Source organism: Heteronotia binoei, chromosome 11, assembly GCF_032191835.1.
Source record: "Heteronotia binoei isolate CCM8104 ecotype False Entrance Well chromosome 11, APGP_CSIRO_Hbin_v1, whole genome shotgun sequence".
NCBI classification, from domain to species: Eukaryota; Metazoa; Chordata; class Lepidosauria; order Squamata; family Gekkonidae; genus Heteronotia; species Heteronotia binoei.
The window spans coordinates 45,965,748-46,109,926 of record NC_083233.1 but is presented as its reverse complement, the minus strand read 5'-3'; the positions used below and the strand labels follow the sequence as shown (position 1 = coordinate 46,109,926).

The following is a 144,179-nucleotide window of genomic DNA, read 5'->3' as shown; positions in this document are numbered from 1 at the left end:
CCCCTGGTCCAATCGTTTTGAAACTTGGGGGGTATTTTGGGGAGAGGCCTAGATGCTATATTAAAAATTTGGTGCCTCTACCTCAAAACATAGCCCCCCAAGAGCCCCCAATACCCACGGATCAATTCCCCATTATTCCCTATGGGAATTGTTCTCCATAGGGAATAATAGAGTGCCCAGTAGACATTTCCCTCCCCTCCACGCTTTCTAAAGTGGGGGGAGGGCCTCCAAACCAGGGAATCCCCTGCCCCCTCCCTCTCTCTCACACACAAATACTTACTGGGTCTTGTTCCTGCAGAACTTTACTTGATCTGAAAACGAAAGCAAAACAAAGGGAGGGGCCGTTCTCCGAAGCCCTTCCTGTTTCCTGCTTCCTGCTCAGCCTTAAAGGCACATATTTTAAAAACGGACCTGCAGAAGCTCTAAAACTACATGGTGATTGTTGGGGGCAGGGCTTCCCCCTCCGGCCAGCTGGCTGTGAAAACGAGAGATCCCCCGCTGGGACCTAGGGATTGGGAAGCCTATTCTTCTATCAAATTCTGGTATGAATCCTCTTAACCCTAGGACTGCCACTAGAACATAACCAACCTCACCCATCAAGTTGATGTCATTTACCAACCCATCTCTGGATTCCTTTTTAATTTTATACCTTTTCATTTTCTGACCACTTCTCAATCTTTTGTAAACAATCAGCATTTTAATTTGCAAAAGTGGTTCAACTTTAATACATATAAATGACAGGAAATATCAGGAGTCAGAAGACTCTAACTGGGTTGTTGGAAAAAGTGCAGATCATGTGGAGAAGCTTCCGCCTTGTCTCGTGCTTTTCCTAATCCTGTTCCTAACCATGACTCAGCTCTGCTCTTTTTAGTTCTGTCCTGGCTTATTTCAAGGCCCCAGTTTTTGTCTCATTAACTTCGTTTAAATCCTGCAATCAGCTCCTTTATATCTGCTTTGATAACAAGCTGATTTCTCTACAATCATAACAGACTATTCTATTCTTGTCATTTTGTAGGTTTGCCACCCTCCAGGTGAAGCCTGGATATCTCCCAGAATTACAGTCAGTTTCCTGATGACAGAGATCAGTTTCCCTCAAGAAAATGACTGTTTGAGAAGGTAGACTGTATGACATTATACCCCACTGAGGTCCCACCCTTCCCCCAATACACATACCCTGCCTCTACCACCAAATCTACAGGAATTTTCCAACCTGGAGCTGGAAACCTTAGTTCTTCTTATAGTGATTCTTCTTTGCATGTGCCAGTGTGAGGTGCTTTCTTCTTGGTTTAAAAAAAATTGAATATGGGAAATTCCTTAAAATCAGCATTCTTGTAACATGTTTCCTGGAGACAGCTAGCTGCTGTACAAGACAGATTGCCTTGCTTATACCTACAGAACAGAACCTTTCACCCATTTGTATTTGTTCATTGTCTCTGATATTCTTAACTGATCTTTCCCCCTTTCTTTTATACTACATTTCAGATTATGGGCTCTTGAAACACAAGAGGAAGGAAGGAAGGAAGGAAGGAAGGAAGGAAGGAAGGAAGGAAGGAAGGAAGGAAGGAAGGAAGGAAGGAAGGAAGGAAGGAAGGAAGGAAGGAAGGAAGGAAGGAAGAAAGAAAGAAAGAAAGAAAGAAAGAAAGAAAGAAAGAAAGAAAGAAAGAAAGAAAGAAAGAAAGAAAGAAAGAAAGAAAGAAAGAAAGAAAGAAAGAAAGAAAGATGCAATCCTAAACTGTTATACCCTTCTAAATCCATTGACTTAAGTAGACTTAGAAAGGTATAGTTGAGTTCAGGACTAAAGAGGAAATCATTCAACAAAGACAAATGTGTCATGAGGCCAAATGATGAGTTCATCTGTGGTTAGGTTTGCCAGCTCTGAGTTGGGAAATTCCTAGGGAGGGCAAAGGTTGGGAAGGGACTCAGCAGAAGTGTGGTACCATACTGTCCACACTCTGCAGCTGCCTTTGTCTCCAAGGGAACTGATCTCTGTAGATGCGCTCAGAGTACTTCCATTACACTTAATATGTCCTGCCTGTCTTCCCCCAAAGCTTGCATTCTAAATACAGGCAACTCTGAAGCTGTTAGCTTCATGTTTGCCCATGAGATATTGGTTCCATCCAAAGCTGGGTTTCTGGAAAGTTTTTCTTCTACAGCTTGTGGGAGTGTGTATGAAAGCAAATTCCATGTTTCTCAGAAACTGTTAAGACACCCAACTGGAGGGGAGTGCTTGACCTCACACTTGTAGAGAGATGTTCCAAGAAGAGAGCCCCAATGGAGAACTGCTTGCATGATTGACTTGCAGAGGTTGCTAGGGGCTGGATCCAATGAACCACAACATAAATAACTAAAGAAAAAAAAAGCGCTTGAATAAACACAACACGAGTGCCATGGGCATACACAGGCATAAAGCAAACATCACACCAGACACTGGTACTGCATTCTGAAACCCCACACGACCAGTTGGGTTTATTCTTCAATGGAAGTCATGTCTCTCATTAAAGAGAGAAAATAGTCCTGTAGAAACCAGTTCCAAACTCTTAAGTTACTATAGTGCATGTAAGTTCAGGGACCGGTCCCTTTTTAGACTGTGTTTTGAAGGAAGTGGCTGCAAACACAGTCGTTAAATCTGAGTGGCTTTTGTAGATTTGCTGTTATGGAATAGATAAGCTTTGGTGAATGTAGATTTCAGTTTCTGTAGCATTTTTAACAAAATCCATTTTGGGTAACAAGATCTAGTGCCATTTATGATTCTTTCTCACCACTTGCAGTTAGCCTGCTAAATATATTTAGACTGAAAACACGTGTCTAGTCTTTAAGGTGCCATTGGAATTTAGTTTTATTTTGCTCACTGAAGCTCCCACATCCAATCCAATGCTCCACCTACTATAACTGTGTGTTTTTAAAATGAAATCAATGGACAAACTTTGCCGTGATCTTATCTACCTGGATGTTTTCTTGGCACCATTAAGTCACTGTGTACAAGAGCACTATAAATTGCATGTGCCTGCCAGCTCTGCAGCCCGCAACCCATTAATCAAACTGGAGACAGTTTGGTGTTCCATTTATTTGCATGCCTCATTTTCCTAATAAAATGCTTGTTCTGCTAGAGAAGATACAGAATAGATAACGTTCTGGAACAGCCATTGTTCTGAAACCATCTCCTTGGTTCTGAACCTCAACAGTCTCTCTTCTTTGTGCTGTCATTTTAATGGAACACACTTGGTTTTGGACTTCACAGAAAAATTATGAATAAGTCTGGGCACCACGACTCCTACATTGCCAGAGCATTTGCTTGGGTCTTCTGGGTCCACCTAGCTCTGAATGGAAACAGTGATCTGGATCTGTGTCTCCTGAATAGATTAATACTCTTTCTTTCCTTCACTGAAAATAAGTATTTTGAATACTAAATCATCCCCATTTTTAGAAAATCAAAATCCCTTTCTACTTGATCTGAGTTCAGATGGCTCCAGGCTTTACTGGACATTTGCCTTGATCCAGCTAACAATCCTTGCTGAACCAGGAACCACTGATGCAAATTTAACTCACAATTTACTGCCACGACCACCTAACTACATTACTTTGCTTGCTGTTGGATACACATTTTCTAATAAGCATCCAGATATCCATCACTATCAACATTCTGCCATCAAACATTACTCTTCCTTATAGTAAACTGATTGGCCTCTGTAATGTTTTCTGGCTTGGGAGTGATCCCATGGTTCTCGTCTTCTGATTCTAATGCTATAGCAAGGAAATGGCTTTCCATTTAATCAGTTTCTCTTCCTGTTCTCCACTTCTGACACCATGTGATATTTTTGAGCCTGCAGATAAACCAGTATCAGAATGGAGACTTGCTGAAAGCAACTTTGTAGGGTCATCAGGTTGCCCCAGGCCAGGGACTGGGGAGGAGGGTAGGCTTGTCATCTCCAGGCTGGGAAACTCCTGGAGTTTTGGGGATGGAACCTGAGGAGGATAGAGACCTTAGTGGGGTACAATGCCATAGTGTCCATACGCCAAAGCATCAATTTTCTCGGGGGGGGATTGATCTCTGTAGTCTGAAGATGAGCTGTAATTCTGTGGGACCTCCAGTTCTCACCTGGAGGCTGGCATCCTCAACAGCAACTGAAACATTTTGAAAAGCAGCCTCTAAGCTTAATTCAGTTATCAACTAAGGTCATGTGATCTTGGGGCAAGTAAGAGTTCTAAGGCATATTAAAGCTTTCATATGCTGTCTGAACAAAAAGTTGTCATTTCACTTATTTTGGATCCACTTTGCAAGGCTTGGCCAGCTTATACTAATGAAGGCTGATGGGGCCAAGGAAGGAAGGCATCATTTACCCTTGGCTGTTTTGCATCCTTTGCTTTTAGCGTGTGTGACAAAGAGTCTCAATACTGGTTAAATGCTTAGGCAGGGAGTGATTGCTGTGTGGTTGAGGGGAGGAAGCACGACAGAGGAGGAGACTGGCAATAGGAACAGATTGATCTCTGCTCAACTCTGAATTGTTTTAGAGGGACAGAAGTGCAAAGGGAAGCTTCCTGTCCTTTCCCTCCTGGGTCTCTTTCCCAGTTTATCTTTAGAAATTGCCACCTCACCAAGAGGCAGGAGCCTTCAAGGTTGCTCCACCATCTAAACAGGGATAAGGCTGAGCCAGAATTAGCAATCTAAACACTGTGTGCCATTCACAGGCAGGTTGGTCTAAAACTTCACCCCAGAATCTCATCAAATGCAAAAGAAAACATGAAGAATGCCACTGATGATTTGTAGATTTCCTTTCACATACCAGTGAGTAAGTACAGCCACCTTCTGCACATCTGGGGTTTGCATTAAGAGCTTCCAAGCCAGATGGAGATGGGGGTGGTTGGCTGCAAAGGAGTTTTGAGCCTCAGCACTTCGCATATTCTTGTGAGGCATTTCAAAACCTCAAACATCCAGAATTTTAACAAGCAACATTTCTTATTTCAGCTCTAGAAAAACAAACCATACAGTCCTCGACTGGCCTCTTCTTTTTGAGATTTTTGATTCAGCAAATCTAGGATCAAGACTGATTCTCTGCTGAGGCTTAGTTTTGTTCTAAAGAGAATTTCCTTGAGAGGGAACAGATGTTGCACAGTAAGGAAAAGTCAGAAGCAGCATGATCCTATATTTGCACACACAATTGTAGCAAGCAAAACAGCCAATTGCTGCAGTTGTTTCAATGCCCAGAATAGCAGGTGTAGGCGAAAGGTCTAAAGTTAGACAACCAGGCCTTTGTAGAGGCACCAGCTGACCAGCAGGTCGCAGAGAAGGGGAATATCAGCATTCCCACTATGAGCCAAAGAACTGAGCTTTTGCTGTTTTCAACACTTGGTTATGAGCCAAACATGATTTGTGAACTGTGGGTGTTGAGTTCCCATTTTAGATCAAGGTTACTAAACCTAGAGAAGTCGTTTTTATCTCTTAGGCTCAGGAAGCTGCAAGCACATCTGGGGAGACCGTTTATAATGTGGTGTTTTTTCGAGACAAAAAGTTTTAAGAATAGCTACTCTTATTTTTGTGCAAACGTGGATCCAAAATGAGAGTTACATCAACACCCTTGCCTGAGCACAAATGCCTTGTAGTAGGACTTCCTGTCCTCTGCACAGAGACATTTCGGGCCGTTTGCTCAGAAGTGGAGGAACATGAGGCACTTCTATCTAATCTAGGAGGAACAGGAAAGGAGGGGTTACACCACCTCTGCTCTGTTGTCATCAAAGCCAGAGCCTCACGTGTTTTTTCCACACACACATAGTCTGCTTTTCTACAATATAATAAACATCACACAATGATGTTTATTATATGTTGTGCAGGGGGTTGGACTACATGATCCTGGGGGTCCCTTCCAACTCTATGATTCTATGAATTCTTAAATCATAAAACACTCAAAATAATAATTCCTCTATAAGAAGAACCTTACTGAATCAGACAAAAGGCATATCTAGTGCAGGATCACATTTCCAAGCATGTTGCCACCCCCAGAAGACCAAGTGCTGCACTCTTCTCTTGCCAGGGAAAAAAAAAAGGACAGTGGCCAGAAGATTCCACAGCATCAGCACAGCCATCCAGAGGGCTCTGCTTCAGGCTCACATTGACAACCATCAGGATGGGAAGGATGGGATTTTTTTCATGCAGCTGGTGAAGAATATATGGAAATAGGTGCTTTGTGGCCTAAATAGACCCTGAAGATAATGAGCAGCCAGTCTAGATTACCTTCCACACAATATCGTTATGCATTCATACCCTTTTTGTGATTTCTCCAATTCAGCTGCAGACTTCCTCAAATCTACTATGCTCTGCCCTTCTCAGGAATATTTTACCCAATGGGAGAAGTGTGTTCAGGAGATATTTGTATTTCACTGCCCACATACAGTCCAGCATCGTTTCCTTCATCCCCAGTAGGCCTTTTGCCTTTTCTTCTCTCTCAAAATCACTGTATGATTGGATTCTATTATTTCCTTCTGTTAAGCTGGATCTTATGACTCTTTCCTGCTAAAACTTCCTTCAGAGGAGAAAGACCAACTGCAATGGAGAATAACTTTTTTTCTGATGAAGAAAAGCTTCCTCTGATGAAAGCAAGGCTTTTTTTTGTCTTTATTGGAGGAAGGTTTCCTCTGATGGAGAAAAGTCTCTTTTTGTTGTTGTTGAAGGAAGGGTTGGTGTAAGGAACAAATAGGTTCCAACCCATAGTGTTAAAAAAATAGTGATATTTCTATGACAAATTTAACAAAAACTGAGTAAAAAGCCTTCCAGAAATGTATGAGAATTCTGGAAATGGGAGGAATGCACAAGGGAAATCTTCACACAGAGATTCTGTTGCTGTGAGAACATACCTTTGTATTTTCAGTGCGAATGAATATAAAACAGGGATTGGCTCCCATATAGACTCACCGCTTGCAAATCATGTGACAGTATACTGTATAAGAAATGTCTTGAGTAGAGCTACCAGCCTTCAGGTGGTGGATCAAGATCTCCCACTATTACCACTTATCTCCAGGTGAAAGAATTCAGTTTACCTGGGGAAAATGACCTCTTTGGATGGTAGACTCTATATGGCATTATACCCCATTGAAGTCCCTCCCCTTCCCAAACCCTGCCCACCTCAGGCTCCATCTCCCAAATCTTCAGGTATTTCCCAGCCCAGAGCTGGCAGCCCTGCTCCTCAGGTTGATTAGACTGTGCATGTTTTAGTTTTGTTTAGTTTATTAGATTTATATCCCGCCCTCCCCACCAAGCAGGCTCAGGGTGGCTTACAAGCTAATGGGCAATATAAAACATCCAATAAGCAAAGGCCATAGAATTTTTAACACTGATCAGTTGTTAGCTGTTTCAAACAAGCTACTTGGAAAAGTGGGGTACATTCATTTAAATAAATAAATAAATATGCTCTCTTGGAAGAACACCTTTTACAAGATTTTTCCCGCAGAGCTCTACAAGGGAAAAGCAGAGCAGAGCTGCAGCAGCAGGAAACAGACAGCAGAAGCCAGGGATATGGAGAGCCAAAGGGGGATTGGACTGATGCTTATTGATACCCATCTAGTCCTGCGACAAAATGTCTCATCATGTCTGTGCTATTCCAGGCATGAGAAAGAAGCGACATGGATGACATTATAGTAGCCTGACCTCATAAGAAGGAAGGAAATGAGAACTGCAGTGGTTAAGAGCTTCTCCACTGAGATAATTCAACACCATTTTTAGACACTGTTTTACTTGCATTCTGTCCTTAGGGCAGAATATTGATTCGTGAGGTACATTTGGAGCGCTTCTGGGTCTGCAAATACTTCTTGTCCTGTCCTCATCCATCTTCAAGGACAGTTGATTATTTATAGGGTGGGTCCTTGGGAAGGAAGACAAGAAGGGTGTGGCATTTTATAAGAGTGCAGCAAAATTGCCCTCTAGCACAGCCACCTTCACTGGACAAACTGCACGGATTGAGAAGGTGTTGGGTGCTGTCACCATAAGGTGGCCATTTGTTCTGTTTTCTTACAGGACAGATATCTTTTTAGTCATCATTTAGAGTTATCCCAAAGAGCCCCGTGGTGCAGAGTGTTAAAGCTGCAGTACTGCAGTCCTAAGTTCTGCTCATGACCTGAGTCATGACCTGAGTTCAATCCCCGGTGGAAGCTGGGTTTTCAGATAGCCAGCTCGAGGTTGACTCAGCCTTCCATCCTTCCGAGGTCGGTAAAATGAGTACCCAGCTTGCTGAGAGGAAAGTGTAGATGACTGGGGAAGGCAATGGCAAACCACCCTGTAAAAAGTCTGCCGTGAAAACGTTGTGAAAGTAATATCACCCCAGAGTCAGAAACAATTGGTGCTTGCACAGGGGACCTTTCCTTTCCAAGAGTTATCCCATGTTCTGCATCAAACGAGGAACAGATGCCATAAATCCATCTTCTCTACCTAGATAAGCACACAGGGAGTTTTGGTTTTGAAGGTTCACTGGGCTTCTGTGGAACCACAAGGAACTTTCCCACTCTCTCACTGTCTCTGTGATGCTGGCAAACCAAATAAAGGATTCTTCCAGCGTAAATACAAGTCGGAAGAGGAAAAAACCATTGGGGAATAAAGCTGTCAAGCACTAATTCAAGTTTTCAGATTGTACAACAAAATTCATATATGTTCTTTCTATATAATTTCCCAACAGCTCGTTGCAAGAGCCAGGCACAATATTATACAAAAAGCAGAATGGCATATTTAAAGATGCAATACATATAAATGAACAAGAATCACAAACAACAAGATTCTCATTAAGCAGGTCACAAAACAATATTCCAGGGATAGGAAAGACACCAAATTGTCCAAAAGTCCTTATAATTAGACTGAAAATCCTCCAGTTGTCAAATGCTCCTGGAAAGGTAAGAAGTGACATGTGTTTAGATTCTCAACTCATTTCATTTCCTTTATTGATCAGCTCTTTATATTTGGAACTGCAAAATAAAAGACATACCAAAAAACACTATTCCAATAATTAAGATATACAGAATTTTGACCTGTTATACATTTACACTAGTCTTACCCCCAAACTTTCAAAGTAATGATCAGCAACAGCTTCAATCCTCAAGGTATGATGGAGTCTCCTCTATTTGGAGCCCTTCAGGATCTGCAGAGACTTCTTGTCCTGTCCTCCTCCATCTTTAAGGACAGTTGATTATTTATAGGGTGGATTCTTAGGAAGGAAGGCAAGAAGGGTCAAGTATACTTTCAAATTTAAAGAGACAGATCCATTAAATGAATGATGAAAAGTCTAATGCCAAATTGAGACCAAAAGGTGCATAAGATTTTAATTTAAAAATAAACTGTCCTTTGGAAGTAATATTCATTGAATGTTTTCTGTTGTGTAGTTTCGCAGTTGGTAGGCATAGAATACACAAAACTTAAGTTGTTCTGCCGTATCTCAGAAAGCATTCACCACTGGTGAATCCATATTGGCAGACCTAATCCTATTCTGGTGCTCATTTATATGTTCTGTGTCTTTAAATATGCCATTGTGTTTTTGTATAATGTTGTGCTTGGCTCTTGCCACAAGCCGTTGGGAAATAATATAAAAAGAGCATATATGAATGTTGTTGTATAATCTGAAAACTTGAATTAGTAGTTGACGGCTTTATTCCCCAGTGGTTTTTTCCTTTTCCAACTGGTCTTTCATGTTTGACAGTACCAGAGTTTGCCTGGTTACTCATGACAGCTGTAGTTGTCAGGCAGTGATTGGCTAGGTCTAACAAACACTTGGTCCCCAACAATTCCACTGTAAAAGCTGAGCGAGGTTTCTCACTTGGCCAGCATCCGTAATGGCCTGACTTCATATGTTTAAACCATCACCATTTCCCCACCTAGACCCAACTCCGTGGCTGTGCAATTAGCAGACTGGCTTGATGGATGGTTGTGGCCACCCATGCTGTGCTTCTGCTGCAGAAGGGATGGGTTTCCTGCAGAACATGCTCTGCTAGCTAAACTCACCAGGAGAGGCAGCTTTCATAGAAAGAGAGAAGGTTTCTCACCTGCAAGGATTTGTTTTTGTTCTATTTCATGTAATTTGACTAGTCTCCTCTCTTTAATCAAGAGTATGTTTTAACTTTGGTTTAGAATTGATAATCTTAAATGGTAAGCCATCAGTGGAGGCTATGAAATAGAATGCATTTAGATAGTTATAAAGAAAAGGAGTTAACACGATTGTGCTTAGTTTATGTAATTACAGGTCAAATTGTAAGAAAGGAGTTGTGCAATCGGGAGCATGCTAGATGAGCAGGCCAAGAGAGGGACTGAATGAGCAGCCACTTCAGCAGGGGAGAAGAAAGGCCCAGGAGCAAATTGTCCTAGACCCGGGGTGACCAAACTGTGGCTCAGGAGCCACATATGGCTCTTTCACACATATTGTGTGGCTCTTGAAGCCCCCATTGCCCTGTCGGCTAGCTTGGAGAAGGCATTTATCTCTTTAAATCACTTCTCCAAGCCAAGCCAGCCAGCGGCCTGGAGAATGCATTTAAAGTTAAAGTTGCTTTCTTTCCATCTCTTCCTCCCTTCATCTATTTGCCTTCCTTTCTTCCTGTCTTGCGGCTCTCAAACATCTGATATTCATGTCTTGCAGCTCTCAACATCTGACATTTTGTTCTATGTGGCTCTTACATTAAGCAAGTTTGGCCACCCCTGTAGACTTAGACCTGCCTTGATTATGTTTCAGGAGTTTTATATCTAGTATTATTGTTGTGCAAGGAAGAACCATATCATTAAATTAAATGCTGATGTGAGGTAAGTTTGTTTCTTTGTGAGAGGTGTTCCTCATTCAGAGGCAGTAACCCTCTGAATCCCAGCGCTAGGAGGCAACATCAGGAGAAGGCCTTGGGCTCTATGCCCCATTGTTCCTCCAGGGCAGCTGGTTGGTCAGTGTGTGAAACTGCATGTGGGACTAGATGAACCACTAGTCTGATCCAGCAAAGCTTATGTTCCAGTTGTACATCAAAGATTTGCATATTTTAATTGCGGTAAGTTATTTTGTTTGCACCAGAGGGGTGTGAAGAAACCACCAATCAGCACATACACTTTCACCATCCTATGGAGTGATGCTCATCAGAGAAGAGGATTTCTCAGTTATGACCATGCTTGGAGAAACAAGAGGACCAAGCTGCATGGGAACAGCATGAAAGCAGAGCTCCAGATCTTTCTCCATTTCTCAAAAATAGGCAAAGGCATGTATTCTGAGTTCTTGAAGAAGGAGAAGCTACCTGAATATAGCCAGAATGGGCAGAAGTACGATCATTGTCACCATGATGAGCACACATTAAGTTTTCATTCTAGACATATTGTGTACTTGTTATTAATTTTAGTGAAAATGTAATCTATAGCACACATATGCTATTGCAATATTCATTTAAAGTTAAATTTTCCTGGATTGACTTTAATATAATTGGGATTTCAGGGGGCTGGGAAGAATCCTGTATTGAGCTCCATTAGTGGGCACCTTACCAGGTTCGGTATGCTTTGGGATAAACTAAGGATTAGTCCCTGATCAATTTCTAAGAGAAAGTGTTGTGCAGTTGTTATGTAATTGCAGTCCTCCATTTGCTTGTCCCTTGTCAGTTCTCCTCTTGGTGGCTTGTTTGCACAAAAGCCTGGCATTGACTTTTCCCAGAGGGATTCTGCACGTGACTGGCATGTTGGGGTTAGTCTGGCAATCACCTGCCAGCTACGCATCAGCTGTACAAGCCTCTACGTTTGGATTGCAGCTAATCCAGGTGTATTAGGAAGATCAGGGCAGAGGAATCTGCAACCATCATGCAAAATCAGAGCTCCAAACCCCTGTGAGAACAGGGGTGGCCTCTGAGTAGTACTTCTTTTGAAACTAGTCTCAGGTGGAAAAGCTGAAATCCAGAAGTATTCTTGTTAAAGATGCCAGCTCTCTGAAATCCTTTGCATATATAGATATTCCCTCATCCTAGCCATTGTCTGAGTGCTCCATGATCTTGCCCTTTCTGCCAAACCTGGACGTAATGACCACTATTCTCTTCTTTTTCTGATCCACATTTATTTTTAACTGGCCTCCCTTTACAGGCAGTTAAATTTCCTATTGGCATATCAGTATTTGCCCAAAACTGTCTCCTAGATACAAGGACCCATTGTTTTGACAAACATGACTGGTTTTTCTGCAGCCGTCACCCTGTCTCTCATGTGACTGATGTCAATATCATTTCCCCATCTTCAAAGATTCCTCCCTCCTATTACCATATTACATCATCAAAGGAAATAAGCCATCTCCCACTGAACAAGGTTTGATATGTCCCCCTCTTAAAACAGTTCTGAATATTAAGCTGCAAAAGGAACACACCTATGTAGCTTCAAACTTTCCTTCACTGTCATAACAAATAGGCACCTTTTTATAAAAGAAGGGGGAGAAGAAGAAGGGGAAATATCTAAGAGTCAAAGAGCAAAGCTAAACATGTCTACTTGGAATGCTCCTCTTATCCATTCAATGGGGCTTAGTCCCAAGAGTGTGCTCCTAGGATTGCACATAAGGTTGCCTGCTCTGTGTTGGAAAATACCTGGAGACCTTGGTGGTGGCGCCAGGAGAGGTTGGGGTTGGGAAGAGCCTCAGCCTGGTACAATGCCATAGAGTCCACCCTTCAAAGTAACTATTCTCTCCAAGGGAGCTGATCTCTGCCAGCTGGGAGATCAGTGGTAAAAGCAGATCTCCAGGCTGCACCTGGAAGCTGACAACCTTAATTGCATGGTTAGAATTTTGAATTCTGAACTTGCACAACAGTCCTGTAAACACATTGCATGCTTTTAGATTTGCACTGCCAACATGTTCATAGCACTGCCAGACTATAGACAGGCCTGCAACTGGTGATTAAAGTGAAGCCTACAGATACCAGGGATTCAGCATGAGTACTTCCAGCAAGTTCTGGCCAATAGAGGGAACTTGAATATAATTTTAATTATTTGCTGTCAATCAGAAGGAGTTCAGTAAAAGATTATCTGGGGATCAAAATACACTCCGCTGGTGGTCACATTCTGGTTGTTACCCAATTTAAAATACCCTAGAGATAAGGCATTTTCCCTAGGAACAAGGCAAACATAAAAAAACCTCCACAATATATTTGTTACAGTGTATCGATTAGCAAAACATTATATATACATATAAAATAAAAGTATCATATACAACAGCATATTGGACTTGCACATCTAATAATCATAAAGTCCCACAAGCAAATTCTTTATATAATAAAAGCCATTTCGTGGGGGCAAAATGGAGCACCCTGATTAGTTGGGACTTTGCTGCCTCAACCTTTGGCCTGTCAAACCATCAAACAAGAGTATTTGTGTGCCATTGGTTGAGTCTGCTCCTCTCTCTCACCAGAGTGGCTGTTGCCTGCCAGGCAAGCTGATTCTGTCAGTAAATGGCAGCCAAACTTGGTTTTGGAAGTTTCTGGCTCTCCCTACTCTCACATTGGCTGAGCTGCCTGTTGCACTGCTTCGTAGAGGACAGAAACAAAGCCTTCCCTCAGTTGGCCGAGGGGGGGTAAGGAAAGAGCCAGAGAAAACCTTGCCATGATTGGCTGAGGGAGGAGGGAAAGAGCTGAGGGTTTGGCTGAGGGTTCCTCCCTATCTTATTCTGGAAGGGAGACAACCAGAGGAAGGGGGGAATGCATTCTGTCGCAGTAGGCCAGATACAGAGAGAGACAGATAGGGAGGGAAAGTGTGAGAGAGAGACAGATTGAAGTTCTGTACTTAAGACCAACAATGTTATGAGAGAGAGAGTCTTGTTTTGAAAGATATCACTACAGGGCTCTGAGGGAGAACTCATTATGGTCAGTCCTGACTACGGCTGCCAATTCCAGGTTGGTGGAAAATTCCTGGAGATTTTGTCATGGATTGAGGAGGGCATAGGAGTTAGAGCTTCAGAGTGGGGTCTGCCAGACCTAGGTTCTTGCTGTGGAAGCTTTCCTAAGTAGAGGCTGCAGGGAAAGGGGAGGCAATGGAAAGCTGAAGACGGGGGCAGATAAAGGAAAGGAGATAGGGTTGCCAACTACAGGTTAGGAAATTCCTGGAGATTTAAGGGGTGGAGCCTGGAGATGGTGGGGTTTAAGGAGGGGTGGGATCTCAGACAGGTACAATGCCATATATTGCACCCTCAAAGCCAGCTATTTCCTCCTGGAGAACCATTGTTCCCAATCTCCAGGTGAGGGCTGGAGATCACTCAGAATTAAAACTGCTCTCCAGATTGCTGAGATCAGCTCCCCTTGAGGTGGGGGGGGGGAGTAAATGCCTTCACTTGGATAGGTGGGAAGACAGCAAGGGGGGCACTCACCCAGAACTTCTTTCTAGAGCCCATTGTATTTTTCTCCACAATGGATCTTATTCCTAGTGTTTCATAAAAGGCCACTGTACTAGATGCATCTCTGCCCCAAGGGCCTTCTTCAGTTGCCTAAAACTTGGGGGGGGGGGGGGTTAGCACAAACACACAGGAACACAGTTCCAGCTGGCTTGGCATCAGGGGGTGTGGCCTAATATGCAAAGGAGTTCCTGCTGGGCTTTTTCCAACAAAAAGCCCTGTGTGAAACAATGGTGATGTCAGGGGGTATGGCCTAAAATGCAAAGGAGTTCCTGCTGCACTTTTTCTACAAAGAAAGCCCTGCCTAAAACTGTTGCACACACATAAAACATGAAATATCATTTAAGGGCCAGGCAAGTTTGAAATGATTCACTGCATAGGGGGAGGCTCTAAATAAAAAACAGGCCTGCCCTGTATATAATTAGGAGCCAGCCCACAAAGAAGATGATACCTCTCACCAATTAATCTGTCTCTGGCTGAGTTTCTATCATCTAAGTGCATGCAGATGTGATTAGAGGTTTAATCTTATCAGCTTCTTAATGGTCTTCTTCTGTTTTATGGATAGTTTTTATACTGCTTATGTTTAAGTGATTTGTGAATTAATGGCTTGTGTTTAAATATCATGTTTTTAAATTGTAAGCCACCTCAAGTAGGACTTTGAAGAGGCAGCATGGAAATATTATAAATAAACATTCCCAGTCCGAAACCAGTAAAGAGCCAAATCCAAGAAGGCATTTGAAATACATCTTATATTCTACCACCCATGGCCACCATCTGTGGATAGCTTGATCCATGGATCAGGGCCACGTGGAGGCTTAAAAGATATTCCTGCAAATTCAAGGGACCCTTTCGATTTGCAGAAAAATCTGACAATGTAACAAAAACATATTGGAAGGCTTAAATTGGCCCCCAAATTTAAAAAGTGTTGTCTGCACACGCACAGACAATGTTCTTGCCAGCTTAGAAGGAGCTGCTCCAGCCTGGTCCAGTGACAGATGTCAGCAAACATGCTGGGTCCTGCAGAGGAGGCCGGCATCCATACTGAACCTGGCAGCAGCAGAGGAGGAAGCCGGCAGCTGCACTGCATCCTGCAGCAGAGGAGGCCAGCAGTCATGTCAGACCTGGATGCATCAAACGAGGACACTGGGCTCGATAGTTGGTGTGAGGCCTTGGAGCCATGACAGGCTTGACCCATGATTCTTGCCCCCCAAGCTCTTAGGATGTGGGGAATTAGCAATGATGGGGGGGTGGAATTCCCCCCTGTGGGTATCGCAGGTCTCCACTTGTACATATCTAAATTCAGTGTATGTAAATTCATGAAATTCAGAGTCGATGCAGAGAAGGTATGATGACATCTTTCAAAAATGACTCCTCAAAAACGGGAGGCTAGATATTTATGGAAGGAAGGAATTCCCCATTATTATGTATGGATATGAAAATTTGACAACGAAGATCGCCGACAGAGAGAAAGTTGATTCATTTGAAATGTGATATTGGAGAAGAGTTTTATAAGTACCATAGACCACCAAAAAGACAACTAAGTGGGCTCTAGATCAAATCAAGCCTGAACTCTCTCTAGAAGCTAAAATGACTACATGGTCACATAATAAGACAAGACTGACTGGAAAAGATGATCATGCTAGGAAAAGTTGAAGAAAGCAGGAAGAGAAGGCAGCCTAACATGAGATGGATTGATTCAATAAAGGAAGCCATAACCTTCAGTATGCAAGACTTAAGCAAGGGCTATTAATGATATTAGGGCATTTTGGAAGACATTAATTCATAGGGTTGCCATAAGTCAGAAGCAACTCGATGTCACATAACACACACACACACTTCTGTCTAACATTTAGTTCTCCTTAGTTCATTCATAATGAATGACCACCAGGAGGGATTTAAAACTCCACCAGGCCTTGAGTGGAGCTGTTTTCAGAGAAGGCTGGGAGCTGCCTGTGTGTGTTGTGTGCCTTGCCTTCTTTGTCTTGCCTTCTTTGCTGCTTGGCAGAGGAGAGTGGAAGGAGAGAAAGGAAAGCAGCCGGCAACTAGAGCTGCCCTGCAGAAACAGGGCTGAGGAAACCACAGGAATGCAAGTTGCTTCTGGAAGTAAGCTGGGGAGAGAGGGAGAAAGCAAGAGAGAGACAAGCCTTATAATCATAATTGTGGCCTCTAAAAGGAACTGGGGGAGGGATTCCCTTTGTACTGCATGGGTGTCCTCTTGAAGACAGGGATGACAGAGTGGAGAAAAGTGATGCCATCTGAACCCTAGAGAGTCAGGTTTCACTTTATACCTCCCCCCAAATGGAGGCATCCATCTCTCAAGACTGAAAAAGTAGGAAACAAGGCAAGTGTTTGTGCTTTAGGGTTTATAAGAATTCTAGGCTTTCACAAATGTGCAACCAGATACAAAGTGAGCACTTTAGGTGGGGAAATGTGCAGCTGCAAAAGAACATTTGTGCAATTCAAAAAGTAAAGTCCTGTAAAAACTCTGTTGTGTTAGGTGATGTAAAAAAATGATGGTGAAAAGTCCATTGGGGTAATCTAAAACTCCAGTCTGATAAAGTGTACCCATTTCACTGCCCAAAAGGCTACTCGCAGATGGCATAGGTGGGTTGCAGAGGTGTGTATACGGCATGTGAATTGCAGTTCTAGATTTTCCTTGCAAAAAGCACTGCTTCTAGAAGGAAGAAATGCATCACACCCAAGAGTGTTTATTGTCTTGGCTGCTCAGCCGTCAAAGTTGACAACACCAAGGGCTTGTGAGAGGATTTGTGTTGCCTTTTTCGTGCCCTAATCTATTGATTCAGCCTGATTACTAGCTGCTTTCAGGATAGGTATGGCTTGTGGTTGTATCAATGATATTTTTGTGAGTGTGAATTTGTGGGAGAGCCATCCTTTTCAAGCCCTACTTGTGTTCTGCCAAAAGCACCTACCTGGCCACTGGTAAGAAACAGAAAGTTGAGCTTTGCTCAGATCAATCCCATTTTATGGAGGCCATGCTTTCCAACAGGCTTGCGAGACTGGTACTATCTTCTCCCATTTTTCATTGTTTTAGCACACTGGATGACAATTTAAACTCAGTTCTTTATTTAATGTGGCTGCAGCTGCTGCAGGGAAAGATGCTTCAACAGGCATCAAGAATTAGTGTACAGAGGTCAGCCTCAGACAGAGTCTTTAATTTAAAAAGTCCCTGCCAAAAGTATTTCCTTCCCTAAAGCCAGCATTAGTTTTGCTTTCTTTATGGAAAGAATCCAAATAAAAATCCAAACTAATACAATGCTTGACTGTCTGGTTCACATTGCATTTGATGTAAGAGTCAATATTTAATTCCTGCCCTTTGCAGAATTAAAATGGCTTATTCCAATGGAAATCAAACAAATATGTAGAGGGTGGTGTTTAAACTTAACTGTTTCCCAGCCAACACAGACTATTCCAAAAGAAAAGGGAAGCAGAGTTTTTTTACTCATATCCTTTCAGAATTGTGTTTTGAAACAGTAGTTAGGGTTACCAAAATTCCCATCTGGATTTTGCTGGATCTTTTGCATATTTATCCAGGATAAACTGGTTGTTCTTTAATGCTGGGACCAAAAGCACATTGTAGATTTGCAATGTCATGCATATAGGGTTGTCAGCCTACAGGTGGTAGCTGGAGTTCTTTTGCTATTGCAACTGATTTCCAGGCTGTTCACTGATATCTGCTCACTTGGAGAAAATGGCTGCTTTGGGAGATGGACTCCTTGGCATTATACCCCATGGAAGTCCCTCTGCCCCCAAAAACCTCTGTTGTACTCAGGCTCCACTTCCCAAATCTCCAGGCATTTCCAGGCAAGTTGCAAGCCTTTAGACTCTGATGCAGGACTTTTTTTTTAGAAAAAGCCCAGTAGGAACTCATTTGCATATTAGGCCACATCCCCTGATCCCAAGCCAGCTGGAACTGCGTCCCTGCCCAAAAAAAGACTTGCTCTGATGTGTTGTGACTGTGAGCCAAACACACGGCTACATTAATATTAAGAGCTTCCAAATGAAGTAAGAGTAGAGTAAATGGAAAATCACCTATAATCTGCAAAGAAAAATGAGGTCCTCACAAAAATCTGCTGTTTCAGATTGGAGGAATGGATTACAAGATGGAATTCTTCCTGAGGGTTTGCATAGTCTTGAAAAAAACATTAGGTCATGGACAGATTAGTGATGGCTGTATTGAAAACTGTATTGAAAACTGCAGCTATACTGTGCAAAGCACAAACTGAGTCTGCACCAAAAAAGCAATGAGTGCTATGTTCACAATTGTCTTTTTAGTCAGCTTTCAGTCCTATGATTGCATCTATTATTATCATGGAAAAAATGATCAGAAACAAGGAAGTAGATTGGAAAATATGGAACTAAAATATGGAACTAAAATTTAAAGATGAACATGGGGTTCCCAGCCTGGACCTTCTACCTGATATAGCTGCACAAGGCTAAAATAAGACTTGACGGATGTATAATGCCATCACATGCAGATTTACTCCACTTCAAACCCACTAGTATCAGTCACTGAGACTGTAGTAACTTTGCATGGATTATTCAGTCAGTCACACCATGAGCTTGTCTGACCTCAGTTCTTGTCTCTGTCACTGGAGGCTTAGAAATATGAGAAATCATGGACCGAGTGTGCACTTATTGATTAATACAAAGTGTTGTGTATTTCTGAGGGTTTTGTGCTTTTCATTTGGTTGTTTGGATTTCTTCAGCCCCTGTAGTTTTGCAGAGTGACTTGAAGAGGGTGAAGATGAGTACTGGTGTTGGTTGTGCTCTAAGACAAGCCTAGTTATTATGGTTAAGTACTCTTGAACCTAGTTTCTTACAACTATCAGATTTAGCAAAAGGCCACCTCATAAACCGTAAGTTCTTGAAGCTGGAATGGCATATGACCTCCGTTGCCCCAATTCAAAGCACTGGCAGAGAGTCAGGGGCAAGGTTCAGCAGAACACATCCTTGGTTAGCATGCAAGAGTCTAAGAGCCAATCCCTCAGGCAGCTGTGCTGATCAAGACTTCAACCTGAAGCCTTGGACAGCCACAGCCAGTTGGAACAGGCAGATGAGGCGATGGTCTAAGTGGGCACATGTAGCAGGTTCCTATGCTCCCCAATACACTGGGTAGCCATAATCTCTCAGCCTTTGATTTCAATTTATAACATTTGCAATGCCCCCCACCTGGTTAGCCTCAGAGTTGTAAGCCAAAATGCCCTCAAAGGAGGTTGAGGAATTGTCAGGTGGGCACCTATGGCTTAAAAAGGATCTAGAATCTATGTATACAGGATTCCACTCCCAGAAATTATCGCTTAAATTTAGCAAGGACACTAATTAAGTAAAACAATTAAAAATTATTACAGAAAAATATAGAACACACATACAAGGTAATGAATACATACAACACACATACAGTCCTAATAAAAATAGAGAGAAATGCATAGAGGTAACATAAGGATGGACAAACAGGGTGATAATTACCGATTGTAATCTTCAAGGAAGGCTCCAATGGCGACAAACGAGGACTAGGGGGAAGGGACCCTCAACTGATCAGGAATCGGGGACGTATGTAAACAGCAGGAATGGGGTACTGTTAGATGCACACCTGTGGGGAGCTGGGTCACAGGTTATAAGGACTACCTTGAGCCCTTAGGGGATGGGAGGTACAGGGGCAGATGACAGGTGGTCAGCTGGTACATGACCTCAGAAAAAGGGGAGGTTCCTCAATGACCATAAGGGCTGGACTTATGCGGTAGCCAATAGCCAGTTTATTGGGGGCACCTGATTGGATGCCTATACCTGGCCAATGAGCAGACTTGCCCCTGGTTACCTGATTGGACTTCCAGGTAACAATAAGCCAAAGTGGGAGGCTCCAGGATGACCATTAAGGGAAAGAATGGGTGAAAATATTGGGGTGGGAGTGATTAAAACTATCAAACTTATCTAAAAAGGTGACAATAGATGGCCAAATTGCTACCTAAGCTACCTACACCCGATCTACACAAAGAAACTTGGCTCTGGGTGAAGATGTTCTTCCTCTTCTTCATTCCTCTACTGGCACCAGTCTTTGTTTTGGGTTCCATTGGGCAAAGGCTTAGGCAGTCTGGCAGGATCCATGCCTAAGATAAGCTTGATCGCCTTATGCATAGGTGACATCTGTTGAGTACGTGAGCCTCCCGCTTCGCTGTAATGGAGTCGGGCACTGCAGGAAGATAGCTGCTGGTGATGTTAGCCTTCCCATTTGGATTCTATGGTCAAGGCTGGAAACCGCTTGCCTGGACAGTTCCTGGCGGTGCACCTTCTTCCGCTGCAACGGCCGAGATGGTGATCGCACGGAGCGACTGGAAACCCATCTGTCCTCCTAGTTAGCGGTCTTCCGGAGACACGGAGTGCTGCTGCAATGTTGTGGCTGTTTGTACTCACATAAGTCCCTTCATTCTGGTAGACAAAACCCACGTTCCCCTGGCAGATGTGTGTGAGTTGAATCTCCAGGCACCCTGGCAACCAAACGGGTGACTACGATGTTCTGAAATTAGGGGTCTTTTTCTCACAGAGTAACCCTGTAGGTATCCATTCCCAGCCTTAAAGTGCAGCAGGCACAATCTACCAATATTTCCTAGTTTGTCCTGCACAGGACACCTTGCTTAGTGGTGCCTGATATGCTTCATTTCTGTGAAGAAGTGCCACATGAGATGCTTCATTTCTGCATTCTCTTCTCTGCTCCACAAAGGCTGTTCTTTGTAAAATGAGAATACTCATGCTAGCCTAGCCTAGCATAAAACATTGCACAATAAATGCATTGGTGCACAGGAAAAATATTTCAGAGTATAAACATAAGCTATCCTATAACCTTCCTGTTTGCCAGCCATGGATATATCAGTCTACTGAAAGCCAAAAAAGAGGAAAGGCCATAGCTCAATGGCAGAGTGTCTGCTATGCATATGAAAAGTCCCTAGTTCAGTTCCCAGCATACTCAGCTAAAGCAGCAGGTACCTGGAAAGGCCTTTCTGTTCTTGAGAACTTTGAAGCTGAGCTAGATGAACCAATAGTCTAACTTGGAAGAAGACAGCTTTTTTCCTAGGGCTGGGTACACAATAAAGCACCTTTGCATGCAAAAGGTCTTGTGTTTAATCCCTGATATCTCCTGGTAAAAGATCTCCAGGTGCTTGGAAAAGTGCTGGGAAAGGTCTTTTTTACCCAAGGCTTCTGAGAGATGCGGTAGCTCAGGAGAGACAGCCCTGAACTGGATAAAACAGTGGTCTAACTCAATGTCTGGCAGCTTTATGTGTTCTTAGATACTTCACAGGGAGACCGGTTGTCTAGAGCTGCAGTTTCCTTACTGCTGTGCTGAAACCTCTCCACGCAGTTGCCCAGCAATTTGCTGTTTCAAAGCAAACATATAATGTTTGCTCATAATCTTGCATAAACATCCATTGGATGTATAAAATGCTTGATGAGAATCAATAAAACACAGAAGTGGTGAGAGTCCCTTGTTTCATTCTCTTTGGTCATTGGGGACTTCCCTGTTGGCTGGCATGATTCAGCTGAGTTCCTTCCTTTACAAGAGAGGCACAGGAGGATGAAGAAGAGAGATGGCCATAAAAGGCAGTTGGGTAGGAGCAGTCATCGTCATCTTCTTCAAAATATGAATGCAGATGTATTTGTCACAGAGCTAGCCTGGCTACAAGTGGCAGAGTTGGCAGGTGGGGATATGTGACATTGATGTTGCCAACATCGCTGTGTCACTTATGGGTGCAACCTGGAAGTGACAATGGGCAGCTCTAGGAATCATTGTAAACTCTATGAAGTTCTCCATTGTCATTTCGGGTAGTACCTGGAAGTAATATACTGGCACAGAGCCAGCAAGTATTTTTCCCCACACACATGACTGCTCAGCCACCATGGAGTCCACATTTCCTTCTTGAATGCACAAACCAAACTATCAAGCCCCCAACAGGAAGCCAATTCAATTCAATTTGCTTTATTACGGTCCATGACCAAATACACAGTACAATGCAGACCAACAACACCCCCAGAAAAAATCAATTGAATTGAATTGAATTGGGTAGGAGCTGCTGAATGATAGACTTTGCAGAAAACACCCAAGTATAGTGCTTTGATTGTGGGAAGGCTTAAACAGTAGTTGGTGGGGGGAGAATAAGAGATGGCAAGAGAGTAAGATGGAGAAAAGGGGTAAGAGATCAGAGGGGGACCTTGCACTTTGGTGGCCCTTATGAAGGCAGAAAGGTAGGGTTTAAATTTAATAAAATAAATGCAAACAAATTAATTATATGTCTGCTTTTCTCCAACACCCTTCTCTCATTCTCCATTTTATCATCACATCAACCCTCTGAGGTAGGTCAGGCTGACAGAGATAGTTACTGGCCCAAGCGAGCTTCTTTGTCAGAGTGAGGATTCAAACCCAGTTCTCCTAGATCAGGGGTGGCCAAACTGTGACTTGGGAGTGACATGTGGTTCTTTCACACATATTGTGTTGCTCTCAAAACCTCCATGCCCCATCAGCTGGCTTGAAGAAGGCATTTGTCTCTTCAAATCACTTCTCCAAGCGAAGTCAGTTGGCAGCTTGGAGAATATATTTTAAGTTAAGGTTGCTTTCTTTCCATCTTCCGTCCTTCTTCCTGTATTGCAGCTCTCAAACATCTGACGTTTATTCTATGTAGCTCTTACATTAAGCAAGTTTGGCCACCCCTGTCCTCGATCTTAGACTGACACTAACTACTATGTTACATATGAAAGCTGGCATTTTTTACTTATTCCACCAAAGCAGGTTTGCACTTGCTGATCAGGGGAAGGCAATACACACCCTGATGTCCCAGCCACCAACTGCTGGAAATCTGCCTCATCACCCGCTTCTGGCTTCTGTTTTTTGCCAGGTTTGGGTCACATGCTTCTTGCTACTAGCCAAGGGCTAGCAACTTGCTTTTGTTTAAAAAGCTGGTGTTTTAGGGATGCCAGATTCGGCACCCAGGACAAGTTCCAGTGCTTATTTGATCATTTATCCCATATATATGCTGCCTTTCATCCATCATAGAGCAGCAACTGCTCACATAGCATAATTGTAGAAATGCAGAATCTGCACAGAGAGCTTCCTATAAAGTGCTTCTTGGGAATCTGCTGCTCAGAGAGACCTGCTGGTGCCCAATGGCCTACACTTTGCAATAGGCATGCACAATTTTCTTGTCCCAACTGTTGCTTTATGATCCACTGTTTGTATCTGGGTGACTTTAGCCTCTTGCAGCTGTGTGATATTTTATACTTGCTTTAAAAATACCACTGATATTATATGCTACCTTGAACCTCTTAAAATTGCAGGGTATCGGGGTTTTTTAGAACTATAGCACACTTTCTGTCTGCTTGCCACAGCTCTGTGCACCTGCCCAGCTTCTCTGTATTGCTTCCCCTTCCTCTTTGGCTGCAGATCCATTTCCTCAATTTGACTTGGCTATTGGCTGTTCTGTTTTCTAAAAACATCACTGCTTTCTCCTTGCATTAGCTATTGATTTTCTGCCTTTTGTCAACCCTTCCTCAGATGGCTCTCCTTGTCATTCTGCTTCTGAATTTCTGGTTTCCTCTGTCTGGCTTTCAAGGTTATTTGAAGGAAATACAGGCTCCACCTCCCTTGGCTGGAGCTTCAGCTTTGGACCCCAGTTTATTCTGTTATTTCTTTGAGTGTTGGCCAACTTCCTGGATATTGCATGAACTTCTGCAGTTCTACCCACCACTTGTTTCTCAATGTGCTGACTGTCACCCGATTGCATGTACTGAAGTGGGTAGTTTAGAACAGAGAACTCCCCCCAGAGCAGTTTGAATCAAGACTAGAAACCCAAGGGATCCTAGGAGACCTAGCTAGACAGAAGAAGGAAATGACTGAGTGCAGAAGGGCCACTCATGCAAAACTGCATGGCATAAAGATTCCTTTCGGTTAATGGCTCTACCAAATGTGGAAGAGGCACAGTCTGGGAAACCTCAAGGTGGCAAACAGGAGTAACAAGGAAACCGTAGCCAACTAAAACAAAGAGTGTTGGTTCCTGTAAAGCACCTGGTGTCCCTGGGGTTTGACGGTGAAACCCAGATGAAACCTAGATCTTTGCATTGGCATGATAGCTTGCCAAGAGATGGAGTCATGGCTCAGTAGCAGAGCATCTATTTTGCATGTAGAAGGCCCCACGTTCAATGTCCTTCACCAGGACTAGGGCTTTTTCAGTCCTGGCCCCAACCTGGTAGAACTGTGCCAAACACCATCAGGGCCCTGCAGGATCTTATGCAGTTCTGCAGGGCCTGTAAGGCAAAGATGTTTCTCTGGGCTTTTGGTTGAGAGCAACGATGGTCTCTGGCTGGCACCCTCCTCCTCCTCATTCACTGGATCACCTGTCTCTTCCCCCCCTCAACACCCAAGGTGATCACAGTCCAGAACAGAGAGAAAGCTGTAATTTGCAACACTTGATGTCCTTTAGATTGCTATTTTAGAATTATTTTATGCTTATTCTGTAATTTTAATATTTTATTATATTGTACATCGCCCAGAGCCCTGAAATAGTGGTGATTCAGTAATTCATAAATTGATAAGAACATAAGAGAAGCCATGTTGGATCAGGCCAACGGCCCATCCAGTCCAACTCTCTGTGTCACACAGTGGCAAAAATTTTTATATATACACACACACTGTGGCTAATAGCCACTGATGGACCTGTGCTCCATATTTTTATCTAAACCCCTCTTGAAGGTGGCTATGCTTGTGGCCGCCACCACCTCCTGTGGCAATGAATTCCACATGTTAATCACCCTTTGGGTGAAGAAGTACTTCCTTTTATCCGTTTTAACCTGTCTGCTCAGCAATTTCATCGAATGCCCACGAGTTCTTGTATTGTGAGAAAGGGAGAAAAGTACTTCTTTCTCTACTTTCTCCATCCCATGCATTATCTTGTAAACCTCTATCATATCACCCCGCAGTCGACGTTTCTCCAAGCGAAAGAGTCCCAAGCGTTTCAACCTTTCTTCATAGGGAAAGTGCTCCAGCCCTTTAATCATTCTAGTTGCCCTTTTCTGGACTTTCTCAAATGCTATAATATCCTTTTTGAGATGCGGCGACCAGAACTGCACACAGTACTCCAAATGAGACCGCACCATCGATTTATACAGGGGCATTATGATACCGGCTAATTTGTTTTCAATTCCCTTCCTAATAATTCCCAGCATAGTGTTGGCCTTTTTTATTGCAAACGCACACTGTCTTGACATTTTCAGTGAGTTATCTACCACGACCCCAAGATCTCTCTCTTGGTCAGTCTCTGCCAGTTCACACCCCATCAACTTGTATTTGTAGCTGGGATTCTTGGCCCCAATGTGCATTACTTTGCACTTGGCCACATTGAACCGCATCTGCCAAAACAATCTCCTGCAAAAACAATTAAGTAGTAGGTGATGTGAAAGACCCTAAGCACTACTGCTGGTCAGAGCAGACAATACTGACCTTGATAGACCAGCGCTCTGACTCAGAGATGACTAGCTGTACTTCCATACTCCCACTGTAGAGGAACAGCAGGTTACCTACTCAGAAGACATGAGGAGACTGTAGAAGTTAATAGGGTAACATCTTTTTCTGTAATGTTGTGGCATGCTTCTTCAGTCTGAGCACCTCTCAGGTAGCTCATTTTTGCTCAGCACGGTCGTAAACAGAGTTCTAACCTTCTAAGCTCACTGACTCCCACAGCGCCATCTCTAGCCATCAAATTGCCTAGAAAATTGGCCCTATCAAGCTGAAAAGGCAAAACAGGATCAGTATGTAGCATTAGTGTGTCACTATGTGCCTGTCTTGGCCTATGGTAATAATATCTCTTCTGTCTGACACAAACCCTGGATACCAGGACAAGACCCAGAGTCTCTACAAACATTACTTAGTCCCATACATTCTGTCTTATCCCCCCTTCTTTTTAGAGCTCTTTTAGAGCTATGTTCTCTTACGGTATGGCAAACCATCAGCAAACCCACATCCTCCAGTTTGTTTCCCCTTATCAGCTTTTCATCACCTCTAAGCCATTTCTTGAGCTACAAGTTGTGGGAGGTGTTGAGGTGACAAGAAAATAGCATATCAAATTGAAGTGTGGTTGACTTTTGCTGTCTAGCTGCACACCCCCTCATAAGTCAACAGGATTTGAAGATCACATCTAAAAGTAGGAAGCAAACCTTACTGAGGGAGGGGTAGAAGGGTGCAGGCAATGAAAAGACAGAACATGTGCTTTGTTGAAGACAATCATTACTTAACAATTTCTGCAGTTCCACAATAACAGTGCCAGGTTCTATTGTTGTGATTCTTTTGATTACGAACTCATAGGAAAGACTGACCAGCTCTCCAGATGTTCATTCATTCCAGGAAATGCCAAAACTATAAACACTTTAGCAAGATTGCAGTTATTCAGCAGCATGATGTCCTTGCATACCCCTTCCAATCAGTGATGAAAGCAGTTGGATGGGATTCTAGGAGGGAGATGTTTGTATGAGCCATTTGATTTATGAGCCACAATGGCTCAGCATCTGCTTTGTGTGCAGATGGAACCAAGTTCATTCCCCAGGATCTCCAATGAAAAGGATCAGATGATGGGAATAACTTTAACAGAAGACCCTGGAGAGCCACTGCCAGTTAGCACAGACAATACTGTTCTTGAAAGGCCAATGGTTTGGTTTAGTGTAAGGAAATCCCTCTTTAATGGTGCCCATCTCTCACTTTCTTTTAATGGCTCACATTGCTATTGCACCTTTTCGAATTAGAAAATGATTGATCAGCAAAAGCCAACAGTTAAAGGACATTCTGGAGGACATGCCTAGTGAACTGACCACTAGGTGGGAGGACAACAATTCTATTAGCAGTTCTTCAATGGCCTGAAAAACTGGCTTCCATTTCTCTCTACAAGCCTGAGCAATTAAGCTGTGACACTCCTGTGACATAATTCAGATGAGCCAGGCATTCAACACATGGCCTTACGCTTCCCCCACCTCAACCTTTCAGTCTATAACATGGGAATAATAATACTAGCTTACTTTACAAAATCATTGTGAGTGACATTTAGGGGTGTGATGTGTGCTTGTCCTATTTTTGTTATTATTTTTGTGTAATTTTTGAAATTTAATCGGAGTTTGTTTTTTTGTGTTGTGTTGTACATCACTCTGGGCAGCTGTCATCATCATCCTTTATAAATAAAAGCCCTATGGTGGTGGCCAAATCCAGGTTTTCCATTGGCTGAGGGGAATGTTGAACAAACCACCAAAACAGTCCAGCTTCAGAGACAGACACATCTCCAGTGCTTCTCTGTGTCCTGTCAGCTGGCCTCAGAAAGGGCTGCTGCTCTACTGTGCCCTCGCAAAAGGTGACAACCGCACAGAGGGCCTCCTAACACATGCAGCCTCCAAAGGCTGTTAAAATAGCCAGGGAGCCGCTGCTGCTGATGCAATGTGACTAGGTGGCAAGGCATGGCCCTACCAGGAGCGTTTCCTAAGCCATGGCTACTCTTTCCTGTCACTCCCTTTCTCCCTCATCCTCTCAGGACAGAGGAGGACTAGGCCATTGGGGAAGATCTGTTGGAGAGAGATCTGTTGTCTGGAGATGGGGTTGCCAATTGCAGGTTAGGAAATTCCTGGAGATTTAAGGAATGGACCATGGAGAGGGTGGGATTTGAGGAGAGGTACAGACAGGTAAAATGCCATAGACTCCACCCTCCAAACCAGCCACTTCCTCCTGGGGAACCATTTTGCCAATCTCCAAGAGAGGGCTGGAGATCACTCAGAATTACAGCTGCTCTCCAGATGGCAGAAATCAGCTCCCCTGGAGAAAATGGTTGCTTGCAGAGTGGACTTTGTGTCATAATATGCTGCTGAGGTCACTTCACTCCTGCTTTGGTCCACACTGTAATTTCAGACCAGTCACAGACTTTCATCCTAACCTACCTCACAGGGTTGTTGTGCAGATCAAAAGGTAGAGAGGAGAATGATGTTAGCTGTTTTGGTCCTCACTGCAGAGACTATACTTTTCCTAGGTAGAGGGGGGAGATGGAAAGCTGAAGTAAGATCAGTTCCCCTACAGAAATGGCTGCCTTGGGTGGCTGGGAGGACACCAAGGCTGAGGGGGGGGGGAGTGAATGTCTCCACTTGGATAGTGGGTCAGAAGACAGCAAGGGGGGAGGCTTACCTGTAACCTCTTTCTAGAGCCCATTGTATTTCCCTTCACAATGGGCCTTATTCCTAGTAGATAATACATTCCCCAATGGTGGCGGTCAAATGGAGCACTCACATTGGCTGATGGGTGCACAACAAGCCATTGGCCCATCATGTGTCAGGCACCACCTCTGGGTTTCCATTGGCTGACTCCCCTGTCCCCCACCTACTGCAAGCCCAGGAACACTGAACAACCCGCCAAAACAGTCTTACCTCAGAGACAGACACATCTCTGACACTTCTCTGTGTCCTCTCTATCCACTGGCCTCAGAAAGGGCTGTCAGTCTACTGCCATCTCACAAAGCATTTCCTCAGAGGCCATAGCAGTTGCCCCTTTCCTATCATTCCCTCCCTTCGTCCTCCCTCCAGCCTCCCTCCAGGACAGATGAGGATTGGACCACTGGCAAAGCTGCTAGCCAGAGGCTGTTGCTAGGCTGTAAAGGGAGAGCCCTCAGCTGAGTATAATGCAATAGAGTTCACTCTCCACAGCAGTTATTTTCTCCAGGGGGAGAGAGATCTGTTGTCTGGAGTTCAGTTATGATCTCAGGAAATATTCAGGCTCCACCTGGGGGTTGACTACCCTAGACCTGGAAGCATCCTCTGAGTGAATTGATGCCACCTGACTTGCATGACTTAACTAGGCCTGTTCAGCAGCACCTCTCCCATGACAACCAGTGTGACTTAGCAGCTGCCAACTCCAGGTTGGCAAATTCCTGGGACCTCAGATAGGTACAATGCCATAGACTCTTTGCCCTCCAAATCAGCCATTTCCTCCTGGGGAACCACTGTTGCCAATCTCCAGGTGAGGGCTGGAGATCACTCAGAAATAATAATAATAATAATAATAATAATAATAATAATAATAATAATAATAATAATAATAATAACTTTATTTTTATATCCCGCCCTCCCCCGCCAAGGCGGGCTCAGGGCGGCTAACAGACATGGAGATCCCATGATTCATATAAAACAATGTAAACAATTTTAAATATATCAATTGCATAATAAATTATTTAGAATAGATAAAATGTATAAAATGGGTGCTAAAATACTGTAATCATAATATCCACAAGATGGCTAGATGTCCACACGTCAGATTAATCGGGTTCTATCTCGAAAGCAAGCTGGAAAAGAAATGTTTTGCAAGCCCTGCGGAATTGGTTCAGGTCCCGCAGGGCTCGCACCATCTCTGGAAGGTGGTTCCACCAACGAGGGGCCATCACTGAGAAGGCCTGCTCCCAGGCCTGCTATCCAGATGACAGAGGTCAGCTCCCCTTGATGTGTGTGTGTGTGTGTGTGTGGAGTGAATGCTTTCACTTGGGTGGGTGGGAAGACATCAAGGGTGGGGGGGGGGCACTCACCCAGAGTTTCTTTCTAGAGCTCATTGTAGAGCCCATTGTATTTTTCTTCACAACGGGCCTTATTCCTAGTAAGTAAAATAAAACACTATATGAGTACTATGTATTATCTAAATATTTTTCTGTTATTTTATTTTGTTTAGTGAAGGCAAGAACAAATAATTCTCCCCTCCTCCACTTGATACTCAAGTTCCTCTCAGAAATATTTCCTTTCTGCACTTTCTTTTCAGTCAGGGTTGTTGGAACATTCAGTCTCAGAAATGAGCAAAACAAGCTAGTTTAGGAGGCTAGGTCTCGGTCCTGAAGTTCCCAAACCCAGAGGCTTGGGTGGGTGGGTATTGAGTGCTCGTTGTTTCACTTAATTTCCAATGTTTAATATTTTACTTCATTTACCCATTGCAGTTTTCATGGGGGGTTTTTCTCTTCCATGTCATCCCAACAGCCTTGTGAAGTGTGTGAATGGCCCAACATCACCCAGAATGCTTCCAAGACAGTGGGGATTTGAATCTGGGTGTCTCAGATCCTAGACTGACTCTCTAACCACTTACCCACACAGGCTCTTGGCTGACTGCCTTCTTCTTACTGTTATGGAGCCCTAGTTGTTATAAGTATTCCTCCCCATCATGTTGATATCAATGGCATATGTCAAAAATTTCAACTTGGCACCATTGCCACAGAGGTACAAAATTTGTAAAAAGGTTTAGATATGTTTTATATCAATCTGAACTATCATGGCTTCCTCCTAGTCTAGTTTGGGGACAGTGCTGAGAATTCTCTACTTAGAGACCCCTGATCTCTTTCACACATCTATAGTTCTCTAGAGGAGAGAGACATATTTTGATGCACTAGACTCTTTTAGCACCACAGATAAAACAAAAAGGTTTTCTTGTCCCACATCTCTGCAGAGACTCTTGTTATTGTGTTAGTGGATATTCCTGGGTCTCTGTCTGATGCACAAATAAAACCAGTCAGTCCTCATTCTACCCTCTGCCCCAAAATCATCACCATGGAACTGGAATAGCAGTGACCAACACAGTTCATATCGCATAGAACTACATCTTTGTAACTGTTCAGATCAGGGGCAATTTTGTAGAAGAATAGGTGGTGGAGCTCATCCAGGGATTGTTATGCAGCTGCACATGCTATTCAATAGACAAGGAGGTGGAACTCTCAGAGGGGAGGAGGTGGAACTCTAACAAAGGTTCAGGAACTGTGCTTCTGTGAGCTCCCACTGAATCTGAGGCCTGGTTCAGATTCTGGCTTCCAACTGTGACTTAATTCCAGGCATAATGCAGCCCCATCAGTAAAAGATGGAGATGTGCTCTCCCTCTCTCTTTCTCAGTGGTACTGACTGCCTCCAGGGAGGCGGGCTTTCCAAGGAGGCTGTGAAGCTGCTTGCCCAAAGCCCAGTATTTCCTGGCACAGCTACAACGTCGCCTGGCGTGATCTACTGTTTGTCTGTTTTAAGATGCACTGCCAAACATATAAATAAATGATGGGCACCTGGCTGAGGCTGGCAATCAGCAAAGCACTTAAGGAGGATGTGACTGTGGCTAAGGAGCACAGTATTCTTGGATTAGAAGGGAGAAGAGAATGCCCCCCCGAAAAGGGCAGAATATAATATGCAGTTCAATTAAAGGTGGGGAAGGCAATGTCACCTTCATCAAGGAAAGTGATTCAGCACATTTAGAAGTTTCTATATTTGAAAAGAAGAAAATCACACTGGGGGGAAAGCATGCAGGGAGCAGAGGTGGTGCTATGATACAAGGCAAAGCTCTTGCTTTATTATTGATATTCTAATTTTTAGCAAGGCACTTGAAGCATCTCAGATTTCACCAATACTGTAACATAATAGTTTAAAACCCATCAACAATATCTGGCTAAAGCTACAGCAGCAGAAGTGATGTAAAACAATAAGGCAGTGGCTATGATTGGCATATAGACCCTATCCCTCCAAAGGGTGATTTTTATTGTATTTTTATGTGGCTTATGCTAATACTTAAGATCTTGCCTTGTGTATGTAGTACTTCTGTTCTAGGACCAGCCCTACGATGAGAGTTACAAGGCCAGATAGTTTCTGGACACCTAGATAATTCTGGATTTTATGTACAGCTGCTGTGCAGTGACTAAGCTAGGAAACTCAAAGAGACCCAGCAGCCACTGGTTCCTTTTTCACCCTGGCCCCACTAAGATCATATGTTGCCAAAGCAGCTGCAGGCCAACTGTGGATCCAACGGCTATAGAAGAGGGTGCTATCTGGTGTCAGGCAGATGAAACACAAACAATTATGTCTGAGAAATGTGGAAATGCAGACAAATATGAGTGGAGTTGGGTATGGCTCTAAGATTATACTAGGGCAGCAATATTAGTCAAATGAGTGAAAGGATGGGGGAGGTGAAGGAGGTTTACTGTTTAGGCAGTCACAACCAGTGTTCCCTCTAAGCTGTGCATGTGAGTGGGTCACTCATTAACACAGGAAGCCCTGCTCTGCAGCAGTCTAGAGCTGCGAAGGTTTTTGCTCATTTTAAGACTGCAGCAGTTGCACTCTGCTAAGGATGTGAACTGCTCCACTCAGTAGGAACAAAGTTGGAGTCCAGTAACACCTTTAAAACCAACAAAGGTTTATTGAGAATGTAAGCTTTCTTTTGTTAAAAGCACACTTCATCAGACAATAAAATGGGGTACAGTTAGCTGCCAAGCAGGAAGGAAGCAAATTCATATTGAAACTGAAAATAACATTTGCATCTAGGTCTCTATCTACCAAATAGATTATTTGGATCAGTTAACTCTGCCATACATGGCTTTGGCTATCAATGAACTAGTAATATGAAAATCAGAAATCATGATTTAAAAAAAAACTTAGTGGGCCAAGGATGACTACATCCATACAGAGTAGGGTTGCCAAGTCCAATTCAAGAAATATCTGGGGATTTTGGGGATGAAGCCAGGAGACTTTGGGGGTAGAGCCAGGAGACACTGGGGTGGATCCAAGATCAAGGCTGTGACAAACATAATTGAACTCCAAAGGGAGTTCTGGCCATCACATTTAAAGGGACGGCACACTTTTTCAATGCCTTCCTTCCATAGGAAATAATGAAGCATAAGGGCTTCTTTTGGGGCTCATAGAATTGGACCCCATGGTCCAATTGTTTTGAAACATGGAAGGTAATTTGGGGAGAGGCACTAGATGCTATACTGAAAATTCGGTGCCTCTACCCAAAAAACAGCCCCCCCAGAGCTCCAGATACCCGCAGATCAATTATCCATTATTTTCTATGGGAAGAAATCTCCCTAGGGAATAATAGAGTTCCCAGCAGATATTTCCCTCTCCTCCCCCCCGCTTTCTGACAACCCTGAAGGGGGGGAGGGTCTCCAAACCAGGGGATCCCCTGCCCCCACCTGGGGATTGGCAGCCCTAATACAGAGGAACTAAACACATCTTATCAGTAAGAATATAAATAGCTGATATTCATATCCTGCTTGTAACAGAGTCTGCCTCTCATCTACCCAAAATCTACTGAAAGAGGGTTCACAGAGTTTTTGGCATTTCTTCTTTAAATGCTGCAACTTCCTGCCTCCTTTCACCAGAAGTAAAACTACCTATGGGAGAGCAGTGGAGATTGGAGTGAAGGTGGGGGAGGGAGCCATAGGGGTTTCCAAGAAGAGGGAACACCCAGACTTCAGTGGAGTAAAGGGAGCTGGACCAGAGTATGGCTGAAGCTAAGAAAATCTGGGTCAGCCAGGGCCTGCATGGGAAGCTGCTTGGGAATCCATACCTTGGACTCCATAATGGGAGAAATGCAATAAATAAACAGCACCCAGTCTCATACTTCATCTGGGAGTTCCTAGTTACTTATGAGTAATTTATGGGTACTAGTTACTTATGAGACCCAACATCACAGCCATCCTGGGAAGGGCCAGAATATCAGCCATCACATTGGGCAGGAGCAGGGGTAATGTAAGGATTTAAAAGTAATGGAAAAGAAAGCATCTTTCTTTTTTAAAAAGGCTCTTTCCTGTAAAAAAAAAAACGCTTTGGTTAAGAAACAGGAAATAGAGCAACAATTTGCAAAACAATAGTGAAATACTGAACAAGTGGAGGAAGTTGTAGGGAGAGATGTTGAAACACCTTGGCAAGAATTCAGAGCATAATCTGGTAATAATGATGGGGGCCTGAACCCCTTTGCCACTGAATGAGGGGTGGGAGGGGAGGGCTTGACAGGTAATAAATTCACACTGCAATTAGGGCTGCTATTCAACTTTAAAACGTGATAATTGTATGCATTTTAATTAATCAGTTAAATCTGCCTATATTTGCTTAAGAATGATCCAAGTAGAAAGCATTATTTGTTTTTAAGTGATGCAGGTACATTTGATACTAAGTCCCCTCTCAAAAAAGACATTCTCTACAGTGTATGGACAGAGGAGTTAGGAATACCTCTTCTTCAAAGGCACATGCCATCCATAGATTTAGTTTTTTAAAAATCTGTTGTCCAGTTAATTACAGGCAACCTTTGAAACACTGAAAAGGATTTTAAATCAAATCACTCTAACATCACAGCCCTCATTCAATCAATTTCTCAGTATTTGAAATGGCAATTGTGTGGGACCACAGGTCATGGCTGTCCAGACACTGAAATCACTGAAGTTGCTTCTCCATTGTGGGCTCAGCACCTGAAATATGGAGGGTGGCCAAGAAAGGGCAGGGCCTTCTCATTGATAGCACCAGAGTAATGGAATTCCTCCAGAAGTTTGTTCTGTGCTCTCTTAATAATCTAATGCAACAACCTTCTTTCAGAGGGTCTTTGTCATATAAATGGATCAGGGTGCTGCTGTTTTGGAGATTTGCATTTTGGACCTGCTTAAGATTGTTTGTTAGTGCAGGGTGATCTTATTTTTTTTCTTTACAAGATGTTGTGATGTGCATTTTATTTTATTGTGGGTTTTACATGATACTGTAACTTGCCTTGAGGGTTTGTTCTCAAATGTCAATACAGGCTGTAAACTTAAATAGGTTATCAGTTAAACTATAATTTAAAAGGTGCTGAGGCACAGGACTCTGTGAAGAATTTTGATGCAAATGAAAGGAGGCACCACTGCACAGTGCACTCTCCCCCCCCCCGTCTTTATTTTTGTGAGGTGTGTATGTGTGTGTGTGTGTGGGGGGGGGTCTCAGCAGGAGCTTCATCCCAAACCTTTGCTGCGCTTATATAAAAGGTTCCTCAGTTGACGAGCCTGTCACCACACAGCCAGAAATGTTAGGGCACAAGGACTACCAAGCTAAGAGGTCACCAGTTTTCACCTCTCCTCTGCCACCAATTCCAAGCAAGTAACTCTCTCTCGTCTCGACTCCGCCCTTTGTAATATTTCAGGGAACAACAATACTGGTCCATTTTAAAGGATTACCGCGTGGGAAGGTATTTGAACACTGGAAGCGCTGAATGAGTCTGCATAACGCGTTCCATGTGACCATCTTGATACAACAAAGTTTTAAAAATTTACAAAGTCGTGCGTAAAGATCACCCGAGCTTTGTTTGGCAGAGAGAAGACTCAGTTTGCTGGGGGTTCCCAATGACTACACCAGACAAGATAGACACTTCCCCATGGCCAAGCTGAGTGCAGATTCATGCCAGGGAAACAAAACGTGTGAAGCAGTCTAAAAAAACGCGGGGATGCCTATGGAAGGGACAGTTGCCAACTGGCTTCCGAAGTTTCAGCGGGACGTAACTAAACTCCAGCAAGCGTCAAGGCGGGACTGAGCGACTGGTCCATTGAGTGCCATGAAACCCGCTCGCGGGCCCACCCGTCTGGAGCCGGGTCTTTCACATCTCCAATCCCGACCCCGGGTTAGTGACTGACCGCGTCTCTGCCTAATGGCCTCCCTCTGTGTGTTTGATGCGCGGCCTGCCAAACCAATCGTTGCACGGGCAGGGGCGGGTCTTGACGTGGGAGGGGAGGCTGCGATGCGGGGCGTGGAGAGCCCAAGCAGAGTCGCAGCCGGAGGTGTTGAGGCGGTGGGAGCGCGCGGGATAGCAGGAGAGGAACGCGAGCGGTGAGTAGCCGGGTTGGCTGCCTAGAGCGGAAGACTAGAAAGGGGATAGGCTGCGTTGGGTCTGCTGCTCCTTCGAGGCTCCTGCCGGGTTACGCGATCCAGCCCGGGGAACAGCCGCTTTGGTGGGCAAAGCAAGCCTGGCGGTCGAAATGGGAGGCCACCTCCTTTCGGGGATCCCTGGCAGGGCCCCTGGACTCCAATGGGGCAAGAAGCAGGGCAGGAGAGGGCCAAATCGCACATCCCCAAACTTCCCGTCACCTGCGTGGCGAGGAGATCCACACGTGCGCGTGGCAGGCAGGGGTGTCCCTCACCAGTTAACTAGTCCTTGCGATGGCGATGGTTGGCCCTTTTGGGACGTGGGGAAACAGCCCACTGGGGCGCGGAAGTCTAAGAAGTGTTCGTGGGGCTCCGGCGCCTGTTGCCGGCGGTTCAGAGGGCTCTGTAAAGGGCTGACCAGCACCATTCTCTTTGGCCAGACTGCAGCCGCGCTCGGTACCTTGGGCAGGGAGGCGAGGCCGCCCTCCCCTCTCAGCCTTATGTGGCGAGCCCCGCCCGGCGCATCTCCCTCGCAGCATCCCTGAAATGGCTTGCTGAGCTGCCAGGGTGCTGCTCCGAGGGCGCTGCTTGCCTCGGCGGGGGGTATTCAGAGGTGGCTTTGGGGCACCCGCAATGGTGGGAAGCTGTCGGCAAGGCAGACCTGCAAAACTTCCACCTGCGACTCGCGCCATGTTCCGGGAGGAATTCCGCCAGTGTTTGTCTAGAGCGCGCGTGTGAACGTGCCACGAGGCCTGAACTCTGGCTTGTCTGCATTGCCCATCTGGGTGGCACGTTTCGAAAGGCGCCCTGTAGCCTTCCGCCCCTCCCCTTAGCAGAACTGCACGGGGAGACGACCCTCAGTAGAATTGCATAGGTCTGGTTTCCTTTGAGGGATAAAGCCTGGCGCCCCCTCCTCGCAACTGCCCTGTGCTTCTCAGAGCCCCCATGTTAGCTGCCCCTCCCCGGGAAAAAGGGAAACCCATAGTGGGGTCTTGCTATTGAGCTGCTTGGAGCTGTAGCTGTTCTTTCCTCCCTATTTAATGTCAAGGGGCAATTTTAGTTTGAAGGTGGGGTGGGGTGGGCTGGTTTGATTCTCTGACTCACAGAATGCTCACAAATCCCACCCTTCCCATGTAATTCCCCTTGAACAAACTACTTTCTCTGTTAGGTGGTTGCCTCCCCAGAGAAACTATTGGGAATGCTTCTATTCTGCTTCATTACCTCAGAATGCCTCCTCACAATGTGAGCCCCCCTCCCTTCAGATAAATGGCCCATTTGCTTTTCCCACAAGTACTTAAAAAAAGAAAACATCCTGCTTTTCTTACAAGATGCTCAGAGGAGCCTACATGGGTGTTTTCTCTGTTGTAGCCCCACAACAGTCTTGTGAGGCTGTCCAGGTCTGGAGAGATTGGCTGTTCTGAGCTGTAACTGTGAGCTTTGTAGCAGACTGCTGATTTGAACCGAGGTCTACCTTCAACACTTTAAATACTACATCATGCGCTGGTTCTGATGGCAGACCCCTCTTGCCAACTGTTCCCACCTCCTGCTAATTAAAAACACATCCTCTATTTTTTTTTTTTTTGCCCCAGACTTAAAGGATTGGGAGAAAGAAACTGCTCAGATCTTTCAGCCTCATCCCAGTGGTTGTGCCTGTTTTGCATTCTCCACAAATAAATGCCTCAGCAGGAGAGGGGAAGGGAAGCCCGGAGGCATTAGGCTAGGTCCTCTGAAGACATGGAATCCTTCCTATCTCCCCTTCCTCTCTAGGACTCCTGTCCATATGACTCTTATTTAATGTGTCCTTTTGTTTTGTTTTAATTTGAGAATCCCCTGCTCCAGTCTGCTTTTTTCTCAGCTTTCTTGCTGAACGGCAAGGATTGAGATTGGCTAAACTTTCTGCCACAGCTTGGGGACACTGCTGGAGAAATCTTCTCTGAATGGGCTGATTCATTAAGAACTCTGGTCTTCTGCATAAGATTCCCCAGGGCAGCAACTCTTACAGATACTCGCTTTGTGGGGTGGCCTCCCCCTGCATGTTGACGGCCTTGTTCCAATCTGGAGAAAGAGGAAGTGCTCTTGGGAGGGAGGGAAGGCTTTGATACGAGGTCCTTCTGATTTCTCTAGACACCAGTGCTTCTATAAGGATGGCAGTTTGTTGCTACCGGAGAGCAGATGTGGCCACACCCTTCCTGCAGGATGGATGTGCCATTAGCCTTCCGGTATCAGAAGACTGATCTGTGCATCAGACTTTCTCCCCAGACTGGCGTCTCTCTCTTTTTCTCCCCCCCCCCCCCAATTTTAAGAAGCATTTGAAAGCCTCTGGCTTTCCTGTCAAATGTCAAAACTGGAACAGATTCAAAAACGTTATATGCTTGAGGTTAAAGATAGAGCATCAAGTTTTGGAGATGGCTGGGAAAGACAAGTTCATTCCTAAAAGCAATCTGGTGAAGCAGAATAAAACCCTAAAATATAGAATTAAAAATTCCTTTGAGTTATGGGTGACAAGTCCTTAGGGGAAGTTGTAATTTTGGAACATCCAGCCTTTTTTCTACTCCAGGGATATGACCCCAAGCAAGCGCTACTGTGCTACTAGTCAGCAAATTTCTGTTACAGTCTTGCATAATCCCAGTGGAATGTGGGTGTGCTACCCAAACCATGCTTCCTGTTTTCGTTCTTTTCAGCCCATAAATACAATGGGCGCATCTCAGATTTTTTGCTTCTTGAAAGCAGAGCTGTCTCTCTTTCTCTTTGTAATGGATGGTTGGAATGTGATCATATTTATACAGAAAAGTGCTGTGGATACTTTTTAGCATTACATAAGTTTCAGTATGGAAACTTTGTTCCAAGGGAGTTGGGAGAGTATTAGCTCTTTACTGGAATCTGCTGCTCAGTGATCTTTTTCTGAGCAGGAGAACAATCTACCTGAGAATCCCAGATGCAAACAGATGCTTTCTCCCTATAGGAAAATAGATGGGACACCCTCTCCACATGCACACATTGCTGCTTTTAGTGCAGTTTTGAATAATGCTTAAAGGTTAAATGCCCATTCTCCATTTCTTGTTGATAAAGTGGCTTACCTACAAATAACTCTGCAAGATAACATTTGGTATTACTTGGCATTGTGTAGGAATTAGAGGATCAGGGAAACCAGTTTCAAAGCCCCAGTCTACCCAGAAATTGCTGGGGGACTGGTTCCACTCAACCTAGCTCACTGTGCTGTTGTGAGGATACAAGGAAGGAAGAGAGAATTATTATACGTCACCCTGAATGTTAGTCAGACGGGAGAAGCATTAGTGCTTCGAAGCATCAGTCAGCCCCTTTTCTTTGAATTATTATTGGTTGTTGATGATTTGCAACTGAAGATTGAGCTACAAATTGGTATATAAAATATATAGATGCTTCTAGTCTTGTCCTTGAAGATTGATTTAATGGCGTAGATTTAATGGTCTAGATTACTTAATAAATAAGCATGGTCCAGATTACTAAATAAATATTGCTATTTAGCTATTGTTTGTTTGATTTCTGCAGTGATGTGCATTTCCTAAAACCAAAGTAGGTCCAGGACTATAGGTTCAAGGCCATTTGGAGGAACTCCTTCCCATGTTTCTCTTCTTCCCCCCTCCCACCTCAGGATTGAGACCCTGTTTAAGGAATCTGCACCATCACCATCAGATTGTCATTTTCTTGAAATTGTGCCTTGTTGGTGGTGGCCCCTATCTAGGGAGTTCCATCCCCCAGTGAACTCATGTCTCACAACTCCTCCTGAAGCCCTTCAGCACCCCACTCTTTATCCCTTTTAAGTTTAATTTAAAAAAAATTTCCAGACATTTTGAAATATAGTTTTGTACTGCCTCCTGGTGGCTTATTGTGGTTTACTCTTGTTTTTGTTCATTTTGGGTGTTAATTGGTGTTCTAAAAATTGCACAGTGGTAAAGCTGCAGTACTGCAGTCTGAGCTCTCTGCTCACCACCTGAGTTTGATCCTGGCAGAAGCTGGGTTTTCAGGTAGCCAGCTCAAGATTGACTCAGCCTTCCATCCTTCTGAGGTTGTTAAATGAGTACCCAGCTTGCTTGGGGGAAAGTGTAGATGACTGGGGAAGGCAACGGCAAACCACCCCATAAAAAGCCTGCCATGAAAACATCGTGATGCGACGTCACCCCAGAGTTGGAAAAGACTGGTGCTTGCACAGGGGACTACCTTTACCTTTAAAATTTTTTTAAATTACCTGTAGTTGCTTGGGGGGTTATTTAGTCAAAAATGATGTCTTGGCCAGAGTGTCAGACCAGGATCTGGGAGACACAGTTTGAATCCCCACTCTGCCATGGAAGTTCACTAGACTAGTGGCTCCCAATCTTTTTGGTATCAGGGACTGGTTTCGTAGAAGACAATTTTTCCACGGAGTGGGGGGAGGGCAGTGCTGGGGTTTTTACCACCCCAGGCTGCTCCCCACCTGCGCCCCATCCCTGCCCCCCATGGGAGTATTTAAATGGGGGGAAAGACTGGGGTTGTTTCTGCCGCCTCCCTGCTAGGTGGCCAGGTGGCAGAAGGCCAGTCTGCCTTCTTCTCCTATTTAAAGACCCCTGTTGATCAGCTGATTGGCGGGGGTCTATAAATGAGGGGTAGGCAATGGTCATGCTAGCCCAGAACCTGGGTGAACAAAAGAGGTGGTGTGGCCTCGCTCCAAGACTGCCTTCCTGCAAAGGGAGGCAGCTTTAGAGTGAGGCCATGCTGCCTCTTTCATTCGCTCAGGTCCCAGGCTGGCAGAAGGGGTGGCGGGACTGCTATGCCTCACTCCGTGGCCTGGTTGCTAGCAGGCCATGGACCAGTACTGGTCCGTGGCCCGGTGGTTGGGGACCTCTGCACTAAGCGGTTGTGGGCCGCTTGCTCTCTCTCAGTCTAACTTACCTAAGAAGATAAAATGGATGAGGGGGGAATAATGTTGGAAGTTACTTTGGGTAATCATTGGGGGAAAAGGCTGGGTATTAACATCTAAATAAAATTAAAAACCAGGATGTAAACAGCCAATCAACCATGCTTGGTATTAAAACAACAGGTTTTATTTTGTGGGGGGAAGGACTCAAATGACATATTTTCCCTCTGGTCAAAATATTTTATATATAATTCAGCTCTAGGCTCTTATTCCATGAGGCGTGTTTTCTACTGTTTGTTGTATTGTGGAAGGGTTCCCCTGCACCCCGTCCTCTTGAAACAGGAAGGAAGTACTGTATTGCCAAAATTATTTATGATTTGTTATGAAAAGGATTTAGTTGGTTAGGATCAACAGAGTGTTGGTACATGCTGAGGCAAGTGTCACTGCTGTAGTGGTTCCACATACAGCTCATTGTTGAAATCATACAATATCTGATTGACTTAATTCAAAATATCACTTTTAATACTGTTGTATTGAAGTATGTAGTTTCAGTATCAAGGCATCTCGGCTTGCATTATTTGTATCTCAGGACCCAAATCACATGTTGCAAAGTCCTCGTGTTCCTGTATGTTTGGCCTAGTCCTGTTGACAGATGTGCTCCAGGTGTTCTGTACTTGGAACTTAATTTCCAGACATACATATTCCTGATTTGGATTGAGACTGTGGCAACACATAAGTTTCTGCAATGAGGCAAATAGAGGTTCCCCCAAGGCCACTTCAGGTTTGTAAAATGATGTGGGCAGAGGCTGAAGTCTTCTTTTCGATGTGCCACAATCCCACCAAATCAAGCCCCTGTGCATCTGCAGATTAAGTTCTGAACATGGAAGAAGTAGAAGAGATTATATTTATATCCTGACCTTCACTACCTGAAGAAGTCTCAGAGGGGCTTACAATCTCCTTTCCCATCCCCTCCCAACAACAGACAGCCTGTGAGGTAGGTGGGGCTGAGAGAGCTCTGACAAACTGCTCTTGAGAGAACAGCTTTGACAGAGTTATGACTGACCTAAGGTCACTCCCGCACTCCAAACCTGATTGTCCCAGATAAAAGTCTGTGCACTTAACCACTACAATTCCAGAGCACATCTGTTGAACATATGAGGCTGCCTTATAATGAATCAAACCTTTTGGCCCATCAGGGACAGTATTGTCTAATCAGACTGGCTGCAGTTCTCCAGGGTCTCAGGCAGAGGTCTTTCACATCACCTACTACCTGATCCCTCTATCTGGAGATGCTGGGGATTGAACCTGGGAACTTCAGCATATTGAGCAAATGCTCTACCACTGAGCTGCAGCCCTTCCCAGTGGCCTGGTTGATAAGACCAACGTGGACATGTGGGGGATACATAACCTATGATTGTTAGGTTTCCTTGCACTTCTCTCCAGCAAAGTTTTAGTCCCAAAAGGGCTTCTGGATCAGAGCACCAAATATACAGGCAAACCATCTTCGTCTCAAAGCAATGGTGACAATGTCAAATTAAAACAATAGGTAGTGTGAAAAACCTCTACCTGAACAGCCACAGTCAGTTAGAGTAGACAGTGCTGAGCTTAGAGAAACCAAAGGCATGACTCCGAAGAAGGCATCTTCATATGTTCAAACTACTAATTGGCTTCTTTTACCCAAGTAAAATCAATTACAGCATACCTTCACCTCTCAGTTAGGTATGGTTTTTTAAAAGTACATTCCTGAGTGACTTTAGAGAAAAAGCAGCCTGAATGTCCATTGGTGCCAATTGTCCCCTGTCAGCAACCAGGCTGAGCCAGAGACATTTCTTCATTATGCATAACACAGCAACATAATTTCTCTCTTTTTTTCTCTGCTGAGAATGTTTTTTGTTCTTAGTTTCTTTTCTGTGTGTCAAACTAGGCTTGTGGTGGATGTGGCGGGCGGAGTGTCTGCAGAATGCATCTGTGTGCATAGTTTTCTTTCCGATAAGGTTTAACTGTTGATTGACTGAGCATGCAATTTTCGCTGCAGGAGCTGAGATACTAATAAGAAAGGAGGCTAAAGGAGGTTTCCTTCAGCCACCTTTCCTGTCAGCTCTGACAGGCTCAGTCTGCCAAAGCCACTAACAGCCACCAGAAGTGGAGCGGGGAAAAACAAGCAACTGCAGACCACTGTGCATAAAAAAAGAATGGTTGCAAAGTGCACCAGAGCATTTGTGGAGCAGGGGTTAGTGTGGTGACGCAAGTAAACCTCTCTTGCAGCCCAACCAGTATTGCTGGGGAGGAGGTGGGAGTGGAAGACAGTTTTCTGTTCTATTCTGCACCTTTATCCCACTCTTCCTCTTAAGAAACTATAAGCAACATCAACCCAACCAGGTTTTCTTCTAGTGCAAGGGGGAGTATTTAAATAGGTATGATGGGAATCATGGGACCTGGATAACTAAAAGCCATGTGGGACAGGGGCTATAGTATAGAGGAGAACTGAGTGAGATAGAGCACAAAAGCTGCCTGGATCCAGCCCATGGGGAGATCTCATCCATTTTATCATCAAGAGGAGTTTTTGAGGTAAGTTAGGCTGAGAGAGGGATTGGCTCAGGTTCACCGAGCAAAGGCCATGGCTGCGTGGGGTCTCCCCAGACTAGTCTAAAAATCTTACCACTTCATCACACTTGCTTTGATAAAAATGAGGCCATTAAATCAATATCAAGCGCTCTGAAACCAGTCATTCCCTGTTCATTGTGGGGTGGGTGGTGGTGGAGAGGGATAGGCATAAGGACTGCAGTGACAAACCAAGGTTGCACAGCTGCATTGCTTGGTGGATATTTCTAGCAATGGGTTTAGTGGTGCATCTGTCCAAATCAAAGGTTCTGAAGTGGTCCTGGCATTCTGGGACAATGTCCATTGTTCATGCTGTTGGTTGTTCAGCCTCATGTGTGATAAGTCCTCATCTTTGTAGGAGAGGTTAACTTGTTGATTTAACAGTGGAGCAGAGATTCTCTTCCCACCTGCCTCCTTTTGGCAAATGTTTGAAAGGGGTCTGTTCTCTTCTTTCCACCATGAACAAATGTTGCAAACAGCTGCTTCCAGATATATGCATATTTCAAACACACACGCCTCGCCACCTGCTACACAGTAGCATATGCTAACTTACATTCTTGCTGCACCATCTTGGAGATGGCATTAATAAATTATTAATACAGAAGTGGTGTGTTTCTAAATGAGTCAGTGACTCCACATGCTGCAGAAACATAGGTGAAGATATAGGATATGCAGTTTTTCATTGGGCTGGAAAAGGCCGTAAGGGAGCTGTGGCCCTTATCCAGCAAACTTCTTAGTGTGAACTTTACACATGTGCAATGGTGTATTTTTCTTGTTTTTTGAGGCCACAGCTGAGGTTAAATGTGCTGGTTAGGAATAATTAAATCACCAAACAAGAACTTTTTCACTCTCATTCTTAGGATGAAAACTGTTTCAGGAGTTTTGACATAACTTGACAAGCACTGATGCCCTTTTGTAACTCCCAATTCCTTGAGCGCTGTGATATGCTCAAATTCTGTAACTCTGCTTAAGCTGGTTGTGTCTCTGGAACATACAGGCTATCCTCTGACGGGTCTGGGTTATGTAGAGCACATTGTAGATATTCTGCGGGGTCACTGTTACCTTTGAGGCATTGGCTCTTGACCCATGAATCCCAACATATTATGGATCCCAAATATCGATTATGATGACCATTTTATTATATATTTACACACACACACACACACACATATATTCATACATCTAATGATCTGTGTTTCTGTATGCCATATCTTGGTTTGCCAACTGTGATTGTGGCGATGTAAATGGTTCTTATTTCACTAATTCTGCAATATATTTTCAAAAGTCCAAATAATTGAATTCAGACAGATTTGTAAAACGTTAGCAAATACTGCATATCCCAAATGCCCTCTCCTGAGTTGAAAATGTTCAGCCTGTGATCTGGTTCTTCTCTGGGCAGGTATTGGGCTAAGAATAAACTGGGGAGCCAGGGGGTGTTGTTTAATGTGTGTGGGTATGTGTGCATGAATTTTATTGTGAGCTGTGTGTTAAAATGCATAAGCCAGGAACATGTTATTAAAAATAATAATGAATGGTGATTTCTGATGATTGCGCAGGAGTGATGGTCAAGTTTCTCCCTGTGCTAAGTTTCCTTTTATTTCACGAGAGTCATTTTCCTCCTTAGCATCAGCTGCTGGTATCCTTGTGTTTCCAGGACTGTGAAGCCCTGGGCTTTTGAATAAACAGGAATAAGTCTATTTGCATTTGTTACTGCTGGTCTCAGAGATACTTTGTGTGCAGATGTCTCCTGTCTATGCCTGGAAAATGTGACTCACAAGCACACCTGTCAGATTTGGTTAGCTTGTGGGAAACAGTTTGGATACGGTTCTTTGAGAGGGGGTTCACCTGCATTTCTGTAGTTCGGGATTCCTAGCCCAGCATTTGCTGGGCAACCCTGCCACTGTGCATGCTTACCTGGAACTAGGTCCCAGTGAACACAGTGGAACTTACTTCTGGATAAATCTGCATAGGAGTGCAATGTTAGTTCAATTCAGAGTCTAAAACAAACCTAGTTTCTGGGGTAGTCTGCTGTAGAACAGATCCAGGTGGATAGCTGTGTTGGTCTGAAGCAACGGGATACAGTTAGAGTCCCATGACACCTTTAAGATCAACAAAGTTTTATTCTGAGTGTGAGCATTCATGTGCAAGCACACTTCCTCAGATAGAATGAAATGGAAGAAAACAGGAACAACAAGTCAAGTGACATGTATAGGGTCAACAGCTGTATGGATCCAATTAAGGGGAACAGTTGTATGGATCCAGTTAAGAGGGAACAATGGTTGAAGTGGTAAAGATGTCAAAATAGGAGATAAGTGTGTGAGGTAATCTTTTCTAATAGTGGGAAGTTAACTGAGATTCCTGTATGATGCCCCATTCATTTCCCTGCAAGCGTGGGATGGGATGCAATGTATCTCAAGTTTATTTGCATTACATCACAATCACTATATGTTGTTCTCAATACTATACCAATATATTGTTCTTTAGAGGTGTTATTTCTTCCATTTCATTTTATCTGAAGAAATGTACTTGCACATGAAAGCTTATACCTTGAATAAAACTTTGCTGGTCTTAAAGCTGTTAGATTTCCTGTAGCACTTTAGAGACCAACAAGAGTTTCAGGATATAAGCTTTCAAAAGCCAAAGCTCTCTTTGTCAGATGTGAGAGCAGCAATGTAGATCTGAGTCCTTTTATCCTAGTCAGAAGATGGGAGCGGTCTTGTAAAAATGCTTGTAAAGGATGCTGTGTAAACATATTCTGCTCTAATCAAGCTGATTACAATATGCATTGTACCTTTGTGTTCTTTACAAGCATTCTTTACAACACGGTTCCTACATTCTGAGGAAGATAAAAGGACTCAAATCTACATTTCTGCTCTACTCTGATTGACAAAGGGAGCTTTGGCTCTCAAAAGCTGAAATTCTTGTTGGTCTGTAGGGTGCTGCTGGACTCAAGTATAACTAAAATAAACCTGTTCACTTCTCTGCTGTTTGCATGTATGTTCCTTGCAGGATGGATTTGCCTAGTATTTCCGACACCCAGTCTTAAACTTGGAAGCGTGTCCTCCTGATTTCAGTGGACTGGAAAATGTCTCTGACAATACCATCCTAGGCAGAACAAAGTGAAAGTCCAGTGGCACCTTTAAGATCAACAGTTTTTTATTCAGGGTGTAAGCTTTTGTGTGCATGCACACTTTGTCAGACAATGACATGGAATACAGTGAACAGTGCTACATAAAGGCAGTGGGCAGTGAGAGTGCAAAATAGTGAAAATGTTCTTTTGCTTCAGACCGACATGGCTGCCCTCTTGGATCTATCCTAAACAGAGTTATACCTTTAATAAAAAGTAGAGACATCACCCTGCCAACAAAAATCTGTATAGTCAAAGTGATGGTATTCCCAGTAGTAATGTATGGCTGTGAGAGCTGGCCCACAAGGAAGGCTGAGCGCAGAAGAATAGATGCTTTTGAGCTGTGGTGCTGGAGAAGAATCTTGAGAGTCCCTTGGATCAAATCAGTCAGTCCTAAGGGAAATCAACCCAGACTGTTTTCTGGAAGGTCAGATGCTGAAGCTGAAGCTCAAATACTTTGGCCACCCAATGAGAAGGGAGCACTCACTGGAGAAGATCCTGATGCTAGGAAAGACAGAAGGCAAAAGAAGAAGGGGATGGCAAAAGATGAGATGGCTGGACAGCGTTACTGATGTAACAAACATGAATTTGAGCAGACTTCGGAGGATGGTGGAAGACAGGAGGGCCTGGCGTGACTTTGTCCATGGGGTCGCAAAGAGTCGGACTCGACTGTGCGACTGAACAACAACAAAAGCACATTAACTTCAGATGGGTAACTTGGCTTAAGATTGCACTTCATAAAATCCAATGGGGATTGTAAGTGTGGGAAGAAACACTCTTGCTTTTTGAAAATGCTGCCACAGAGTTTAATTTTCCCAATGATGGATTTTTGGACATGACCTGCACAAGCCATGTTGAGATGTGCAGGCACTGTGTAAGAACACCTTGGTACTCCTGTGCAATTCTCTTTCACTTCAGTGACTTTCAAAGAGGAACTGTGAACTGTGTTGAATTTTACTCAGTCAAATGGTATATCACTGTATCACGAAGTCCATAAAAGTTACTAAACAACAAAGAATCTTGTGTAACCATATCAGTGTTAAGAGTAAATAAAGATACACTCAGTTTGCAAAAGTTAATCAGAGGCTGTTCTTCAGAAAGAATCCTATATCCCCCTGCCTCCAAATTCACACTTTTATTCCTACAGCAACTTGCTTCCCTGGCTCCAACTGCAACTGCCCTTCTTCAATATTTCAGGCAAGATTTTGGCTTTTTTAAAAAAAAATCAAACACCTAGCATATTTATCCAGTAGAACATTTGATGCAGTGCCTTTTAAAAAGAACTTGAAACAGTGCTTTAGGTGGGAGGGACAGTGGTGTTGTAATTATCACCAGGATCAGCCAATCAGCATGCTGCACAGCCATCTGGTAAAGGGAGGTGGATATGTGATCCCCCCCCCCGCCGCTTCATTTTTATCCTGCCCCTCCTTGAATGAGCTTAGGATGCAATACATGTTTACCCTTACTCTGTTTTACAGGTACAATACAGGTTTACCCTTGCTCTGCTTTAGCCTCACAATAGCTCTGTAAAATAGATTAGGCTGAATGTGGCTGGTTCAGCTTCTGAGCTTCAGGGGCAAGTGGCAATTTGATCCGGCTCTTCCTGGTCCAAGTCTTAGCACTCGAACCATTGCACCATGTGATTGTCACAAGGGTTGGCCATTTTGCCCTTTGCACTGCTAACTTCTGCCACACACAGGAAGAACCAGTTGTGTGTGAGATCAGTTGTCTGAGGACGGTTCATTGTCTGACCAAAAATGGGTAAGAGCAGATGTGTAGCAGGCTGACCATTCAGGTTATATGAGTATAACTTCAAGCCAACCACCTTCCAATCTACTAAGAGCTATTCTTCCTGGTTGCTGGGGGTGAGGGGGAATTATTATTGTCAGCAAATGCCCTGTTGTGAAACTTTGCAAGCATTGCTGTGGATGCAGTGAAATGTTGTGTCAGCCTTAAGTACATATGCCTGTTTTTTTCCCCTTCCCATTTAAGGAGGCAGATTTCAAGCTGACCACTTTTGCACTTATTAATAAATAAAAAGTACGGTATCCAAAATGAAAAGGAACTCGCTAATTCTGAGCTGGCAGAGCTGCCCCCCTTCCTGCAGTAGCCAACAAATACAGAGGGTGAATGGATTTTCCCTCCTTTTTTCTGCAGATGTTATTGTATTTTAAAACCCCCAAAGAAGTGAGGTCACTTTCCCTAAATAGCTGAAGAAGTTGGTCTATAAATAAAGATCACCAGACATCAGTCTTTTGGAACATAATGGTTATTTTGGCTTCAGTAGAGTCTGAGGCACACCCAGCTTTGGGTATTGCACAAATAACATCCTCACTCGTAAAATGAGTAGCAGTTCGCACTGTACTCCCATATCGGCAGAGGACTCTGAACCGTATGGTGTTGAAAAGTCTCTGAAGAATCCCAAGAGCTTCTAGGCAAACTAAGCTCATAGAGAGGCAAGTTAAACGTTTGCTGTTGTGGCTCCATTCCAGGAGTGTCCAGGTAATTCTCTCCCAGTGGCATGTTGGCTCATGTTTTCTCTGCTTTGCCTTGCTTTGACCTTTAGGAAGATGATTTGAAGCTGGGGGGAGTACATGACACCCTAACAAAATGATCCCTGAATTGGTAGATGGGTGACAAAGAAGGGTGGCATGTCTTTTCATAGTTAAGCTGATGTAGTGGATGATTGTACCCAGTCTGTGAAAGCATCTGTAGGCTGCTGGTTTGACTCTGTTTCAGAAGAGTTCTGCTTTTCATGGAGGATGGGGTTAATGGTTGTTAGCCTTGATGACTGAATGGAATCTCCTTGTTCAGAGGCAGTATATCTGGGGACAAAGAACAGGGGAGGGTGTTGTTGCAGAAATATCAGTTTGGCTGCTGTTGGAAGTGCACTGCTGCACCAAACAGAACTCTGGTCTTATCCAGGGCCTTAGATTCTTGGCATCCTGGTGTCATAAGAACTTGGATCAGCCAAATGGATCAGTGACTTTTGAAAAGAAATTATTGTAAATATACAAAAAGGAAGAATACAGTATTATCATAGTTTCTTGATTAAATTATAACAATAGATACCCGACAAATACTCAACTTCTAGCTGTTCATATACAATACAATGTTTTGTCTTTGACATTCTCATTGGGTTTGATCCTATTCCAGTGTGCAATGAAAGGCTGCCAGGTTGTAATAAATCTTTCTTAAGCAAATTGTTCCCTTTCCCACATAAGTCTATATGTGGAAATTTTGTCCGTAAGCATAATAAACCATACGTTAGATCCGGCCGAATTGGCACATTATCGGCCGATCTCGAATTTACCCTTTTTGGGTAAACTTATTGAGAAGGCAGTGGCATTGCAGTTACAGAGTTTCCTGGAGGTTGCTTCCGTTCTCGATCCCCATCAGTCAGGCTTTCGTCCGGGTCATGGGACGGAGACAGTGCTGGTTGCTCTGGCGGATGATCTTCAGTGGTATCCGGATGGAGGCGGCTTGGCGGTACTGATGTTGTTAGACCTATCGGCAGTGTTCGATATGGTCGACCATCGGTTACTGACCTGCCGTCTCGCCGACGCGGGGATTCAGGGGTTGGCCTTACAATGGCTTTTGTCTTTCCTTGATGGTTGGGGACAATGGGTGGTGATTGGGGGTGAATTGTCCTGGAGGCGCACGCTTGATTGCGGGGTGCCTCAGGGGGCAGTGCTCTCCCCAATGTTGTTCAACATCTACATGCGCCCCCTTGCCCGGAGGTATGGGTTGGGTTGCCACCAGTACGCTGATGACACCCAGCTCTATCTACCCATGGACGGCCAGCCTGGCTGTGTCCCAGAAAATCTGGACTTGGCATTACAAACCGTGGCTAGATCCAGCGAAGACAGAGGCCCTTTGCTTGGGTCGGTGTGGTCCGGGAGGGGGAATTCCCTTACCAGCCTTTGACGGTGTGTCCCTGACAGCGGCACACAGGGGGTATTATTGGAGCCTGCCCTAACTATGGAGGTCCAAATAGCAGCCACTGCCAAGTCTGCATTTTTTCATCTCAGGCAGGCAAGGCAGTTGGCTCCTTTCCTGGAACATGATGATCTGGCAACAGTGATCCTTGCAACGGTCACCTCAAGGTTGGATTACTGTAATGCCCTCTTCATGGGGCTGCCCCTGTGCCGAACCCAGAAGTTGCAGTTAGTGCAGAATGCCGCTGCCCGGCTGTTATTAGGGTAGATGGGAGCACATTCAGCCGGGGCTTCGGGGACTGCACTGGCTGCCAATAATATACCGAGTTTGGTACAAGGTGCTGGTCATTACCTTTAAAGCCCTATATGGCCTAGGACCTGCCTACCTTAGGGACCGTCTCTCCTCATATGTTCCCCAGAGAGTGCTGAGATTGGGTTCTCAAAATCTTATAATCACCGGGCCCGTCTGAAGGAGGCCCGTCTGAAGTCAACTAGGGACATGGCTTTTTCGATCACATCCCCTTGCTGGTGGAACCAGTTGCTGTAAGAGGTGAGGGCCCTGTGGAACCTTGGGCAATTCCGCAGGGCCTGTAAGACAGTCCTCTTCCGGTTGGCATACAACTGACCGGCGTCTGAATACTCTAAGGAAGACTATGGGATAGCACATGGATGAATTGTTGTGTATTTTTATTGTGTAAATTATTAATGTATTTTAATTCTTAATTTTATTATTAGAATTTTTGTGTTGTGAACCGCCCTGAGCCCGCTTCGGTGGGGTAGGGCGAGATATAAATCTAAATAAATAAATAAATAAATACATACATACATACCCGGATTATTCTGATGTCTGTGTTAGGTAACTTGTTTCCAGTCCCGTGCTAACAATATTCTTGCTGCTCTAAGTACATTCTTAATAAAACATTCAAATTTTGTATTTAACTTCTTGAGGGAAATAACCCACACTGGACCATACCAAAATGTTCACTCAATTTCAATCCTAAAGGCAATGGGAGAAAATGTTCCTGAATGTGCACTACACTGTGAGTAGATATAATCCTTTCTGACATCATGGTTCAGATCAGTGAGATATACATACACTTTGCTGTACTAAGGGCAGTTTGAAAAATAAGACTCCTATGGATAGTAAAGCTTCAAGAGATTGTGACTGGATGGGAGGAGAAGGAAATGGGTCAGAAAGTTGAGCATAAATCCATCAAGGTTGTTAGTGCCAGCTAAGTCCCAAAAGTAGTTTGTTAGACCAGCTCATGTAAAATTCTGTTTTGCTTGAGAACTTGTTTTGGAGAATGACACACTTTCCCCAAGTAGGTTGTAAACTCCTGTAAGTGGCAGATAACATGCTCAGACAGGTAACCTCTTGTCTACTTTTAGGCAGGAAAACACTCCCAAGTCATCGTGAAATCCACTTTCCACATTGCCTATTATGGAAGATTCTTTGAGGTGTTTCCCAACTGCCTCTCCTTCATTGTGTAATTACTCACCTGTGGCAACAGTCCTGACTCATCACAAGAATAAGGTTGCTTCCACACACTGACCCTTCCTACTTTTGCACTCATTGTCACTACAGATGCCCTTGCATCAGAGCATCCAATAGGAACTTCCTCCATGCTTTCTTCAGTCGTCCCTTGATGCCTACCGTTTCCCACCACCAGAGGGCTTTCCCCCAACATTTTTGAAGAAATGTACCGTACTTGTTATTTACAAGTACTCAGCCTTCCATCCTTCCGAGGTCGGTAAAATGAGTACCCAGCTTGCTGGGGGGAAAGTGTAGATGACTGGGGAAGGCAATGGCAAACCACCCCATAAAAAGTCTGCTGTGAAAACATTGTGAAAGCAATGTCACCCCAGAGTCGAAAACGACTGGTGCTTGCACAGGGGACTACCTTTACCTTTATTTGTTATATTGCTATAGTTTTATAACACTATAGCAACTGACATTTCTCCCCCCCCCTCCAAAAAAGGTGGGAGGTTTGAAAACACACACCTTCCCTGCTAATGTGCTTTGACTGCAGTCTTTGAGGAAAGATCATAACAAAGCATAACAAAGTGTGGAAGTCTTGAAAGGGGAAAACCTCAAAACTGGATGAAGCTAGGATTTCCTACAGAAAAGGATCTCCTATAGCAGATGTCAAGAAATAACCTTTTCTGTGCTTAGCACATGATTATTGCCATCCCAGCCATAGAGAATGGATGTTTTTACCATATAATTTGAGGTGGATACTGAAAGACCTGATTGTGTGTTTGTGGCAGCAGGGAAGAAGGAATTAACAGGGTTTTTTTGCTTGATCAGCAACGGCAATTTACAAATTCACTGGGTGCTTGAGAAAAAGCACAGTGGGATATAAATGAGTGGACTTGGGTCTGAAAGAACTGGGTTTAAATCCACACTTGGATTACCCACCCACCCCAGTCATCACCTGTGCAATTCCTTCTGTCAGTGCTCTTATAAAATTTTCGTGAAAGTTACTTGAATTCTTTGAAAGCTTCTTGCTTGTGATGGAAGCCTCGAAAACAGGATGTATTTCAGAGCCAGCCCCACCCCACCCCCCTCCAGCAGCTTGGCCTCTCTGGCCTTTTCTCTAAGATGCAGTCTTTAAGGAGAGGTTTCAGGCGGATGAAGGACCAGGAAGATAATGACAGGGCAGTCTGGGCGCTCCACATTCAAACATTCCAGTTGTATGACTTTTCTTTTGTTCTTTTCTCCGTTATCATTCTGTTGTGGATATTTTGCTGTAATAGAAACAGCAATCAGTGAAGGCTAGGAGAGTTACTGGCACCTGGATATACTGATGAAGGGTGGGCTTTTTCTTTGAATTTTGGCTCTCTCCTACTGACAGAATTGGAGACTAAAAGCATAATCTGAGCACAATACAGACGAATGTCTCTTTTGGAGCCTCTAATAAGCTCCTTCTACCCATTCATTTCCTGATGCTGACAAGCTGAACAAAGCAGGAGACATGTTTTAAATTTAGCTCTGACTCACAGGCTTTATTACATCTCAAAAACTCGGGGTAAATGTACAGAGGAAGAGCAAAAGATTAGAAGATTCCCTATAATGAAAACCAAATATACATCCATGACATGTTTGCCAGACAATTGCTTTTCATGCTTCTTATTTTGGAAGGACAAAAAAAGTATCTCATAGAATGGTTATATAAAAAAGTATATATAACCATTCTATATATAACCATTCTAATTTTATGAGAGGCTGACCAAAGCTGCAGTCCTGAACAGTCTTCACACAGCTGGGGTGCTGAAGGGCTTTAGGAGAAGTTGTGAGACATGTCTGTGTGCAGAATAGTTGTGGCTGTCAAGTCACAGCCAACTTATGGTGACCTTGGAGGGTTTTCAAGGCAAGAGACATTCAGAGGTAGTTTGCCATTGTCTTACTCTGCACAGCAATTCAAGACTTCCTTGGCATTTCCTATCCAAGTGCTAATCTGGGCTGACCCTGCTTAGTTTCTGAGATCTGACAAAATCAGACAAGCCAGGGCCATTCAGGTCAGGTACAGAATGGTAAAAAGGTAAAGGTAGTCCCCTGTGCAAGCACCAGTTGTTTCCGACTCTGGGGTGAAATCGCATTATGACGTTTTCAAAGTAGACTTTTTACAGGGTGGTTTGCCATTGCCTTCCCCAGTCATCTACACTTCCCCCCCAGCAAGCTGGGTACTCATTTTACCGACCTCAGAAGGATGGAAGGCTGAGTCAACCTTGAGCTGGCTACCTGAACCCAGCTTCCGCCAGGATCGAATTGAGGTCATGAGCAGAGATCTCAGACTGCAGTAATGCAGCTTTACCACTCTGCACCATGGGGCTCGGTTACAGATGGTAGCTCACAGATATTTACAGAATGGTAGCTCACAGATACTTCGCTCGCGGAGTGGGTGGCAAACAAATCTAAAGCAAATAAATAAATAAAATTTATTGTAGCCCAGTGTGGCTCTAAACATTGTGTTTGGATGACTGTTAGCCATTTAGTCTCCATTTAAAAGGCTCCTTTGTCCCCCTCCCTGGGCAATGGCACGCTGGCTGTGCACCACTTGCCCCATCCAGGATGCTTCTGGGAAAATGTGGAAGGAGCACTCCAGAGCACCTGCCTTCAATAGTATCTATCAGCATTCTATAAAAATGGCCAGGGAGTTCCCATTATCACACTATAATGAACTGGAGGTAATATCAGGGTTGGGGGGGAGGGTATGGACTGGACATTCTTAGAAAAAGAGCTGATGATATGACCCTGGAAACTTAGTGCCACCTCCTTTTGGCAACAGCATCTCCCAAACACCTTCCATGATGGATGACTAAGGTTGCCAGGTCTGACTAAGAAAATATTTGGGAATTTTAGGGGTGGAGCCAGGAGCAAGGTTGTGACAAGCATGACAGAACTACAAAGGGAGTTCTGACCATCAGATTTAAAGGGACCACACTCTTTTTAAATGCCTTCCCTTATTGGAAATAATGGAGGATGGGGCATTTTCTTCTGGGGCTCATATAATTGGACCTCCTTGTCCAATCGTTTTGAAACTTGGGGGTTTTTTTGAGGAGGGGCACCAGATGCTATGCTGAAAATTTGGTGCCTCTACCTAAAAAAAGAACCCCCTGAGATCCTTAGATACCCACAAATTGATTCGCCATTATATCCTATGGGGACCAGTCTCCATAGGATATAATGGAATGCCCAGTGGACATTCAACCCCTCTCTGCCTTCTGATAACTGTGAAGCAGGGGGAGGCCCTCCAAACCAGGGAATCCCTTGTACCCAACTAGGGATTGTCAACCCTATGACCACAAAGCAAGGAGATCCTGGTGTTGAAGCCTTTGGAGAACTGTACGTTCTTAGACTCTCAAAAGTGCAAGTAAGAGGCCATGGGGCATGAGTGTTTTTTCCTATTAAAGACTAGTGGAACAAACCTGAGCTCATGGATCCCTACTCTGCAAGTGAGACTGACTTTGCTGAGCCACGCTATATAGAAAGAGTATGTGTGAGATGAGATCTAGTTCTCCCTGTCCAGGCATGTGAAGCAGGAGCTGGCATTCTCTGTGTACACAAACTTCGTTTCCTTCCTGTGTACAATTGCATCTTGCATCACCAGGACAGATGGCATGGGGAGGCTCCATGGGCAAAGGTTTTCCTCCACCACTTTGCAGGTGCTGATGGGCATTCAAAGTGTTTCTTTTTTTGAGCACATTTTCATTTTGCCCTTCTCTGCCTGCAGAGCTTCTTCAGCCTGATCTGTATGTACTGAGGCAACTGGGGCATTTTGAATATTAGTATGGGGAGAAGAGAGTATTCAGACTATTCAGGTAGCCGGCCCCAGGTTGACTCAGCCTTTCCATCCTTCCGAGGTCGGTAAAATGAGTACCCAGCTTGCTGGGGGGGGGGGAGTTTAAAAGACTGGGGAAGGCAATGGCAAACCACCCCGTAAAAAGTCTGCTGTGAAAACGTTGTGAAAGCAATGTCACCCCGGAGTCGGAAGCGACTAGTGCTTGCACAGGGGACCTTTCCTTTCCTTTCCTGTCTCCCAAATGGGGGCAACATCATTCTTCAGTCCTCCATTTTACCCCATTTGCACTGAGAGAGAGTGATGGTCCAGTGAGCTTCCATGACAGATGGGGAATCCAAACCTGTGTCCCAGATCCTACCCTGAAACTCTAACCACTCTACTTTGCTAGCTCAATTCTCTGCTGTTTTAAGGCTGCACTCTGGTGGGATTCCACCCCCCCCTGCCATGTTTAACATATTCCACTATATTGTTTTCAGGGCTTTTGTTGTAGAAAAAGCCCAGCAGGAACTCATTTGCATATCAGGTCACACCCCCTGACATCACTATTGTTCCACAAAGGACTTTTTTGTAGAAAAAGCCCAGCAGGAACTCATTTGCATATTAGGCCACACACACCTCGACACCAAGTCAGCTGGAACTGTGCTCCTATGAAGTCCTGTTCAAAAAAAGCCCTGATTTTTTTTAAATACTGGAAGTTGCTTGGAGCAGAGAGAAGATGGATATTTAACTCAAATAAATAAATCTGCAAGCAGAATTCTCATGGCGTTTTCGCACAGAGCTTACCCCGGAGCGACGTCCCTCTTCACCGCGCAGCGGCTGCGCGGATTTGGCACCAACTGCTCCGCAGAACCAGGAAGAGCCGCGAAGAGCCACGGCTTTTGCGTCACTAACGTAAACTGGTTTTTAGCCGTTTACATTTGCGACGCAAAAGGCTCGGCACTTCGCGGCTCATCCTGGTTCTGTGGAGCAGTTGGTGCGAAATCCGCGCAGACGCTGTGCGGTGAAGAGGGACGTCACTCCGGGGTAAGCAGTGTGCGAAAACGCCCTTAGTTTTATCCGGGAAAAGCCAGATCTGTGCCAGGGGGGGTATGCAGTGTTTGCTGAGAATTTTCTCACACAGTATGTTCCAGGTTTCTCTGGTTGTTTTTATTGATTTCATTGATACCCCCCCTTTCTCCCTCGGGGGATCAAACACAGTTTACATCATTTTCTCCTCCTCCTTTTATCCTCTCAAAAATCCTCTGAAGTATGTTAGGCTGAGAATATGAAATTGGACTGAAGTCACCTAGCAAGCTTCCATGGCAGAGTGGGGATTCAAACCTGAGAATTTCCCAGATCCTAGTCTGACTGTCTGACCACTCCGCCACACTGGCTCTCCAGGTTAATCTGTTTTGTTTTTAGGGTAATTAAAAATGAAACATGTCTCCTCCTAGCCCAGGTATTGAACTTTGTTCTGCTATTGCTGCAAGATTTAGAAACAAAGCTTTCCTCTCCAAGCATTGCCCATTATGGTCACTGTTCCAATTGTTGGGGATCAAAGGGTTTGTTGTAGCAAAAATAGGGTTGTTCATCTCCAGAGCATGCATGCAAAAGAGCTTTGTATTCTGCTGTAGTATCAAAGAACCGAATTGGTGTCTATCAGCATTATCCTTTTGGTAGCATTTGTTCTGAAAAGATTAGTGGGGGTTTGGAGGGAACAGAACTCTTTCGCCTTTTATTGAAGGCCGTGAGAATAAAGCATTCAAACTGGAGGAGACTGGCATGGATGTTTAATCCTCTCTCCTCACCTCCCTGGTGAGCAGGCAAGGTGTGTCAGCCCTTAGGGTTGCAAGTATTAAATTGATCGCTTGGGGCTACTTAACCAGCCTTTAACAAGGGTGCAGAACCCAAGTCACAACTAACTGTCCTGTTGAGGAGTATATTAGCTGGTGTTTAGGGAAAATAATCACTTTATTTAAGGGAGCAGTTTGTTGAGGAGATCACATCACAGTTCTTAAAAAATGGGCAGTAAACTGCCACCTTTGATTCTGGCTGCAAATGGGAGCATACCCAGATGGAAAGGCTGTTCAGGGGATCTGATTTGGGTGTCAGCTCCCTCCTGGACCATGCCATGCAGCTTCCAAGTCTATGCATTGGCTTGGGTCCAGGGAAGCACCTTATTGAGTTACATACAGCAGGAAGAAGGGCAGGAGAGCTCCATTGCACATGTGGTAATCTACACAGGGTTCTTTGGACCCAACCCCTTGCGTTTAATGCTTTCCTCCTCCCAAGCAAGCTTGGCAATTGTTTGCCACTTTGGAAATCCAGCTGCTGGAATCTGCATTTCTAGGTCATGGCTGAGGAATACGAATGAGGGGGTGACTCACTTTCTCTCCTGATGAAGGGTGGTTCTTCACAAGAAAACACAGCAAGAAAATGTTCTGGCCCAATCAGACACTACTACTTTTAACAGTGACATCTTTGGTTACTCAAGCTCTTTGCAGTTAGTATGGATAGGAAGGAAGAGCTATTCCCATTTCTGGGGTGGATTTGCATGCATAAATAGAATTGATTAGAAAGGAATTTAATTTTCATGCATTCCTTTAGAAAACACCAAATAAACTTGGCAATGCTTCTATTTTTTGACTCATGTTTTGGAGCAGCGCATAAAGATGCTACATTTTCTTCCTCTCCTTGCAACTGGACCTTTTTTGAAGTTGCTGTTTAATTCACCATTTGCTCTTCAGTGAACCTTGTGTCCTAGATGTTGGGGCTGGGCTGATCTGCCTGGTGTCAGGCTCAGAGCAGACTAGCAGAGGGTTTTGTCCAAGTTTGTGCTGTGTAATGCAAGTTTCTGGAGCCGGTGGGCGGGGGGGGGGGGGGTGCTTTAAATTGCTCAGCCTTCTGTCACCATGCTCTCATTTGCTGGCAGGAAGTGTTGTGACTTGCTGCTTAGAATTACAATTGTTGGAGGAATGCTGGCCTTCCAGATTAATTTTCTGGGCGTGGGAGAAAGTTCCACATTGCGCCGGGGCTAGGCGAGGGATCAGGTCTGCTCTCCTCAGAAATCCCAACAGGGCAAGGTAAGGGGGCTAAATTCAGGGATCCAAAACTGCTGCTTAGGTTCAGTTTTGCTGCAGTGCAGCGAAGAGCGACTCCCAAGACTCAGCGGCAGCCTGGCCCGATTCCTCTCCCTTTCTTCTCTGCCAGCGTCTGTGGCAGTCCTTTGCTAGCGGCACCCGAGGGATGTGGATTCAGTGGAGGACGCTTCTTCCAAGAGAGCCAAGCAGGTGTGTCCTCTGCCTTTGCTCTGTGCCTTTGGGAATGCTTCTGTCCTTCTGGAAGTGGGATGGAGCACATAGCTTGGTAGCTCTTGTTTGCTTTCCGCTGAAAACAGTTTACTCAGTCAGCGTCTGGACTAGCAATAGCCTTTTCATGTTCTTTCTAGGGGATTCTGAAAGCCCAGGATCCTCAGAATGTCCTTCCACTTTATATCCTGTGAAGTAGCGGGGGGGGGGGGCAGTCCTGGAGGGTTTTAAGGATCTGCATCAGGAAATGGTTGGGGGGGGGGCTTTGCACTTTAAGTAAATGTTTTTGCTGACCTAATGTGAAACAGCAGTTTGGGCTGCGGAAAGTAGTTGCTATTTGTCTCAAACTACAGACAGCATTGAGGCAATCAGATAACAAGAGGTTGTAAAATTCCTGGCGAGAACAGGCATGTACGGCTTAGTTCTGAAGCTTGCAATTTAATAGAAATTCTATGTTGGGTCTTCTCATAAAACTCTTCTTTGCTTTAGCATGAAAATGGGGAAAGAGGGAAGGAAGTTGAGCAGGATTCAGAAGAGGGGCCTCCTGGTGACGCTTACATTGTTTTGTGAGTTTTGTGCTATCTCTTCCTGCCGACTCTTTGAATATTTTTTTCTGGAACCCAGGGCTGCAGTCCTGTTATTTTGCTTGAATCCAAATTGTTTGTAGCCCATATTTTGGTGTTTCTTGTTTCGTGCCTGTCATAAAAGGACTTGTTCATCTTTGAATCAAAGGTATTGCCATAAGTTCATGTGTGTATTTTGATTTCTGCTTTGTGCTGTTAGTCTCCAGACAGGTAACAATAGGTTAAAAATGAGTATAAACAACCCCATTAGAAACGGAATTAAAAAAATGTAACAAGCAGTTTGCCAGACTTTCAAGGACTGAGGATCAAAACTTGGAGAATTCATATAAAACTGAGTAGTATAATTATTTCCAATTTTTTTAAAACTGCTGATCCTAGTAAGTCCAGATAGGAGAGGAAACATAAAAGTGTTTTTTCTTTTGCAAGTTTGTTCCTTCACGGATTTGAAACTCAAGACTGCTTCTCCAAGGGCAAACCCAACGGTTCTGTTACCTGAACTCAACCAGAGAGAAAACCATGCTGGTCTTCTCTAACAAATGCAAAAAGGAGCATTGTACCATCTTAAAGACAAGCAGCGGTATTGTCACAGAAGTGTTTGTGGGCTGTCTGACAAACTGAACTCTAGCCTATGAAAGCTTCTGCTGCAATACATCCATTAGTTCTTAAGATGCCGCAGCACTCGGTCTTATTTCTGCTGAACTGACCTGTAATCCATCCAATGCAGGCTACTGTGAAACCTCTGTCTTCTGAGCAAGCAGGTACAATCAATATCAAACTATGGGAGAACTCAGAAGATTCCCTTTAATTTCTGTTTTCAGTGTATGCTCCTGTCTGTGTAGTTAAAAAGGAAAAAAAGATCAGCATAATCAACAAGGCAGTTAATTCTGGCTGTTAAAAAAAAAGAATTTTGCCAAGTCAACAACATAGCATATGAATTATTTACAAATCCTGTGGGTATTGGTTAGGTTACAGGGTATCCTTTTCATTTTATCTTTTACGTCACATCAGCCATTTACAGGTAAAAAAGTTAATAGGACCACTCAGTGAGTTTGTTAGCTGAGCAGGGGGTTGAATCTGGCTGAATCTGTCCTGATCATTATGATCCATCAGCATCGACAGCCCACCTTTTCTAGGTAGTTCCTAAATCATTAAAATGTTAAATCATTTTGCCTTTCATCGCTTTTCCACCTAGGGTTGCCAAGTCCAATTCAAGAAATATCTGGGAACTTTGGGAGTGGAGCCAGGAGACATTGGGGGTGGAGCCATAAGCAAAGCTGTGACAAGCACAATTGAACTCCAAAGGGAGTTCTGGCCATCACATTTAAAGGAACCACACACCTTTTAAATGCCTTCCCTAAATTAGAAATAATGAAGGATAGGGGCACCTTCTTTGGGGTCTCATAGAATTGGACTCCCTGGTCCAATTTTTTTGAAACTTTGAGAGCATTTTGAGGAGAGTCATCAGATGCTATGCTGAAAATTTGATACATCTACCTCAAAAAACAGCCCCTCCAGAGCCCCAGATACCCCTCAGATCAATTCTCCATTATACTCTGTTCTCTATGAGAATCAATCTCCATAGGGAATAATGAAGTGCTCAGCAGACACTTCCCTCCCCCCTGCCCCACCCCCATTTCTGATGACTCTGAAGGGTGGGACCGACATTTCTACTCACGAGTTGTTGAACTTCCAACTTCTTCAAAGTAACACAGAGCAACCAAAGGTTCAAGTTTACCTTTCCTATGCAAACGACCTCTGAAAACAGAGGGTTTGGGAAGGTCTGGGCTGTTTTCACAGCCACTGAGAGCAGCCATCTTGTTCTCCCCCTGCTTCTCCCACCCCTATTCAGCCTTAAAGACACAGACACACCATTCCAAGAGGAAGCCTTTCAAGCCTCTGGAGGTGGAAAAGCACATGGTGCAGGGCCAGATTAAACCCTGTGGAGGCCCCTAGGCAGTTGAAATCTTGGGGCCCCCTTCACAAATTATCTCCGAGTTGGAGCACCCGCCCCACTGCCCAGGCCCCCTGCTGCAGCCTGCAGGCACAGTTGCTAAAAAGGCAAATGCAATTTTGGGCTGTATTAACAGAAGTCTAGTGTCCAGATCACATGATGTGATGGTATCGCTTTCCTCTGCTCTGGTAAGACCTCACCTGGAGTATTGTGTTCAGTTTTGGGCACCACATTTTAAGAAGGATGTAGACAAGCTGGAATGGGTCCAGAGGAGGGCGATGAAGATGGTGGGGGGTCTGGAGACCAAGTCCTATGAAGAAAGGTTGAAGGAGCTGGGCATGTTTAGCCTAGAGAGGAGGCGGCTGAGAGGTGATAGGATCACCATCTTCAAGTACTTGAGGGGGGTCTGGGTAAAAGTCGGATCTACACAGATCTTCATGAATTCATATGATTTTTACATTGAAATGAAATAAAACCACTATTATTCTGTAGATCCTGCTTAGACTATAGGCAGGACCACAAAAATCAAGCCTCCACAGATTCGTGGCACCTCACCAGTGCAAAAACAGGGTTCCAAAGCACGGATCCTCATGAATTCATGATTTTTATGATGAAATGAAATCAAACCACCATCATGCTGTAGATCCTGTCTTAGACTATAGGCAGCAACAGAAAAATCATGCCTCCACAAATCTGTGGTGCAACAACAGTGGAAAAACATGTTTCCAAACCACGAATCCTCATAATTTTTGCTTTGGATCCCCCCAAGCTCACCATCAATTCTGTCCATGGGCAGAGTTTGCACCACAGAAATTGTGGGTCCACGGTTTTGTGGCAGCATCCTAGAGCAAAAACTTGGTTTTGAACCATGGATCCTCATGATTTTTACTTTGGGCCACCCCAAGCTCAACATCCAATCACATATCATGTCCATGGGCAGAGTTTGCACCACAGAAGGCGTGGGTCCACGGCTTTCTGTCAGTACCCTAGAGCAAAAACTTGGTTTTGGACCACGGATCATCATGGATCCTCATGATTATTGCTTTGGGCCACCCCAAGTTCACCATTCAGTCACATATCATGTCCATGGGCAAAATTTGCACCAGATAAGTCGTGGGGGGATCCCAAGCAAAAATCATGAGGATCTGTGGTTCAAAACCAAGATTTTGGTCTATGGTGCTGCCACGAAGCTGTGGACCCACGATTTCTGCGCTGCAAACTGCCCATGGACATGATATGTGACTGGATGGTGAGCTTCGGGTGATCCAAGCAAAAATCATGAGGATCCACGAGGATCTGTGGTTCAAACCCAAGTTTTTGCTCTAGGATGCTGCCACAAAGCTGTGGATCCACCATTTCTGTGATGCAAACTCTGCCCATGGACATGATATGTGATTGGATGGTGAACTTGGGGTGGCCTAAAGCAAAAATCATGAGGATCCAGGGTCCAAAACCAAGTTATTGCTCTTGGGTGATGCCACGAAGTCATGGATCAATGATTTCTGTGGTGCAAACTCTGCCCATGGACATGATATGTGATTGGATGGTGAGTTTGGGGTGGCCCAAAGCAAAAATCATGAGGATCCATGCTAATCCATGGTTCAAAATCAAGTTTTTGCTCTAGGGTGCTGCCACAAAGCTGTGGATCCATGATTTATGTGTTGCAAGCTCTTCCCATGGACATGATATGTGGTTGGATGGTGAATTTGGGGAACACGCCCTACTATTGCTGATGATGTCTGTTCCCAAACCAAGCATGGAACACAGAAGAGGGTGTGGGAGGGGAAACTCCCCTTTTCTAAAGATTTACTATATCATTAAAATTACCTATAATGAACAAATGCCATTGCCAATATAATATTAAGCAAGCTTGACAGTTTCAAAGTTGTAAGTTTCCAAGTGATTATCCCAAGGACTTATATGCAAAAGTACATATCTGTTTTATTAATTTGTAAATAGGGGAGGGGGATAAAACCACAGATACATATAATAGTCCATAGTTTAAAAAAAAAAAAGGTTCTCCATTCACCTGATTAGCTTTTACTCTGATTTGGCCTGCATAGTCAAAGTTCTTATTTGTAGGTCTTTTCTCACGTGGAGGAAGTGATATTGTAATCCCCAGGCTGATGTGGAACTAACGAGTAATGCAAGTGATTAAGTTTGCCAGTGACCTCCAGGATAAGAATTACATGTTATTGTTTAATCGATGAGTGGACAACCACGTTCACAGTCTATCAGGCACAGTTCTTTGTATCCATTAAAAATACAGTGCAGTCCCGAGCTTGTATCAGAAGTAAATCACAATAAGTTCAATGGGGCTTACTGCTTAGTAAGTGTGTTTAGGGTTGTAGCATTTGTGTGTCCACATCCAAGAACAATATCCATGTAACAGCTCATATTCAGACTAGCCAAAACAACACAGGTCATTGTGCAAGCTTTTAAATTCTCCAGAACTCTTCATCAGGCTGGATGGGTCTCTCCCCTCCCTTTAAATGAAACAATGTAAAAAAAAAATCTAGTTGTTACAAGTATGGTTCCAACAAAAACTATTTCTACATAAAGCTTTGAAATTTATTTGCATATAACTTTTTTTTTGCCATGAAGTTGCAGCTGACTTGTGGTAACCCCATAGGGCTTCCAAGGCAAGAGGTATATAGAGGTGATTTGTCATTGCTTGTCTCTGAGTAGCACCCCAGGTTTCCTGGTGGTCTCCCCTCCAAGTACAAACTGGGAATGACCCTGCTTATCTTCCGAGATCTGATGAGAAAGTCAACCACACTGTGGGGTATCTGTGGGGTATAAATCTAATCTCTTCTTGGTTTGGACCAGGGCATTTTTAAACTTCATAGTTCTGTCTGGTTGTCAGCCTTGTTATGAAATCTGTTACTAGCACAAAAGGCTTTGTTATCCCTCCCTGTATCTAATAGTAAACTCTGGAGGCCTGTGTGCCAACCACAAAAGCATCACAACAGGGACATCTGCAGATAATGTGAAGGTTTCGCCATACTTGTGGAACTTCCCAGATGTGCAGAAAAACAGGATCTTGTAAATTAACAAAAATAAAATATAGCACCACCCTATCTCCTCAAAACAGCCCAGTGAGTGCTGTCCACACTCCAGAAGGCACTGAATATCAGGAGCAGCTGATAGTCATTTGAGATCTGGGGGCAGGTAGCTCTAGTACCTGAGATCTTGGGAAGAGTTTTAGAAGCCCTAAGCTGGATGGCCCAGACTAGTCCAGTATTGTCAGGTCTCGGAAGCTAAGCAGGGTTGGCCTTGGTTAATATTTGTATGGGAAACCACCAAGGAACTTCAGTGTTGTTATGCAGAACCCAGCAATGGCAAACCACCTCTGAACATCTCTTGTCTTGAAAAATCCCATGAGGGGCTGCCATAAATCAGCAGTGAGTGACTTGATGGCTCTACTACCACCACAGTTTTGAAAACAGGATATATCCAAATTGTTTCTCCCACAATGCTTCACATGCTCCAAGTTGGTTTGTGAGCTAACAGAAAAGAAACATTGCCTTTTGTGTAGCTTCCCTACCTGATCCTTAGTTACCTTGGTAAGCAGTTGTTTACTGGCCTGCCTTATCACTCCCATTTAGCTGACATAGAATCATAGAATTGGAAGGGACCTCCAGGGTCATCTAGTCCAACCCCCTGCACAATGCAGGAAACTCACAAATACCTCCTCCTAAATTCACAGGATCTTCATTGATCCTATACTATTTGCAGTGTGAAGTCTGAAATACCCTTCTCCTGGAGTCTTGACAGAACTGTTATGTGGGGAAAATGCAAAACCTTTCCAGTTTGCTTTTGATTAGGAAGGTGGATTTTCAAAAATTTGGGCAACAAGAAACATTAGTTACCTGCCCTGATCTTTGTGATGAGTTAGCTTCCAATATAAATACATTGGAATAACTCAGTCCCTACTTTTGGTTTTTATGAGAGTTTTTCTTCCTCTGTATTCTCTAGTACATGATTACCAGAATGGCTTCTTGTTGATGTGGGTGTCTTTTCTTGTTAGGAATGTATTTGCTGGCTGCTTGGAATTTTTTATTTCTGTTAGAATGTATTGTTTTTAATCTGTGATGTTTGTGCCATCCTGTTCCTAACCTTTGTGGTCTAAAGATTTCATCTGACTCTTGTACTGCTATGATGACCTTGTTGAAAAATGTGTCTGAAGAGTTTTTGCTGCTTTTGTGAAGTGAAGCCAACTACAGTTCCAAGAAAGGAGCTACTGAAGGCTGTCTGTTAGTCCCTGGCATCAGGTTCAGGAATGCAAAAAGCTCACTTTTTATGGCTTTAAAGAACTCACGTCAGCAGTGAAAGTCCCACTAGCATTTGCTATTTGCCACCTTTATTTGGCTTGTTTTTTTTCCTTGTTGCTTGCTGCTATTAAACAGTTTTAGAGAAAGAAGTTCTTCATCTTTTTAATCTGGATTCTGCCAGCACAGGTAATTTAAACTGATGCAGCTAGAATTGCTGCTTTCACTGTCCTCAAATTTGGATAAGATCCAGCCCTCACCTTGCAGAATGGCATGAAAAACAGACTATGTCTGGACTAGGGGAAAGAGAAGTATGCACTATAGACCACATACGAATTCCTGCCTGCAAAATGCAGTGATGATGCCCAGTAGTTTAGATGACTTTAAAGAACATCTTAGGCAGGCTTCTAGAAGCGATCTGTTATGATAGCAAACAATGGAACCCACATGCACTAAGTGCTGTTGATTAGAAACAGAGCTGGAAGGGACCTCAAGGGTCATCTAGTCCAACTCCCTGCACAACGCAGGAAATTCACAACTATTTGGCCCTCCCATTCCCTCAGTGACCCCTGCTCTAAGCTCAGAGAAAGGTAGAAAACCTCCAGGATCTCTGTACAATCTAGCCTGGAGGAAAATTCCTTCCTGAGCCCAAAGTGTCCAAAGCCATGACCCTACTAAAGGACAGCAAATAAAATGTGCAAAATCTAGAAGTACTAGAAAAGACACCCTTCTTCTTCGAGGTCATTTAAAAGGCACGTTAGTGCAATAAAAACCTGGACTATTTCACAATCTTTTATAAAATGCTAAGTAATGAATTTAGATATGACAAGTTGGAAAATTCTGGAATGGATATATATGCATGCACATACAAAATTATTCCCAGTGGTCTCCCTTATTTTGCATAATTTATTTGTGTTTCAAATTTTTAGTAGAATTCTTAGTGGATGCAATCTCCATTTATTAGAACAATATTTGGAAATAGTCACTTCACCAGTTAATGAGGAAACAAAAGGAAAAGTAATAATAATCATACTTAGTATTTTTTTAAAATTTGCATGTGTGGCTAAATGTTGCAAATTTGATAATTCTGTAATACAGGTCATTTCAATTCATTCATTCATTCAGACTTATGTCCTGCCCTTCCCATGAAGCAGGCTCAGGGTTTCTGATGGAAGGTTAATTGTTTAACTTTCCATCAGAAGGTTAAACAATTAAAAACCAGATTAAAATTACACTCTAAAACAGCTAAAATACAGACTTTAAACTCTGCCTCAGCTGTCATGACCAATCATTCCAGAAGTCCATCAGACGCCAGAATCGTAGGGTGGGGGAGGTCTAATGAAGGGTGATGTCTGCCACCTTAACTGAAAGCCTGGCAAAAGAAACCTGTGGAACTGCAACAGGTCCTGCAGGGCCCAGGGAAGCTCATTCCACCAGGCAGGAACCCTGCCTTATCATCATTATCCATATGGGGGTGGGGACTGAGGCTGGCTTCCTTTGGCACTCAGTGAGCTCTTGGTGAAGCAGAGAGCTAATGCTGTGACTCCCTAGTTCACACCCTCAACCATAACTTTACAACTGTTATCTGGCTAACTCCATCTCCAATGTGCCCTGCTTGGAAGTTATCAAGGGGGCACTTAGCTACATGCAAGAGACATAAGAACATAAAAGTTGCCTTGGTAGGTTGAATGAAAAGATACATCTGACTCAGCATTCTGTTTCCAGCAAGGGCCAGCCTGGCAAGCAAAGCAGAAAGGTACAGCATCTTTGTGCATGGAGGTTCTATTAATATCCCTTTTGTCTTTAACCTGATCATCAAGACCAGGGTTGACCAAACTGACTGGGAGCCACATGTGGCTCTTTTACACAATTGTGTGGCTCTCGAAGTTCCTACCACCCCATTAGCTGGCTTGGAGTATGCATTTAAAGTTGCTTTCTTTCTAACTCTTCCTTTCCCCCCATCTATTTTCCTTCCTTCCTGTCTACAGCTCTCAAACTTCTGATGTTCATGTAGGCTTGCCAATCCCCAGGTCACAACAGGGGATCTCCTGGTTTTGCAGACTCTTTCCCGCCCCCAGCAAGCTGGCCGGTGTGGGAAGCCACACCCCAACAGCCACCATATATCTTTCCACCTCGGAAGCCTTAAGAAGATGCTTGGGAACAGCTTGTTTTTAGAAAGGTGTGTGTGCCTTTAAATCAGTCAGGTTGAATGGGGATGGGGTGAGCTTGCAGAATGATGTGGCTGTTGTGAGAAAGGAAAGGGAAGCAGCCTTGTTCCTACATTTTACAATCCCTCCAGAAGTCATTTGCTGAGAAAAATAAAGAGTAAATAGTAAAGTAGAACCTCTGGTTTCTCTGTGTTAGTCTGAAGAATGTGGTTGAGTATACAGCATTCAACAACTCCCATGGTGAGTAAATTATCCCAGGGAGACCACAAAGTGTGTGATTCCAAACTTTATTTTGGCTGCTTTATGTGTGTGAGTGTGTGTGTGTGTGTGAGAGAGAGAATGGAAGTGCAGCCAGATGCTGGGGGTCGAGGAAATGAAGACTGTATTCAGGGGAACTGCACTGCTGTAGTTTTATTTAGTTTAGGGAATGGGAAAGTCTCCTGGCCCTACCCCCAACATTTTCAGGTATTTTCTGAGATAGACTTGGCAACCCTATGTTCATGTCTTGCAGCTATCAAACATCTGACGTATATTCTATGTGCTCTTACATTAAGCAAGTTTGGCCACCCCTGATCAAGACACTGGAGCACACTGTGTTTAATGGTGTCAGGTGTGGGCATATGTACTTGTGAGTGCACACTCCTTGTATCCAGCAGCTTTTAAAAGCTATTACACAATTAGAGCATGAAAGAAATCCCTTTGCCTCTTTTCATGTGATCAAAGCAGACCTCTTCCTGGAAAGTCCCTGGAAACCCTTTGCCTCTGGTTATAGCAGAAGCACCTACAGCATATCTTTTTTGAAATATGTCTTTTCACTGCTGTATATTGTGCATTTTTCTCTCTGTGAAGCTAGCAGGGAAAGGAGCCACCGGAAAAATTAATTGCATTTCCTAGGTGCTGGTCCATATCAGTACATTTCCAGTGGTTTAGAAAGTAGGTAGGTCTGCACACAAAAAAGGTGAGGAAAAGAGTCGCCTTCCCAGGTGCCCAGTGGCAGATTTGTGCTAGCACAGACAAGGCTGAAAACAGCCATACCTTTGGAAACTGGTTTTGAACCAGCTGGTATTTAACAAAACTGATGATGGCTCTCATCAAGCCTGAATCTGGCATCCAGACATTGGAGATGCTTCTTCTGGTCTCTGGACAGGCACCCTGAGGTTCTCTGTTTGCACAGATCACCATTTGGGACCTTCTGCAGCCAAATCCAGGGGAAGAATGAGTGTGCCTGTGCTGAGGGGTGGATCTGGCATCATTCCCTCATTTTTTTGTTCAACCACATCATAGAGAAAACCTGTCTCCACAGTCTTCTGTAATCCAGTGCAAATCTGAGAAGCCCTATTAAATTAATCCCTTGTATTAACTTGTTTTTAATCAAGAGGATTATCCTGCTTTGTGCTACCAAAAATTACAATCCTCCCACAGGGAATGCTGATCCCCTCTGCTCTCCTGCCCATGCCTAGGCCTGCTTGCATTGGTAACTTTTTTTTAATGCTCAGACTGATTGTGTGAACTTGCCTTCCAGTTATTTGTCACTAGATACCAGACACATGGAAGATCTGGGAATGCGTCCAAAAGGTTTGGGGACAAGTCTCTCCTCTCTTGTCAGTTTATTGGGTGGCCTCAAGCAAGCACCTCTCTCTCTCTTGTTTTCAGTTAGGGAGTACAATAGACTTGCAGTTGACTTGTGACAGTGGGCAGAATAAAAATGGTACAGAGCACGGGTTGACCAGAGTGCACAGCTGCACATTAAGAGTTACTTGTGGGTAGGATCACTGCCCATCCTGAAGTCCCCAGTAAATTATGATAAATAAAAACTATTTGTACCACAGAGGTTCCTCTGGCAGTTCTCCCACATCAACCCCAAACTGTGCTATTTACTCTCCAGAGATCCAGCTGTTGGCAGCCATGTCACCTTGTCCTCCATGGCCCGTTAGCAAGTGAATTTGTGTCTGTTCCCCAGCTGCACCTGAATGTGCCTTTGTCCTGGTTCCCACTCCTTTTGGTGTGGCTGGTGAGTCTGTCTTTAGTCAGCATGAGGAAACTGGGCCTGGCTCTCCTGTCCTCTGAAGTGGGCGTTTCCTGACCTTGTGAGTTTACTTTCTGTCAGAGCCTCTGATTGCATCCAGCTAGCTAAAGCAAATACTTAACTAATTTGTGAATAAATACATCCTTCGATTAAATAAATAGCAACTTTGTCATCAAGACATTGTGGATGTAGTCAATCAACAATAATCAGCATTCTTATGGGTGGTTTCCCACAAACCTAAATGAAACCAATGTTGAGCTTGGACAGTCTTGTGGAAGGTTTTTTGTGTGCGCGCTGTGGCCACTGTCTTTCTGCCATTGTCTAAATCTGGTTAAATACAGGGCTCCAAATAATATTCTCAAGCAGCTTGGGGTAAATTAAGAAAGAAAGATTTTTGTATGAAGCAAAAACAGTAGAGAGTTGCATTTCTTGAAAATTTATATACGGTGCATGAGGGTCAAACCAGTTTAGTGTCAGTAGAGTGTATTGGACTTTGGAAACTTGGCCTCAAATCCCCACTGAGGAGAAGCTCTCCAGGGTCTCAGGTCTAGGTCTTTCCCATTGTCTGCTATCTGCACATTTCCATCAAGGTGGCAGCTCTTTATATGAAGTACACCTTCTCATCAGGAGAATTGTGCTAATGAAAAGAGTTAACCCTGTTCTCAAAGCTGTGAAACTTTATTATATTGAAATCATTGAAATCTTAAATTGCATATTATCTCTGTACACATTATAGCATGTTAATTGTTCACGCAGAGGAATTATTATTCACTAATGCTGTAAATTATCTCATGTACAAGTCTTCATGCTACACATTTTGTATGAGTAAAACCTTATCTCAAAATCATTTCACTGGCTGTTTCTACACAGGGATTGTTCCATGTATCGAATGCAAGAAGGGAAAATGAGGGGCCACTGAGGGGAAAATGTTTCTGGGCCACTGAGAAAGTTCTGGCAAAATCACCATTGGGGTCATCCTCCTATGTAGGTGTGATGGCAGAAAGAGGAGCAGGGAAGGTGGCCAGCAGTAGTGGGCAATATGAGAATGGTTGTGTGTGAACATTTCTTTCCTGATCCTGTGCCAGATTCTGCAACCCTGATATTTGTTGTTTTTCACTGAGCATTCACATCTCTCACAGTCAGTCATTGCCCCAGCAATCAGGGCTCACCCTAAACTGTCTGGCAGCCTAGGCAAGGCTAACTTCTGCCTCCCCTGCACTGATAATGTCACTGAGTCACATGGGGGCACCCAATTTTGTGCCCCCCCAGAAGGCCAGCGCCCTAGGCAATTGCCTAGTTTGCCTAGTGGCAGGACCAGCCCTGCCAGCAATGAGACAGAAATCCAGGAGAGTCCCCTCTGTTGGGTTCTAGAAAGCATTGCAAGGCAGCGTTGTTTTGAGGTGCTTTCAGCTAGTGGTGTTAGAATTGTCTGCTGTTTAAACATCTGTTGGGCTATGATTCTGGGCAGGTGGTGATGCTTGTTTGTAAATTTGCTGAGCCTGTTTATATCTACCTGTATAATATGAATAAATGCATAACTTGCCTCTGGACCCCTTTGGGGAGACAAGGTGGGATAGAGGAGGGAAATAATTAAATGCTTAGAGCTCTAAAGGGAACTCAGAGAAGGATCACCCTGTTGTGGTCTCTGAGGGGATGTTGCAAACGTGGGGAGCAGAAGTGAAATTTGGGCAATAACGACAACAAAAGGAAGTGATACAAATATTAAAAAAAGGTACAAGGGAATTCAGTGGTGCAGAAGGAAAGAGTAGAGTAGAGTTGCTGAAGTGTTTCCTGCAAAAGACATCCAAGGCTCATTCAGAATAGTGGATGGGCAGGCATCCATTGCACAGTGAAGGTGAAGGAGATCAAAGGGAATCAAACAGCTAGCATGAAGCCTGTGATCTTTATCTTGGGTGAGACCTCTACGGAGCTCTCAGCCATTCTCCTGGCTTCATCGCCTTGTCCTCCAAGCTCCGGTTTCTCTTTCAAGGAGAGCTACAGTGCCTACAGTGATCTTGATGCAGCAAACTGCCTATGGCATGGGAGGAATTTGGTAAACAAGGCCACAGGTTAATCCCTCCTGGCTGTGGAGTCGTTGCAGAAAAGTGGCGATGGTTCATCTGACAACTCTTGTGCTGTGCCACTTCAGCCCCCGCCCCCCCCCCCCCCGGGAAAAAATCATGTGTATTTGACTCTTTCCTCCTTCAACATGTTATGTTTTCACTACACCAAAGAAATTGAAACCAGGGGCAGTCTTAGCCAATGGGTGAAAGGGGCAGCTGCCCTGGGCTCTGTGGTGGGAGGGCCTCTGATTGCTCAAAGCTCCACCTCTCTGATAAAGGGGGGAAGAATAAAAAAAGCAGATTCCTGCTGCTGCTGCCCACATCTGGCCTGTTGGGAGCTTGAGATGCCTACTTGCAGCAGCAGCCATTCATCCAGGGATGCAAGCTTCCAGGTGTGACCTGGCCAATGCTCCTTCTAAGCTGTGGAGTCTTTTGAGCAAAAAGTCTACTTTGTGAACTCCTGGCATTAAAGTTGTGAGCGACGATTTGGTTACTGAATAAATTAGTTTGCTCTGGGGCCATCCTTCCTACCCTGAGACAAATGTGTGTGAACCGAGGGCTAAAAAACTGTGAGCTAGCTCACACTAACTCAGCTTAGAGGGAGCACTGGATCTGGAGATCCCCTGGAATTACAACTCCTCTCCAGACTACAGAGATCAGTTCCCCTGGAGAAAATGGATGCTTTGGAGAGTGGACTCTATGGTATTGGTCCCCACTGAGATCCCTGGCCTCCCCAGGCTCCATCCCCAAAACTCTAGGAGTTTCCCAAGCTGGATCTGGCCACCCTACCCATCCATCTCCTGCTGGTGGCCAACGGGGACCTGGCAGCTCTAAATGACTCCAACTGGGACTTGGGCTACCAGTTCAGTGGTGGCTGCTTGTGCACAGTCCTTCCAGGACTCAGGCATCCAGCTTTCAGTAATGGCTCTCACGCAGGGAAGAGGGCTGCCATTTGCTTGTCCCTGGCAGGGTAGGGCAGTGATTCTGGAGCCCAAAACTGGGCTTTTGCCCAGGGCTCCAGAATCTATAAGACCACCCTGAGAGAAACTTTATATTGCATGTTTGAGTAAGCAGTACTCCTTGGGGTAGAAATACATGTCTGCCCATTTTTCCCTGTTAATGGATTAATTCCTGACAGCCACAAAGGACAGCCAAGTTATTCTTCCTGGGGCACCTGTGTCTGTTTTGCTGGACAATTCTCTTTCGGTACCTGTTTCCAATTGCAACTTTCCAAACAGACACCAGCTTCACACCTGATGGTATATGCTGGTCCCCCCTCCTATGTGTGCATGTGGGAGTGGGGGAGAGTGTCTTCAAACTTGGTTTGCAGAACTCTCTGAGGAATTTGCATGTCTGCTTGATGGAAAACTTTCTGCAGAGCTTTGGCAACATCTGCAAGCTAAAAAGGAAGCAAACAGCAGAGAAGCATGTGGGTAGCATGCACAGTTCTCCTTTATTTGGGGACTGGGTCTGCAGTGATTATACTTCTCTGAGAACCTCAAGGGGGCTACAGGAAAGAGCTCTGCAGCTCATAAACTGCCTCCTCCCTGTCTAGAATTGAACCAAATGACTCCTGAGACTTGTCTAACTGCAGTGTTCCAGACATGCTCTGCCTTCGCACTGTGTGACCCCCCAGCTCCACCATCCCAAAGCCTCTTTCCCCTTTATAAAAGCATTACAAGTGGTTTTATTAGCATGCTCTGTTTCTAAAAGTGGTAGCTGACCTCACTGTTTCTCTATGTTTAATGGAGCCGACCAGGCATTATTAACTGACATCTCTCTTCTCCCCCTCCTCCTCTGCCCCATCTCTGACAGGCCCTGAAACGCCACAGCTGCAATCTCCATTTGGACACAGCTCTGCTTCTATGCATTCCTGGCCTAGAGAGTGACCCTGTTACACAAGCTTGAACACTGTAGGTGAGAACAGTTTAAAAGATGTGTGTTCACTAACTGACCTGTTTTTTTACCTCACTTTCCTGATGAAGAGGGGTGTCCCCCGAAAAGTGTGTGTATGAAAAGCATTTTAGGAGGCTTGAGTTCTCTGTGTGTGTGTGTGTGTGTGTGTGTGTGTGTGTGTGAGAGAGAGAGAGAGAGAGAGAGAGAGAGAGAGAGAGAGAGAGAGAGAGAGAGAGAGAGAGAGAGAGAGAGAGAGAGAGAGAGAGAGAGAGGGAAATGTAGCCTTCCTCTTGTATTCTTCACTGGGATGCAGCCCTCCAGTATATCCTTGGCTGGAGGTTGCCTCCTGACTCCAGTACATTCCCTCCCTTTATATCCAGCTAGAATAATCTGATCCAAGAAAACAGGCACTTTCCTTGTGGTCCTCAAGATAATCTAAGAGCATCCTTTTAGTCTGTGCCAGGCCTGCCTAACATAGTCTCAGCAGCAGACCTAACGCTCTCAATTTCTCTTGATTCTAAATTCTTACCAGCAAGAGCTATCAACTTCCTCATATGCCACTCCATAAGCCCAAAGGCCATTATTTTATTTTCTCCTGCCACTGGTTGGGGAAGGAGGGATTCCTTGTCTCCACCAAGTGGCCAGTACCTGATTAAATGTTCAGCTGTATGTGCATTGATTGTAACATGAGAATTAATCAATATATATATATATATAAAGAAAAATCACGTGTACATTGTACACATATTGTACATGTTTCTGTAACTTGTGGTCAGGACTTCTGCAACCTATCAGCATTCTTATCTGCCAGGTTGTTTGATAAAGAGAGACAGTGATCTGCCTAAGGCCTCTCCATGAGTGCATGGCAGAGGCAAGATTCAAACAAGGGACTCTTAGCTGTTATGCTCTTTTTATTTTAAATGTTTTTGTTTTCTTTTCTCTCTCTTTTCACACAACTGCAAACTTTCCCTGTGTTTGGTTTTGATGTCTAAGCCATAATCTCGGCCTTTCACTTCAATTCCCTGAGGGGTCAGCCATGTTAGCCTTTTGCAGCCAAAACAACAACAAAAGAGTTTTGTGGCGCCTTGAAGACCAGCAGTTCAATTGTGGCAGAAACTTTTATAGGCCAAAGCCTCCCTTCATCCCGTTGAATATCACTTTTGTCTAAATTGATTCTACTTGGCAAGAATTGACTTTGGCATTAAAACTTTCGGTTTTGCAGGGTCAGCTTGCTGGGGCAGCAAAGCTGCAAGGCCAGGTAAGGCTTGCTAAACGACAAGCTGTTTATCTAAGAAACTCCTGTAAAAGCTGGCTTGCTCCCTTCAGTCTGTTTACCTGCCACTTCTCTCTCTCCTCTCCCCTGGGTGCCACTCTTTAGCCTGTGTTTAAATTATGGGTGTTGGTGGAAGCAGCTGGGGTTGCTGTTTCCCTGACAGAAATAAAACCTCAGCCCTTGCTTGGTCACTGATGTTTCTTCAGAAACTGTTCACAAAATGGTCTGTTGCTGGTTTAAAATAAATTGCCCAGATGACCAGAAGCTTTGTCAGAACGGTTTATAGCCAGCTGGGAGACAGCCTTGACCTGCTGAAATTTCAACCCTTCATTTGCCATAACAAAGCCTATCTACTGTGAACAGGTAGGTTAATTTCAGCCTTCGCAGATGCTGGGAGCCTCAGGGCTGGCCAAACAGGGAAATCTCCCTTTTTCTTTTTTGTCCCCCCTCTTCTTCTCCCTTTTAACTGCTGTGTGGTCACTTGTTTTCATTTCCTGTTTGTGCATTTGAGAGAATTGTCTTCTCTGTTGTTGCAAAATATATTCAACATTCACTAGGGAATTGCCTCCTGGCCTGGGGAGTGGCTTCAGCCTGAGGCTTTAAGGTGTGTGTGTGTGTGTGTTTGCACCCAAGAGTAGCTACTGAATGCAGCCAAGGTGTACAAGCCATTGTGTTGGTGGGAGATGCTGGTAATGGGATGAGGGGAGATTTGGGTCCACTGTGCTTTTATAGAATTACAAGCTGGGAGTCAATGAAAAACTAAAAGAAGGAACACGCAGGGCTTCTTTTGTCACAGGAACTTCTTTGCATATTAGGCCACACACCCCTGCTGTAGCCAATCCTCCTAGAGCTTACAGAAAGCTCTGTAAGAAGAGCCCTGTAAGCTCTTGGAGGATTGGCTACATAAGGGGTGTGTGGCCTAATATGTAAATATGCTACGAAAAAAAACCCCTACGAACATGAAAAAAGAGAATTGGAAAAGTCTTCTGTACTCACATACTCAGATCCCTCTATCCAGGTTTCTATACATACAGTTTATTTCCCAGTCTCTGTCTTTTTTTTTTTCCTTTCCCTTCTTTGACTGACTCCCAACAACATGCACTAGTCTGTGTCTCCTGGACCATGCTCAGTATACACCTGCTCATTTTTTGATTGTTTTTTGGTTACTATCACAGAGCCATAGTTTTCTGCCTACTGAAAGAGTTTGCTGTGTACACAGGAACCCCTTCTCCTGACTTTGGATGGCCTGGTTTGACTGCTTTTTTAAATCAGTAGAAGCCACCCTCTGTACTATTAGATTCCGTTGTAATAGCAGTGTGGACACTAACTAGCATTGTACTGGTAAGCTGATCTATGCATATTCCCTAGTGTCCTGTGTGCAGACTCCTGTGTGCTCAATCACAAACAGGATGAAACATCGAACTAGCAAAAAACCAAAGATGTTAGGGAAGCAAGATGGGGGAGTGTTTCAATCAGCTCTCTTCTAACAGGTCTTAAGCAAGGGTGTATCTACATAAAATTAATAGGATAATAGGAACTAGAAGCATAGCATGTCCATTCTTCCTTGTCCACAGCACCAAAGCAGAGTCCACCATAGATTTAGCCAAAATCTGAGATCAGGGAAGTCTAAGGTGTGCAATAGGCTAAGTTGCCAGTTGTGCTGGCTCACTTACACTCATGACCAAGTCATACTCCATAGAGGAAGGGAGCTACCATCTCTCCTTTTATCTACTCCAGCCACTGCTAGTCTGATCTGGGATGGGGAATGCAAATACCTCTCTGACACCAAATGATATCAGCCAGACTCTGGGTGCAAAGAGATGCTGTGATAAAGCCATTGCTGACAGTGCTGCAGAAGCAATGGATGTTTAGGGTGCCTCTTTTCCCAGGAGGCTCCACACTTACTATGCTCTTATTTTGTGACTTTCTTTTTTCATGCACACACCTCATCAGAAACTATTCCTCGAACACACAAAAAAACAGCTCTCAAACTAAATGTTTGCAGCCTCAGGCAAATCTGCATTCTAAACATAACAATTGCCATGAGCACACTCGAAAGGACCAGCTTGGAACAACAAGCAGATTCTCTTTAGTCATTCTGCAAACACAGGCTGGGGCTGGGGGAGGGAGAACACTTTCAGGGCTTATTCAAACAACATAGTCTGGCCCAGAGCCACCACAGACTCTTGCCACTTGACAAAATGCTCTGGTATGACCCATTTTGTGGCCTGCTCTTTCCTTGCCAAAAAGGCCTTGTGACCCCCTTTCCATATTCAACTGGCAATGTATAAACTTCTATTGTAATGCAGGGTGCTGGCTGCTGGTGGTTATGACCCCACCCATGTGTAGCACAAGCCTGCATTTTACTGCAGGAATGAGAATGCTTGCGGCTTATGAGTTCTTGACTCTGCCTTCGAAAAGTCCCTTCCCTCTTTTGACGAGTTACTGCTGTAGCCTACACATGGGAGAACAAATAGGAGAATCTTGGCCCTGCTTTCTTTCTGGACCCTCCCCACATCCTTGCCCCTTTGCCAGTTTCTTTGTCCTCCTAAGTTGGAAGAATTCTCATTGCAAGAGAGAGCTTTACATCACTTCTGAAATGTATTTTGTCTGGTGAGTTCCCATGGAGAATGAAGATCCATTAGTGTGTTGGTGGAAAGGTGAAAACCAGTTCAGAAAGGAAAGCAAAACAATAGAATTACTGGAACATGTCTTGTCTGTTTATGCTGGAAACCCAGAATATTAGTTAAGAGGTATTCATTAAGCACACACACTTCACAAAACTGGATTGAAATTGTGCATCTTGTTTGCCGCTAACTGCAAGGCATTTTTATATGTATCTAGAAAGATGCATTTAATATTTTCAGGGAGCTTTGCAAAACATGGGAACCAGTGAGATTTCCTAGGAGCCCACTAGGAGGAAAAACTTGCTTCCTGATCATTTAGTCACCAGGCAAAATCTTAAGGGTGTACCTGGCTACTGGCTACTTGGAGATCTGCACCCCAAAGCATTGCCTCTGCTAAGTTTTCATGGCAATTGACAAGGCTTCCATTGCCAAAGGATACTTTATGGATTTTTGTGTGCTGCTTTTTTCTGTTTGTAGCATGCACGGCAATGAATCCTGAAGGGCAGTCACGGTTTGTGCTGTTCTCAGAAGAAAACAGTTACAGACAGGGCTAAATATTAACAACACTAATGACTTATCTAGCATGAAGGAGGGGGGAATGGTGTACACCTGGTTGGAGAAATTTCAGTTTCAAGAGATGCAGAAGTAGAAATCCATTTTCTGTTTATTGCACAGAAGACTACGTTAGTTAATGGGACCTTTGGTCATAGGCACTCATTATCCTGACTCAGTAATGGCTTCCTATCTCCTTCCTGCAGGTCCTTTTTTTGGTGCATGAAATGGCCAACGTTACACAGATATCCAAAGATGAACTAGAAGAACTCAGAGAGGCCTTTGCCAAAGTGGGTAAGTGGACTGATGGCTTCCTCTGCCATGAATTATGCATTTGTTACTGAGAGCCAGACATTAGATTGGCTACCTTGTGAGAGCATTTGTGCAGCCATCCCCTCTCCCCCTAACGTTTGCTGGTATTTGCACAAGATTTAATTATTGGTTTAGAGATGAGGACAGGAATACTGATAAAGCTCTTCACTCTGCCTATGTGACAGTGTTCCTTGATTATTCATAGTGGTTTTTGTGATATTATGTTGCCTGTGAGCCAAAATTGAGTGGAGTTGGGATAGATGTTGCAACAAATCCTTATAACTTTTCTGTCAATGACCTGGAAGATCTGATGGCTAAGAATGGATCAAGCACACGAAACCTGCAGTCCAACATTTCCTCTGAAGAGATAATGGGGAACTGTGAATGATTGTTGGAGCTAGGGTTGACTGACCCCACCTCAGTGGAGGCCAGGGTCCCCCCTGCCACCAGGCACTGCCCCCAGCCACCAGTCAGTTGACTGGCAGGGGAACTTACCTGGAGAAAGATAAAGACCCAGGCTTTGTTGCTGGTCTTGCACAGAAATTGATGTCATCACACTAGTGACATCCAAGTAACTCTCGTTTTTGGCCACTCTATGGTAGAAGCTAGTTTGACCATAGAGTTTTTGTCCAAATACCAGAGCATCTCCTGGATGTTGCTGATGACATCACTTTCTGTGCAACACTGGTGACAAGGCATGGGCTTTTATCTTTCTCCAGGTAAGTCCCCCCACATCTCCCACTGGTTGTCAGGATGGACCCGACAGTTCTAGGTGGAGCACCTACTTGTTATGCAGAAGATCCCAGGTAGGTGTGTGCAGCAAAAACCCAGTATTTTTCTGGTTTAGGTATACTGAACCAAAAAAAAAGTATTTCCCAATATTCAGGATTGTTGAATTTTTTCAGCATACAGACCTGGCTGAGACTCTCCTGCCCAGCCGTTTAAATGGCTGGGCAGTAGAGGCTGGCCGCAGGAAATGTGTGTGATGGGGAAATCTCTCCCTGTAGCACGCACACCTGGCTGGGAGCCTTCTCCTTCCTGGCAATTTAAATCATGGAGCAGAAGAAACTGGCCCTGCGATCTCTGAACAGTGGGGAGGTCTCTCCCTGCTGCACGCAGATCTGGCTTGAGGACTCCACCAGCCAAGGTGGTGTGGATCTCTCAGCTTATGTCGCTGCAGCTGATCCTCTCCTTGGTATAAGTAACCTGAATAAAAGCCATTTTTTTTGGCTATTATTCAGGCTCAGCTATATTACTAGCTGAATTAATACCTGAAAAATACCAATAAGGTATTTTTCAAGTATTCATTTGGTTTGGCTTATGCCAAATGCACACCCCTAGTCCCAGGTTCGATCCTTGGTAGCATCTCCTGTTAAATTCTCCAGTATCTCAGGCAGATAAGGGAGTTTCCCAATGCTTGCTATTTGAGATACTTTGACAGCTAGAGTATCTCAAAGATACTGGAAAAAGCTGCCAGTCAGAATAAATAGCACCAAGTCACATGGACCAAAGGCATAACGGTATAAGGCAGATTCATGTGTACATCTGACTCAGATTATTTGAGTCAAGATTCCATCACTAATAATAAGGCTAATAAAATAGAAATTAATATGAATGCCTATCCTGAATGTTTGTTTCTGAGCATTCACATATACTCTCTTAGTGATCTTTTCAGTAAGCTCATAAGACACTTTTGCCAAAAAGTAAAGTAAAGTCATGAAAACTGGCTGGCCCCATGAACACCTAAATATCCCTTTGTTAATCATTTGTGGCATAAAAGGTAATAATTTTCATCACCTTGCCTTGCTCACAGGCAATTAATTCCTAACTCATCACAGGCAACTGAGTGAGTAAAAGGCAAGAGACATTTGGAGATTGTTCGCTGTTGACTGCCTCTGCATAGTGACCCTTTAACTTCCTCAGCAGTCTTCCACCAAAAACTAACCAGGGCTGAGCCTGCTGAGGATCTGAGATCTAACAAGACTGGGCTATCTGGGTCATGGCACTATTTATTTTAGTGTTATAAAAATTTGCAGTATACTTTTAGAGAAATTTTAAAAAATGAAATATCAAGCACAGAACAGCAGCAGAATGAAACAAGGCAAAGTGGGAGAAAAAAGCTTCCAGGCCGAGTGGGAGCTGGAGACATTTCCCTGGAATCTTGAAAGCATTGGAGCTGTGAGGAGAAAGTCCCTGCTCTTTGCAGAGGCCAGCCTACCTTCCACACAGGATAGAAACTTCAGCAAGACCTCGTTAGCAAAACTTAAAGTGGAAGGATGGGGTGATGGTGGGGTTGCCAACCTCCAGGTAGTGGCTGGTGATCTCCTGGGATTACAAGTGATCTCCAGGCAACAGAGATAAGATCACCTGGAGAAAATGGCTGCTTTGGACGGTGGACTCTATGGCATGTGACAGAGTATTGGGCTGGATGGGCTATTGACCTGATCCAACATGGCTTCTCTTATGTTCCTATGGTGTTCTGGTACCCCACTGAAGTCCCTCCAGTCCCCCCCGTCCTCCTCAGGTGCCACTTCCAAAATCTCCAGGTATTCCCAACCCAGTGCTGGCAACCCTAGGTGATGGTGATTCTTGTTTAACCTGTAAATAAGGTATAGTGGCATTAGTAACCCCACTTGGGGCTCATAATGTGTGTGCAGGGGGAGGCTAAGGTGGAAGAGAGTGACTTGCCTAATGCTGCAGCTGAGCTGAGATTTGAACAGAATTCCCCCTCACTCACAGCTTGCCCTGCACTGCCTCAGCTCACGCTGAAACCAATGTAAAAATAAGACCATCCCTTCAGATCTTACAATTGTTTTTTCTTGGGGTGAAAAGTTCTCTCCTTTGGATGCTGAGGGAGCTCCCAGGCCTTGTGTGTAATTCTGGAAAGCAGGTAAGGTGGCAGACAAGAACCTAAATTTTGTTTCGAAAAACATCTGAAAGCAATTAGACTACCCACCCAATTTGCAATAGTGAACAAAGGATCATATTCACATTCTCTTTGAGCTTGTGCATCCAGCCACACTGTGCAGGAAGTGCCTTTTTCGTGTTGCTGGATGCATGTGAAGATGCCAGAGGAGGCACAAGATTCAAGAAATTGGGGAAGAAGGCTGGAGATGTCCAGTGCTCAAGTTGGATTTGATCTGTAAAGAAATGAAGACTTATCTGATCCAGAATTTGCCTCGGTGGCTCTGGGAAGCTAGCCAGATCCAGAAATCTCGCCAGCACAGGCTTGCTCGTATATCTGGAACTGCCCTCTAGTGTACAAACTCAATACTGCAGACTACTTAAAACGTGGCAACAGCAAGAACAACAGCAAAAAAGAAGAAGAAAAAAAAGGAAATACCAATCAGGTCATAAAGTTTAACTGTAGATAGGGACCAGTGCGGAAAAACTTATTGGTAGCTTTAGTGGTCTGTGACTCATTGGTCACACAGCTCCTTCACATGAAGAAAGTTCCCAGTTTAGTCCCCAGTGTCTGCAGCTAAACCATCAGAGGTAGGAGGTGCTGGAAAAGACCTTTCTCTGTCTGAGTCCCTGGAGAGCCACTCTTACTCCGAATATGTTAAGCCAGCAGCCAAGTTTGCCCTGGGCAAGTGACCCAAAGAATGCTGTGCAAGAGGAATTTGTTATGAATAAGCTGAGCATCCTCCCTAATGAGTGTGTGGTGGGGTGGAGGCAGAGATTTACTAGGACAAAGTCCAAGACTTGCTGGGTTGCTACCAAGCAATATTTCACCCAGATCTCAACTTACTTTTGTGCCTGTCTCTTCCTTTGATGTTCCAGACCTCAACAGCAATGGATTTATCTGTGACTATGAACTGCATGAGCTCTTCAAAGAAGCCAACTTGCCTCTTCCTGGCTACAAAGTGAGAGAGATCATTCAGAAGCTCATGATTGATGGTGACAAGAATAAAGATGGAAGGATCAGCTTTGAAGAATTTGTTTACGTAAGCATGTTTAAAGTTCCCTGCTGCTAGTCCTGCATTGTCTACAGGGCTCAGTACTGGTTCCAAATGCTTTTTAACTTGTTCATTAATTATTTGGAGTTGGGAATAAGCAGTGAAGTGCCTAAGTTTGCAGATGACACTAAATTGTTCAGGGTGGTAAGAACCAGAGAGGATTGTGAGGCATTCCAAAGGGATCTGTCGAGGCTGGGTGAGTGGGCGTCAATGTGGCAAATGAGGTTCTAGGTGGCCAAGTGCAAAGTAATGCACATTGGGGCCAAAAATCCTAATTATAAAATTTCTCTGCATTGCATGAAGGCCAACTCTCTTGTCTCTGAACCTTAGGAAAATAACATTCTACAGCAGAGTGGAAATAATTTTGTACAAGCCCAAAACTTAAATTCATCCAATAAAACTTTGCCCATCAGTTTCTTAAGTAGTACCATCACTCCACACCCCCCCCCCCACAGCTAGTCTTACTTCCCGCAGATCATTGCTGTTGCCTGTTGCTGCTCAGAGTAGTGGCGGGACAAAAATAAAAGACAAAACATAGCTGGCCTCTGTGTCAGTACTTCACTTCCAGATACAACCTAGAAGGAACAGTGGGTAGCTGTAAGAACTGCCAGCAACTCTATGGTTTTACCATAGAGTTTCTAGCAATTTCTAGTGCTAACTACACACCAACGCATCCCTGCGCACCCAAGCCTCCCATGTTGCCAGGTTTGGCATAGCATCTTTATCCCCAGCAGTGACTATGTAGTATGAGAGGGGGGAGGAAATCTGCGCTTTGGAATCACAAATCGTTCTGAGAATTGTCAAGTTGTCTAGAGTCAAAACAGGCCAAATGAATGTCTCAGGTGCAAACCATGATTTAATATGTAGGAAACATTAAGGACTGACTTGCCTGAACTTGGCTTCCTGACTGTAATTTTCTGGATCTTTCTTTTTTATGATTTGGATTTTGGGAAGCCTGTTGACAGATTGTCTTTCAAAACTTATTCCCTCAGGGCCAAACTATATATGACATTGAGCTGTGTAGTTCTTTCCTGGTGTTCCAGGATGGGTTTCTTCCTCTTCCCGCTTCCAAAAATGCAGCTGTGGAAGTTGCAAGCTTCTAAAGATCTGTGCAGGGAGAAAAGTTCTTATACGAACTCCAGCATCACAGAAGCTAATCAGAGCAGCACTCTGAACCAGCTAATAGAAGCTATGTACTGGGAAAGATTCAAATATGAGATGGAGATATTTAGGGAGTTAGGGGTTGAGTGTTAGGAGGTGGAAATTGAGAATTGGGAATGAGAGGGAAGGGTTAGTTTAACAAGAGAGTGAACTAAAGAACTGTGGAGTGATAAGATGTTTGTTTTAAGTTCCCCTGTCTGGGTAATATGTGTTGCAGTATGCCAGCAAGGTTTGTTGGGTCCAGTGTGTAACTTGGTTGCAGGAGATTGCTGTATTTATATGCTATAAACCTTCCTGAGAATAGTGTTTGTCTTTAGGCATTTGTTGTTTGAAACCTAACTCCCCACAACTCCTGGTTAAATACTAATTTATTTATTTATTTATTTTATTCGATTTATATCCCGCCCTACCCCACCGAAGCGGGCTCAGGGCGGCTCACAACATAAAATTCTAACAATAAATCAAAAATTAAAATACATTAATAATTTACACAGTAAAATAAAACACAATTGTCAGCGTGCTATGCTACAGTCTTCTTAAAATTCAGCTATTCAGGTATTCAGATATTCCGACATTCAGATATTCTGATGTTCAGATGTCGGTCAGTTGTATGCCAACCGGAAGAGGACTGTTTTACAGGCCCTGGGGAACTGCCCAAGGTCCCACAGGCCCTCACCTCCTCCGGCAATTGGTTCCACCAGCAAGGGGCTTTGATCGAAAAAGCCCTGTCCCTAGTTGACTTTCGACGGGCCTCCTTTGGCCCGGGGATTGTAAGGAGATTCTGAGAACCCGATCTCAGCACTCTCTGGGGAACATATGGGGAGAGACGGTCCCTAAGGTAAGCAGGTCCTAGGCCATATAGGGCTTTAAAGGTAATAACCAGCACCTTGTACCGAACTTGGTATATTATCGGCAGCCAGTGCAGTCCCCGAAGCCCCGGCTGAATGTGCTCCCATCTAGGGAGCCCTAATAACAGCCGGGCGGCGGCATTCTGCACTAGCTGCGACTTCCAGGTTCGGCACAGGGGCAGCCCCATGTAGAGGGCATTACAATAATCCAACCTTGAGGTGACTGTTGCATGGATCACTGTTGCCAGATCGTCGTTATCCAGGAAAGGGGCCAATTGCCTTGCCCGCCTAAGGTGAAAAAATGCAGACTTGGCAGTGGCTACTATTTGGGCCTCCATAGTTAGGGCAGGCTCCAATAGTACCCCCAAGCTCTTGACCCTGTGTGCCGCTGTCAAAGGGACACCGTCAAGGGCTGGTAAGGGAATCTCCCCCCCCCCCCCCGGACCACGGCAACCCAAGCAAAGGACCTCTGTCTTCGCTGGATTTAGTTTCAATCCACTCAGCCTGAGCCATCTAGACACGGCTAGTAACGCCAGGTCCAGATTTTCTGGGACACAGGCAGGCCAGCCGTCCATAAGTAGATAGAGCTGGGTGTCATCAGCGTACTGGTGGCAGTCCAGCCCATACTTCTGGGCAATCTGGTCAAGGGGGCGCATGTAGATGTTGAACAACATCAGGGAAAGTACTGCCCCCTGAGGCACCCCGCAATCAAGCAGGCGCCTCCGAGACAATTCATTCCCGATCGCCACCCTTTGTCCCCGACCATCAAGGAAAGAGGAAAGCCATTGTAGAGCCAACCTCTGAATCCCTGTGTCGGCGAGACGGCAGGTCAGCAACCGATGGTCGACCGTATCGAACGCTGCCGATAGGTCTAACAACATCAATACCGCCGAGCCGCCTCGATCCAGATGCCGATCCATTTACCTCAGTTGTATGTGTCCCTCTAAATAAACTTGGTTCTTGTTCACCATCATTTTCCTGTCAACATACCTCCGTATTTCCCTAAACTCTTTTAAAGATCCTACTGAGAACCCTGGTGTATTGGGAAATTTAAGTGAGGGTGCAAAAATCCTGTGGGGTGGTGCCTGGCTGCCAAGATCTCCATCACAATGGACACTTAGCATAGACAAAAGGAAGTTCTTCTTTACATCATGAGTAATTAAATTATCATATTCATTGCTAACATGGATGACTTTTAAAACAAGATGTGTTCGTGGGAAGTAAAGGGAGCCTCTGTATTCAGAGGCAAGAAACCTGTGAATACAAGTGCTAGAAGACAGCATCTGGACTTTAGCCTCCATACCTGGTTTGATGGCCCTTCAGGGCAGTAGGGTGATCACTGTGTGAAAGAGGATGCTAAAGAGCCAGTTTGGTGTAGTGGTTAAGTTGGTGGACTCTTATCTGGAAGAACCAGGTTTGAGTCCCCACTCCTCTACATGCAACTGGTGGAGTTTCTCAGCAGCAGTTTCTGTCAGAGCTCTCTCAGCCTCACCTACCTCATACGGTGTTTGTTGTGGGAAGGGGAAGAAGGAGATTGTAAGCCGCACTGAGAATCTAAGTGAAGAGCAGGGTATAAATCCAATCTTTTTCTTCTCTAAACTAGATGGACCACTAGTCTGATCCAGCAAGGCTCTACTTATGTTCTTAAGTGCCTTTAAAACATTCTCCCACACATATACATACATGCCAAGCTGCTCCATTCCAACATGGGAGTAGTTGCCTAGCATTTTCACTAAGTTGTATCTCGTAAATTTGTCCTATACTGAATCAATTCCATTGAAGTATTGTAGAAAAGTCTAGTAAAAAACTAGCATGCCAGGAAGAGGGTTCTAAGTTAGCTTTTTCCCTTAAATGCTTATTTTCTGCTGCAGGGACTTTTTCCTGTCTGCTGCACTCCTTTATATGGAGGAGTATTCAGCCATCTGACATGATAGATTCCAAATCCACATTTATCAGCTCATTGAGTACTAATCTGAAAATGCTGTATGTTTCTTTATATCTATATATATACACACACACACACACACAATACATACATTGTATTTTTATAAGCCCGTTTGAAAGCTACAAGGGACAGGGCCTTCTCCATAATGGCTCCATCTTGGTGGAACCAGCTGCCGGAAGAGGTAAGGGCCCTGCGGGACCTTGCCCAATTCTGCAGGGCCTGTAAGACAGCCCTCTTCCGGCTGGCCCACAACTGTCCGGCACTGAGTACTGAACACTGAACATCGAATTTGAATTGAGCGTAACTTAAGACCGCTGAATGATTTTAATGTTTTATGTATATAACAAATGTTTAGATTTTTTAACTATAAATTATGTAATGTTAATTTTAATGCTTAATTTTATATTTTATGTTAGTTTTACATGTTGTAAGCCGCCCTGAGCCACCTAGTGGGAAGGGCGGGATATAAATCTCAGATAAATAAATAAAAAAAATTAACATGATTTATTTAACAAATTAGATTTTTCAAGAGGTGAAGAGCAGCGACATTGCTAAAACATTCAGAAAAGCCATCAACCGAAAAGAAGGCATTTGTGCAATCGGTGGGACATCTGAGCTGTCTAGTGAAGGCACCCAGCACTCTTACTCAGGTATTTCTCTGATATTCTAATAGTTTTGGGGCTAAACCAAAATAAACCTATGAATCAGAAGCCACCAAAGAGCTGGTGCCAGGGAAGCCCACTGGAGTCAAGAAGTTGTGGCTGATCCACACCGTTCAGAAAGTTATACTGGCTTCATGTAGCCCTATCACACCGAAGTTCATTTTGGCAAGCTTTCTGTAGATCAGACCAACCCATCTCTAGAAACCATAGTCTGCAATTTGTGTAGGGCAGCTTTCATCATACAGATTCCTGCCCCTTTGGTTGCTGAAGTCACAGCTGTTAAAACTGTGCCACTTCCAGAGTAGCTGGTATTTATGGTAGCACATCCCTGAAGAATCTCATACATCTGCTTCCTTCTGTAGTTTTTATTCCCAAACAGTGGGGTGGTGGGGAATTTGGTGGAAGATTTCTTGGTAGGACTAAACTCTGTGTTGCTTTGCCAGGGTGACTGAGCGGTAAATGTACAGGGAGCAAATTTACAATCTCTTCCCTTTTTTAGAGGAAGAAAAATACGCCTTTGTGAACTGGATAAACAAAGCCTTAGAAAACGACCCAGACTGTAGGCATGTCATTCCAATGAACCCAAACACAGATGATCTCTTCAAAGCAGTCGGGGATGGGATTGTTCTGTGGTAAGTTGAGAGCTCTGGTTATTCCCCATTATAGATACAATTGGAAATGTGCAGGGAGGAAGAAATGGTTGTTGCTGTACTCACAGTGCAGTCCTAAGCAGAGTTACACCCTTCTAATTTAGAATGGCTTGGTGAAAAGTGAGTTCATGCAAAAACCACAAGTGATATTTCCATATTAATTTTCTGAGGTCACTCCACCCATGTGTGGTAGAGTCATGATTCAGCCACACTGAAAACAAGATGCATTTTCAGTGACTGCATTTCATGTGATTAAATTTTGATTTTAGTTCCAATTAGATTTGTTTCTCCAGTACATTTTAATTCCATGCTTCAAAGAGCACAAACTTGCACACACATTCCGATTGCATTTATATCTTGCCTCTCTTCCGTGGAACTGAAGATAGTGTCTATGCAGGGCAGGAGGGAGTTCCCAGGCTGTCTCCTTTCTTGCCATTGACCAGATTCAGGGCTGCAGTCACACCCACTAAATAATGCACTTTCAATCCACTTTCAGTGCACTTTCCAAATGGATTTTACTTTGTGAACTGGCTTCCAGCAAGATGAGAAATCATAGAAAGATGCTATTTTATTTTCATAAATGTTTAAACTTGACCAAGATGTTTTTTACTTCATTCCAAAACTTCCCCAGGAGAGATATCTGAACATAGTAAATAATCAATAAGTTGTATCATAAGCCTGTATGTATACAATCTGCTTGACCTCTGAAGAAGGCCTTTGGGGACCAAACACATAGGGTCGCATTGTTTTCCACTTGTACTTTATGTATTTTAATTTGTAATGAGACTAATGTTGGGCTCCAAAATATATTTAATTATTTAATAATAAATACATGTATTTTTGATAATATTTAAGCTATATATATTGGTTTTAACAATAGGCCCTCAACTTGGTTTCTTGTTAACTATTTTGTTTCTTGATTCTAATATTCTTTCCCCTCTTTGTTTTTTTCATACTAAGTAATTGTCAGGCCAAAATTAAAAGCTGAAAGGGTAATCAGCAGTTTAGGGAGCAGAAAAGCAAAAGAAAGAAGGGGAAATCTCAGATTTAAAACAATTTTTAAAACAATTTTACTTCCTAGTTGTAAGACAGTCATACATCTATATACTATATATTAAAGCTTTATTCAGTCTCGTTAACTCCGTGTCTAAGAGCTCAGACAGACAAGGTGCTGGGAATTCAGTGAGTGAAAACCCAGGGTTTGTGTTATTCCTCTCCAGAAATCAAGGCCTGCAAGGCCTAATTCAGATTAGAAACATGGCACAAAGAGATTGGATTTATACCCTGCCTTTCACTACCCAAAGAAGTCTCAGAGCAGTTTACAATTTCCTTTCCCTTCCCCTCCGCACAACAGACAACCTGTGAGGTAGATGGGGCTGAGAGAGGACTGCTCTTGAGCAGAACCGCTCTGAGAAAACTTGTGGCTGACCCAAGGTCACATCAGCAGGTGCATGTGGAGAAGTGGGGAATCAAACCTGGATCTCCCATATAAGAGTCCACACACTTAAACACTACACCAAACTGGCTCTCAAAGGGAACACAGCTTAGGCCTTTCCAACTTGAAATGGCCCCAGGGAGCTTGTTTTTTTGCACTTTGAAAGTAAACTGATTTCAGTACCTGTCTGTTTACTCAGCAGTACAAATATCAGCTTTTCAGGGCAAGTTCAGATTGGGAAAATGGTACAGAGGGAAGGCATAACCCTGCTCTTCCCACCGGTCATGCTGTGGTCCTGATCCAAGTAGGGCCCACATGCCCCATTTTTAGTGGAAAAAATTACTGGTAGAGCCTTGCTATTTTCTACAGCTATAGACAGACTAACACAGCTGCCCATCTTGATTTATTCTGCGATCTTGTCTGTTTGAGCCCTGCTTGCAGTTTGGACTCAGGTCTTCCTAGTCTGTCTCCATCTACTTCACCTCACTGGCTTCTCACTTCAGCAGCAATAGGAGAGTTGGAATAAAAATATTTGTAGAATTACATCATGTGTTTTGTGTGCAACACTGTTCCCTCCCCCCCTCAGAAGGTTGTCCAGTGTCTATGCTTGAACAGGAATGTTGCTAAAATAATTTAAAGTGGATGTTTTAGAATTTCTTATGATTGGAGAATATAAATTCTTCTCATACTCTGTCCCTTAACAAAAAATATGGGCACCCATTACTTGAATAGTACTATGATTATTTCATAGACTTTTGCTGTGAGTGTTTCTTCTTTATAAAAATCTAGTTTAGCAACGGAATTATTTGCCCATCACAAGTTTCACTCAGAACTGGATTCTGCATGTTTTAGTTGAAAATATGCTTTGCCTTTTGAATAAACACTGAACGTGCTTGTTAACTTGAATATGCTTATTTTCCCTCTCTCTTTTCCTCTTAGTAAAATGATCAACCTTTCTGTTCCTGACACAATTGATGAAAGAGCAATCAACAAGAAGAAGCTAACACCATTCATAATTCAGGTGGGGGATCTTGTTCCGACTGGCTCTTCCAACAGGCTGAAATAACACTGGATTTGTTCATTGATCCAAGGGAATTGCCTCAAGAGAGGAGTTTTGTTTTCCTTTAATTATTAAAGGGTCCTTTGTACAGTGCCTTTGTTTCCTCCTGAAAGGGAGCCTCATTGCAAAGGGACACTGTTCAGTAAATATTAATCGCAGCAAGAAGACGGGGTCTGCACATGACCAAGGCAGTACATGGAGCTTATTAGAGTTGGAAAGCATTCTAGTGAGGCCATCTTACTGAGTTCCCCGGAGCTGTTAAAGTTCTCTCTTTCCACTTGGATGTTCAAAGCCCCAAGCTGGATCACATTCCAAAAACAAACACAGACCTTTAACTGCAAGGTTGACACATTTTTTGCAGAGCTAGATTCAAGTCCAGTAGCACCCTTGAGACCAACAAGATTTCCCGGGGTATGAGCTTTCAAGAGTTAAAGCTTGCTTCATCAGATACCTGAAACTATGTTGTTTACCATCAGCCAGCTGTGCACATTTAAGCCTTGCAGCAAAGTTGCCAGGAAATATTAAATGCCACTGTCTAGTAAAGCTTTTATTCCACCTAGTTCGAAGGTAGCACTTTTGGAAAGAAAAAATAACTGGGAATCTTGGGGCATCCATAAGGGTGTGGTGGATCTGTCCAACTGACTGGTGTTTTGGCTCAGAAGAGAGCCGTGAGCCTCCCTCACAAAGACCTCTCTGACATGGTCCTTCTGTCTGCAGGAGAATTTGAACTTGGCTCTAAACTCAGCCTCTGCCATTGGGTGCCACGTGGTCAACATTGGAGCAGAGGATTTGCGGGAAGGGAAGCCACACCTGGTCCTGGGACTTCTCTGGCAGATTATCAAGATTGGCTTGTTTGCAGACATAGAGCTCAGCCGAAATGAAGGTAAACGAAACCTGAACTTTTCACACCTGGGTAGGAGACTAACTGCAGCCTGACAGCTCACTTGTGTCAACTGTAGAGCTTGCTGTGTTGTGCACATGCCAGTAGTTTTTTTTCCTTTGTGTAGTTTTTTCTTTTGTGTTTTGGAGAAGTGCTGGGAATGCTGCATGGGGGAGGTAGGGAGGCGGAGGAAGGCAAAGGAGATTGTTTCTGTCCCCAGAATCTGAATAAATGTGTGTGTCTAAATTCTGCAGTGGAACTTGAATTATCCACATGCCGTGCACTGAATGTGACGTACCTGCTATGACTAGATTGGCATCTCAAGTATCAGAATATTTTAGTTTGCAATTTAAAAATGTCTCATATCAAGGGATGGCACTGGGGCTAGGAGAGGGGCTACCTCCATGCCCAAACATGATGCAGCTTGATTTTGATTGCCCCCCTCTTAAATTTAAAAGAACTGTCCCATCAGTTGTCATGGGGGAGGACTGAAATGTACATCTGACATCTCCAGTAATCTTTTCCTTACATGCTTGTGTGGTTCTTTTTAGCTTTGGCTGCTTTGCTTCGTGACGGGGAAACCTTAGAGGACCTGATGAAACTGTCCCCTGAAGAGCTGCTCCTGAGATGGGCAAACTTCCACTTGGAAAATGCTGGGTGGCACAAAATCAATAACTTCAGCTCAGAGATCAAGGTATTAGAAGGCCTGCAATAAAGGGAGACGTGGAACAACTTACTCTTGTGGATTGTTAGTAAACTGAAAAGATCGGATAGGAGACTCTGAGGCTAGGTTAAGCTGGACTCTGTGGCAGAGGAGCAAGCTGCTCTAGCAAAGTTTAAAAAAGGCATCTAACTATCTAGAAAAGGAACAACAGTGTGCATGGAAGGATTAGTGTTTAGAGAGACTGACTAAGCTCTGGGAGTTCTGGGTTCAGATCTCTACTCTGCCATGAAGCATGCTGGGTGATTTTGTGCTAGCTTCTCTCAGCTATCCTGCAGGAATGTTGTGAGAATAAAATGAACAGCCATGTGTGCTGCTGTGAGCTCCTGGGCAGAAGGGATGGATAAAAATTACTAGGTAGATAGCTAGCCTGCCCTAGACAAAGATTCCACTGAATGCTGTCTTTTGCTCTCTGTCTGTCTGTCTGTTCTCCCCGCCCCCCCCGCAAGCAACTTGCCTCTCTATTTTGCCTGCAACCTGATTGAATATCTTTTTGGCTGCCCCTCCCCCCGCAAAAAACCCAGAGTTTGGTTAACCCAACTCTTTCTTCAAATGTATCAGGTCCTCCTGAGCTGAGGCCCCCATTTAGACACACAGGCTGCAGTGCCTGAAATGCAACAAAACAGGGGTTGCACTGTAATCTGTTTCCAGCAGTGGGAAATATCAGTAATTCTTTTTTTGGTGCAAGTGTGGTGCAAATGGATGGGGAGCTGCTTCTCCCTGACTGCTTGTCATGTGGTTTTTTCTTCATGCAGTTGCAATTCAGGCAGATGTACACCCCAGCAGACAAGTGTGTTTGGGTTGTCTTTTGGTTCTGTGCCTCTTATAGTATACAGATGGGCTCCATTGCTGTGAATTTTGGCAAGCACCCCTCTCCCCATTGGTGATGTCATTAAACTTCTGTTAATTGTCCAGGTTTGGAAAATGAATGTACTTCATGCTAAAGATATTAATATTTTGCATCAAGAATTATAGAAACATAGAGTTGGAAGGAACCTCCAGACTCATCTAGTCCAACCCCCTGCACAATGCAGGAAATTCACAAATCTCTCCCCCCCCCCCCTCAAGTTCACAGAATAAGCACTGCTGTCAGATGACTATCTAGACTCTGTTTAAAAACCTCTGAAGAAGAAGAGCCCACCAACTCCCGAGGGAGCCTGTTCCACTGAGGAACCACTCTAATGTCAGGAAGTTCTTCCTTATGTTTAGCTGAAAACTCTTTTGATTTAATTTCAACTTTTTGGTTCTGGGACAACAGAAAACAACTCCAAGCCACTCCCTGCAAACAACTCCCTGCAAAGTCATGGCATATAGATCTCTGGCTGTAGAACATATGTAAATGTTTAGGAATACAGTATATTTAAAAATATAATTCCCCGAGGTGTTGTCCAGTCTAGTTTAATCAGTGCTAGCCAGGTGTCTGGTTTGGTCCAGTTTCTGTAGCAAGCACAGAGAAGCAGACAGGCCGTATGAAAGTTGTATCCAAAAATTGTGCCATCCCAGTGATATTCAGTTATTTCTTCTTCTCCACACTGGATTCACTAACCTAACCTCTTTCATTCTCTTCTCTCTTGTGCTTCCTGGATTTCTGACGTGCTTCCTTTCACTCTCTTGCCCTGCTTTTCCCTCTGCTTTTGCTTCACTTTTGCAAGCTTACTGACTTCAATAACTCGGTTAAGGTACAGAAGCAATTCCTATTTGTATAGTTCTAAGACTGGGTTAAGGTCATCAATTTAGCTAATGTAATGGAAGAAAGCATTATACATGTTCAGTGTTGCAGCAAACTGCTCGCTAACTCATCCTTTCCTTTATTTTAAATCGGCTTCAGGACTCCAGGGCATATTTCCATCTCCTGAACCAAATTGCACCCAAAGGGCAGAAAGAAGGGGAGCCTCAAATTGATATTAACATGTCTGGCTTCAATGTAAGTATTGGCACATTAATGGTCTGCTGTGAATCTACCAAGCTTTTTCGCTTTGAGTGAACATGTAATATTTAATGCAGTCTAAGGTTATATTGAAAATATGTTGCCAATTAGAGATTCATACTTTTTTGCAAAAGACTCTTTTTATGTGCTGTTAGTAGATTTTGATCTCTTGTACAAACATGGCATGCATGTCGCTCCTGATTAGTCATTGAAACAGGCTGCAGTGTGGGAACCATAGGAGCTTGGCTGTATCTATCAAGAGGTCTAAACAGTCCAGTGTCCTGTTTCTTACAGTGGCCATCCAGATGCCCCAGAAGGCGTATAAGCCGCCTTAGCTTTACCTCTCCCCTTCTGTTGCCCCCCAGCAACTAATATTCAGGAAGTACACTGTCTCTGAATGTGGAGGTTCTATTTAGTCATCAGGGCCAGAAGCCAGGAGCTTCTCCATTAGTCTGTCCTCTTCTTTAAAAACCATTGAACCCAGGGCTCATTTTGTAGCAGGAGCTGCTTTGCATATTAGGCCACACACCCCTCATGTAGCCAATCCTCCAAGAGCTTACAGGGCTGTTATTACAGGGCCTACTGTAAGCTCTTGGAGGATTGGCTACATCAAGGGTGTGTGGCCTAATATGTAAAGGAGCTCCTGCTACAAAATGAGCCCTGATTGAGCCTATTCACATCACTACATCTTGTGACAATGAGTTCTGGCAGTTTAATTCTCTGTTAAATGCTACTGGATGCACCCAAGAACTAATGCTATAGTGGAGGAGGAAAAAGAAAATTCTTTCTGTTTTCTCTACTCCATGCATCATTTTATACTTTTAAAAATAAATATACCACAGTGCTTGTATGAAATGGTTAATCTTGAAAACAAATAAGGATTCTTTGAGGATGGTTTTATGCCATCATATCTTCTGAGAAAATGTCATCATGTAATTCTTTTATGTTTGCCCTTTCTTATTAAATTCACCCCTAGGAAGTGAGAGAGGGATACAATGATGGGAAATCCACACATGATTGCATTCTCATTTTATGGGATTTTATTGTGGATAGCTTTTATACCCTTTGTATAAGCGACCTGGATAGTCTGTTAATGATGGAAAGTCAGGATAATAAAAGCACTTTAATTTAAAGAAAAATAACCCCTGGATAATAGGAGTGTGCACATGGTATATACTGAGCCAAATAAATATCTGAAAAATACCCTATTAGTATTTTCTGGGTATTTATTCAGCCAAATACAGATTATACAATCTGATTCAGCTTCCAAAATTGCTATATCCAAATAAAAGTTGGTATTATTTGGCTTTTATTCGGGTCCAGCTAGAAGGCATTTATGAACTCACTGAGTTGTAAGGAGGAGTGAGCTTCTGAGTTCACTTGCTAAGTTGTGCCCTGGAAGTGGCACAACTTGTCGAGTTCAGAAGGCATTTAAAGTTAAATGCCTTCTGAACTCCATACCCTATGGAGATGGTCCCCATAGGGCAGGGGTATCGAACCCATTTGTTATGAAGGCCAGATTTTACATAAGTGGGACGTTGTTGAGCCAGGCCATGTTGTCATAAATAAAATGCCAGGCAGTGGAGGCATAAACTTTATAAAGGACACAAATGCAATTAATTTTTTTTACTTAAAATGCAAACTTGCTTAAAACATTAACACTCATAATGTTTTGTTTATTTAACAGTCTTTGATATCTGACATCTCCCAACACTCTGCCCCTTAAAACATGCCTGCATAAAATGGAAAGATGGGGGAATAGTGGGATTTGGCAATGCAATTTTTAAAATAAAACATCAGAAAAAAGCAAAAGGATCACTGCAGAAACTAAAAATAAAAAACTAAAAACATAAAATGTTCTGAGCCTAGGAAAACATGAAATGGCTGAGCATTGCAAGCTTCAGGTCTACTCAGAGTGGCAGTGGCTCTCCAGGGTCTCAGGGTTTTTTACGGGGTGATTTGAGATAATAATTTTGGTTGTCTTTGGAGCGCCACATTAGGAGCATATGTGTGTTAAAACTAATGTTTCTCTGCAAAACTGGAGTTCCTTGAGTTTGTTGAACTCTATATTTTTACTGTGGTTGGTCCCAAACCTTCCCCCCCCACCCCCAAAAAAAGCCTGCCTAAAATGGAGAGGTAGGGGAATAGTGGGATTTGGTAATGCAATTTTTAAAATAAAACATCAAGAAAAAAGCACTTTGATCACAGCAGAAACGAAAATTATAAAATGCTCTGAGCTTAGGAAAACATGAAATGGCTGGGCATTGCCAGCTTCTCCCCTTCTCCAGGTCTACTCAGAGTGGCTGTGGCTCTCCATGTAATGTCCCCCTTTGGCTGTGGGTTCTCTGGTTAAAGTTTTCCCTCAGGCACCCATTCTGAGGTCCGTTCAGCAGATACAAATTGGCTCAAAACATCAATCATGAGCCAGATCAAAGCCCTGGGTGGGCTGGTTCTGGCCCATGGGCGATAGGTTTGACTCCCCTGCCATAGGGTATAAGCTGAATAAATTTTGGTTTTCTGAATATTTACCCGAATCCCAGTACAATACTGATTTTGGGATTTGGGAATATCAATATTTTTTAGGTCAAAATAGACCCAAATTAGAAATATATATATATATTTTGCACTGCTACTGAATAACAGTAAATTTATAACCGAGAAGTAACTACAAAAGGTTGTAAAGAAACAACACTTAGTTTTGCATTTTCCTTCCAAAAATAGTTAATACAAGCCTGAGCTCCGGGATCTAGCTTTGTACTGTCTCTCTTGAGAAGAGGCTACTCTTGGTGACAACCATTAACACATAGAAAAGAAGATCAGTTCTGAACAGATGGGCTTAGGCTCAAAGGCAAATAAATATCCCTGCAATAAGGCTGACCATGTCACTTCTGCCTCTTTAGGAGAAAGATGATTTGAAGAGAGCTGAGTACATGTTGCAGCAGGCAGACAGGCTGGGCTGCCGGCAGTTTGTTACTCCGGCGGACGTTGTCAGTGGCAACCCTAAGCTGAACCTGGCTTTTGTTGCAAATTTGTTTAACAAATACCCAGCGCTCACCAAGCCTGAGAACCAGGACATTGACTGGACCCTGCTGGAAGGTGAGCACATCTGCTTTCCTCACAGACCCTCTCTATCTTCAAAAGGAACCTGCATGCATGCATAGAACTTCTTTTCATCATCTCATGTTCTTGCCCTAGGAGAGACCCGAGAAGAGAGAACATTCCGCAACTGGATGAACTCCCTTGGTGTCAATCCACATGTCAATCACCTCTATGGGTAGGTCTTGTTGGATTGCTAGAACTTCCTGGTTCCAATGAAGTCTGAAAACTGGGCTTAAAAGCAACAGACATGCACAGCACTCATAAGCAGGCCCAGCTAATGTCTCCTCTCCATTTTAGAGACCTGCAGGATGCACTAGTGATCTTACAGCTCTATGAGAAGATCAAAGTTCCTGTAGACTGGAATAAAGTCAACAAGCCCCCTTATCCAAAACTGGGTGCAAACATGAAAAAGGTAAAACTGTCGGGGTGCAGTAATGCAATAGAGTTTTCATTTCAAATTTTGGCCTTATGAGAAGACATTTATTTACTGGCTTTTCTGCTGAGGAGCCGTCATACATCTGTGGAGAGGTCTGGGGCAAGTTTCAGGGCAACCACTGAACAGGCTTCATGGGCCTTACTGCTGCCTAGACATCAATAATATATATCCTAGAACACACCCATGAGTCGCACATTGCAGAGGGAGATTGGGCATGTTGGGCAAGATGCATTTCTGTTTCATTGAGAAACTCTGGATTGATTGACATTGCGAGACTCAGTTTTAGTGGTAGCTTGTTTGCCATTTTCTCATTGAGAACACCAATTAAGCTTCTGAGGAATTCCAGAGTTAAAGGCTAGGGATGTGCAAAAAGAATATCCATTTTGTTTTGTTATTTGTTTTGTTGCTTCATTTGGTCCACTGAGACCCAATGAAGAGTTTCCAGGGTGGAAGGATCACAATGCCATGATGCATTTGCAACTCCCTGTGATTTGATGGGAAAATTTCTTCCTGAGCACTTACAAACACAAGATATTTCTCTTTTGCACAAGCCTTTGAGATTCAGTGAATAAATTTCCCATCTCTCAGGTCAGAAAACAGCCAAGAAGTGGTGTTCTGACCTCCCAGTGTTCACACAGAGATCATGAAGACCTGTGCCATTGCAGGGGAAGCCATTTAGTTCCAGACAGGATGCTTTATAGCCCACATGTCTGAGTTGTGCACCCCTGCACAAAGAGGGGAAAGGGGCCTGGAACCAGATTTGGTGAGATCTTACTGGGGAGGACCTCTACATTCTCTGTGAGTTTTATGCTATTTTTTGGAGTGTTCTCACTTTGTTAAGGGTCCAGCAGATGTAGCTCCAAAACAGAATAGTTCATTTCAGATCATGATCCTTTCCTAAAATGAATGTATCCCCTATTTAAACCATCTCTACAATCTGCAGCCAGGGTCTTCAGTAATAATATGAGACCTGACACTTCCATTTTCAGTATTTGTTGTTTTTAAATTTTGTTACTTTTTGGAATATCATGGCACAAAATCTAACTTGTTTTTGTATCTTTTTCACAATCTCCTCTTTCCATGCATACAGCTAGAAAACTGTAATTATGCTGTAGACCTTGGGAAGCACCCAGCGAAGTTCTCTCTTGTTGGCATTGGTGGGCAGGATCTCAATGACGGAAACCCAACCCTCACGCTGGCTCTGGTGTGGCAGACGATGAGAAGGTATTAGTGTAAAATGGGTGGTCACATGGCGATCCTGAACACTGGATGGCAGGGAAGTTTGTCACTGCCTCCAAAGACAGGTGTGGGTAGAAGAGTTGTTTGCATTTGTCAAGCTGGCCATTTCATTAGCCTGAAGTATCTACCAACAGAATTCAATATGTCTGAAGACCCCAATAGTCATGAAAGGCAGGGCTTTTTTTGAGCAGGAATGCACAGGAACACAGTTCTGGCTGACTTGGGTGTCAAGAGGTGTGGCCTAGTATATAAATGAGTTCCTGATGGGCTTCTTCTACAGAAAAGCCCTGTGTGAAACAATGGTGAAACAATGGTGTGGTCTAATATGCAAATGAGTTCCTGCTGGGCTTTTTCTACCAAAAAAGCCCTAATGAAAGATATAAAAAACCCTACTAGAAATAGGTTATAGCAGTCTTACTAACACCTTGCTTGGGTATGGGTGGGTTATTTTGCTGTGCCTTAGCTTTAGTAGCAGCAGCACCAACACTGATACCTTCACCAACAAGAAGAGAACTTGGACTTACCTGAAGAAAAGAACCCATATTCCCATTCCCCACCTCCATTCACACACAACCATGAGGAGAGGCAGCTGCCCAGTGGTGCAGCTACATTTTGCATACAGAAGGCCCAGGGTTCATTCCCCGGCATATTCAGTTAAAAGATCTCAGATAGCAGGTGTTAGGATTTGATTCCAAAATCTTTGCTTTTCTTTTTTGCTCTCCAGCCCACCTCTTCAGTGCTGAGCTCCAAACTACAAGGTAGTTTTCTTGCCTCTCTTTGCACCATGAGTAAACAAAGTCTCACTTCTGTGTCCAGGTATACCCTGAATGTCCTTGAAGATCTTGGGGATGGCCAGAAAGCCAATGATGACATCATTGTCAGCTGGGTGAACAGGACCTTGAGAGAAGCAGATAAATCAAGTTCCATTCAGAGCTTTAAGGTAGGGGACTGCTTATTTGAATGCTTAATTTCCCTCCTTTTGTTTGGTGTAGTGGCTAAGTGCGTGGACTCTTATCTGGGAGAACTGGGTTTGATTCCCCACTCCTCCACTTACAGCTGCTGAAATGGCCTTGGGTCAGCCATAGGTCTCATAGAGCTTGTCCTTGAAAGGGCACCTTCCGGGAAAGCTCTCTCATCCCCACCCACATCACATGGTATTTGTTGTGGAGGAGGAAGATAAAGGAGATTGTGATCCACTCTGAGACTCTGAGTGGTGGGTGGAATATAAATCCAGTGTCGTCATCGTCGTCTTCTTTTATTAGCAACTAAGGAGGAAGGGAGGCTGGATTTCCATGTCTGTAGAAATAGGTCTGAAAACACACTGACTGGAACACTCAATGGAGGTGATCACTGTCAATGACCTGAGGCCACTTGATGTCTAGCACCTTTTACAAACACATGTACATATAGGAAAGACACCATGTTGTGCTGTGGGCTTTTGCACTGATGCCTCTATAGTGAACATTTTACTGGCTTCTTCCATAACCCCCATGTCCTGTTAACAATTCAGGCCTAGTGCTCACTGAAGCGGTAAAACCATGTCTGGCCTACATCCTTACAGGTAGGAAATGGGAGGTTTTTATGCAGCCAAATGATTGTTGTCCCCCTACAGCCCACTGTGCACAGGGAACTAGCTTGTCATAGAATAGAATCATAGAGTTGGAAGGAACCTTCAGAGACATTAGTCCAACCCCCTGCACAGTGCAGGAAATTCACAAGTACCTCCCCCCCCCGCCCCTACACACACACTCCAGTGACTCCTGCTCCAAGCCCAGAAGATGGGGGGTGGGGAACTCTCCTGGATCCCTGGCAAAACTGGCCTGGAGAAAAATTTCTTGTCAAGGAGAAGGCTAGGCTAATACCTTCCTATAATATTCTAGTTTTCTATGGATTTATTTATTTATTTGGTATGGCAGAGGCTTTAATCACATACACTTCCACCTGCTGTCTGAAGTGATAAAGTCTACCTACAGTTTAGCCCTTCAGAGAGAATAAGGCCCCAGTAGACATTAGTGCTTTCTAGATGCAACAGCTGCCCTTGTTTTTAGAATGTGTGTTTTCACATGCTGTTGCTGCATAACATCTCTGTTTTTTGCATGCATATAATTCCTCTGCTCTTCTTCCCGTAATATGTTGAAGTACCTCCCTTTGTTTTCTCCCAGGACAAGTCGATTAGCAGTAGCTTGGCAGTTGTGGATTTAATCGATGCTATTCAACCTGGTTGTATAAATTATGACCTTGTAAAGACGGGAGATCTATCGGAGGAAGACAAACACAGTAACGCCAAGTAAGTCTATCCAGCTCATACTGATGCTTGCCCTCCTGTTTCTGAGAGTTCTGCCGATTTGGGGCCTTGCTTGGAATTCTGGTATCATATTTATTATTTATTACTTTGCATTTCTATCCCACCCTACCTGAAGATGGGCTCAGGGCAGGTCAGATCGATAAAACACTTACATATTTTTAGAACAGCTAGCTAAAAAACAACCAGACAAATCAATTTCCAAATATTTACTTAGTTCATTTTTATCCCATCCCTCATTCAAGGAATTCAGGGAGAGATGCATGGTAGTCCCTTCCTCCACAGTGTCCTCACACGAACCAACCTGCTAGGTTAGGCTAAGAGACACTGACTGGCCAGAGGTCACTCAAAGAACTTCATGCAGAGTGGGGATTTAAACCCATGTCTCCTTAACCATTGTCTGACTGCTACTCCGCACTGTCTTTCCTTGTTGCCACTTTGAGAGTTGAAACCATACTGGATAACAGAAGGGGCTTTTGTGGTGCCAGATCTCCCATGCTTGAATAGCTATAGCCAGGGGTCATTTTGTAAAAAAAGATGTGCCAAAGTTTATTTGCATACCTGAGTTATGCAAATGAGTTATGCCAGCAAAGCAGCTGGTCCTGTGGGGAGACCTCTCCCCACAAGATCAGCTGTTCTACAGGCTCTGCTGTGCTGCCTGGTTGAAACTGGGCAGCCCAGCAAAGCCTAAGGGGAGAAGTCTCCCCAATTTTCCTTCACGGGCTGACTGAGGAATAGAAGAAAGATTGGGGAGAGATCTCTCAATTCTGTCTTATGGGCCCATAGAATAGAATGGAGAGATTGGAGTGCCACTGCAGCGCAACAGTAGAGAAGGCATTTTAAACTTTAAACCCCTTCTCTGGGGTTGCATCACAGCAGCAGCCCGGTCTCTTCATTTTATCTGATGGGCCCACAGGATAGAATGGAGAGATTGAGCTTAGAGCTCCCAGAGCACCACTCTGGAGGGCTCCAGCTCCAGCCGAGGCCTGGCTATGTTTAGAGTGCCAGATGGATCCTTGGTAACATTTATAATGTATGTATGCATTTATTATATTTTTATTCCTTCCTCTAAGGAACACATGGCAGTGTAAATAGTTCTCCCATGCCTCCATTTTATCCTCCACAACAGCCTTGTGAGGTAGGCTAGGTTGAGTAAGAGTAACTAGTCCAAGGTCACCCAGTGAATTTCATGGTGAGGATTTGAACTTGGGTCTCCTCAGGCCTTGTCTGACACTGTAACCACTATGTACCCTGGCTCTCATTTAAAGCTACCAAGACAGCTGGCATGGCAAGAATGGTCAGTGTCAGGCTCAGGTTCTAATCCTTACTGTGCCATAGAAGCTCATTGGGTGACCTTGGGCCAGTCATGCTCTCTCACCCTACCTTGTAGGGTGGTTGTTGTGGGGATAAAATGTGGGAGGGATAAACGTATACACTCTTTGGATCCCCTTTGGGCACAAAAGCAGGGTACAAATATATTAATGGCTCTCCTCCTTAGGTATGCTGTGTCGATGGCTAGAAGAATTGGCGCCAGAGTCTACGCTTTGCCCGAAGACCTTGTAGAGGTGAAGCCCAAGATGGTGATGACAGTGTTTGCCTGCTTGATGGGCCGAGGAATGAAGAGAGTTTAAAACCAGGCTCCACACCAAAGCACCCAAGCCTCCCACCTCCCCCCTGGCTCGTGTCTTGCAAGATCAGCTGTTTTCAGCCTGAAATGCTGTCGGCCCTAAAGAACTGTCCAAGTGGTTGTTTGTTTTGTTTGTTTGTTTTTAAGAAAAGGACTCTTGAGAGTTTTGCTTTGCAAGGGAGGGATGCAGTGGGGATTCCTGGGGAAAGGGGAGGGTTAACTCACAGCACCTTTCTTTCCGTGAGTTCCAAGTTGCCTTGATGCTTCCTTGTTGGGTTTGTTTTCTCACGTGCCCAGCAAAATGCATCTAAATCAGAACAGCTTCCTGGAGCAGCCTGCCAGAACGGTGACCAAAACTTTCTTCCCCCAGATGCTCAATTATCTGGTGGGCTGCTGGAGGTGGCTGGCATCGCTCTTCAGAATGACACATCTCACTCTTCTGCTTTTAAAAATTAAAACAAGGATTTATTTTACAAAAAAAAAAAAATCTCATGGTCCAAGCACGTGATATGAGTTTCCATTGAATTTGCTGCCACTCGGTCGGTGCAAAGGCCATAGCTAAGGCTGTGACTTAAGCCACGTTCTGTGCTGCAAAAAATTAGAACTCTGTGGCCTGCATGCTGGATTTGAATCAGGCCATTGCATAATTTCTATTTTGCATAACTTATTCTGCAATTTTAACTAGTTTGCTTAATTTAGTCATGGGGAGCTATGCAAGACCTTGAAGCTCACCCCCCCCCCCACCACACACACGTTACTGTTACAGAAACAGGAAATCTTATCATGCCTCCTTTGGAGCTTCTGAGATTCCAAGTGGACATCACCCACTCACTTCCAAACTATCTTTAGAGCCACAAGGAGTAGAAACGTAAATAATTGAAGCCTTGATTCTCAGAAAGTCAAGTTGTGTGCCCAATAATTACATTCTTTGGATTGTCTGCATGCTTGCAGTGACTCAGCATGTGCATAGTTTTGGCAATGGCACAGATGTCCAAGGGTATAAAGTGTGAGTGTGTATGGGGGGGGGGGAATACTTCCAAAGATCAGTCTTCCTGCAGTATTCTTCATTCATGGTGCTGCTCTTTTCCTCTGTACAGCCTAACGATATTTTGATTACTTTACAGACAAGCATAGCCAGTTTATTTTTGCTATGTCCTTTTTATAAAAAAAAAAGTTCTTTGTGTGAGAAGTATCACCTTCCAAGGCTACTGCATTGCCAATGGCTTAATTCAGAGAACTGCAGTTTTGTTTTTGTACCGTAGCTTGTTTGCTGAGACAATTTCCCCCCCTTTTTTCCAGGATCTGCACGAAAACCCCTTGTTAACTTGGGGGAGGGGGGGTTAATTATTTAAAGTGCTATTAGAAGTATGTGAAACTGTATGAGAAGCGTTTGATGGATGGGACCAGGCCAGCTCCACAAACCAGTATCTTGAAGAACGGAATGTGCTGAGACTAAGAAAGTATTTTTTTATAAATAAAAAGGAATTGTTGTCACCAAAGAGAAAAAAAAGGCATTTTATCCATAGGAGCAAGTGTACTTTGGCTTTAGCAAGCTGTTAGCTATCCTTCAGGCCCTGTTGCTCTTCCTGGATCTTCCAAGCAATGTAATATGATGGCAAGAAGAATAGATGAAATAAAATCATTTTAATAAGGCCAATTTGATTTCTGTCAACCAACATCTTTGCATCAGGCTGCCCTAGTTCAAGTCAGGTTTAAATTGTAGTTTAGCCTAATGGGGGTTAGCTTTAGACCAAGCTACTTCCTCTTAGCTCTTCAGAGGGGGGCAGACTGTACAAGATTGCTGTAAAAGATAATCATCTGGAAGGTTAGACTGTCTTTGAGATGCAGCTGTTTAGGTGTGAAATGGTACTCAGAATAGCGTCCAAGGAGAAAGAAATTTGATACCAAGCATCCATGCAGTGTCCCAATAAGGAATCATCACCACATAACAAGTCAGGCAGAAGGTTAGGACTTATTTCACTGAATGACTCCTTTCTGGTGAACCATCCAATACTCTTTTAACTGCTAGACTTGATGGACCTTGTTTTGTTCCAGCACACCATCCTGTTACATCCTTGAGCAAGAGTGCAAAATCAGGACTACTTAATACAGATTGTGTGTTAAATGCCATCAAGTCACTTCCAATTTACGGCGACTCTGTGAATTAATGACCTCCAAAATGTCCTATTGTCAGCCTTGCTCAGGTCTTGCAAACTGAGAGCCACAGCTTTCTTTATCAAGTCAATCCATCTCATGTTGGCCTTCCACTTTTCCTGCTGCCTTCAGCTTTCCTAGCATGATTGCCTTTCTCCTGAGTCTACAGATAAGTTTTGCCTTAATGGCTCAGAGCCCTAAGTAAACACTTCTGCTTTGTAGATTCAAAACACAACCCATGGAGCTTTAAAAAGGAGACCACACAGAACTTACCTCAGCCCATAAAAGTAAGAAAACCCCAAAACCTTTCTCCAGGGCCAGGTTGGGCCAGGTGAAGGATGGCCAGAAGGAACATTCCTCTCCCAGAAATGATGAGGGGACGGAGTGTGGAAGGCAGGCAGACTCCAGGTATCTTATTCGGCAGAGAAGGGACAGGAAAGATAAGGAAAAAGAGTTTAAACTCTGCCTTTCCCACACTCACCCATAGTCACTGGAGGCAGAGGAGGATGAGGCCTTTTTGCTAGCAACACTAAGGAAAGGGGGATTATAGCAGGTTTAGCTTGTCACATGGGAAACGAGGAGAGCTGCAGTTGTGGGAATTCCCTTTTCTACACAACCCTTGAAAGAGAAAGCAGACAAGTGTTTGTATTTCTTGTTTTAATGAGTGTGGTTGAAAGCTACGGGTGACCAGTTGAATACAAGGCATGACACTAAATATGGGAGGAGGAGGAGTTGGGCCAAGGCGGATTCTGCTGCTGTTAGCTGGTTTGGTTCACCAGGGGGCGCTCTTCAGCTTCTTGATATTCAAGGCAGCCAAAGAATACTTTTCTTTCAGCTTGTTGGCAATACCAAAGCAGCAGGGCTTGTCTTGACAGCTGTCAGAAGGGAATGCATGGGCTCCAAGACAACTTGGCAGCTAAGCCTGTAGAGCAGAAGGTCACATTCCCTGGTGAAATTTGTCTTCCTACTTGAAGGAAAGCTGCACTGCAGGGGGTGGGGTGCTTAGCCTGGATCATCATTCACTATCATTTTTCTATGACATTCTCATCCAGCAAGCAAAAGAACTACATAGGGAAACAGGAATCCACTAGAGGCTTAGGAGGTTCCTGGTGGAGGTGATGGTTGGCTTTGGTATTATCAGTCGGCCTTGCACGGGCAGGGAAGCTGCAAAACAAGGAAAGACCCTGAAGACATCAGTTTAGAAATATGAACTGTGACTAGTAGAGGGGGTAGCACTGAGATACAACAGGAATTCTGCCAGCCAACAGCTTTCTAGGAGCTTCGGAGTTGCCCACAGATCAACATGCAAACAACTGAATGGCACATTGCACCTGGAGATCTGCTTTTGATCTCTTGGCTTAAAGAACCCTGAAATGTAGGTAGCAGTATTTTTCCCCTTGCAAAGCAAAAAGAATAATGGAAATCTGTGATCCAGAAAATGGCACAAGTGGGGAAAAGCTGAACACTCTGACCCCCCCCCCCCCCAGCACTGCTGTTGCAATTTTCAGCCCTCCCCCCCACCCCACTATCCCAGCTTCATTTCAGTGTTTTTAAAAAGGAGCTGCCAATCTCTTGATATAAAGGGTAGTTCAGCCCCTTCTGCTGCTCAGATTGGAACAAGAGCATGATTCCTCCCAGCCCATGATTCCTCCCTGACCATAGTCCAGCTTGAGGACATGTTGAATCTTGATTTCTTTCAAAATCTCATCACATAAAAAAGTTCTGTTCTTAAACCTATTAGTTTAGTACAAGCCAAGACACTCCCCCCCCCCCCCCATGGATTTCCACTTAAAACATACCCAGTAGTCTATAACTTTCAGACTTACTAAGGCTGCTTGTATTCCAAGAGATGGCATTGTTCTCTGCAAATCAGAATCCAAATTCCTGGATATTTTTGTTTAAGGGAGGAGCTAAGTTTGTTTGTTTTTTGCAGCCCTGCCACCGGGGATCCTTTTGGAGTTGATGATGTTAGGGATTGAACCTGGAACCTTGTGAAGAGAGTGTGAAATTCTACCACTAAGCTAAGGTCTCATCTTGGTGTGGGCCACTTTGGCTCAGGAAACATCCAATCAGATTTATGTGATTTTAGCATCTCCTTATGTGTCATTTAAGGCTAACCAACAGCTGGGAGAGGGATCATAGGAACATAAGAGAAGCCATGTTGAATCAGGCCAATGACCCATCCAGTCCAACACTCTGTGTCACACAGTGGCCAAAACCAAGGTGCTATCAGGAGGTCTACTAGTGGGACCAGAACTCCAGAAGGCCTTTCACTGTTGACCCTCAAGCACCACAAATACAGAGTAACTGTCCCAGACATAGTATTCCATCTATGCATTGTAGCTAGTAGCCACTGATGGACTTCTGGTCCATATGCTTGTCCAGTCCCTTCTTGAAGCTGTCTGTGCTTGTAGCCACCACCACTTCCTGCAGCAGTGAATCCCATGAGATAGTTACTCTTTGGGTGAAGAAATATTTCAGGCCAAATTGGATTGGGGCCATAGTACTTTAAAAAATATGATTTACACGTAAGATGGTTGTAGCTTGTTCCTCAGAAAGCTCCTCAAGAAAGCCTAGAATGGCATAATATTTTGCAGGCCAACAATGCACCTTGAAGGAGACACAATCTGTGCCCCTTACCACTCTTACGCTTAATCTGCCAGGGAATCAGAGTGGAATCTCACAGAAGCCTGCAATTCAAGTACTCCCTTTTTAAAAGCCCCTGAGCCTGGACTCTAAATCAGTCTCTTGAACTTCTAACCTTCTTAAACAAGCAAGCCCCCCTTCCCTTACCAATTAAAATAATTAGATTAGCATCTGGTTCGTATGCATGCTTGCTGTACTAACTGAATTTGGATCCTCCTGGTTAGCAGCAGACTCTCTTTTTTGGACAACTTTCCCCAAAGGATCAATCCATCCCACCTTTTTAATTGGCAGAGTGCAGACAACAAGGGCCAAAGCATTAACTTGTGTCTGTATCTGATTGACCACCTAAGGACCAAGTGGCTGAGAGCCAAAGCTGCAAGGTGAGCAGGAAGCAAAGCAGTGTCTTGGGAGCAGCAGATGGAGGAGAAACATCATTTGTGTGGGGACCATCGCAGGCATCCTCTATTGGCCCCAGTGGAGGTGAGCAGCTGGCCAAGATGTCTTGAGCAGGGAGGCCAAGGAGTGACCTGTTGCGTACCACAGGGATGGCACAGTGCAAGCCTTCAATCACCCCTTGGTAGGTCAGTATCCAAGTGGCAAACCACAACATCCCACAATCGCACTCCCAGGGGTTGTGGGACAAGAAGACGTATCTCAGCTTAGGTAGTTCCATGAAGAGGCGGCTGGAGAGATGGGTCAGGTTATTTCTGTTTAAATGAAGAAAGCTCAGTTCCCTCAAAGGTGAGAAAGCAGCATCCGCAATGAACACAATGTGATTGTTGTTCAGGTACAGTTTCCTCAGGCTGCGCAAGCCATAAAAGGAGCAGTTGATCTTAGTGAATCTGTTTGCCTCCAGGCGTATAGTCTTGAGCTGAGATAATCCACTGAAAAGCTGGTTAGGCAAATCAGAGAGGCGATTGTGCCCTAAATTTAACACACAGAGCCTGTCTAGTTGGAGAAAGGCATCATAATGGATGGTCCAGATTCGATTCTTGCGGAGGTTCAAGTCCTCCAGAGCTTTCATTGACTTCAAGGAGTCTCTACCAATGGCTTCAATGTGATTCTTCTCCAGAGACAGCCTCGTGAGACTGGTCAAGCTTTGGAAAGCTTGCGGGATATAGCGCATGTTGTTGGCGGTCAGGTCGAGCACTTTCAGAGAGGGCAAGTGGGAGAACATGAATGGGTGGATCTCAAAGAGGTTGCAGTGGGATAAGTCCAAGCTGATGAGGTTGTCTAGACCTTCGAAGGTGTTTGCATGAAGGTAGGTCAACCTGGAATTCCTGCTGAGGTACAGCGCCCTCAGGTTGCTGAGGGACTTAAATGCACCAGGGTACAAGAAAGTTAGATTGTTGTGATCCAGCCAGAGGCTACTCAGGAAGGTGAGGTTGCCGAAGGCATCAGCAGCCAAGATACGCAGAAAATTATTGGACAGGTTCAGTGAGATGGTAGAAGCTATGATGTCTCGTGGGAGGCTTCTGAGTCCAGCTCTGCCACAGTAAATAATTGCATCAGAAGAACATTTACAGATGGGTGGACATACAGAGGGACTTGTGCCCAGCCCAGACCTTAGAGAACCAGCAAAAAGAGAGAGGAAAAATAAGAACAGCATGTTCTTGGCATAGGCCAAAGAGCATCAACAATGCTGTGTGGCTCTTTTGAAAGACACTGGATGGAGAATGGACCCCGTGAGAACAATGAAGTTTCCTACAGAAAGGAAATGAACTTAAGGAAGCTTAAGGCTGCCGGCAGGGATAAAGTTCTTAGTCAAATGAAAGCCAATGCGTTGTGAGGAACCAGGCTGGATGCTGGTGAGAATCATCCGGGAGGAGAGGGTTACATGGCTGTAAAAAATGTAGAAAATCCTGAGTACATGTTGTCCTGGAACACTTAAAATATAAAGTTGAGTCTAATTGTTGAGGACTGTCGGATTTGCTATTGCCGGCTTGAAAGGCCGTTGCACAAAAATGGGGAAAGCTGAATCCTTCTTTAGACAAGCTATTTAAAGTCTGGGATATTGCATTTATGATTACATTGGCCCCTACTGCATGGATAATAGAAGGAAACCAAGCACATAACTGATTTATTAGATTGTTGATATCTTGGAATTGTGAAATACAAACTAATGCAGATCTATCTGGCTTATTAAGGAAGGTGTTTATGAATGAAAAGACAGTGGTTAGCTGGTTACTGCAACAAACAAAATATGAATTTTTAAAAATTTAGAAAAGAGAAATAGTAGTTTGGATTTATTTAAACTGTGGAAAAAGAGACAAATGCAACCCCATTTATAGGGCTCTGTACATTGAATCAGTAACAGTCTCCTTCACTCAAGCCAATTGCCTATCACTGCAGGACTCCACCCCATCTAAGTGTGTGCTGCTTTTGATCCGTTTCTGTAACTTGCATTGGAATTTGACTCAGTTAAGGCAGCTAGCTTGTGGAGTTACCAACCTCCAGGTGGAGCCTGGAATTCTCCTAGAATTATAACTGATCTCCAAATATCAGTTTTCCTGGAAGAGCAGGCAGCTTTGGAGGGCAGGCTCTCATGTTACGACATCCCTAGTTAAAAGGAAAGAGTGTGGGGAGAGGGACTGAAGGAGGGGCAGCACTCCATCAATCTTGGCAACCCCAGATGGGCCAGCAATTCTCCCCCAAAGTACATATGATCGCCAGACTACAAAGATCAGTTCCCCTGGAGAAAATAACAGCTTCAGAGGGTGAACTCTATAGTATCAGGTCCCTGCTGAGGTCTCGTAGGGTTGCCAAGTCCAATTCAAGAAAAATCTGGGGACTTTGGGGGTGGAGCCAGGAGACATTGGGGTGGAGCCAGGAACAAGGGTATGACAAGCATAATTGAACTCCAAGGGAGTTCTGGCCATCACATTTAAAGGGACAGCACACCTTTTTAAATGCCTTTCTTCCATAGAAAATAATGAAGGATGGGGCACCATCTTTTGGGGCTCATAGAATTGGACCCTCTGGTCCAATTGTTTTGAAACTTCGGGGGTATTTTGGGGAGAGGCACTAGATGCTATACTAAAAATTTGGTGCCTCTACCTCAAAAAATAGCCCCCCCAGAGCCCCCAATACCCGCAGATCAATTCCCCATTATTCCCTATGGGAATCGTTCTCCATAGGGAATAATAGAGTGCCCAGTAGACATTTTGCTCCCCCCCCCTTGCTTTCTAAAGCAAAACACTCCCTCTCTTCATGGGGGCTGGAATGACAATCACAGGTCTAGGCTGTCCCAGGAAGGCAGCTGAGGCAAGGAACATAGCAGTGGCAAGGGACCTGAGAGCATCCTTATCCCCCCAGCTCCAAATGGAAGGTAAAGCCCAGGCATTTAACACACACACCAGCATGGATGCAGATGGCTCCACTCTCACCCAATCAAGCTGCCTAGTGGCAGCAAACTGAGATCATCCTTCCCCCCTCCCTTCTCAAATGAGAGGCAAAAGGAAAGGAAAGGTCCCCTGTGCAAGCACCAGTCATTTCCGACTCTAGAGTGACGTTGCTTTAACAAGGTTTTTCTTTTTACGGGGTGGTTTGCCATTGCCTTCCCCAGAGAGGCAAAAGCCAGGACATTTGTCCCCCCTCCTCCACTCTGAGAGCGTGGATTAAGAGGGCAAGGCAGCAGCCCGAGAGCATCCTTCCTCCCCCACCCCCAAACAGGTGAAGCCAGGGCATTTAGCCTGCCCCCGGCCCTCCCCCACCGCCGATCATTGATCCGCCCCAGGAGGCAAAGCCAGTTAAAAAATTTTTTAAAGAGCCAGAGAGAGCTTGAATGCAGACGGCTCCACTTTCCCCCAAGTAAGCTGGGCGACTGCAGCAGCCTAAGAGCATTCCCCCCCAGTCCTGAATGGAAGGCAAAGTCAATTTAAAAAGAAAAAAAGAAAAGCCCGGAGAGCAAACTGGCAGCCCCGACCAGAATGAAGCAAAGGCTGGCCCACACACACACACACACACACACAAGCAACACCCCTTCCAGAAAGCACATAGCTGTTGAACTACTGGGAGGGGGCCAGAGCCCACAGCCCTCACCCCCCAGAGTATTTTAATCCTTGCTGAGTGCAGGCTTCCCTCAATCCCCCCCCCTCCGCCTCCCCCCAAGCAAATGGACATTTAAACCCCGAGTCGCCAAACCTGCCCAGCAGCCGCAAGAGCCTGCTGCCGCCCTCAACCCACACCCCCCGGGGAGGGTGGGAAAAGGGGGTTGCAAAGCTCGGCCCTGTTGCGAGGAGGAGGCGCGTTTGGCTGAGAAATAAACTCGCCTGCTGTTCAGCACCTTTTTTATTTCAGGGGTCTCTCCCGCGGTGGGCTTTTGCGAATGCCCCTTTCGGTGTTCGCAAGGGAGAGGGGGAGGCTTTAAAGAGAGAAATTTTCCAGGAGTTCAGCTAAAGTTAAAATAAAAGTGAGTAACATGAAACTCGATCCCAGAGCAGAGTGGAAAGCCTGTGTTGGCTCTCGGCATGTGTGACCTGCCCCTAACACAGGGAAGGCCCCACAGCAAGAGCAGCCCATAAAACTCGGGGCTTCAGTGGGCTCCCCTCCCTTCACCGGCCAGCTGACTGGGGGCGGGAAGCAGCCTGAGAAAACGGAAGAGCTCTGGCTGCTGCGATCGGGGCTGGGTGCGAAGGGCTGCCGTTCTCCTCCTCCCCTCCCCCCGCTTTCCCTTTTATGGCCAGCGGGGGGAGGAGGCTCCAAATCGGGGGTCTCCAGGCCTACCGGGGGATTTGGGACCCCTAGGTCTCTCCCCTTCCCAAGTCCCGCCCTTCCCAGTCTGTGCCCCCAAATCTCCAAAAATGTTTGCTCTTTCAATCTTTAGGTGACAGCTGAAAGCAGTTTTATTTAGGATCACATTTGATTAATTGGCTGGCAGTCCTAAATTGCGATTTTAATTTTTTATATATTCAGTTTTATGTATTTTATTTATATGGTAAGCCACCTTGAATTCTGTAAAGTAGAAAGGCAGATAATAAATGTTTTAAATAAATAAATGTCCCAACTCAGAACTGGCAACTCACTGGAGCCTCACTGTGATATTTCTGTATCTTTGCTCTTTGGGAATCAGAATATTCTCCAGGGCACAGTTTCCCTAGCAGAAGATTGTTGACCTTGAAATAAATTAGAGTTGTCTCAGTTCCCACTTGACCAAAAACAGGCTTCCTTATTCTATAATCTGATGCTAACTCAGTCAGGTTCAGCTCAGCTTTGCCAATTGTATCAGTGATTAGCACACATGCATACATTCCAGCCTAAAAGTGTGGGTCTTAAAGGAGAAGAGCTTTGCTGGATAAGGCCAAGGGTCCATATAATTCAGCATTCTGTTTCCAGCCATGGACATCTTGCTGCTTCCAGTAAGCCAGGGTGGTAACTCAGGCTAGCCCAGTTAGGGTTGTCAATTCTGGTTTGGGAGATTGCTGGAGATTTGGGAGTGGAATCTGAGAAGAGTGGGGTTTGGAATTGGGAGGGGCCTCAGTGGGGAAGAATGCCATAGAACTGGTGTCTGGAGATCAGCTGTAAATTAATTCTGAGAAATCTCCAGGCTCCACATGGAGGTTGCATAGGGTTCCCAGCCTCCCACTGGAAACAGGGTTTCCCCTGATTTCAGGGCCTCCAATCTTGCTTGCACAGGATTGGCCGGCAGGGGAACCCCAACCCCTGAAGAGCTTCATTGGTGCCTGATATGCCCAGTGCAATGCCATCATCCAGAAGTGACATAACCATGTGGAGATGCTTTAGCATTTTGGCAAAAAACCCTCTATAGCACCATAGGGTTTTATATCAAATGCTAGAGCATCTCCAAACAATGCACTCAGTGTGATTACATCACTTCTCAGTGACATCATTCACCATACTAGGGAAGTTCCCCTGCCAGCACCAGGTAAGACCTGGCAACCCTAAGGCTGGAAGTTGGCAACCCTATGCTCAGTGGCAAGAAGGGCAATGCCAAGCCAAGTTGAGGTAGAGTGAGGCTTGCAAGTGGATGCCATGGCACCTCCTTTCTTCTGCTGGCTCTTTTCTTTGCCCCCTGTTGCAGGGGCAATGCCCTTTTCTAGGGTCATTTTTCATCACAGAAAGCCCCTGAAGGAAGCGCACCAGCCAAGCCCTCCCCTGTTGTCTTCAGCATCTGGTATTCAGAGGTACCCTCCCTTATTCATTATTTATTTATTACATTAAGATTATATCCTGCCTTCTCCTCAAGCGGACTCAGGGTGGCTGCATTTAGCTATCCATGGCTCCTTGGCCATGGAGGCTGCATTCAGCTATCAAGACTAGAAGCTTTATGTAGACCTGTCTTTTATGCAACTACCAGTATCCTTGGTCATTCTCCATAGTATTCCTGGGCTTTCACCCAGGGGTCGTTTTGTAGAAAAATAGGTGGTGGAGTTCATCCAGGGATTGTTATGCAGCTGCACTTACTATTCTATGAACAACGTGGAAAGGAGAAGGTGGAACTGTCAGAAAAGTTCAGGAGCTGTGCTCCTGTGAGCTCCCGCTGAATCCAAGGCCTGCTTTCACCTAACCCCCAGGTCTCTGTTCTGAAGGAAGGTGAGAGAATTTCCAAGGGAAGGATTCTTATTTGTTGGCAGGTGGCACACAGCTTTCTCCCCTTCCACACCCTCAGACTGATTAAGTGGCCATTTTTCACAGTTTAGACACATTTTCCTAACACGTGGAAGGGTTACGAGAACACATGTTTTCCTGGGTTTGGTTCCAAACTAGCAATAGTTAAAGTATGTATATGCTGAGTTTGGAAATTTTGGTATTTGGGAGTGAAATTTGTTTACCTCTCACCAAGACACAAAATAAGCAGGGACACAAGTTCCAGCTGCAGTGGCAGGATAACAGATCTGCAGTTCTCAAGCAGGCTGTGTACTGCTCAGCCACAGCTCCTTATGTACTCACAAGAGGTCAAGGTCAGAGTCCAGAGTGCAGCAGGAGGGGACTGCAGACTGCAGTCCAGAATCAGGCGTCTACCCAATTTTTTCTCAGAGTCTTGGCAAAAACACAGTAAGCCCCAGGGGGCTCCTTGGCATGAACAGATCACAGTGTTTAGCTTGAGATACTGATTTGGCTGGCTTTCCTGCCCCCACAGCTGACATATTAAACAAAGCCCAAACAAAATCCCCTTATAGATCCAAAAGGCTCCAGCTATCTCTGCAGTGGAATTCTCCAGTTTTTAATCACAGCTCTTCAGTGCCTCCTTCTGTCTCTTGGGGTCAAATTCTAGGCATTCCGAGGCCAAGGGGTCTCTCCTTGCCATTTCCTCTTCCATCCTTCACAGCTCACTCCCCCAATCTCCTCCCCATGCCTAGAGTAAAAGGAAATACTTCTTATATAATAATAAAACTGTAATGGTATTGGTCAAATAGAGCTCTCCCATTGGTTGATGCCTGAACTCCATAAACCATTGGCCCATCATGCGTCAGTCACCACTTCTGGATTCCCACTGGCTGGCTCCCCTGTCCCCCAACTACTGCAAGCCCAGGAAGACTGAACAAACCACCAAAACAGTCTTACCTCAGAGATGGACATATCTCTGATGCTTCTCTGTGACTGCTCCATCAACCAGCCTCAGAAAAGGCTGCTGCTCTACTGTGGCCTCACAAAGCATTTCCTCAGAGGCCACGGTGGCTGCCTCTTTCCTGTCAATCTCTCCCTCCCTTCTTCCCTCAGCCTTGCCCCAGGAGTGATGAAATTGGGTCACTGGGGAAGTTGCTAGCTAGAGGCTGCTGCTAGGCAGTAAAGGGAGAGCCCTCAATTGAATATAATGCCATAGCAAAGGTGGCCAATGGTAGCTCTCCAGATGTTTTTTGCCTACAACTCCCATCAGCCCCAGCCATTGGCCATGCTGGCTGGGGCTGATGGGAGTTGTAGGTAAAAACATCTGGAGAGCTACCGTTGGCCACCCCTGCCATAGAGTCCACCCTCCAAAGCAGTTATTTTCTCCAGGGGGAGAGAAATCTGTTGTCTGGAGTTCAGTTGTGATCCCAGAAGATCTTCAAGTTCCACCTAGAGGTTGGCTACCCTAGACCTGGCAGCACCCTCTGGGTGATTTAATGCCACCTGACTAGCATGACTTAACTAGGCTTGGCTGCTTGCTCCTGTTCAGTAGCAGCCCCTCTATGACAGCCAACTGCAGGTTGGGAAATTCCTGGAGATTTGAGGGGTGGAGCCTGGAGAGGGTAGGGTATGAGGAGGGGTGGGACCTCAGACAGGTACAACACCATAGATTCCACCCTCTAAACCAGCCATTTCCTTGTGGGGAACCATTGTTGTCAATCTCCAGGTGAGGGCTGGAGATCACTCAGAATTACAACTGCTCTCCAGATAGCAGAGATCAGCTCCCCTTGAGGTGTGTGTGGGGCAGGAGTGAATGCCTTCACTTGGGTGGGTGGGAAGACAGCAAGGGTGGGGGGGGCACTCACCCAGAGCCAGTGTATTTTGTTCACAATGAGCCTTATTCCTAGTTTTTTTTATAAAGCAAGTACTTGAAAAAACCCTCAACTAATTTCAATATGGATTTTAGGTGGAGAAATCATTCTTATTTATTCCCCAATATCCAAAATACCATCACCATCAAAATTGTTGCCTCCCAATTAAAAACCACACAGAAGTTTACCAAACAACAAACATTTCTCTTTACCAAACCTTTGAGATGAGAACAAAGAGAGACAGAGACAGAGAGACACAGAGAGAGGTTGGATATGACAGATTACTGAAGAATGCACCTTTGTTTCAGGTCAGTTCCAGTGTAAATATGTGGGCTGGACTAAGTCCAATGCAGGCTGAAGGAATGTACCTTTGCTGGAGTGCAGAGATTTCTGGCCTACAGACAAAGCTAGTTATGCCTTCAGGATGGGAACCTCTCTTTAGGGCTGAAATGTCCTGGTGATCAATGTTTGGTGCAATGGTTTTGGGGGGCTCTTAATAGTCTTGTCCCTTATTTCCCTAAAAGCAGCAAGGACGAACTTGCAAATGTGTCCAGCATCTGGATCCCACACTGAAGTCTTGACATGCCAAGGAATTCTTAAACTCAAAAGTACGATTTGACAACCACACCAGAACATTGTGAAACATTGCACTATTTGGAAGTTTCCATGCCAGAGAAGCCACATTTGAGAAGCAATTTCTGTGATGAAGTATGGAAAATCTGTTTTTTCAAGCATATTTGCTGATTTAGAAATAATCCAGGTAAAGCTGGGGGGGGGGCAGAAATCAGTGAAAAATCAGCCTTTGAAAACCTCTTTACACTCCTCCCCCCCTTTATGCATTCTTGGGAGTAGATGATGCATCTTTCTTCACTGGTGCAAATCTTTGTCCTCATGGGCAAGATTCCCCTCCACACCATCCATCCATCCATCCATCCATCCATCCATCCATCCATGGAAACCAAGAGTTGCCAAAATGTCAGCCTGGAGACCAAGAGTTGCCAAAATGTCAGGCTCTGGTTGCTTTCCAGTTCACGTTACTAAACTCTGTAAATTGTAAAGATAACTATAATAAGGAAGAGGCTTGGGACATCTTAAAGACTCACTAACGTGCTGTGTGGCAGATCCTTTCACGTCCTAAAAGCAAGCCCACTTCATCATATGCATGAAGTGTTACTCTCTAGTGGATGTGGGATGGGGAGCAGGCCCCAAAGTCAGGAAATTCAAGGGGGAGCAGAAAGTCTGTGACCTTGACTGTACATAAAGTAATAAATAAATGAACTAATAAAGTAATGAGAAAACTAGCCTCTTTTTTGTAAAGATGTTCTTATTCTTGGGATGGGAAGCTTAAAAGCATGAGAACAGGATGACTCCAGACAACAGGTTCCCATCCTTTCAAGAAGCATGTTTTTAATTCCATTCTATCATTTGGGGTGTTGGGTAAATGGAGAGAGGAGAGGAATGAAGGGGGCAGTGTATGATTAACGACCTGAAGACATGTCAGGTTGGCAGTCTCGGAAGCCAAACCTCTGAGGACACCCTTCTTGCTGGTGAAAGATTAAAATAGCTCCAGCTTGGCATCTGGGAGAAGAAATGTTTTGCACTGCTCTTTCATTCCTCTGGCAGATCATGTTTCATGATTAAACCAGTGGAGTTTTCCCCCTGGCATTGCAAAGCTTGCAGCAAATATCAGCAAGCAGAAAAGGGGAAAGTGGGTGAGAAACCTGAAAAATATTCCATGCAAAACATGCACAACAGAGTGATCTCCCAACTTGGTGCCAGTGAGGTCTTTGGCGCCTACCAAGATGTTTCCTTGTTCTCACTTGGGTATTTAGGACACAGATAACTGAAGCAGAGTATAGGGATTTCACTCTCAGGGAGAGAATCCTATTTTTGTCTCTCCCCCACCCCTAACATGTATTAAATAAAGTCTCAGGCAGGCCAGCCCTGCAATCTACACTGCCAGCAGGAGGTGCTGTTTCTCAGCATGCAGGTGATAATGGTTGCCAGTTTTTCAATGGTCTTCTATAGCTGTACTTCTGCTATAGGATTACTAAACTCCAGGTGGGGCCTGGTCTCCAGATTACATAGATCAGTTCCCCTGGAGGAAATGGCAGCTTCAGAGGGCGGACCATGCCCTCACATCTACTGAGCTCCCTCCAAACTCCACCGCCCCCAAAGCACTACCCACCAATTGCAAGAAATTTCCCAAGCAGTAGGGTTGAAAGTGGGACCCGGAGAACTCCTGCTTTTACAATTGATTTTCAGATTACAAAGATCAGCTCTCCTGGAGCAAATGGCTGCTTTGGAAGGTGGACTCTGTGGCAATGTACCCTGCTGAGGTGGTCCCTCCCTTCCCCAAACCTACCTGCCCTCTCCAGGCTCCCCCCTCCCCCCCCCCAAAAAGAAATCTCTAGATATTTTCCAACTCAGAGCTGGCAGCCCTACTAATCTGACAGCAGCTTTACCTAATACAATTTGCAGGGGACAGGCAGCATGGTACTAACTATGCCCTGGAGGACTAATTCTGGCTGACTAACTGGCAGGAGAGATAAAGTTACCAGGCGGCAACAAGATGCATATTTGAGTGGCAGGTCATGATGCTGGAAGGGGTACTGTACTGATCATACTCGGGACACACTCCATTGGGAAATTCTTCCAACCCAGCCTCTTGGGTAGGAACAGGAGTGGCAGGAGAGCATAACAGCTCCTTGGGTTAAATTTGCATGGGAGAACTTCCTGCTGAATTGTGCCCCTGTTAACTAGTGGGAAGACAGGGCGCCATATGTATTGTCTGCCACATGCAGTGCAATTATTGGCTGGCACCTGGATGGAAAGTTGAATTGTTTAGTTGTCCCTACTATGACACACGTTCCTAATCAGGTCTGTCTTTTCTACAAGAATTGGCTCTTCAAACAGCTTCCTCTTCTTCAGACTTTCAGTAAGAGATCTGTCCAAATTCCTTACATTTACCATACTGGCGATGAAAGAAAAGGCACCACAGATGGTATGTGTTTCACAGCTAATCCTCTACTGTCTTTTTAATAAACATAGCTCAGACAATCCTCTCTGAAACTTCCATCTTCCTCAAGATTTATTATTTCCGGATTGTTACAAAGCTTTTTGCTTAATGCCCTCCCACTGGCTTCTGGGACTGAAGCAAATATAATCTGGACACTAACTTTCAGTCTTTAAGGGCTAAAAATGTATATATATTTTTCTAAAACCGACGGACAAATAATGAGAAAGAAAGAAAGAAAGAAAGAAAGAAAGAAAGAAAGAAAGAAAGAAAGAAAGAAAGAAAGAAAGAAAGAAAGATCGCCAAACAGCTGCACTTGGCATGCAGCCAACCCCATATGACAGCATGAATCCCATTGGCTATGGAGAGAGATGAATGTCTTGTCCAACCCTCTTGTCTGCTCTTGTAGGTTGGGGAAGCAACACTGGCTGGTGATGTGTATGAAATCCTTTCATAAGGCGCTCTGCCTATGCTCACATGTGCTAGGAGGGAGGGGGATGCTCTAACAAAAAATTTTGCTCTCTCCAACCAGACAAAAATCTCTCTGACGGGACCTTCAAATCCAGTCTTTGAGTTATGTGCATTAACCTCTTTCCATGAAGAAAGTGATACAAGAAAGCAGAGATTGTGAAGTTTTTAGCATATTTGGGAAGACTGGTGGACAAAACCAGGTCTGCACCCAACTCATATCGGAACATTGCCAAGGTAAATGACATTTCTTCTGGTTCCTGTTTCAAACAGATTATAGTCTGAAATGGATTTTTTGGTGATAGTATTTGACAGTACTAAGTATTGGCACTTGGGGGGGGGGGAGCTCTCCAAAGTCCGGAAGAGAGAATTAGTGGAAATCAGGGCAACCTTATGAGTACAAGCAACTTTTTATTACAAAAACCCCACACTGGTTTGAAAGTATTTTGTTTTAAATGAACACCTTACTGTGTTTTTTTGTATACAGACATTAAGATAAACAATTTTGCATTGAAGGTTCTTTTGCCACTAGCAGTATGTAAAGAAAGAAACATCTGGATATAATTGAAACTATAACAAGGAATCATTTCATCACAGTCAAATGGAAAGACTGATTCATTTTCTGTCTCTTGTATCTCTTTATATTAATGGTGAATAATTTTTACTCTGCAAGTACAGAGCGAGGGGGCGGGGGGCTCACCAAAAACGTGTCTTGATTAATTCTACACCAATGGTCACAAAATATAGGATGGGGGCATTAATTCTGGTCATAGCAACAAAACACAGCTTGCAAAAAAAAATTGGAAATCTGATAAAATTCCATTGGTGAATTGGTGGTTAAGCAAAGTTAAGGGAGTATCTCATCATATAAAAGGTCTCATATCAAATCAAAGAAATGGCAGACCTTTCTTAAACTAAAAGTTTTCCTCTGTAATCCATTTCCAGTTTACTCAGAAATAAACCCTGGCAGCAGAAATAAACCAACAGTTTAGGTCTCTGCTGAACCCTTGTTTTTAATAAATAAACAAACAAATAACAAATGCTTATCAATATAAAGGTTTATCCTAAACTGGATGTATAACTATTACAGTTATTTAAATTAATTTAAATTATTGCAATTGGTTTCTAAATTTGTGATTAAATTGTAATTATATTTTTATATAAATTGAACTTTTAAAATACATATATCCTGCATTCATCAGCTATCAATGACCACAAATCACCATAAAATCCACAGTCTGAAGCAATTAAATTGGGGGGGGGGGGATAAGGGTGTAATAAAGCTAACAAATTAAAGATTTTATGAAGACTATTTTAACAGCAGTATTTTAAAAATATACTGAATGGGAAACAGTCCTAAGAAAAAAACAACCAACAGACCCATAAAATTAGCCAGATCTACTGAAATATGTGGAAAATAAAATCACTTGCACTGGACATGTAACATTTAACTGGATTAGGTGCGTTGCAAATTTCTGTTGAGAAGAAAGTTCTATAATCTCAGTTACCGTAACAGAAAAGACCCTTCAATTAAAAAAGAAAAAAGTTTTGTCGTTTGATGCATGGTCATTTTGAAGTCACAAACAATGGTACAGGTAGTACTGAGAAGCTTTTACTTTTGACCCCAAAATGTCTCTGCCAGTTGTGATGGACGGATTGACAGAACGATGGATCTGTGAGACTCTGGCTGGATCCACATATTGCTGGATCATGCACAATCATTGTGCAAGAGCAATAGTTTGCAGCTGGATTTTCCTGAGTGATGAGACAATCCAGTTGCAAATAATTGCTAAAGCCTAATTGTAGCGCAATATATGAAGGTGAGTGGATGCAGCCCCTTGATTCAAAGCTCAATTTAGAGCCTTCAGCATCTTCTCTCAGTGTCAGTTTCTTCCATCAGTTAACAGAGAATAATGAGGACATGCATCACAATATACAGTTTACAATTCTAATGCATTTTCCCTTTCTTCCCCCTCAAAAAAATTAGCAGTTGGACAATGTGAAGTGAAAAGTTTTCTCCAAAAGGTCCCAAGAGAGCCATTTTCCTCACCAGCTGGCAAGATGCATACCAGAAACAACTCAATGATTGTTGCCACGGAACAGACGTTTCAAGATCCCTCCTTACCCCCAACCAACATCTCGTCTTGGTCCCATTGCTCTGTCCATCTCTCCAGTTACCAGTTTGTGCTCATTCCAGTGCTCTACAGTATTCTCTTCATTTTTGGACTGATGGGAAATAGCCTCGTGATTGCAGTGCTGTGCCGCCAGAAAAATCTGAAGACTGTAGCCAACATTTACATTGTCAACTTAGCCATAGCAGACTTGTTGGCCCTGGTCACAGTGCCATTTTGGGCCACTTATTACGCTTATGGATATAACTGGCTCTTTGGCTCTGCAATGTGCAAACTCTCCAGCTCGGTCTTGGGCCTGACCATGTTTGCTAGCATCTTTTTCATCACATGCATGAGCATGGACCGCTACCAGGCGATTGTCCACCCATTTCAGTCTCAGCGACGGACGCTGCAGCGGGCTTCTGTTACTGCACTGCTTGTTTGGAGCCTGGCTGCTTTGACCTCCATGCCCACCTTCTATTTCCGAGATACTCAGTATGTTGAAGCTTTGGATGTGACTGCCTGTGTCATGGCCTTTCCCACGGAGAAATATTCTGAATGGTCAGCTGGGACAGCCTTAATGAAAAACATACTCGGCTTCCTGATACCTATGACCATCATAGCCACATGCTACATCTGGATAAGGGTGCACTTGATGAAAGCCCGAGGTTCGAGGTTTGGGGAAGAACAAGCAGAGAAGAGACCATGTGTTGAAAGTGGTCGCCGCTGTAGTTGTGGCCTTCTTGATCTGCTGGCTCCCATTCCACGTTTTGACCTTCCTGGATGCCCTGACCTGGATGCATGTGATCAGACAGTGCTGGATTGTGTCTGCCATTGACACGGCCCTGCCATTTGGGATCTCCATGGGATTTGCTAACAGCTGCATCAATCCTCTCTTGTACTATTTAATTGGCAATCAGTTCCAGGATAAACTGCAACATTTGTTTAAACTACGACTTTATCAGTTCAATAGCAACCGGCAAGGTTTTCTCTCAAGCAAAAGTAGCTCTAATAAAGACACCGATACCCTGAAGGATGCCAAACACAGAGAAGGAGACTCTGGAAGGCCACAAACCCACCCACTGTGGGTTCCCTGAGCAGCATCTGGAAATTATTACAAGAGGATTTTTTCCTCATTCTCTTTTTATGTTCTTTCTTGGATTCGTTCTCGCACGTTTTCTAGGACAAACTGTCCAATGAAGATTTCTTGTTTTCGGTTTCCTTGGGGATTTCCAGTTCTTTGGAAGAGCTGTCATATATTCTTGTTTAACCAGGGGTGTGATTAATTACTAATAAACATCTGAACAATATTACAGACTCAGTTACATTATGTACTTAAGGTAGTAGAGCTGTTTTTAATGCTGAGCGGTGGGGGAGAGAAGTGTGGGATGCAGAAACTTAAAGACTTTACATGGCAGTTGTCACATAGATAATGTGCAGTCAGTGTGTCTTGCTGGACAATAATTGTCAGGTAATTCAAATAAGTTTTAAGAATCATGAGTCTAAGTTATGGCAGTTTTTTTAAAAAATGCAAGAAGATCAAGAGCTGCACCAGTCACAGGAGGTAAAAAAATCAAGCCAAGGCCAATGGTGCAAAATCAGGTTAAACTTGGGGGGATTTTAACCTGATTTTGCACCATCAGCCTTGGCCTTTTTTTTTTTTTTTTAATCTCCTTTTAAAAATATGCAACATTGGTCTGTCATATGGCAAAGTTGCTAAGGGTCTAATTCACATGTCACAAAGTCCTCATGTTTGCTGGGCCATGACAAAGACTTTTAAGTCAGACATTCAGTAGGATTTTTGTGTCTCCTGATTCACCCATACTCTCTTCTTTTACAACTGGGCATGTAGATAGAACAGGCTTCAGCTTTCCTTTGTCCCTCCTTTTGCCACTTTTTGCTTCCTCAGACATCCCTGTGAAGCCATTATAGGCTGCATTGCAAAAATTACATGCAGCCACACAAAGAATGTGGAGCCAGCAGCCAGAGCTGGCCCAACCACTAGCCTAGGCAGTTGGCTAGGGGATCAGATTTTGAGGGGCATCCCAAAAAATAAAAAACCAGAAGCCCTGAGGGGAAGCTTGGTATTAACTAAGGTTGCCGGCTCTGGGTTGGGAAATTCCTAGAGAATTTGAGGTGAACGGGCGGGAGATGGACCTCAGAGGAGCATAATGCCATTGAGAACACCTTCCAAAGCAGCCATTTTTTGAGGGGGGGGGGAATTAATCTCTGTCATCTGGAGATCAGTTAAAATTATCCAGCCACCACCTGGAGGTTGGCAACACTAGAACTGGCTTCTCACATCTTCATACCTCTGGACTCTTGTCTCCTATAGCTGCCATGGTGGGACATGGAGGTTTTTTGAAGAATGTATCTATTTTTATTTTTACATGGTTCATTATCGACTTCTTGTTCTATTGGATTAGGGGGGAGGGCGTGCCAGAGTGATAGATGGCCCAGGGCACCCAAAATCCTTGGGCTGGCCCCACCAATACCTGCTGACAGGGCAGTTTGAGGAAGCAAAAATGATGTGGGAGAGGAGAGGAGGCTGAAACTACTTTTCCTTGTGCATCATCACAAGCAGGGAAAGGCCAGCCTGAATTTAGGAGGCACCAAACTCCCACTGAAGGTTTGAGTCAAAGTCCTTGTGTTTTTGCTCAGCAAACATGAGGACTTTGTAGCATGTAATCTGGCCCTAAATCTGGGTCAACAGGGTTTTATTGGAGGCAGGATCACACATGCACATGTACCACTGGCCTTCTAATTTCTGGATTATCCAGCATAGGTCAGTGACTTGCATTCAAAAGTATGAATTGTAAATAGGCTTCCCAATCCCCCCGCTTTTCCGGGAGGCTCCTGGGTTCCCAGCTTCATCCCCCGGTCTCCAGAAATCAGGAAGCGGGGGGGGTGGGGGGGTGGAGGGGGGGGGGAGAACATACCTGAAGCGTTCATGTTGGTGTAGAGCTCCTGAGTCCTGAGCAGTTTGTAAAATTTCTGCCCCTTTAAGGCTGGGCAGGAAGGAGGAAACAGGAAGGGCTTCGGCCCCGCCCTTTCTTTGCTTTCGTTTTCAGAGCAGGCAGAGGGAAGAAGACCAAGTCCGGTAAGTGTTTGTTTGTGTGTGTGAGAGAGGGAGGGGGCAGGGAGGGGGGAATTCCCTGGTATGGAGGCCCTCCCCCTTCCTTTAGAAAGCGTGGGGGGGGGAGGGAAATGTCTACTAGGCACTCTATTATTCCCTATGGAGAACAATTCCCATAGGGAATAATAGGGAATTGATCCGTGGGTATTGAGGGCTCTGGGGGGGCTGTTTTTTGAGGTAGAGGCACCAAATTTTTAGTATAGCATCTAGTGCCTCTCCCCAAAATACCCCCCAAGTTTCAAAACGATTGGACCAGAGGGTCCAATTCTATGAGCCCCAAAAGATGGTGCCCCTATCCTTAATTATTTCCTATGGAAGAAAGGCATTTAAAAAGGTGTGCTGTCCCTTTAAATGTGATGGCCAGAACTCCCTTGGAGTTCAATTATGCTTGTCACATCCTTGTTCCTGGCTCCACCCCCAAGGTCTCCTGGCTCCACCCCCAAAGTCTCCTGGCTCCGCCCCCAAAGTCCCCAGATTTTTCTTTAATTGGACTTGGCAACCCTAATTGTAAACTATTATGTTTGAGATTATATCTGCTTCCTCATGGAGGTCTGGCATTCAAACTGGGGTGGTTTTAATAGCATCCACACAACATTGGCCCCACTATCCAGACTTTTCCCTGCTTTGCTCTGATCTTTCCCAAATCTGGTTTGATACTCTTTGGGGAAATAATGCAGTGAAAGTGTGCTTGCACGCTGTTTGGACAGGAAAGTGCATATGTTTGTAGCTTCTGCTAAATCAGCAACATTGTCCTTGCCCCAGCATCTGTAGGGCTTTTCCAGAGTTTTAACGAAACTGGTAATTTACATACTGCTATAGACTAACACTATAGCAATAGGTGAATGACCATTTATGGGAAGAAAGCTTGAGAAAGCCCTTTGGTGATGTGGGGTGTGTGTGTGTCACTCCATTGCCATTGGATGTACCTCTGTCTTCAAAGTGGCAAGGAGAATCATTGCCATGTGGAAGGCACCTAGGCTATAGGAAACCTCTTTCATTCCTTGCCACTCCTGGTGTTTCACATGGCATCTCATCATGAACCTGCATGTGTGAAAAGGGCCTTAGGGCCAGCTCTACAAATAGGGTTGCCAGCCTCCAGGTGGGGCCTGGAGATCTCCTGCTTTTTCAACTGATCTTCAGCTAGCAGAGATCAGCTCCCTTAGAGAAAATGGCTGCTTTGAAGAATGGACTCTATGGCATTGTACCCTGCTGAGGCCCCTCCCCTCTTCAAACCCTGCCCTCTCCTGGATTTACTGCCAAAGTCTCCAGGTATTTTCCAACAAAGACCTGGCAACCCTATTTACAGACAATCATGACAGCATGAAAAGGTGACTCACCTAGGTGCCTGAGCTACTAAAGAAATCAAGGTGTTGAGTACATCTTTTATTACTGCTACCTGATCCCAACATGTTTCACCTGTGGCTTCTTCAGGAGATCTCTCATAGCATAAGCCTCCCCTGGCAAAGCCACAGGCAAAATCAGGAAGTAATAATAAGGGCATCGGACTCAGGAAGTAATAATAACGAGTTTACTCACTGCCTTAATTTCTTTGGCTGCTACTGCTGGGGTGGCCCTGACTTTTTCAGCTGGGTACATGAACCATCAACACCCCATCCTCAAGAGCTTCTGTGGCTACTCTCAGCTCTTTACACAGAAGATGTTCTAATAGAACTAGTTCACACATTCACACAAGCCAGTGTCATCGAGTAACATTCGAGCACATGGAAATCAGCATTTAAACGAAAGCTAATCATTGCCATCTTAATGTAAAAACATGAGGTTAAATGGAGGGGGGGGGGGAGAGTTTATCTTCAGAGCAGAACTGCCAAAGCAGGTTTCCCAACAGCCTATCAAGAACCCCCATAATCTTACAGTTTCAGCTTGCATCTGCTTATAGAACTTTTAGTGCAGCACTAAAAGGAAACCTCAGTGTGTTGTCCTAATGGGAGAAGTTTTGTACAGTCAGCAATGTTACTTGTTTGTCTGATGTGTGTGTCACTAGTAAACACGAGCTGGGACAGCATGTTCCCCCTCCTCACCAGCAGCACCACTCATACATCCTCACAACAGCCTCAGCGTATCTTGGCTTCACTCGAGTAGCCTGTTCACTGTGTCTTGATTTATTTTTATGGAAGAACGAAGTTTTACCACAAACAGAAGACCATCTGGACAGTCTCTCCCTATGGCTCCTCCTTTTTCCTCCTGGCCTGAAAGTCAAGCTATGCAGATTATGAACAGCCTTTCCCAAAGGCCCCTACCACCACCACCGCTGCTTCATTGTTCTGGCCATGTTCCAGCAGTATACAATTAGGTCTGTGGGAGCCTGTTGGTTTTGGTGGGCTTTAAGTATGCTAAACTTGTGTGATAGTCTCACAGGCATTTCCCACCCACCCCCACCCTGTGCAATTTTGTAATTCATGCTGAGTAATATGCAATAAAAAAAATCTAATTCTGCACCAAGAAATAAGAGCTGCTTCGGCAGGGAGGGCGGGATACAAATAAAATGTGATGATGATGATGATGAAAACCCAGATTCTGCAATTTGCATATTTTGTACACTTTGAACAGATTAAAATATGCAAGAAAGATCAGTCTTGGAGCTCTTCACAGTCAGCCCTTTTCACCATCTGGAATAAGTTTGTGTCATCTGCAAACTTGGCCACTATACTACTCACCCCCAGTTCCAGATCATTTATGAGTAAATTAAATAGTACTCACCCCAATATCAATCTTTGTGGGACACCACTGTTTACTTACTTCCATTGTGAGAAGAAGATATTGGATTTGTATCCCGCCCTCCACTCTGAAGAGTCTCAGAGCGGCTCACAATCTCCTTTACCTTCCTCCCCCACAACAGACACCCTGTGAGGTGGGTGGGGCTGAGAGAGCTCTCCCAGAAGCTGTCCTTTCAAGGACAACCTCTGCCAGAGCTATGGTTGACCCAAGGCCATTCCAGCAGCTTCAAGTGGAGGAGTGGGGAATCAAACCCGGTTCTCCCAGATAAGAGTCCGCACACTTAACCACTACACCAAACTGGTTCTCACACCAAATTGTGAGAAATGTCCATTGTTTCCTACTCTCTTTTTCCTGTCATTTAACCAGTTTTTAATTCATCACAGAATCCATCCTCTTGTCCCATGACTGCTAAATTGACTCAGGAGTCTTTGGTGAGGTACGTTGCCAAAGCCTTTTGAAAGTCCAAGTATATAATGGCTACTGGGTCATCATTGTCTACATGTTTGTTAACTTTCTCAAAAAACTCCAAAAGGTTGATGAGGCAGGATTTTGGGTTGTTGTTTTTTTGCAGAAGCCATGCTGATTTTCCCTCAACAGGCTTTGTCCCTCTATGTGCCTAACAATTCTATCTTTGATTACATTTTCTGCTATATTGTCTGGGACAGACGTTAGGCTGACAAGTCTATAATTTCATGGTTCCCCTTTGGATACCTTTTTAAAAATTAGTGTCACATTTGCTACTCTCCAGTTTTCTGAATTTAGTGATCTGTTACATATACAAGTTAGTAGATCAACTATCTCACATCTGAGTTCCTTAAGAACTTGAGTGTATGCCATCAGGATTTGGAAACTTTGGTTTTTAATTTCCCCAAAAGATCTAGAACTCACAACTTGGATAGCAACTCCTTCCGTAGGGGGCTGATCCTGACAACAGTCAAAGATAAGGGCTCTCTGAATACAGTTTGCTGAAGATTTAACAGCAGAGGAGGAATGTGGCCTCTGTACACTGCTGTTTATACCTTGTTTGGCCACTACTCAAAACATGTCTTGAGTCAGTTATTATATCTATAAAATTTATAAAAATGGTTTGTAACACTGTCACCATCTGGCAGTCAGCTGCTTATATAAGCCTACCATTTAAGGATGAAAGGAACTCATCATTATCTAGAGTTCAAACTATGTAACATCACCAATATGGGATGCAGGTAGGCAAGAGAGCATTATGAAAATCCTAGTCAGAGAATTATAATTAAAACATTAAACAGGAGAAAATATAAAAGGAAAGTTAGATTTTACTTGTCAGCTACAGCTAGACACTTTCTGCATTTCAGCTACAGATAACAAGTAAATTCTCATATTTTTGTATTATGTGCGTGGCAGGGCTTTTTTGTAGCAGGAACTCCTTTGCATATCAGGCCACATCCCTGATGTAGTCAATCCTCCAAGAGTTTACAGGGCTGTTATTACAGGGCCTACTGTAAGCTCTTGGAGGATTGGCTACATCAGGGAGTTGTGGCCTAATATGCAAAGGCATTCCTGCTACAAAAAAGCCCTATGTGTGGGTGCGCATGTCTGGAAGTTATGGCAACTTCTGGTGACCCCTACTGGGGCATGGAGGACGTAGCCTGCCTCTGCCTTCCACTCCTGGGCCGAGGTCAGACGCACATAAACTGACGAGATGGGCATGGATGAAAGCCAGATGCATGTTGTCCAAACATCAGCATCTGGCAATGGTCGTTGGCTCGTTCGTGTCCTGAACTGCCACGACTGAGACGCAGACTTTTTTGATAGTACATTAAATCCGGAATAAGAATGCTTCTGACGACTCCCACATGTACTTTCTATGTTTGAATGCTCCATTGTAGCCGATTCGTCGCAAGCGCACATCCGCTTCCCTGTGAGATGCCCACTCCAAATGATATCATTGTGCCAGCAATTGTTGACTTCCAACCTTTCGAGGTCGGTAAAATATGTACCCAGCTTTCGGGGGGGGGAGTGTAATGACCAGGGAAGGCAATTGCAAACCACCCCGTAAAAGGTCTGCCACGAAAACTTTGTGAAAGAACATCACCCCAGAGTCGAAAACGACTGGTGCTTGCACAGGGGACCTTTCCCAAATGGGGGGGGGAGGGGGGAGGCAGATCGCCCACCTTTCCTGTCTCTCTGCCAGGCAGGGAGATAGCAAAGGCAGTTCCCGGGCTTCCCAGCCCCCCTTTAAACACCCAGGTGGGGTGTTCATTTTTTGTGACAGTCTACGTTGTTTGATGCCCATTCCGGCCTGTTCTGGCCCATTCCGACTTTTACCCTGTCCCGTTTAAATGCCGGGGGGGGGGGGGAGGAAGATGACCCACCTTTGCTGTCTCCCCACCAGGTGGAGAGACAGCAAAGAGAGTTGCACTGCTCCCCACCATTTAAACACCACGGTGGGGTGTTTAAATGGGGGGGGAGGAAGATGACCCACCTTTGCTGTCTCCCCGCCAGGCGGAGAGACAGCAAAGAGAACCCTTGGGCTTCCCCTCCCTGGCCGGGTGTTTAAATTGGGGGGGGGGGCAGATTGCTCACCTTTTCTGGCAGTTTTTTTTTTAAAAAAAGGCAAGCACGATATCCCATGGTACTGCGCTTTTGCGAGTGCGGAATGGCATCTCAAAAAATGAGGTCCAGTTGAGACCTCTGATCAACCAACGACGGGACCAACGCTGCTTAGAACTGAAGGATGGAGGGATGTCTGATCAGGAAATTCATTGTAAAATAGCGGGTTAGGGATGGATTTAATGGCAAGTGTGACCGCGGCCCTGGTATTCCAAGGAGGTTTCCCATCCAAGTTCTTCCCAGGGTCGGCCCTGCTTAGCTTCTGAGATTTGACAAGATCGGGCTTGCCTGGGGTATCCAGGTCAGGGCATAAATTCTAATTCTCACAACCAGTGTTCTCAACTGATGAGGCCCCCAACGGTCTCCACAGTCCCAGCATATGTGTGGACTGACTGGCAGTCTTTCAAGATGAGTCTCACTTAAGCTAGAGAGAAGTCTGAAGTCTTTGGTAGGAGAGAGGGACAAAAGAAATGTCACCTTCATACTCACTCAACAGGCAAGTTCCTTAAAAAGAGAGAAACTGAGGCAGGCAGGACCAGCCAGTAATTCAAAATGAAGCTGGGCAAAAAACATACTTTAAAATTCATCTAATGAAGGCTGGGGAGTGTCCTTGTCAAGCTTTAAAGAGTTTAAGTAGAAGCAACAGGAGCTCTGAGCTGCCTCTGGTTTCTGCCTTGTTACCTCCTTTCCCTCATAACATCTTAATAAACACCCTTCAACTGTCAGTCGCCTTTCACCCAACTCAGCAGACAGAGCATCAGCATGGAGCGGAGGTGCCTCATCATGGCTTGTGTTCAGCTTGACATTACAAGGAAGAGGGGAAGGAAGAGGCACAGAGAGTCACGAGATCTACATTTCTCATATCCAGTTAGACTCTTAAAGAGAAATGTTTAAAGAAGACCAGAGCCTCACTTTATTTCCTGGCTGTACTAAACTAATAGGTGTTCACTAGGCTGGTTTTCTGTTTTTACAAAAGGAAAAAAGTCAGTTTGTTGTGACTTTCATTGTGTTAAAAGTGACAGTAAAAGACACTTTGTACAGTTTATTTGTAGGATAAACACTGAGAGGCCAAGCGCTGGGGGATCTCATGAGCGGAGCAAGCTGGAACCCTGAATACGTTCTCTGCTTTTTTACTGGGGACGAACATTCTCAATTAGACGAAAGGGGAAAAAAATACATATACTCCAAAGGATTTTGGCTCTCCTTGCTGTGATTAAGTCTCATTATTTGGCAGGACAGTTAGTAATTCGTCCAGCTGTTCAAATCAGGGTTACTAGGACATAAATTAAAGATGTCTAAAATAGACCCTTCTCTGCTTCAGATGAATCATATTTGGCTCCAATCAAAAAGAGCATCTCTTGGGAAGGTCTTTTTCTTCTTTCAGCTCTGCTGACCATTCCTGGTAAGTGTTGGTCTCTACCGATTGCGTTTCTTGCTGGGATGTACTGAGAACATGGCCCAGCTTGCACCTGGTCCTTGGTAGGGTCCTTGGTGGGATGCCCCTTGTGGGTCTGGTACCAGAGAAGCCAATGCCTCATTAAAGAAGGAACTAAGCAGGATACTGTGGTAAAGGGCATAGAAAAAGATTATACTATTAATAAAGAGGAATTGTTAGAGGAAGAAGCCATCTGCCTCCTGGTGGAGTCTGGGAGCATGAATCAGGCCTTGGGATTGTGTAAGAAGCTTGTTGGAGTAGCTGCAATGAGAGCTTCTAGGCTCAAATTGTATAATATGTAAAGAAACAGCAAGCTCCTTCATAAGAATCTGGGATCAGTTTGTTGGAGAACTTGGGGGATCTTTCTAAATTCTTGTTAGGACTGGTACAGTTGAGAGTTCATTCCCCCAGCTCCTTTTTCGTCGCCATTGGAGCCTTCCTCGAAGACTACGATAGGTAATTATTACCCTGTTTGTCAATCCTTGTGTTTACCCCTGTCTATTTCAACCCTATCTTTATTAGGACTGTATGTGTGTTGTGTGACTTTATATCCTTGTATGGTCATCTTTATTCTATAATGAAACCCCTTAATTATTATATTATATTGTCTTGTTATTGGGTAACTTCCAAAGCAGACACCTTCTGTATAAATAGGTTTTAGATTTCGCTGAAAGGCTGATTGCCCTCCACTCTAAATTCCCCCCAAATCCTATTTTTAGGGCAATTGGCTTAACAGCCTGAAGAGACGCTGTGAAATGAAAGTGGGGTGACGGCTGAGGACTTGAGGGTGGTGCCTCATAAAGCAATACATGAGCCAAACTAGTGGGTATTCAAGCAGCTTTAGAAACAGCAGGGCTGTTGCCTTCTTGCCCTTTCTGTAGGCGTCCAAGAATTGTAGGCTTTCCAAGTTCCTGCTGTGGGCTGGGTTTCCCCTGGTTTTGAGGCTCCCAACCAGCTGGCATGGAGTGGGCTGCTGGGGGGATCCCTGCCTCCAAAGAGTCCCATCATGTGTGGCAACATGTGGTGTGATGACATCAACCAGAAGTGACATATCGTGCCGGGCACTTTGTGCAGGGACGCTCTAGGGATTTGGGGGAAACTCTATGGTTTTGCACTGGGACACTCTAGCAATTTTTGGGAGGAACTCTATTGTGCCAGAGCAGCCCCTCTCAAACCCAGAGTTTCCCTCCCTGAATTAATAGAGCATGCCCGATGTGATACGTCATTTCTGGGTGACGTCATCACGCTGTGCATGTGTGCAAAAGGAGTCCCCCGTCAGCAGCTGGTGGGGACTTGGCAACCCTAAAGAATTGCCTGGTGGAAACACAGCAACTGGACTAGACCCTTGTAAAGCACTCGTTTCTTATGCTCTTTAATAAAGCCTGAAGTCTTCACCACGTCTCGTCTCCCAGTACATTACACTGGCGACGAAGGTGGGATCCATGGCCGACTGTTAGACTCCCGCGGCGTTCCAGGCAGTCAAGGACCTATTGGTCTCGAACGCGGTTTTGCACCACTATGATGAAACCCTGCCACTGATCCTGGCTTGCGACGCCTCCCCCTACGGGGTGGGGGCGGTCTTGGGGCACCAACTCCCGGACGGGAGGGAAGTGCCAGTAGCATACTATTCACGGACTCTATCCCCTGCGGAGCGGAACTACGCTCAAATCGATAAGGAGGCCCTGGCGATCGTGGCGGGGGTGCACAAGTTCAACGACTACCTCTACGGTAGGCGTTTCACCATCGCCACTGACCACAAGCCGCTCCTGGGCCTCCTAGCTTCAGACCGTCAGACCCCCCAAATCCTATCCCAGAGGGTCCTGAGGTGGAACCAGTTCCTGAACTCCTACACGTATGAACTGGTACACCGCCCGGGCAAAGCCATGGGACACGCCGATGCCCTCAGCCGCCTGCCGCTCCCCATAACAGAACCCGATCCCGCCCCCGCACACGGGGTAATGCTCATTGAATCTCTCCCTGAGCGCCCACTGCACGCGGCAGAGGTAGCCCGGGCGACAGGGAGGGACCGCATCCTGGCACGGGTCAGGGACTGGGTGGGGAGGGGGTGGCCGGCAGGCAAGGTGGAAGAGGCGTTCAGACCGTTCGCGTCCAGGAAGGACGAGCTATCGACACACAAGGGGTGCGTGCTTTGGGGCAGCCGGGTGGTGGTTCCCCCCCCCCTTGCGCAAACAGGTACTGGAAGACCTCCACGAGACCCACCCGGGCATCGTGAGGATGAAAGCCCTGGCCCGTAGTTATGTGTGGTGGCCGGGCATGGATGAGGAAATTGAGGGGTGGGTGAGGAGGTGCCAACCCTGCCAAGAATCCCGGCCCGATCCCCCGTCAGCCCCGGTCCACAGATGGGAGTCTAACAGGCGGCCATGGTCCCGCCTCCACTTAGATTTTGCCGGCCCATATCAGGGCCAGATCTTTTTTATACTTGTGGACGCCTACACAAAATGGTTGGAGGTGATTCCGGTAGCCTCAGCCTCCACGGCGGCAGCCGTCCGAGCACTCAGGAGGGTCCTATGCACGCACGGGATCCCAGACACCCTGGTGACGGATAACGGAACGGCCTTCACCTCCCGGGAGTTCCGGGAGTTCACGGAGAGGTACCTCATACGACACATAAGGTCCGCACCATTCCATCCGGCAACCAACGGCCAGGCGGAGCGGATGGTGCGGACCACCAAGGAAGCACTGGGGAGAATAGTACAAGGGGATTGGGACCACCGCCTCTCAGCCTTCCTGTTCCACAACAGGATCACCCCAAACCCTATAACGGGATCCAGCCCCGCGGAACTGCTCATGGGGAGGAAACTGACAACCCGTCTAGACAGGCTGCACCCAGACCGGGCCCCCGAGGTCCGCGGGTCCCCAGAGGTCCGGGAGGCAGTGCGGGGGTTCTTTCCGGGTGACCCTGTATACGCGAAGAACTTCGCAAGCGGCCCCGATTGGGTCGCGGGGAGAGTCCTTAGGGTGACAGGTTCCAGGTCATACGAGGTGACCACCGAGGGGGGCCAGGTACTAAGACGGCACATAGATCAGCTGCGCCGCCGCACCCTACCCGAAGAAATGGAGGAGGCAGGGAATAGGGAACAGCTAGCAACAGAAGCGCCGGAGGGGGCCTCGCCAATACAGGAACTACCTACTTATGATGCCCCCAGAGACACCGAATCAGAGCCGGAGCCAGAAGCAGACCCCAGCTTCCCACAGCCAAGAGCAGCATCGCCCACACCAGAACCAGACCCAGCTCCAAGAGCGACCCCGAGGAGATCGACACGGGAACGGAGAGCACCAGCATACCTCCGGGACTATGTGGTCTGAACTAGGGGGGGAGGAGTGTAGAGTATCGGACTCTACACACGCGCCGCGCGTCCTCGGGCGACCAGGCACAGCGCGGGGAAAGTCACGGCCAATCAATGTCAAGCGCGGGAAGTTTAACTGGCCAGGATTGGGCTGGCCAGCAGGGGGGTTGTTCCGGGGTGTTTGTATATATTAGCGGACCCGGCCGCGTGTTCCCCAGTTCCGTAATGTACTAGCGAATAAAGCCTGAAGTCTTCACCACGTCTCGTCTCCCAGTACATTACACTCTTATTCCCACATTTAAACCCAGTTGGTATCCTCCTTTGACACATAAATCCAAACAGCTACAAACTTCAAATTGTTGTACCAAATGAACCTTAATCGCCATGGTGTGCTTGAATGAGCAGGCATCTAAATTGTTCACTTAGGTTGAAATTGCATGCACAAATAAGAGTTTTAATTCTATTTGCCACTAGAGGGCAGCAAAATCTTTATCATTTGAACTCCAAGCTTGGCAGGATAATGGTGGTGATAGCTGTTAAGATACAATATGATTTAGAAATTGTGGAGGGGAGGGTTCCCTTTGTGGATCTCAGAGATTCTCAATTGTTGTTAGACGGACTATAATCACAAATGCTTGCTCACCCCTCTGTTCAGGTTGCAACTTATAATTTGTTCACACACTATAGGAGAATCTCAAACCCTGAAATAATGTTTAATTGGCTTTCGAACATTTTAAACTGGATCGAAAATGTTATGTTTGTGCACATTCTCATAATTGGTGTGGGGGAGGGATTGTAGAAAAAGTCCATCAGGAGCTCATTTGCATATTAGGCCACACCACCTGACCTGGGAGCACATGGCTGTTGCATGGCGGATCGGGCCAGCTGGAGCCCTGGCCAGCCCAGGCGGAGCTCTGCTCCTGTGCGTTCTGGCAGATAAAAAGCCCTGCTCATAATGCTTTCCCCATCCCTGTTCCAATATTTTTGTTTTGTGTTTAAAAATCAGTTAAAAAAACAGAAACATTAAATTAAAAAAAATATTTTAAAAAAGAAAGAAAACAAAAACATTTTGGTGTTGTGTGGCTTAACTCTTGTCTAACTTTGCTCATTTGGGTCAGTGCTGCAAACACGTTGTGCATGCTTTATTGTCCACTGGGTCAGCATTGCAAATCCTTTGTCATTGCTGCTCTCTCCCTTATCTTTTGGATCAATGCACCTGACCTCTCTAAAAAAGAAGTCTTGGTACAGAAATGAGGTGGTTTCCTTGGCTGTCTCAGTCTTGTTGGAGTAGGAGAAGTTACATGGCTTGTCTGTCTAGTGTTCAAGCCCTGCCCATGTGCCTGACTCCCACAGCTAAGTTTGTTTGTCTGCAGCACAAAGTTTGAGGACAGGGGCACCTTTAAGACCAACAACATTTTATTCAAGGTATGTGCTTCCGTGTGCTCACACACTTTTGTTTTCATTGGATGTAAGTGTTCTCTCACTGCCACCTGGGAACTGTAGTTTGACCCACTTACTTCTGTGCCTGCACCAGCATGGTGAACGCCCCCAAGTGGCGAATGCCACAAGCCATGCAGGCACCAAATCAACATGCACACCCTTAAAATAGTTGGGTTTTGATGGTGCATGACCTACTCTTGGTGACCCTGGGTCATATGTAACCCAAGCTAGCAAATACTGAAGATGCATAAGCTGTGGCTACATGCTGTACTAAACATCACCACAGCACAGATACAAAACTGCTCAAAATGCTGCTCATTCTGAATTCTGAGGAGATCTTCAAGGCACTTGTACACAGTTCTCAGCTGGTCACTAAATGGGTACTGCGAACAAGGTTTGGATGCTGATTGCCTTTCTTTTTTCTTTCTTGCTTTTTTTTTACAAAGTTTTCAGTGTCCCTGCTCATCACAAGCCATTCTTTTTGTTTTTCTGACCCGCTAATGTCTGTAAACTACAGTTCTCTTTCATAATTCAGCCTTAAGGTGAAGGAAAACATGAGCGGGGATTAAATATGCATAAGGTGGAAAAAGAAACACCTTCTACAAGCCATGGAAGTAGCTCTGAACACACCATCTGCCGTGAGAACAAATGCTTTGGAATGCTCTGGTGCAATTAGAATTCAGGTCAGGAACTGCACGTGTTGGACAGAAGCATTCCAGAACCGTTGGGAAAGTCGGGTGGGGGCCTGGGAGGTGAGAGAAAAGGTGAGCACAGAAATGCTTCTCAGTGGTTGCGAGTCTTAAGATTCCAGTATGCTCAGCACTAAGACATTATCCAGATTAATGGTTAATTCACTAGGGCAACACCAAAGGGAATTATCCCTTTAGGGGTTATCATTTTGGAGAGTTACAAATCAAGAGCACTTCTAAGTTGTCTGTGAGGTGGGGGAAGTGTTTCTTTGCTATGATGCTTTTGTGGTTTTTGTAAACTGCCTTGGAAAGAAGCCAGAAGATTTTTAAAAAAATTTAAACGGTTAGTTTACTGTTCCATTCTTTGGTGGTTGTTTCAAAGCTCTTGATGAGAACTGCTTTTGCTTCTTCCCTGTATCTGAAGCCAAATTATGACGCAACCCCAGCTTCTGGTGACCTGTCAGCCACAGGAGAAGACTTCGACCCTGGGTGAGAACTTTGAGCAGTCTTTAAAAGGAAAAGACCTTTATTTACTAAAATACAGTCTCAGTTCACAAGGCATTGGAAAACTGCATCTACCATGGATTACAGAACAAAGAAAAGAAATAAAACATATTATGCTATTTCAGTGGTACAGTCACTGGTGTGAGATACCTTGGCATTCCCTTCACTGCAGGAACTTCGAAAACAGAGGCTGGTCGAGACAGGGTTTATTCCGTTTGCTTCCTTTGTTCCCTGGTCCTTGGCCTGCATGCCGATTTCTGATAGTGTCCTTTTAACCCTTCCTGTCCTGGCTGGGAGTCTTCCACTCTTCACTTTGGAGCGGGCCCCATTTGTACAGCTCTGCATGCTTTCTGTAATCAAATTAAGGTGTGCATCTCCAGTCCTTTATGACCGAACTTAGAATATCAAGTAGTCATCTATCTTGCCTCTTCCAGGTAGGTGGTCCAATGGTCTTCTCCATCCTGCCTTTTTGTCTCCTATGGAGACTCATCTCCTTTCAGTCAGCAATCTGAAATCTTTATGGTTCCTTCCTCAGAGAGCCTCCTTACCTGAGTATTGATGAAGGGGTCCTGTGTCTCTTTATCATAACACCCTCTACTCCTCCCATACCAAGTATAAACAATACATCCATAATCCAGACAACAGGAAAAGAAAAACAAATTGATGTCCGAAGTTCCCAGGTCCCACAGGAGAGTCAGGCAAGGAAGAAGTAATTGCTGTACACAACCTAGCTCCTCAAGAATTGTCTGCCGTATGTCCACGGCAATCTGTTCAGGTTTTAGGCAGAGGAAGTTCCTTCCTGACTCCTGCTACCTTTAAGCAAGGCTAAACTTGGGACCATCCACATGTAGATGCTCTATCCCTGAGCCATGGACCTTCCTTTGAGTTGAACTGGCGATCTCCTGCTCATTCTCAGCCTCTTGGCTATGCAACACTTACTGAGTAGTTAACATCATCACCCCAGGGAAATAGCTTGTGCCCTGTATAAGCTTTTTTTCAAGGACAAAGATACCTGCAAGAAGAATTGAAGTAACACTATCATTTCAATAACTAACCTGGGCTACCTCACCCCTGGACTCACAGAATATGTAAAGCAAACAGGAAGTGATTATACTAATTAAAAAGAACCCTACATCATAGAGAAGCAGGTGGGAATTGATTATGTTCAGTGGTGTTTATTTTGCTTAATGAGATTTCTGGGCCTGCCCTTAAGTGGGTGTTTCCAATATATCCTCCTCATTTGATCTCCACCCAAATGCTTGTTGGAAAAGGTTGGGGGTGAACAATTATATAACCTGTGAGCTGCCCACGCAGGCTGCAGAAGAGATACAACAGACACAAGTGAAACACTCCTAAGGATAAGGATAGCGTCCTCAAGGTAGGGCCTGAAGATCTCCCAAACTACATCCCCAATTATAGAGTATGATTCCCTTAGAGCAAATGGAAGCTTTGGTAGGTGGACTGTATGGTCTACAATAGTATGGTCTAGGAGAAACACAAGTCCTAGAATGGCTTCACATATCTGTTGAGCTCGTTCTACACACCGCCCCAAATCTCCAGGAATTTCCCCATCTAGAATTGGTAATCCTACTTGGAGATAGGCTGGAACTGGAGTGGAATGATGTCCCTCAGATCTGAGTGATGGTCTTTTCCTAACTTAGTTTTTCTGAAAATAGTTGTTAGAATTGAAAAGGTAAAACTGAACTGCAGCAGGCAGGAGTAGCTGTTTGAATACCAGGCATAAACAGAAGACCAGGTTTACACCAGGCCCAACCAAGCTAGAGGCATCCTATTTTCTGTCTATAAGGAGAGGCTTGACCACACAGTCACTGGTAGTTCGCCACATCCTGGCCCCAAACCGCAACATAGATTTGCACTGCAATCTCTTCCACTCAAATCAGTGGTCTGGTTCAGACTAAGGCTACCAACCTCCAGGTGGGGCTTGGTGATTTCCCTCAATTACAACTGATCTCCAGACTACAGAGATAATCAAATCATATAGTTGGAAGGGACTCCAGGGCATCTAGTTCAACCCCATGCACAATGCAGGAAATTCACAAATACCTCCTCCACACCCTCTTCCTGACCTCCTTCTCATGATCTGGCTAATTCACAGAATCAGCATTGCTGTCAAATGGCCATCTAGCCTCTGTTTAAAAACCTCCAAGGAAGGAGAGCCCACCACCTCCTGAGGAAGCCTGTTCCACTGAGGAACAACTCTGCCAGGAAGTTCTTCCCAATGTTTAGCCGGAAACATTTTTGATTTAATTTCAACCTGTTGGTTCTGGTCCAACCTTCTGGGGCAACAGAAAACAATTCTGCACCATCCTCTATCTGACAACCCTTCAAGTAATTGAAGATGGTGATCATATCACTTCTCAATTGTCTCTTCTTGAGGCTGAACATACCCAGTTCCTTCAACCTTTTCTCACAGGACTTGATCTCCAGACCCCTTACCATCTTTGTTGCCCTCCTCTGGACATGTTCCAGCTTGTCTATATCCTTCTTAAATTGTGGTGCCCAGAACTTAACACAATATTCTAGGTGAGATCAGTTCCTGAAGAAAATAGCTGCTTTGAAGGGTGGACTCTAAAGCAATTATAATCTTCTGAGGTCCCTTCCTTCCCGCAAGCCCTGTCTTCCCCTGCCTTCATCCTCAAATCTCCAGAAATTTCCCAATGTGGAGCTGGCAACAATAGTTGAGAATTAACCCAAAACCTTGGTTTTAACTAAGGTTAGTTTGTGAAACCAGAATTTGACTCACTGATGATCATTCTAATTCCAGTTTGGTTCCTCAAATACATTTCCCCTTGCTTGAGACCAGACTAAGATCACAGCCTGTGTTGCAGTGGGGGTGTCACCAGGAAGTCCAGATTAAGCCAAGTTTCTGGATTCATACATCACACAAAGACATAGTTATGACCAATGTTCCCTCTATGCTGCAGAATCTTGTGAGCAAAGATTCTATTTTGTGAGCTACCGGCATTAAAGCTGTGAACTATTGCATAAATTATTGTGCTCTGGAGTCATCCTATCTGAGCTAAGACAGAAATCTGTGAGCTGGAGGCTAAAAATCTGTGAGCCAGCTCAAGCTAACTCAGTTTAGAGGGAACACTGGTTGTGACTAACTGCAGTTAATAAACCAGTTTTCAACCATGGTTGCAGATCCTGGCTTAACTACAGTTAGTGGAATGGCCCTCATTAGAACCCAACCATAATCAGTTTAATTAAATTCTAGTTTCCCATGATGCCTGGACAGTGGCCCATTATGCACACAAATCTTACTGCAAATTTACTTGGCCCATTACGTACACAAATCTTACTGCAAAGAACCTTTAATCTTGACTTCAGATTCTGTGCCTGCATTACACACCATTCTTTTTCTTCCCAAAGGGACTTATTCTGCAGCTACAATAACCCGCCCCGCCCCCCCGCAGTTTCTAAATTGAGGTGGAAAGTGATGTGTGTGTGTAGGGGGGTGTTCAAAGTTTTTATATATATGTAAGCCAAAATGCCCTCAAAAGAGGTTGGGGAATTGACAGGTGGGCAACTTTGGCTCAGAAGGACCTAGAAACTATGTATACAGGATTCCACTTCCAGAAATTATTGCCAAATTTACCAAGGACACTAATTAAGTAAAACTATTGTAATTTTATTACAGAAAAATATAGAACACACACACACAAGATAATAAACTCATATAACATACATACAGACCTAATAAAAATAGAGAGAAATGCATAGAGGTAACATAAGGATGGACAAACAGGGTGATAATTACCGATCGTAGTCTTCGAGGAAGGCTTCAATGGCAACAAACGAGGAATATGGGGGAAGGGACCCTCTGGACAGCCAGGAAGCACCTAGGGAGTGGCCAGGAGGTGCACGAGCGCTCTGGAAGGTCCTCCAGAGTGCACACAGACCGTCCCTGTTTCAGGGGTGGGCCACATGCTGTCTGGAGGCTTCCAGTCCATCCTTTTTCCCACTGGCTCTCTTTGGGATGGCTTCATACTGCCCCGAGCTGGTGGTCTGTAATCACCCAATAGGACCCAAAATTGCTCATACAGTTGTTCTGCACTCCTCCATGTTTTCCTCACTGCAACAACCCTATGAGGTAGTTTAAGACTGAGACTGACTGGCCCAAAGTCACTTAGCAAGCTCCCCTGATGAAGTCAGATTGGGACCCAAGTCTCCCAGACCCTTGTTTAACACTTTAAACACTATACCATGCCCATTTTACATCTAAAATCTTCCTGTATGCTCAGATGCATAAAAAACATTACATTGTTTTTATTTCTGCATGCTGACGGCCAGGAAGCACCTCGAAGCCACCTCAGGATTTAGGAACCATTTTGTAAGTGGTGCCTTTTTGAGGTGGCTTCGACCTGGGCCTGCGCAGGCTGCGATCGGGAGGGGGACAGGAGGCTAGGGTTGCCAAGTCCAATTCAAGAAATATCTGGGGACTTTGGGGATGGAGCCAGGAGACTTTGGGGGTGGAGCCAGGAGACATTAGGGGTGGAGCCAAGATCAAGGCTGTGACAAGCATAATTGAACTCCAAAGGGAGTTCTGGCCCTCACATTTAATGGGACGGCACACCTTTTCAATTCCTTCCTTCCATAGGAAATAATGAAGGATAGGGGCACCTTCTTTTGGGGCTCATAGAATTGGACCCCCTGGTTCAATCTTTTTGAAACTTGGGGGGTAGTTTGGGGAGAGGCACTAGATGCTATACTGAAAATTTGGTGGCTTTACCCCAAAAACAGCACCCCCCCAGAGCCTAGGGTTGCCAAGTCCAATTCAAGAAACATCTGGGGACTTTGGGGGCAGAGCCAGGAGACATTGGGGGTGGAGACAGGAACAAGGGTGTGACAAGCATAATTGAACTCCAAGGGAGTTCTGGCCATCACATTTAAAGGGTCACCACACCTTTTTAAATGCCTTTCTTCCATAGGAAATAATGAAGGATAGAGGCACCATCTTTTGGGGCTCATAGAATTGGACCCCCTGGTCCAATCTTTTTGAAACTTGGGGGGTATTTTGGGGAGAGGCACTAGATGCTATACTAAAATTTGGTGCCTCTACCTCAAAACATAGCCCTCCCAGAGCCCCCAATACTTGCGGATCAATTCCCCATTATTCCCTATGGGAATCGTTCTCCATAGGGAATAATAGAGTGCCCAGTAGACATTTCCCTCCCCCCCACGCTTTCTAAAGTGGGGGGAGGGCCTCCAAACCAGGGAATCCCCTGCCCCCTCCCTCTCTCTCACACACAAATACTTACTGGGTCTTGTTCCTGCAGAACTTTACTGGATCTGAAAATGAAAGCGAAACAAAGGGAGGGGCTGTTCTCCAAAGCCCTTCCTGTTTCCTGCTTCCTGCTCAACCTTAAAGGCACATATTTTAAAAACGGACCTGCAAGAGCTCTAAAACTACATGGTGATTGTGGGGGGCGGGGCTTCCCCCGCCAGCCATCTGGTTGGGGGCGAGGAGAAGCCTGTAAAAACGGGGGATCCCCCGCTGGAACCTGGGGATTGGGAAGCCTACAGGAGGCAGATGTGTGCATGTGGACATGTTTTTTTGTTCAGTCTGCCTCCCATCCCCAGGGCAGCTTAAACTTCCCATCTGTTATCACCCACTGGGATCTAAAGCACAAATATAGAGTTGGTCCACCTTCTAGGACTGGCCTTGAAATAGTTGAAAATCTGTTTTTTAAGCCCTCCCCTATCCTCAAATCTGTATTGAAGATGGAAGGAGTCAAAAGTTTCTGGGGGGCTGGCAAAAGTCTAGCCTCCTGCAGCAGTAGAGGTGGCTCATGAGGTCAGCGTTGATGATGGTAGCAGCCACAGATCTCCATGAGAGCCACAGAAGCCTGCAAATTTTGGAGCTAGTTTTTCTCTCATATTTGGATTGCTTCCAGACCTTCCCCGCTAAGGTCTCTTTTCAGCTCTACTATGTAAATGCTTAAGCAAACAAAAGTTATTTGGGAGTTTAAAAAAAATTCTCACTTGCATGATTTTTCTTATCAGCAAAAGTGAAGTTTAATTTCAACAATTAATCAGTTATGCAGTATGTCCTGCCTGCTAATTAAACAGACTTCAATGTTTTCCAGCTTGCAACACAGCAATGCTTGACCAGGCAATAGGGTGCCAAGTCCAGGTTCAAAAACACCTAGTGATTTGAGGGTGGAACAAAGAAGTCCATACAGTGCACCTTTCATAGCAGCCATTTCCTTCAAGACAAGTGGAACAACTGTTTTAAATAACACCTAAATAAACAAGCAATTTATGTAGTCTATAAATCAGTTGTACTCCCAAGAGATGTCCAGCCTCACCTGGAGGTTGGCAACCTTAACATGCAACCAGTGGGAGTGGGGGGGGGGGCAGGGACCATCTGTGATGGCATGATGTCAATTCCAGGTTTTCCCAGAAATGATGTCATGTTGTTGCTGACAGGCATTTTTTTTAAAAAATTTCTCCTGAAGAAGCGACCAGCGACTCATGAAAGCTCATGCCCTGCCACAAATTTTGTTAGTCTTTAAGGTGCTACTGGATTCTTGCTCTTTTCTATTTCTCCTGCCAGTCACTGAAGAGGCAGTGGGCAAGGCCCACTGAAGGCAGGAGATCTCCCATGCCTGGCAGGCCCGTAGGCAACCCTGTAACAGTAGACTAACAACATACAATTCTCTCCCATC

General features: G+C 44.6%; 3 protein-coding genes across 6 annotated transcripts; 2 read left to right on the top strand and 1 right to left on the bottom strand.

Moving 5' to 3' along the window:
* Positions 1-35,871: 35,871 nt before the first annotated feature.
* On the top strand, positions 35,872-104,474 carry PLS3 (plastin 3). Of its 4 annotated transcripts, none has more exons than XM_060249913.1 (17): positions 35,880-35,981; positions 74,022-74,123; positions 78,761-78,848; positions 82,650-82,813; positions 87,300-87,429; positions 87,941-88,073; positions 90,466-90,547; positions 91,304-91,469; positions 92,018-92,160; positions 94,016-94,111; positions 97,015-97,210; positions 97,310-97,388; positions 97,511-97,625; positions 98,740-98,873; positions 99,705-99,828; positions 101,051-101,175; positions 102,689-104,474. In XM_060249913.1, exons 3-17 carry the CDS (start codon positions 78,782-78,784, stop codon positions 102,819-102,821), a joined length of 1,887 nt encoding a protein of 628 aa, XP_060105896.1. In that variant the 5' UTR covers positions 35,880-35,981; positions 74,022-74,123; positions 78,761-78,781; the 3' UTR covers positions 102,822-104,474. The 4 variants fall into 4 exon arrangements, with proteins under 4 accessions (XP_060105900.1, XP_060105896.1, XP_060105899.1 ...); XM_060249916.1 differs by lacking the exon at positions 35,880-35,981 and adding an exon at positions 48,986-49,117; XM_060249914.1 differs by lacking the exon at positions 35,880-35,981 and adding an exon at positions 58,779-58,918.
* Positions 104,475-107,933: 3,459 nt separating this feature from the next.
* LOC132578980 (nyctalopin-like) lies at positions 107,934-110,174 on the bottom strand. Its single transcript, XM_060249133.1, has 2 exons — positions 110,170-110,174; positions 107,934-109,182 (listed from the first exon to the last, which is right to left on the bottom strand). Exons 1-2 carry the CDS (start codon positions 110,172-110,174, stop codon positions 107,934-107,936), a joined length of 1,254 nt encoding a protein of 417 aa, XP_060105116.1.
* A 9,315-nt stretch (positions 110,175-119,489) lies between these two features.
* AGTR2 (angiotensin II receptor type 2) lies at positions 119,490-122,955 on the top strand. Its single transcript, XM_060250009.1, is given in 3 exon segments — positions 119,490-119,776; positions 121,527-122,320; positions 122,322-122,955. Coding segments are annotated over 3 exon segments (1,329 nt in total). The 5' UTR covers positions 119,490-119,667; the 3' UTR covers positions 122,748-122,955.
* The last annotated feature ends 21,224 nt before the right edge of the window (positions 122,956-144,179 follow it).

Bases quoted from the DNA above. Each gene is read 5' to 3' on its own strand.
- PLS3 (XM_060249917.1), top strand. From the start codon at position 78,782: ATGGCCAACGTTACACAGATATCCAAAGATGAACTAGAAGAACTCAGA. The intron at 90,548-91,303 runs GTGGGGGATCTT...TTCTGTCTGCAG, and splicing joins TAACACCATTCATAATTCAG to GAGAATTTGAACTTGGCTCT. The intron at 92,161-94,015 runs GTATTAGAAGGC...AATCGGCTTCAG, and splicing joins ACTTCAGCTCAGAGATCAAG to GACTCCAGGGCATATTTCCA.